General features: G+C 34.6%; 6 protein-coding genes and 1 pseudogene across 6 annotated transcripts; 4 read left to right on the forward strand and 3 right to left on the reverse strand.

Moving 5' to 3' along the window:
- Positions 1-10,279: 10,279 nt before the first annotated feature.
- On the reverse strand, positions 10,280-10,933 carry LOC147909665 (histone-lysine N-methyltransferase SETMAR-like). Its single transcript, XM_087406567.1, has one exon. It carries the CDS (start codon positions 10,931-10,933, stop codon positions 10,280-10,282), a length of 654 nt encoding a protein of 217 aa, XP_087262693.1.
- Positions 10,934-12,292: 1,359 nt separating this feature from the next.
- LOC147909666 (uncharacterized) lies at positions 12,293-14,433 on the reverse strand (annotated as a pseudogene).
- A 41,788-nt stretch (positions 14,434-56,221) lies between these two features.
- Positions 56,222-60,258, forward strand: LOC147909667 (uncharacterized). Its single transcript, XM_087406568.1, is given in 3 exon segments — positions 56,222-56,374; positions 58,775-58,876; positions 58,878-60,258. Coding segments are annotated over 3 exon segments (522 nt in total). The 3' UTR covers positions 59,145-60,258.
- Positions 60,259-71,290: 11,032 nt separating this feature from the next.
- Positions 71,291-104,645, reverse strand: LOC147909668 (uncharacterized). The gene is made up of 4 exons (XM_087406569.1): positions 104,624-104,645; positions 104,018-104,133; positions 72,006-72,110; positions 71,291-71,741 (listed from the first exon to the last, which is right to left on the reverse strand). Exons 1-4 carry the CDS (start codon positions 104,643-104,645, stop codon positions 71,547-71,549), a joined length of 438 nt encoding a protein of 145 aa, XP_087262695.1. The 3' UTR covers positions 71,291-71,546.
- Positions 104,646-122,425: 17,780 nt separating this feature from the next.
- LOC147909669 (matrix metalloproteinase-24-like) lies at positions 122,426-123,133 on the forward strand. The gene has a single exon (XM_087406142.1). It carries the CDS (start codon positions 122,426-122,428, stop codon positions 123,131-123,133), a length of 708 nt encoding a protein of 235 aa, XP_087262268.1.
- Positions 123,134-123,165: 32 nt separating this feature from the next.
- On the forward strand, positions 123,166-123,705 carry LOC147909670 (72 kDa type IV collagenase-like). The gene has a single exon (XM_087406143.1). The coding sequence runs from the start codon at positions 123,166-123,168 to the stop codon at positions 123,703-123,705; it is 540 nt and encodes a 179-aa protein (XP_087262269.1).
- A 353-nt stretch (positions 123,706-124,058) lies between these two features.
- Positions 124,059-125,668, forward strand: LOC147909671 (uncharacterized). The gene is made up of 2 exons (XM_087406677.1): positions 124,059-124,302; positions 124,372-125,668. The coding sequence occupies exons 1-2, from the start codon at positions 124,172-124,174 to the stop codon at positions 124,862-124,864; spliced, it is 624 nt and encodes a 207-aa protein (XP_087262803.1). The 5' UTR covers positions 124,059-124,171; the 3' UTR covers positions 124,865-125,668.
- Positions 125,669-144,179: the final 18,511 nt, after the last annotated feature.

A 144,179-nucleotide genomic window follows, 5' to 3' on the forward strand; every position in this document is an offset into this window, starting at 1 on the left:
GCTGTACCGACGTTGATACCCTTCGCCGAGCATGTCTGGCGTTTAGAAAAATATTTTTAGAACGCGGAAACGTCCATTCATAGAATGTGCGATTATTGTCTCAACGTATATGAGAGTATTTCGAAAAAACTTTTTGCACAAAGAAGGAATAGGCATCATTCCGTCGGAGGGATACAGATTTTTTAAAAAATCAATTGCACAAAGGCATACAATGATTAATTTTAAAGGAACGCGAGATTGGACGTCGTATTATTCACGCTGGACACGGGTAAGAATATCAGTTAACAGAGGGCATATTCACGGACGAGTATTATGAATACAAACGAGAGTGACGCAACGTCACGTTTTGCAGTTCCACGGTTTTTTCTTTCACGGGTGCCCGATTTGTTACAGAATAAACTGCGAAAAACCAATTGGAAATTCTAAAGAAACATTTGATACACGATATAAACGAAGATTTGCAACGATCTGCGGTTACGTCAGCGAGGTTATATTGTGACAGAAAAGTGGGAATGTATTTTTGACGAAGAAATGCGCACAAATCGAGAAACTCGCGAATTTCTCGAGAATTACTCGATGATACAAATTTCACCTCTCGATCCTCGTGATGCATTTTTCGGCGGACGTACTGGTAATATTGTATTAGGTGTTGGAATTAATTCGTAGCGTTTTACAAGTGATGGGAAGTACTTTCATTAATGTATTTTTTAATGCTCATGTGAAATAAATAACATTCTTTCATTAAAAAACGCTACGAATTAATTCCAACACCTAATAATACGATACGAGGTTATGAAAAGATACGTTACATAGACGTATGTTCTCTATACCGTACGTATTGAAAACCAGTGTTTATCAAGTATCTACGTAGAGGATGAATGTTCTGCACTGATTGGAGAAGCATCAAATTTCAATTTCGAGCAGGTCATGAGTCTTATACGATGTCTTGTATCCTTCCCCTCCCCCGCCCACGCGATCTTTTCCATCCGATATTACTGTATCGTGCTAGGAAAAATATTATTCCCACTTTGTCGAACATGCTGCGAAACATTTTCGCAATCTGCATGCACTCACAATGACTCAGTGGAACATGAGTTTGAGGACACGTGGATGTTGTATGAATTGCGTAAAACAATTGAGAAAGGATAATCTCGTGACGAGGACAGATAAAATCTGACAATACAAATGTACAAGCTATAATTCCGCTACACGTCAAGGATTATTTGGATTATTTGCTGACTATATTAACAGCTTCTTACAACTGAAGCAAGAGACGAGTGAGTGGCCGAGCGTGTGTGGGAACGACGATGTTGCTAAAGAGCAATTCCTTCGGAAGTACAAAGCAATCGAGCGTATTGTTTTCGATAAAAACAATATCGAGCAGAATCCCGAATTGCGTTTCTGTCGCCAACTCTGTCTCAATTCGTTTTGAGGAAAATTTGACCAACGAACAAACCTTCCGAGTACCGAGATAATAAGAAATTCCTAGCGATTGGCGGAATTATTGTCAAGCCGGAACATGAGGTAACCGGAATATTACTCATCAACGACGGATGTTTCGTGGTGTAGAAGCGATAATATCCTCGCCGATAACATGGTAATAGCAGTATTCACGATGGCTCAAACGCGTTTAAAGTTATACGAATATTTGGAAAAATTAGATCGACGCGTATTACATTACGATACCGATTCTTGCCTATATACGAGTAGCGGAGATCCCAACGAATACGAACCGCATACAGTTAACTTTTTGGGAAATATAATATGACGGACGAACTCGCGGGCTATGAGCGTGTAGCTTCATCGAGGCGTTCGTATCTGGCGGACCGAAATTTTATGCGTACGTGGTTTGTATCCCACACGGATGTCGACATGAAATTTGTAAAATAAAAGATATTAAATTAAATTTTCAAAATTTACGGCTGCTTAATTTTATCAGTATTCATAGGTTAATATTAAATAAGGAAAGAGAGGAAAATAACGAGGAGGTAGCCGCAATAAAATTGAAAGTAATTCGACGCACGAATTTAAAGTAATTTGACGCACCGCATTTCATGAGGTGGTAACACGGAATGAAGTAAAAACATGTGCTCCAGTTCTGATGAACACAAATTCATCAATAGTCGCTGTTCTCTCCCGTACGGATTTGTATATGCTAGATTGTGCAATATATTTCATTTAAGTTAGAGAATAAGTCAGATTTTCTCTTTCAGACCAATTTGTAAATAAAAACTGAAGAATATAATACAATGTTCTTGTAAAAATTTAAATCAATTTATACTCATAGTTCGAAAGTTAAAAAGAAAATGTAATAAAAATGTTTATTATTTCGTATAATATATGTATAATATAATATATTTCGTATAAGATTGTATATTTTAATAAAAATTTGTACTTTTACTCGTTAAGTTAAAAGAGAATATGTAATAAAATCTATTATTATTTTAAGAAGTTATATTAAAATATATCTAAAATTGTTATTAAAATATAATGAAATATGATTTACAAACAAAATATATACAAAGTACATCACCAAAATCCGGTCAAATTTTAATTTAAATTTTCTGCTATATTGTGCCTCCGCCAGAGGTTGTTGTTGGCGTCCGAAAAAGCCTGATGCTTCTAGTAAACAGTCATAGTCTCAAAATGATAGCGATATTGAAACCAAATGCGGAGTATAATCGGAGAACCGCGATCATTGAAGACCTTCGCACTGGGCGCTCAACAATAATTCGGTTCTTTGAATATCCAAGATCAATCATTTGACGGTGTGGCAAAATATATGGCTTTAGAACAGTCTAATGAAGGTTTCAATATGCCAGCGAGGAAAAATCACTCGAAAGAACGCATCGCGAGGACACCCGCAGTTGGAAGAGCTTAAGCGCTGACCCAGCAATCGTTCGGATGACTCAGGGTAATCGTTGCGAAAATTAGCATCGATTGTTGGTGTAAGCGAACCAACAATGCGTCGAATTGCTGAGAAGGACCTTTGATACAAATCGTACACATTAAAGATACGACAGATGCTCTCTGAGGCTGCCAGGACAAGCCGAGTTGCTCGCTGCAATCTGCTGTTGTGTTCTTTGAAAAACAAAGCGTCGGAACGTATTAGATTTTTTCTGATGAAAAAATTTTTATTGTTGATGCCAAAATCAACCGGAGGAATGGTCAATGGCCTACAACTCCGAGGATGTCCCTGTTATTGCTAGAACGAAATTTCCGGCCAATGTTCACGTGCTAAGTGTTGTGTCCAGTGAGGATGATGTCATGCCATTACATATTTTTAAAAAAGGGGAAACTATCACAAAAGAAACGTATTTACGCGTTTTTATGTAGTGAAGCCGTGGATGAAAACTGTGGCGTCCGGAAGGCCATATGTTTTTCAGCAGGACGATGCACCGACTCATACAAGTCATTTGATTCAAATTGGCTTTTAGATAACGTCGATATGTTTTGATTCAAGGAATTCTGGCCTCCAGATTTAAATTTCCTTAGGACTGCTACATATGGAGCGTAGTTGAAAGGGTCACAAATAAGTCTCGGCATCTCAATATGACGTTATTAAGGACCGCCATTGAGGCAGTATTCAAGGCCGCCATTTGTCGACATGGATAGCGCTACATTACAGCGTGCGTGCGAACGCTTCAGACGGAAAATAGAGGCCGTCATTCAAGCTAATGGGAAATATATCGAATAATTGTGTTTTACAGGGATCCCCCAAGTGCCATGTAAAAGGATTTTTTGTAATATTTAATTTTTCATTAAAAACATTTTGTTTAAAGAAATTATACGATTTGTCTGGATTTTAATGACGCATCCTGTAAGATATTTTGTTTGCATAATATAATTTTTATTAGTATCCTTTATAGAAAAGTACTACTGAGCACTAGGAGTATTTCGAGGCATTACTGTACTACTATACTACTGTAGTAATACAGAAGTGTTTAGTAATGTTAAGTAGTGTTAAGAGCTTCTATATATCCGCGTTTCAAGATACAAAATGCAAGAAATAAGTATGCATCACAGAAATTAACTATTATTAACTCTTTTAAAAAAAGCATTGTCAAAGACTACGAGCACACTCTGATCAAGCTGAGAGTAAGTGACGGACTTCATTTACATATGTCTATTTATAGGGATAATCGTTATTTTCTCCTTACGGAAACGAGTTCATCTTGCGGTGATACTGCGTACTATGCCGTTTGCAGAATATATGTACGCTATAGACGCCGCCAAGCAAGCGGTGTAATATGCAATACTGCCGCAAAATGGATTTGCATTTTGTATCTTGCTGAAATGCGGATATATAGAAGATCTTAACACTACTTAGCATTACTGAACATTTCTGCACTGCTACAGTAGTGTAGTACAGTAATACTGTAGTGCTGCAGTGTAATGCCTCAAAATACTCCTAGTGCTCAGTAGTACTTTTCTACAAGAGTATAACATCACTATCTACATTACATGACATTATTATATGTACAATGTATTGTAATATTATATACATTGTATACTATAATATTGTATACTATAATGTTTTATAACATTTTATACATTAGTTTCCTATATAATACTTTTATTACCTAAGTACAAAAAATAAATTTTTAAATCCGTTTTTGAATAATATTAATTTTCTTTTTATGTATAAAATTTTATATTTTTGTTGTATTCTATTAGTGCAATACTTTCCGGTATTTTAAGTAAAACTGACTTGTGATAATATAAAAATATAAAAAAAAGTTACAGAAAAAAGAAAAAAGTTATTATAAAAAAAATTACATTTTTCTATATTTAACAATATATAGTAATAATAAATATAATTGAATTACTCTTTGCTTTAGTATTAGCACAATATATATTAGGTGTTGGAATTAATTCGTAGCGTTTTACAAGTGATGGGAAGTACTTTCATTAATGTATTTTTTAATGCTCATGTGAAATAAATAACATTCTTTCATTAAAAACGCTACGAATTAATTCCAACACCTAATACATGATCATACTTTTACTTGAAATACCGAAAAACATTACACTAATATAGACTATGCTGAAATCGTTAAAAGTTATTGACCTGTGTCTTTCACTACGTTTAAAAGTATTCTGTTCCTAATATTATAAGATATTATTATTCATAATATATTTAACTATAAAAATATAAATAACAGAATACTTTTAAACATAGTGAAAGACACAAGTCAAAAACTTTTAGCGATTTCAAAGAAATGTCGTTCCTGAGATCGAGAGTCGCGTACTATAACAAAACAGCAATGAAGTCCTTACTTCACACCTATTACCGTTCTTATTCCTTGTAGAATACTTCATATTTCGATTTTAAGCCAAAAGGACCGATCTTGAACAGCTCTGTAATATAAAATATCTATCATTCAAAACACTTTAACCCTCAATACATATAACTTTGGCGGTCCGTATTTACACACATCCGGATATTTGTAAGCATTTTTTTTTGGCTTTTATCTCAGATTGTAATCATCGATTTTAACAAATTTTTTTTTAATCTATCGTTTGAAGACTAAAAAAAAAAAGAATTTTTGAGTTAGAAAGTCTAAAATGTCGTAACACAAAAGATATTTTGCAATAAGTGAGAATCGGAAAAAAATGTGAAAACAATTTTTTTCAAAATCATCTTTTTGTCAAAAATAAATTTATTAGTGAAAAATGATTTTATTAGTGAAAAAAGATTTTATTAGTGATCAACAGCTAATGAGCAGTTGAACTTTAAGAAACTATAAGTATTTTTGCAATTTTAAAAACGATATTTGTTTGCAAAATAAAAATGAGTGAAAAACAAATGTGATTATAAATTCAAAATTATGAAAAGAAGAACATAAGGAACCACAGCACAAATTATAGTTTCTGATATTTAATTATTATTGCATTAAAAATTGATTATTACAATAAAAACATTAAATGTTTCGACCACAATCTGGCCATCTTCAGTAAATTAATAATATTCTTAAGACGCAGAGTTACATCAAGTTGGAATAAAATTCAACCGTCGTGTGTTATAATTGTAAAAAACGTGTTTACATCTATGCGATGCTGCTTCGTATAATAATTCGTATAATGTTAGAACGTCAGAAGTCATATCATGAAAAGTGTAGAATTTCCAGATTCTGTTTTACAGCAAAAAATATAACGATGAATCTCAAGTATAACTATTGCACTATTGATAGAAATTTGTCGTGACATTATGTGTTGTTATCGATAACATTTTCATAACAAAAAAAAAAGATTTAACTTAATCCTTAACCGCAAATCTATTACATAATCGGGCAATTCGGGTCTCGAAGGCCGTTATTATTTTTCAGACAAATTGTGAAGTAGCACGCAAATTTCAATTTCGAAAAATGCAAAAATCAAACAGAAAATGATTTATTCAAAATTGGAAGAGTTGATTTTCGGAATTTAACTAGCTTATCAAAAGTAAGATAATTATTCGATAGTAAAACTTATGCTTAGCAAGTTAAAAACTTAACGTTATACATGCATAAAATATAAAAATATATTCCAAAAAATGCTTTATAAATTTCTGAGACTCCTCTTCTCCGGTTAAGGATTAATTACAATTAAATGAAAACTAAAAACATCTAAAAAATACTTTCATAAATAAGATCAAACGTTTCGACCTTTACTGGCTTTTTCAGTGAAAATCAAATATAAAGTATACTGATAATGTTAAAACCTTTAGTTACAATTATTTATTAGCTTAAAGATCGAAGTAACAAATTTATATTTTAATATCTCTTTTAACATAAATAAAAAATAGAATAAAAAACAATTAAAAGCATTAATACACGGTAATTGGTGCGAATATCATAAATACATATATTTCTATTGTATCTATTTGTTAGAGTCCAAAGAAAATGGCGTCGGCGACTCTGATAGCACGCGTGTTGCGGATTCAATTATCGACATTACCGACTCGTGCGGCGAGCGCGCCGCTCGTCCCGAACTAAGTTAATCCTAAATATTTAACAAACAGAATAAAGAAATGATTTCTAAGATTAAATCGATACAGTATTTTTGGAATTGCTCTGATAATAATTTTTTTCGTTTTCTAAGGATTCACCTTCAGGGATGTTTAACAATTATAATAGTTCTAAGACATTAAACCGTCTTCTTTTTCTATTTCAAATGAATAATTCGCACTATTTTTTATTAGGAATAAATGGTTTGTGAATTTGTCAAAAATTACCATTCCTATGAAATGCCTTTTACAGCTTGGTAGCAATTTTTCTTTACTTTAATTTAAATTGAAGAAAAATTGTTTTGAACTCATAAAGTCTATTGAAAATAATGTTTAAGCTAATACTTGCGTTTTAGACTTGAGAAATCGCGCAATCTTTGTTATACAGAAAATAGCCTTTATGAAATCTGCTAATTTTATCAATAAAAGATTAATAAAATAAAGAACTTTTTTATTCAAAATGACTCATTTTATCAATAAAAGACCAACTTTTTTACTCAAAACGACTAAGAGTTTCATCAGAGAAAATCCAAAAATCTTATTTACGAGAGCTGACAAAGATAATGTTACCGTAGCAATTGATCAAGACGAGTAAAAAATGCATAATGTTAGAAGATATTAACACGTACACAGTAATTAATAGGGATCCAATTTTTAGGGATTAGGAAACTCACAGAATCTGTTAAAATTTTATTGACGAAACGGAAGAATTGTACGTATATTGATTTGAAAATGTACAAAAAATTATACTGCAGTGATAGGATTTTTCCGAGAACTTCCCAAGATTCACAAAGATGGTGCCCTTTGAGAATTATTATTTTGTCTATTGATAGTCCTCTTTAATCATTGGTCTCATTTTTGCACAATATTATCAAAGACAATGTTCCTAAAAGTAGCCATATTAATAATAGTTTCAAATTGGTTGAAAAACTTAATGGATTTTGTTTAAATGATAATTATTCGTTGATTTTTCTTGATGCAATATCATTGTTTACCAACATTCCTTTAGATTTGGCTATAAAAAATATTTTAGACAGATGGCATTTTATTACACGTTATTGTTATATATCAAAAGAGGAATTTCTTAAAGCTTTAAGATTAATATTAGAGTCTACTTTTTTTACCTTTATGACAGAATTTACAACCAGAAATTTGAATACCCATGGGTTCTCCGTTGTCTCCCATTATTGCAGGTTTGGTTATGAAAGATTTAAAGTGCAAAGCTTTGGAGAGATTTGGGACTGAGATATATTTTTTTTGTCTCTTCATCCTCTTTCACAAAAGAGAGGTATTCTTATAAACATGATGGACTTTTTTACTATCTCATCCAAAATATCATAATTTCAATTTTATTATTAAGACATTTTTGGACAATGACTATTTTATTAAGTTTATTTTTGAAACGATCAATTTATGATTAAAGTCTCTTTTAAAAAATATAAGATAACGTTTAAACAAACAAATAAAACTAACATTGACAATAAAACAACTTCGTTTTCGTGATTTTGCCTTGTATTTATGACAAATTCAAGAACATTAATCAAAAATCATAATATTAAATTGTCTTTCTTCAGTTTGAACAAACTTGACGGAATTATTAAAGCACAAAAAGACATTCTTTCTCATGAGTCAAAGAAAAATATAGTTAAGATTAATTGTAAAAATTGCAATGCCTCTTATGTTGGACAGACGAGCTGTAAATTAAAGACTAAAATTAACGAACATAAAAATGATATTAATAAAAAGAGTGATAACTTGTCTGTTATTTCTGAAGATTGCAATCTGAACATGATTTTGATTGGAGTAACACCAAAATTTTGGATAATGAGAGATATATTGGGAAAGGTTAGTGTCTGAAATAATTAATATTAAAATGCAGGAAAATAGTCTAAATTTGAAATCAGACATGGAATTTTACATCATGCTTACACGAACATAATTAATAAATTTTAATAATTTTTTTTTTATTGATGTATCTATACTTAAACAGCTATCTATATTGTTTTTCAATCCGATGACTTTTGATAATGTTGTTGTTTCCTTTCTTAGAATATTTATTTCGTAATGTTCTCTTACATTAATTGACTCTGCTTTGACAGAACGTTCTACGAACGTTATGTTTCTTTTAAGAAATTTAATTTAATTTAATCTGTTTTTGTGATTTCAACTTATTTAATTTATAATATTATGCAGTTATAGTTTGCAGTAGGTAAGTCTCTTTAAAGTTTTGTTATCCTTCTTTTTTATTAATTGTTCTTTTTAATAATTATTTCTGATTTAGCTCGCACTTAGCTAACTGACGGTTACATACACTTCAGACATGGGAAGGGACTCTGTTGAGACTTACTTGCTGCACTCGATTTTTACTACGTTACGAACATTAGATTGTGAACAATTATTATTATGATTGGGGACTGCTGAAGATGGCTTGAATACAGCCGAAATGTTCAGTTTGGTATGTAGATCAATAGATATGATCGAAATATATGTATTTATTTGCACCAATTACTGCGTATTAATGCTCTTAATTGCTCTTAATTTTAATCCATTTTTTATTTGTCTTTATTAATATTTTAGTTTTTATTAATATTTTAAGAGCCAATTTGAATTAGTTTTATCTCTTTTAAGTTTTAAATTAGTATAGTTAAAAGCGGCTTAAAGAAAATTTGAAAGTACTATAAGGAGCTATGAGCCAAGTAATTTACATATTATGTAAACTACATAAATTATTAACTAACAAACACTTTGACTAATGACAAGGTCATTATTAATGATGATAACATATTTGAATTTGTGAAACTGTAAACGCATAATATAAAATCTATATAAAACATGAAAAATAAAAAGTAGAACATGATAACTACTGTGTACAATAGTTTCATCAAATTACCGCATTGTCATAGATTTACTAGCTTGATCAAAAAGTTTCCGGAATTCATTCAGAAAATTCAAAATACAAGTTTATTCATCAAAAATGATATTGTCCCCTTCAAAGTACTCTCCAGCGACTGCAACGCACTTATGCTAGCGCTTGATCCAGCTCTCGAAACATTTCTGGAACGCTATTATTGGTATAGCCATCAGAGCCGTCTTCGATTTTTCCATTACCTCCTTTCGGTTGTTAAAACGCGTTCCCCGCAGTGGGTTTTTGACTCGATCGAACAGAAAAAAATCGCAGGGAGCCATATCGGGTGAATTCGATGGCTGTTGGATGATATTCGTTTTGTTCTTGACCAAAAATTCACGGATAAAGATGGCACTGTGCGACGGGGCGTTATCATGGTGCAAAATCTACGAGTTGTTTACCCACAAATCCTTTCTTTTTTGGCGAATTGCTTCACGCAAACGTCTCATAACGCCCAAATAATACTCCTTATTAACTGTCTGACCTTCTGACAAAAATTCGTGATGTACAATACCGTTGTAATCCATGAAAACCGTGAGCATCGCTTTTTTTTTCGACTGAAAACGACGTGATTTTTTTGGTCTCATTTGGAGCTCTCCATTCACTCGCCTGGATTGCGTGTCGTACTCATAAACCCACGTCTCGTCTCCAGTAATGATACGTTTGATGAATGTTGGGTCGGATTCAGTCTTGGAAATCATGTCTTTGGCGATGTCAACGCGGTCCCTTTTTTGCATGAAATTCAGTTCCTTCGGGACCAACTTTGCAGTAACACGGCGCAAACCCAAATCATTAATTACAATGTCCTGAACGGATCCATAAGCAATGTTTAAGTCTTCTGCCAGTTCTCTGATAGTTAATTTGCGGTTATTGGCCAACATTTCTCTCACTTTATTGATGTTTTTGTCGGTTTTCGATGTCGACGGCCTGCCACTGCGTTCGTTATCCTCGACGGATTCACGACTACTTCTGAAGCGTTCATGCCACTCGTAAACGGTTGTTTTCTTTAGAACATCACTGCCGAAACAATTTCCCAACATTTCCAAGGTTTTCGCACCATTGAATCCATTTTTAACGCAAAATTTAATACAAACTCGTTGTTGCAAATTCAACTCTATTTTTAAAACTGTAAATAATCGAAAACACGCGCAGAGGTAGATGTACTCAAGACGGCGTAATTTTTACAAATGTCAAGCTATGGCGATAAAATTTGATGGAAATGTCAATGATAGATGTGGTAACCTAGCCAAAAAAAAGAACTCAAATCAGCTGACTCAGAGCATCACCTGGTGGTCTCTTCCGGAAACTTTTTGATCAAGCTAGTATGTGTGTTTTCAAACCTGGAGATATCGGATTGTCTGTCTGCAATCTATTGATGTGTGGAATAAAGAACCCTGTCGTTGAATGTAAAGCAATAAAATTAATTTTCTTGTGAATCATCGTTTTCAATGAATTAGTGTCTGTTAATTTGAAGTTAGAATTGTCAATCTCCAGGTTTCAGAACACACATAAATCAATGACAACAGTGCGGTAATTTCATGAAAATTATTGTATAATACCATGTTGTACTAGAGTTTTTATTATTCATATTCCATATACATTTTATATACGTATTATGCGTTTATGATTTCACAAATTCGAATATGTTATCAATATTGATAATGATCTCGTACTAGGTTGAAACGTTTGTTAATAATTTATGTAGTTTATATAAATATATTTGTATTACTTGGCTCTCTCTCCCTCTCTCCCTCTCCCCTCCGCCCTCTTCCTCCCTCCTTCTCCCCCTCTCTAATACACACATCTATACTTTTAAACATGTGTAATAATTTTAACTTAAAATTGATGTTTAAATAATCTGACATCTGCGTAATTTTTTACATTTTTAAGGGATATAGACAGGGTGAAGGCCTGAAAAATCGGAGATTCTTTGGGAATTTTTTTTAAATATATAATAAAGTCAGGTAATTTTGTTTTATGGTATTTATTCTATCAGTACTGAACTACGTAAAACAATTTTTTTTGTCTCGGTTACTGAAATTAAGGCTGCTGTACAAAGAGTAATCTTAAACACTTACTTTTGCCTCGTTGACAATGAACCAACTATATGTCTGAAACAAAAAAATAAAAAAATATAACAATAAAAAATGAATATAGCTATAATCGAAAGAAAATTACAAAATCACAAAAAAGTAACAAAATAACGGACATGTGAATCTTTTTTTTTTTAAATTTGACCTTTTTTGTTACAAAAAAGTTGAATAAAATTGTGAAATTTTTATTAATGAAAAAACGGTTACGTCCAGCGATAGAGGTAAGTTTTCTGAGTAAAATGCAATTTACACCAAGTCAATAGGTCGAGTAGATTTTTTGTTTTGCTATCAATCAGGTTAAAAAAAAAATTTTTGAGAAAAACGTGTTTAAAATTTTACTTTCAATTTTACTACAGATTATTATATGTTAACTGCATATTAAATTAAAAATTTAAGTATGTACTCTTATTCGACAATTACCATATAAGTTCTTTCACATATAAAAATGCTTCTTCATCGACGCCGGAAGCAATTCTAGCACTTAAGCGACTTTTGTGCGTGTAGCGTAGGCCTGTCGTTCAGCGATACGTACGCATTCTTCATCTATGTAAATGTAATGGTAATAATCATATACTGCTTGACCAATTTGAATATGTAGGAACTCCAATACCAGAAGTGCGACATGACCATCGTTAAATATTATTAGCGATATTGGCGGCAATTTGGACAATGGGGGTACCGCTGAATTATGATAAGGTGCGATTTTCCAAATAACTTGATTAAAAAACTTTCGTTGTTATTTTAATTGAACGCACCTAAGCAATCTGTAAAAGGTCATCCCGACTGAGATCTTCATATTGATTTGATTGTTTTTGACACAGCTGACATTGCAGATTCGTGTGTAAACATGTCAAGGTTGCCAAGCGTACGGGCTTTTTGCCACTTATACCATGAGTCTTTTTCGGGCAATTGTCATGTTGTGGCTTTTCGTCTGTGGCACTTATGGAAGAAAGTGGCCCAGATAACTTTCTTCATATTTTCTGGAGAATCACTGTTGCGTTGTCTTATTGTAAGGCTATAGTACAATGTGAGATCTTTTATTAAGTTTTCGATCAGTTTGCCTTTACCGCTGAGGCCCTTCTCATTTTTTTTGAGATTTTTTGCAATCTGGTCCCCATTCTCTTTTGTGATTTATATTTTTTTTTCCTGCATATTATATGGAAGCTGATTTTACTATATGTTTTGGAATCATCATCTCTCATGTAATTTACATATTTTACATGTAGCTTTTTGAAAAATTTCAAGAATGGCATCGGGTTTCATTTTACTTGCTGAGTCTGTGTGATTAGCAGCGCATTAGCTTTCATGTTCTTGCTACCAAGTTTCGTAAGCCAGTAAATGAGTTCTTTTCTTCCATATTGTGCATTCTTTGCAATACGCTGATTTTACGATAATATCGATTACTTTTTTGCTATAGGAACCTATGACTGTTACAACATCATGTAATGAATTGAAGCCGCGTTTACGCTAACTGCCGTCGCCGGAAACAGATAATCTATTAGATTTTTCACATTTTTCGTCAGTTAATTGTTTTTCAATTTCACTGGCTTTTTTTATTATTAAGTTTTTTATAGCATCCGTAACATCACTTTTGAGATACTACAGTGTTATAAAATGATCTAAATATAGGACACGGTAAATTCATGAACGCACAAAACTTCTCTGCTCCAGCTATTCCGATTATTCGCATTGCAAAAATGAAACGATGATTCACCTCGTAAACATTTTGTATTAGTGAACACGAATTTATTTCTTTCGGCAGGATTCACGCAGGATTTACACTTTAGAATAATTTTAAATCCTCATTTATTATTTTCGCAAAACTCTACGTCTCCTTCACACGTTTTACATTTCACATATTCACTTATAGCGAAAAAACAGTAATAAAATTAATAATCTTACAGCTAATACTTACTAATACTGCTTTATAGCTAATACTTGGATTAACAGTCACATTAGTTTTACCAAAACTACTTAGTTTTCTCGACGAAGTGCTGATATTTAAGTTTGTTTTCTCTGTTTCGTAGCGATTTATAGAAACAAAACTTTTTCTCTTTCTATCAGCTCTCTTCGTCAGTTTTCTAACTTCGTGTTTTTTTTCCTTTCCTATCCATGACACTTAAACCACTTTATAAAAATAAAACTTTATGAAGTGTTCAATATAACGCAAATCATATAACTAATACAGATCGACTACGTATGATATTTTTTCTGAGCGCATCTGAGATCAAGTTATACACCGTACAGCTGCTAAGATACAACTGAATATATTTATCCCTTCTCTACACTCTGACATAGCGCCCCTCGTGCAATTCGGAGAAGGTCGAGTTGGCGCACCGCTTATACCTACGCTGTCGTGCCCTATCGTGCTTCGTTGTACAAACACCACTCCACGAAAACTGCTGTATCTCTGTCAATTTTCCGAATATCTCTTTAAAAGTTGGCATATGTATTCTCAATATGTATATCTTTCAAAATATTACGAAATAAAAAAATCGATTTTTTTTCAAAATTTTACCCTGTCTATAGCCCTTAATGGAAATTCATTGCAATAAGATTCTTGCTTTAGACAATAATTCGATGTAAAATTGTTTATCCATCTTTCTCCAGAAGTTAAAGAGTAACATTATCGAATCTCTACAATGTGTTTAATGGTTTATACTTTTTAATTCGTAATTGACATTGGTTTATTCTATGTCTATTCTATGTTATTAATTAGTCAGAAAGCACAGTCGCGTTTCTCATAAGAAAAATGTCTGTTTCTCAAAATGCGATTTTCAAATAGATGGGGTGAAAAGTAACCTCCTTGACCGCCAGAATGCGCCACTACTGCAAAAAAGTTTATGGTGCCTTGTAGTCCGTTCATATTTAGGCAGACATGCCAAGTGGCAGTGCGATACTGCCCTTAGTTTTGTTTTGAGAGCTGATTGTTGTTGACGTGTTTGCGAAAACGATTTTCGTTCTCTCATAAAACATTATTTTTTGAGAGGCAAAACGGCGAAGGAAACAAAAGAAAAGTTGGATAAATATTATGTGGCTAATACTCCGTCAGATTACACCGTCAAATATTGGTTTCGAGAGTTTCGTGGTGGCCGCAACTCCACTACCGATGAAGTCCGCAGCGGCAGGCCCTCCGATGCGGTTACCGAGGAAAATGTCAAAAAAATACATGAAATGGTGTTGGCTGACCGGAAAGTGAAGGTGCGCGAGCTAGCAGATGCTACAAAGATTAGTACTGAGCGAACACGCCATATTTTGGGCGAGATTCTGCATAAGAAAAAAATTTTTTTCATTCCCAAGGAGGTTACTTTTCACCCCACCTATTTATCGACTTCGTGCTATCATTTCTACACAAAATATTCTTTAACACTTAACTTTTATCTAATATGAAGTAGTTGAGTTTCTACTAAACTAATATGTGTAGGTTATGGTTGATCCTATCATGAACTTTTTATTCTTAGAGTGAAACCTATTTAATAGAAAATTCATTATTAGATCACGCGTGTAGTCGTTGCAAGAAAGGTTTGTGTAATTGGTTGTTGTCAAATTTCATTGGGGTTATTAGAGTCCTTAAATCTTGTTTTATTATATAAAAATAAATATTTGGTAATAAAGTCTGCAGTAATAGAGTAAGGCCGTATATTGATAGGAAAATATGTCATACATAATTTGTGTAATTGTAAAGATTAAATTTGATTATCATGGAAACCGTGGAACACGTGGAAGTCATAATATATAATATTCAGAGTATTCCTAACCCTTTTTACAAAAAGGTAAAGAAAAGCATTGGATATATGTTGAAAAAAAGATGATCTTTTATTTCAAATCTATTCTAAACCTATTTTCCAAATTACCAAAGTAGTAATGATATTTTTAAAAAATATGTAATGAAATTTTTAAATGAAATAATTATGAACAGGAAATAAATTTCGTTGAGACACTAATGTGTTGTAAGAGTATGAGTGTCATGACTTTGACACTCATATTGTCAAGGTCATGACTCTGAGTGACCATCGGATAGTTTCAGCAGGCGACCGTTGTTCGTTAAAGAGTTATTAAAAAATAAAGTAAAAAGGTTGAGATTGCCGTCTGTCGACTGAAGTTCGATATGTAATTTATAGGTCAGGCAGACGACGACGACAATGATAATAACAATAATGTTTTAATTTTAATATTTCCTTAATAAGCAATGGTCGACTGCGGAAAGTGTTCGATGGTCATCACTTCAGGTCATGACCTGGACAGTATATGTCAAGGTCAACATTATCAGAATTAAATTCTCTATTTCATTTTTATTAACTTTGTGATGTGCGACAGGTGACTGATACTTTCGAAGATTATTCGATGTGACGAACTTCATGATGTAAAGGAGGGTCAAGAGCATCGGCGAATTGTCCATATTAATTTTTTAATAACTTCGTAATAATCAACGAGTGACTGACAAAATTCTTCGATGGTCACTCAGGGTCATTACCTTGAAAATATATGTTAAGGTCATTAGAGTTGGATTCCTTATTTCATTTCTAATAACTCTAACGTGTAATGAGTGACTGCTAAACCTTTCGAAGAGTGCAGAAAATATAATAAGAAAACAAATATCGTATGCTATAGGTATATGTTAAGTATTAATTACAGATTGAAAAAGGAACAAAATTAAGTAAAATTTATTGAAAAGATAATTCTAGTGTATCTTATATCTGTACTCATAGTTAGGCATGATTCCTTTAAATTTACATTCATGTGCTTTATGAATTATTTTATTGGTCAATACTTATTCGTTTAAAACACTGATAAACAGGTCACTTATAGTTTAAATTTCTACAGTTAAGATCTTTCCATGGTTTTTATTTTATGGAACATCTAACTGAATAACTAATTAAAAAGGAACATTTTACACAAATATATTTGTATAAAAAATGCAGGAATGGGAAATAAAATAACGCCGTAAATTTTATCATTATAAAAGTGACTTGATGACGACGTTGCAGTTTTTTATAATCGCAACAATTACTGACTATACTAATTTTATGCTAAACTTGGAAAAGTTATTTTGAAGAGTAACATTTTATCATTACGCGTTTATTTACTAAAAATATTATTTGTAGTGAGTAACGCATAACGAGTAACGAATAAAAAGTGACGCGTTACGAATAATGAGGTACTTTTTTCAGTAACGTGTGACTGTTCTAAGTAAGTAAGTAACGATTGAGTGACTTTCCAACCCTGATGTTACTGTAATAATTCTCGTAAAAAATGTACTAAAGTAATTAATTTATATTTTCTTTATACATATAGAAAGACGTTAAAGACTAAAGGCAAGATATTAGCATAAAAATTTATTTATCTTTTTGAAAGAAGTAAGAAAGCGCTACAAACATATGTTACGCGAGAAAAAATGTTACTAAACTAAAAATTAAATTTATAAAAAAATATAAGACATTAAAAATACGTGATATCGGTACGAAAGTCACCCTTTTGAAAAAGGGTAGAAAAGATGCTAAGAATGCGTATTCTTCAATTCTTCGGAAAAAAATGTGTACTAAATTTATTAATTCATATATTATTTATAAGATTACAGTCGTTTACAAAAACAACTTGATAATGATATTGTATCTTTATGATTGCAACTAATTACAATAATTTTGTACTAAGCTTGGAAAAATCACTTTGAAAAGTAACTCTTTACGCATTTACTCACTGAAAAGATTATTTGTTATGAGTAACGCAGAACGTTACTCGTTACAAGTAATGAGTAAAAAATAACACGTTACAAATAACGAGCGACAGTTCCAACTCGTTGTAAGAGTAACGATTGAGTGACTTTCCAACTCTGATGTTATAGTTAAAAATTTATAATAAAAAGTATACTAAAATAATTAATTTACATACTCTTTATATGCATAAAAAGACGTTAAGTTAGAAACTTTGAAAGTAATGGTATTAGGTGTTGGAATTAATTCGTAGCGTTTTACAAGTGATGGGAAGTACTTTCATTAATGTATTTTTTAATGCTCATGTGAAATAAATAACATTCTTTCATTAAAAAACGCTACGAATTAATTCCAACACCTAATATATAAAAATATCTTTTTGAAACAAGTAGGAAGGCGGTACATATATATGTTCCGTGAGAATGATTTTACTAAATTATAAAATGAATTTATAAGGAAATATTAAATACTACAAAATACGTGATATCAGTAAAAAATTTACCCTCTTAAAAAAAGAATAGAAAAAGATGCTGAAAGTGCGTATTCTTCAGATATTCGAAAAAAATTATTTATTAAATTGATTAATTCATATACTATTTATAAGAAGACATTAAATACTACAAAATGTGTGAAATATCAGTATACATTTACCTTTTTAAAAAAAAGTAAAAAAACGTTGTGGATACGTGCTCTATAAAAAAAATTTTATTAAGGTTACGCGTTTCGCAGATTTCCTTCGTGTCCAGATCCATTCTTGGAATGCCAACGTTTCGTGAATTTTGCAGTCCACTTCATCAGGGCGAGGAGGGCAGTCTGATATTGAGCTGTTTCTCCGAGTCATTTCTTTTTTATATTATACGCTGCTTGATGGAGTGGTGAGGGGAAAAGGAGAGAATTGGGGGGAGGAGGAATGGAAGAAATCGATCAGTCTTCAATAACTGGGAGAATGATTTTCCATATTTTATTTATGCTGTAGCCATTATCTCTATTTATATTGTTAGGGTATTTTCGTATCTCTATGGCTTCTCTGTACTTTCTTAGAAAGTATGATGTAATGTTAGCTGTGATCGTTTTGTCAAACAATATTTGATGTCCTGTTTCGATGTTGTGTTCTGATAATGCTGATTGCGTGACATGTTTTAGCCTGATATCACGTTGGTGTTCCTTTATCCGTAGGTTGACCATTCTCCCAATTTCTCCAATGCATACTCGCAGGAACAAGGTATTTTGTATATTCCTGCGGAACTATGGAGGTCTTTGATCTTTAGGATTTTTTAGGATTTGATCCTATCTTTTTGGAAATAATTTGGATATTGTGTTTGTTTAATATCCTGTCTTAATCCGATCTGTTGTTTCTTTGACATATGAGAAAATGGATAGGATCCTTTCTTCTGATTGTGTGTCAGAGACGTTGTCTTGTTTGCATGTTTATTGATTATGTCTTTTTTGTCGTGTCCGTTTTTCTATAAGGTTAATTTTAGATGATTGAGTTCTGTCTGTAGATGTTCTTTCTTTGTCAGGGATGATGGAAGCTCTATGTACAAATGAATTCATTGCAGACTGTTTTTGTGCTGGGTGGTGGTGCGACTCGGCATGTAGGTATCTATTTGTGTGTTAGTTATGTATACATTTGATGGCCTAAGGTATCGTCAGCTTTCTTAGACATCTAGGGAGTTTTCCGTTTTCCTCTATGTCTATAGTGGATATATGAATGTTGATTGTTGAGGAAAATAAGGAATTTACGGAGTTCGGTTCTGCCGTGTCTCCATATCACGCATATATTGTCTACATAACGGAACCAAACTTCTGATTTTTTGAATGTTTTTTTGAGAGCCTCTTTCTTAAAATGCTCCATGAAGATGTTGGCGATTATAAGAGAAAGGAGAACCCATTGCTACCTCTGAAGTCTTCATAAAATTGGTTGTTATAGGAGAAGTAAGTGGTTGTTAAGCAGTGCTCTATTAGCGGGAGGAGATCGGAGAGGACTTCATGTGAGGTCTTTATTATGTTTAATGTGTCTTTTATTGGATCCTAAAGCTTTCACCCTCTCTGATAAAGAACATCTACAGACAGAACTCAATCACTTAAAATTAGCCTTACAGAAAAACGGACACGACAAAAAAGATATAATCAAAACAATCAATAAATATACAAACAAAACAACGGTCTCTGATATTCTATACAAAACGATCCTATCCATTCTCTCATATGTCAAAGAAACAACACATCGGATTAAAGCAGGATATTAAACAAACACAATATCCGAACTATCTTCAAACCATCCAAAAAGATAGGACAACTCCTAAGAAATCCTAAAGATGGAAGGTTTCCACTCAGCTTCGCAGGAGCAAAATATCTTGTTCCTGCGGGCAAGTATACATTGGAGAAACTGGAAGAATGGTCAACCTACGGATAAAGGAATCAACGTGATGTCAGGCTAAAACACGTCACGCAATCAGCATTATCAGAAAGCAACATCGAAACAGAACATCAAATACTATTTGACAAAACAACCACAATAGCCAACATCATACTTTCCAAGAAAGTATAGAGAAGCCATAGAGATACAAAAACACACAATCTAAATAGAGATAATGCCTACAACATAAATAAAATATGGAAAATTTCTCCCAGTTATTGAAGATTGATCGACTTCCTCCACCTCCCTCACCCACAATTCTCTTCTTTTCCCTTCACTCCAACAAGTAACGTAATATAAAAAAGGAACGAGCCGGAGGAACAGCTCAGTATCAGGTTGCTCCTCGCCCTGATAAAGTGGACTATAAGGTTCACGAAATATTGGCATTCCAAAAATGGATTTGGACACGGAGGAAATCCGCGAAACGCATAATCTTTATATAGAAAGTATGGAAGTTTCAAGAATATTAAAATTTTATTGACTTAAAATATATGACAGAACTTAAATGATACGTATTTTTGTATATATTAAAGTCCCATAAATAAAAATTCTACTTAATTTGAACAATACGCGCGCGTATCAGGCGTATAAAAAATTTGATATCAATGGGCGCTAAATTATAATCTTTAAAAATTATTACCTCACTCAATCCAAATCATATATGAATCTTGATTAAGAATTATAACTTAAATGATAGTATATCTTATTTAAAAAGCTAAAACCTATTTTTGTATATTTGCCATCAAGTTAAAATCCTATAAATAAAAATTATATTTAATTTTAATAATATGTATTAGGCATATAAGAGATCTGATATCACTAATTGACACTACATTATAATCTCTAAAAATTGTTACCTCGCTCAATCCAAATCATACATGAATCTTAAACAAAGTTGTACAAAATTAAAAAATGAAATCCAAATTGCCTTCCAATTCAAAGGTTATCAAGGTAAGTTATCAAAGAATTAAGAACGTAACAGAACAAAATTAAAAAATTTAAATGTAAAAATTTTCATGTAAAAACACTTGGCGTTGCTGAATCTAAAAATGTGAGTCATTACAATAAGAGTTGAGACATAAGATCGGAAAGACGCCATTGCTAGGACATCGTTTGTATATACGTTACACAAACTCACAGAATATGTTTATACAAACTCACGTTTTCACTAACGCATCGCACGATCCCAAACATGACGCTGACCAATCCCGAGGGCTCATGTCTCGACTCTGATTATAATGAAAAATGTAATGATAAAGTATTAAAATACATACAATAATAATGTAAGTATGTATTAAGCCATAAATAATGTCTACATTATATAGGATTGAAAGAATTTTAAAAACAAAATACGATGGGAATAAGTAGTATAATCAATGTGACTACGTGCGAGCGAGTAAATGTCATTAATTAAACAATATAAGAGACTACCTTGCAATGACTTTGACCTTGACATATGTTGTCATGATCTCGAGTGACTTTGGACATATTTTAATCACTATTCGTTGTCCTTCAAAAATTATTAACAAAAAATTTATCAATGAAACCTAACTTTTGAACACGACTGCGTTCCAATGAAACAAATTTCCTGCTTTAATAACGCAAAATATTTTCTTATATAATTTTTTACATAATTTTTGTGTCTTTAGAGCAGAGAATTTGTCCGAATTTCTACGCTTATGTGTGGAATTTTACGATTACAATCTATATAGTGAAGATATAAAAATATAACTTTTGCTAAATATGTTTTGTTTAAAATGAATAAATCTCTTAACGGCATATACCATAATGCAAGATGTTCGTAGCGAAAATTTTTTATATTTTAATTATGTAACATAGAAAAATAACTAAAAATACTTTTTCCAATTATTACATAATTAAGAGATGTACTCGTTTTAATATTTGATCACGTATCAACTTTTATTGTTATGTTTTGTTTATTTAATTCATTCAATATTTTTATATCTTCAGATATTAGGTATTCTTTAGCCATTGGCTTAAAGAAAGCGTTTAATCGTTCATGTGTATTAAACGCTTTTTTTATCATGAATTCTGCAAGGTAATGGACGAAATGGGATTGTTTATGACTATATATATATCGAGGTATAACTTCGCGAATAGACTCCGTCTCTCGACAGTTCAATATTTTAAGTATAAACGCCTGTGTCTGAATCAACAGAATGCTGTGAATGATTTATTGTTTTATGTTGATATATTGGGATATTTATGTCGATTTAACTATAAGCTTTCCAACAATGGTATGAATTATTGAACCGGGAGCAATGTATTTCCAGATGAGTAGTAGTGATGTTAGATTTAATTCTTCTATCCATATAAAAAGAATAGAAAAGGAGTCAATTATATATTATATAATAAAATATTTTCTGCCACAAACTCTTGTTTTAAAACCACATTTTTTTAATGAACATTTTTTGTTAACAACTTTTTAAGGAACAGCGATGGCTAAAATTTGTCCAAGGTCACTCAAGATCATGACCTCTCGACATATATCAACGTCATTGAAAAGTAATCCCTTATACTGCATAATTATCATAATGTCTATAGGATTAACAAAATTGCAGAAACAAAATACGATGAGAATAAATATAATCAATATAAATATGTGCGAGCGAGTAATACGGCGTGCAGATTAGAATTAAGTATAGGACATAAGTATTTAAGTTTTGAATATTTTTGTGTGCGTTGTTATAAAAATTATTAGATTTAATTGTAGTACTGCAATACTATTATAATTTTTTTTAAATATTCACCTTTTTTTTAATAAATGAGACATTCAAATTAAATTCATTATATTGTGGAAATCCATAAATTTTGTCTCTATTCACATTTAATTTTACCAGTCACGATTTTACTGGAATCTATCTATCAAGAATATATCTATGTATCTATTTTTTATTCCTCCATGTTTGTATATGGCAGCGTTCGCAAGCACATCACTCAGTGTCTTACTATCGCGCTATCTATTAGTTTCGATTCTTCTTCGATTCTCGAAGCTTCCTCCATCTTATCCTGTAAAAAAAGCCCGCTTTTTCAATCGCATGTACGAGGAAAGTCTTTTGAGTTATATTAAACTGTGCATTAACCTGAGGATTAACCGTTTAAGTGAGTTCATTCAACGTCCCTTTCCTTCTCTCGAAATATTAACACCAATAATTATGTTTGAACAGTTTTTATTGTTTCATTTTTAGATCCAGCAGCGCCAAGTATGAAAATTTTTTTATTAAAATTTTTTAATTTTATTCTGTTATGTCCTTAATTCTCTGTGTTGAAAAGATAATGCAATTTGAACTTCATTTTTTAATTTTGTACAATAGAATTTAAGATTCATATATGATTTTGTTTAAGATTCATATATGATTTGGATTGAGCGAGGTAACAATTTTTAAACATTATAATGTAACGCTAATTACTGATATCAGATCTTTTATATACTTAATACGTATCATTCAAATTAATAAGTATTATAAAGTATAATTTTTATTTATGGAAATTTAACTTGGAAAATATTCAAAAATAGGTTTCAGCTTTTTAAATGAGATATACTATCATTTAAGTCGTAATTTTTAATCAAGATTCACATATGATTTGGATTGAATGAGATAATAATTTCTAAAAATTATAATTTAGCACTCATTATTGATATCAAATCTTTCATTGATATCAAATTTTTTACACCTGATATGTGTGTATCGTCCAAATTAAGTAGAATTTTTATTTGTGGGACTTTAATAGATACAGAAATATGTATCAGTTAGGTTACATCTTATATTTTAAGTTAATAAAATTTTTTTTGCAGAGCCCGTATCCACAATGCTTTTTTACCTTTTTTTTTATAAAGGTAAATATATACTGATATCTTATGCATTTTGTAGTGTTTAACGTCTTTTTATAAACAGTATATATATATATATATATATTAGGTGTTGGAATTAATTCGTAGCGTTTTACAAGTGATGGGAAGTACTTTCATTAATGTATTTTTTAATGCTCATGTGAAATAAATAACATTCTTTCATTAAAAAAAACGTTACGAATTAATTCCAACACCTAATATATATATATATATATATGTATATATATATATATTATATATATATATGAATTAATCAATTTATTACACATTTTTTTTCGAAGAACCGAAAAATTTGTGCCTTTTTTTACCTCTTTTTAAAAGTTTTGTACTGATACGTACTACTTGAATAATCATATGTACTTGGATAATCATCTTGTTAAGTTCTGCATTTTTTAAGCCAAGTTATCTGAATTGATTGACTGCACTATTTTAGATTAGTTCTGCACTAATGCGGCCAGTTTAACTAAAAAGGATAGTCTTGGTTATAGTTTCTAGTGTAATAAGTTGACAAGAGTTTGACAGGAAATTTCATACTGTCATTTGTGGCATGTTCTAAGTCATGATTGCTTTACGAAAAAATAGTATATATCGTGTTTATTGATAATACTAACAATAATAATTCGTATGAGCTCATATTGCTCTTACCAGTGCATATCATATCGTGCTATTATCATACTGCCTGCACAACATGATGGGGGGAGGAAGCATGCGTATGATCATAATGTCTCACATTATGCAATCACGCACGCATTTTTCTCATATTCGACTGTGATTGGTCAATTTCTTACGACTTATTAAGTTACAGTCCTATGTTGCAGAACAGGCTGTAGCATAGTGTCTGAAGGATTTTTTCCAAGGAATAATAACAAATTCTCCTTATGCCTATTCCCTTCCTTCGCCTATAATACAGACATTAATATAGGCGCTAAATTCTTACTACATATGCATGTAACGTCACTCGTGCGTCATGTGATTCTCACATGTGGATTAGAGAGACATATTCTTGGTCCCAATATGAGTCTCATCTCAGCAGACACAAACATATAACTATTATATTGCTTCAAGATAACGGAATGTAACAGATAATAACGTGTGTATAAGAATTCGTCTACATTCTATTCGTTTATTTCTAATTTTCCACTGACGAATTGCAGCTACATAATATAAATATAACATGTAATTTGAGATAATATATAATAGTCATTTAACAGTTTTATAATTTGCTGCCTTATTGTTATAAAACTAGAATGTGACTCTTATGTTACTATTCATTTTCTTAGCTTAATTTAATATTTTTTTGTACATACTATTCCCAGAAAAGGTCTTTGAATTAATTTTAAGCGAAAGCTAACTGTTCCATTTTTTTTGCTTTATAATTAATTCCAAAATCTTTTCTGGGAGTCTCATTTACATGTTCTCATATTTATCTTCATGTCATCGATGTGACAGATTTCTTAATCTAAATGGTCGTCGTTGTAACGTTAGTTTCTCGATCCATTACAGGACAGAGCGATATTTTATTTGCCAAATTCATTCATTTCGTGCAAAAACGCGTAGAATAAACTTAATCAATATCGGAGGTGGAGAATAAAACTCAATAATTATCTCTTTTACATTTAACTTCACTAATTCCATGGAATAGCTTTTAGTATGCACTGATATAATTTGTAATGCGACTAAATTCTTCTAGTAATATTTTTCTATAGCACAAGTAATACTTATTTGTCCGTAAATTCTCATGATTCAAGTACAAATTGTCACGCGTGTCGCGCTCGACAGCTCGAAGTTCGATTGGAACAGTTTCGTGACGTCGCGGATAGAGATCGCGACATTAGAAACCATAACTTAAATTATATAGCATTAATATAATATTAATGAAAGAATTGTTATATAACATAAATAAATATATGCAATAAATATATGCCGTTATATTGCTGTTTATTATAACATATAAATAACGAAACAATGTAATAGTTTCATAATCCGGTTGCATTATATATATGTACTGTGACGTGACGTCTTCCGTCCGTCACAAGGGTCGCATGGCCTGACCGAATAGTGCAGTATAGCGTCCTGAATCTTCTCACATTTTGGAGGGGGGGACGCACCTGCGCTTCTCCCGCGTCGTCATTCGCGTATCTTACGCGGTCCGCGCTGTCGTTTTTTTTTATTTCCGTTTCGGTGTATTTCCCGTACCGAGGGTTACAGAGGCCGGCGACTCCCGCGATCTTGGCGGAGTGACGCAATCTCATCGGGGAGAAGAGAAGGAAGCACGACAAGGATTAAGAGTCCAGAGGCGACCGCTGAGGACAGACCCGCCGGGAGGCACGATACCTGGCCCGGGTTGCACGCAGGTGATATCTTTTCCAAATTCGTTACGTTTTTTTTTAATGTCGCAAAGCACCTTTTACCGCACCCTCTTCCAGGCGCAAAGCGGATAGAGAGTCAGCACGACCTGACGGGGAAGGCCACTCTGCGCTACAAGGACGGCGAGAGCCCCAGATAGGCGCCTCGAGGCCACGAGGCGGCCTGAGAAAGACTACCGTGATCTCTCAAATTTCGCGCGCCAGGACACATGCGATAGACATGACGCGATTTCCGCGAGTAGCGGAAAGCCGCGGGGCCACGCGCCAAGCAGGCGATAAGGCCCCCTCGCGGAGAAAACAAGCCCTGTGTGCGCCCGGGAGGATTAGCGGCCAGCACTTGAGCTGTGGCCCGCTCGAAGAGAGGACGCAGGACGCCAACTGATTGAGAGCTTTCCGAAGTCAGCTAGGAGCACCTGCGAGGGAACCGGTGAGACGAACGTCACCTCTGTACAGTCGCCGGGTTCCGCGTCCGGGAGGCGTAGCTATCGAATTTTTACCGGATATAAGAGTGAGTGCACGTGGGTTGATCGTGTATTAGAGTTTCGCGGGATTAGAGTACGCGTGTCGCCTCCCGGAACGGCCCTTGTCGTCGGGATAATTCCAGGGCGTCCGCCAAGGCCACAGTCTCGTCAATTATTATCGCTTTTCTTTTATCGCGGATCGCATGGTACGTCGAAGTCCCGTGCCGTAGTATTGTCGCGTACCGTCTCTATCGTCTGTAGTGTAAGATTTACCTGTTTATTCGGTTTTCTACGTCATAGCCCTTAAGGTCGATTGATAATCGCAATTAATGAGTGTACGTATTTTGTCGTATCAAGATTGTACATTGCCGAGCTTGCGCGTATTCGAGCCTCCCCCTCTGTCGCGTCTGAGCGACGCGAGATTCCGCGATCGTGCACGAGGCCACGCCGTATCCACGTTATAGGCTGCCGAATTCCCTAGCATTTGCGCGGCGATGAAATCTAATTCGCGAGAGTATTTCCGTGTGGCGTGAGCTCGTGTTGCGAGAATGTAACGCAATTGATACGCCTAATGTAAAACCTCGGGCTTATGTAAATCAGTGTTGCGCTCCCATAGAATTTATAGTCTCGGTTGTATCGCCACCTGTAAATGTGAGTCGAAGACTCATTTAATATATTTGTTACTTTTGTTACTGTTAAATTCGTGTGTACTTTATTCTCGCTCCTATTCGCTCCTCCAAGAGATCTGCTATCCTCGGCCACGAACCACCCCCTCTGCCATTTCCGAGGCTGAGCTGCCGGTTGAGGGCCCGTCGACATTCGCAGCTCATTATAAGCATAGTAAAGCATAAAGAAAATATCGCGTAATTTCTGGAAAGAGTGGCACACTCACTCGTGCCTGGCGCCCAACTATCGTTTTGTAATTATGTGCCGCCCCTAAGAGTAATCGCGGGAAGACGCATTTTGTCGCATTTCGTTTAACGCCCCCCCCCCGGCATCCGATCGCCGGCAAGAATTTTAGCTGTGAATGTGCGACGAAGTTGCACCACGCTCGTGAGTGCGGTTGCAGTACGTATACAGGGTGTCCCGAAAGTTTTTGCCAATTACTTTTTTGTAGACAGAACGGACTAAACTGAGTTGAAAAGTCCTCTACTATTTTGCAATACTCGCAATAGTTAACGAGATACTGAATATTAAAGTTAATCGAATAAACGCGTTCCTACTAATATCAAAGCGTACATCCATTGATGAGTCGGCACACGGCCCGCGGGGAGTGGGAATAGCTTGGCAGATGTCGGTCAAGTCATAACGCGGCGGTATGAACAGCGTGGGGCGCTTGACAGCTAGGCACTCCCAACGCACCAAATAATTGCGATGGCAGATATTCGGTGCTTTAGAAATCAATATCTTGATTGCGAAAATTGGGAAATGGTTAAGAACTTTTCGAGAGCTCAATTTAGTTTTTATTTTAAAACGGTTTGTTGACCTGCTAAGCTATTCCCACTCCTTGTGGCCGCGTGCCGAGCCATCAATGGGCATACACTTTGGCATTAGTAGGCCGAACGATGCGCTTATTCGGCTATCTTTAACGATCAGTATTTTATTAACTATTACGAGCATTGCAAAATGGTAGAGGACTTTCAACTCAGTTTAGTCCGCTCTATCTATACAAAAGCGATTGGCAAAAACTTTCGGGACACTCTGTATAAATTAAAGTTATATAATTATAATATAAAAGAGTATAACACTTGTTACATTATTTGTTACTTCCACGTTATATTGTATTTATATTATTGGACACAGTCTTCATAATGTAAAACTGCGGCTAACTATTGTTCTGTTATCACTATTTTATACTGAAGCGAGAGTCGAAACGTTTATCACTTTTGATTAGTAAAGATTTGATTGTATCACAGACCGACATCTTGTGTTGGCCTATATTGGCATTTATATAATATATTACTAGATTTAATCTTTGGGCCTATTGTTATTACTTTAGTTTATATTTAGTGTTTGCTGGAATATGAATATGCATATGTATAGTGATATGCGCGTACGCCGTACGGATTATCCGTGATATCACTTGTTACGTGACATTTTTCACCGTCTGTCACAAAGGTCACCTGATCTGATCGAAATAGCGCGGCATTATTGTCTTATGTCCTCCCGACGCGGAGATCATAAGCGTGTCAGTGCTTATTGCGATTTTTGACGCAACTTTTATCGTTACGTTTCACAAAATATTACAATATTATTGCTTGCAAGTTTATCTAGATTTAATTGACGGTTCTCATATATGATCTGTTGTACGGAGCGTCGTCTCACCATCTCAACTGGCGGCAAGAGAAAAAGATACAAAATTCATATCGGAAGCATGAGGCCACTCAGAGAAAGGGTAGCATGTAGATGATATCGTTCTGAATTTTTAAATTAACACTCTGTTTATGAACTTGTTATCCTGTTAGTGAATTATTTACAGGCAACTATTAAAGCGAGTGACTAAAGCGGCATAAGAGGATGGCTACTCTCTGCCTCAGTACGAGCGAGAAACTCCGCTATCGGTGCCGTGGGAGAACTTCTGCCGAAAAAAAAATTCAGAAACGGAGATCGCCTAAGAAAGGAGTCCATCGAATCCTAAGAACGATCCTGCAAGAATCACTCAGTGAAGAATCTGATGTGCAGCCAACAAAGATGCGAACTATAAATCATATTCCGCGCGCTCAAAGATACTGGATATTATCACGACTCGCGGGAATCGCGAGATGGCTTGCGACCAATCAGAGCGCGATAAGACTTATTACATGGGCCTACGGTCACTTGCATGCCCCCGAAAGAATCGGCACTTGTGTTGTTGCAAACTTCGTTAGCGGATGCGTGAGAGGACACAGGACATCCCGGAGGAATTTAAATTGTCGAGAAAAATCGAGAGCTCGACTGGGAAGATTCTAGTCGTGGTGAGATGAACATAACGTAAAACATAACATATTGTAAAATCGTCATTTCTAGATCGTACGTATTCACAATTAACATCGAGTCCGATATTTTGTGAGTAATTGCGTCGCATTTGTGAATACGCAGCACATGATCGTGCCAACCGATATCGTAGCAATTCTGTTACAATTTCGAGTCAATTATTTACACGCCCGCCACGTCCATAGCCAAGTCATTTTGTATTGTACCGCGTCATATTTTTGTATCGCGTGTTAATGTCGAGATTGTGATAGATTTCAGGTAACATTCTCGCATGTTTTAAATTTTCTGTCGTAACAGTTTTCGTTATTCTCGTTGTCAAGCTTGAGGTCGGATTTGTTTACGCCTTAAACATGGTCGACTACCACTGGGATCATTGCATGACGACTAATTTCTTTAACGGTATCAACTGTTCATAGAATTACTTTAAAATTAGGAGCTCGTACTGTCGAGAGAAAATTCTTTTATCTATTATAATATTGCCTGTCGAAAAAGTAGCTTGAAGGGGTAATAACGCCCTGTTAATGTTTTGTATAACTCAAGATCATCAACTTATTAGCTAACATGTACGGAATAATGTAAACGAGAGAGAAAGAAAGAGAGAGAGAGAGAGAGAGAGAGAGAGAGAGAGAGAGAATAAATTTGTTTATTATTGTATTGTTACAAATTCTGCATATTTTATTGCTGTGTTACTCTACTTGTTCTCCTCCGTTCCCGGCCATGAACCGCCCCTTCTATCATTATTGTGGCTGAGCAGTCGGTTTACGATCGTCAGCGCCATCAGCGTTCGCGATTCCATAGAGATCTTTATATTCTGGATGAAATCTTTTTGTTAATTCCGTGAAAAAATGACATGCTCTCTCGTGCCTGGCATCCAATTATTGATGTTGAGATTAAGAGCATTTTAAATTTGTGGGATCAGTTGATGCATTGTCTATTTTGAGTATCAAGTTGTGATTATTTGCAAAAATGGAATATAGAATATTAATCGCGAACGCACGATTGCATCACGCTCGTGAGTGCGGTCGCACACATGCGAGCATTTTGTTATCTGGGTAGTGTTCCATTGGAAAATATGCTTTCGAACAGCAGTCACAATCACGATAGATTATGTATTTGAAAGGGTACATTTGTTGTTAAAAGAAAATAAATATAACATAAGAAAATTCGTATTGATCCATGGTGGAATCAGAAAGGTAAACATTCCGAAAATGCACAGTAAACAGTAAAATAGTGGAGGCTTAGCCAATCAGATGCGATCGGCGATACGAAAAATAATCATGTGGCGAAATGTCATTTTTAAACGTATAATTTACTAAATTATTTATTTAATAATTTTGTTAATTAAAGCATGATTTTTTCATCGCATACATCTGTTTGAAAATTAGAGGCAAACTTGTCAGCGATCGTGTCCATTCACGATTTCTGTCACACATATTTCTGTCATGGCCAACATGATATTAAAATGCCATGCAATGTTGATAGCGTTTGATTGGTTGAAATTCACTCCATCCTACGTATCCTCCATACACCATTATACGCAATGCTTCATCTTTCTGATTCCATGACGCAAACAATAACTTATATGAGACATCAAATAACAGTCGAATTGTCTACATATGCATGCGATTAATCGATTATAACTCGGGGTTAGTATTATAGACATGTCAATATCAAATAAAAATATCGACTATGAATAAAGTAAACGTCCCATATTGTCCGGACATGTATCTATGTCCGGACAACTTACACAAAATTTATTATTATTTATCTCAAATGCTCTTTTTATATTACTGTATTATAAATATTAATTGCATTTAAAAATTACAATTTAATTATAATATTATATTTTGAAAAGCATATTTGATACTAATATTAACTTAAAAAAATAAAGTGTTATGTAAATGTCCGAACATAGGTACATGTCCAGTTACTCTCTTCTCTCTCTTGGAACCGTACAGTATCTATGGATAGTTAGACAAAACTTTATTTATTTAAATTAATATTAATCTAAATTTTACCTTAAAGATCAATTTGAATTACGTATTGACAAAGATCCATAAACCGGAATATCCACTTAGAATAATAATTGTATCATCCATAAATAGTCCTTCATATAATTTATCATTATATTTGCATAAAGTTATTAATGATACTATACCAAAAGCTCCTAGTCATATAAGAAATAGTTTTGATCTTATTAATAAATTGAAGAACGTTAATTGAATCTAATTACAATTTGGTTTCTCTTGATATATTTACTAATGTTCCTATAGATTTGGCATCTGTCGTCAGGAGATGGAAATTTATATCAAAACCAAAATACATTAGATGAATTTTTGATAGCTTTTCGTATGATTTTAAATTCCACCTTTTTTAATTTCCACACTTAATAAATAATTCTAGAACAATCTAAACTTTTGACATATATATAAATAGCGATAACATATACGATATGATAAATAATAGTACATAATGTCACGACGAATTTCCATCTGCGTGAGGAAAGTGCTTAAGATTCATCATTTTGTCTGTAAAACAAGTAACGATTCAATCCTCATAAAATTGACTAGAAGATATTAATGATAGTTTAATATTTAAATTATAATCTGGAGATTCTTGTTCACATCTATTTATATTAATATTTCTCGTCAGCATACTAATTTTCTAATTGTGGTCGGACACTGAGACAATTACGTTCCAATGTCCGACCGGCTATCCGTCCACTGGTACATTGACGCATTCTATTACTTATTTAAATATTTTAATTAATAATTGCTATAAGTGGATTCAAATAATTTTTCCTTGCTTAAGGAAGTCTTGAGTTTTCAAATGAGTACAAATATTATATATTCAAAATCTTTCTGATATTATAAATTTTATTATTTGTAACGATTCAACGTTCGGCTACTGGGACATTTTCCTGATTTATCTTATATTTAGATATTTTAAAACTATCTATTGTAAATTAAAAGATAGGGAGTCTGGCGAGATCAATCCATATAAATATGCCGGAATGGAGACGTAAAGCAAACGTTCTGAGATATCTTAGAAACGAGAAGGCATAAATCTTTGAGAAAGAAAGGAAAAGGATCAAACTTTCAAGGACGTATTTTGATTTTTGTCAAAAACCGTAGGACGAAAATGCGTGGAATAGGATATGCAAAGAGCAACGAACTTTTGAGAATACTATGCTTTCCAACAATCATCAAATATAAATACAATATAACATGGAAGTAACAAGTAATATAAGATGATTATGCAGATGTTATGCTCTATTTATATATAATATAATTATATATATAACTTTACTTTATATATATATATATATATATATATAAAGTAAAGTTATATATATAACTATAATATATTATATATAAATACACTGCGACAAATATGTTCCCGGAGACGAATCACATCTCAGCAACCAGTGGCGACATCTGTGCGTTCAAACATGCATTTTAAAGGTTGAACATTTTGCTATCATCTGTCAAAGTTTCATTCATTTTGGTTGACATATAATGAAGATATGACAGTTCATGTTAAACAAGATTTTGGTCGAGGTAGAAATTTTAATATGGAACAAAGAGCAGTGATTAAATTTAACGCAAAACTTGGTAAAAGTGCATCAGAAACATTCCGATCTATGCAACAAGTTTACGGCAGTCAATGTCTAGGTCGTGCAGCTGTTTTTGAGTGGCATAAGCGGTTTTTGAAAGGCAGAGAGACCCTTGAAGATGACAAAAAATCAGGACAGCCAATTTTGGTTCGAACACCCGAAATGATCGAAAAAGTACGTGATTTTGTTGCAAACGATTGCAATGCATCACTAAAAATGATGGAGGAGGCTTTAAATATCAGTAAAGAAAGGATTCGAACCATATTACATGAAGATTTGGGTAAAACGAAGGTTTGTGCGAAGTTTGTTCCACACACATTAAGAAGCGATCAAAAATCAGCGAGAATCAATTATTCCAGAGACATCGTTGCAGCCGCAGAAAATAAACTTCCAAACTTCCTAAAATCAATTGTTACGGGTGATGAAACATGGTGCTTTTAATATGATCCAGAAACTAAGCGTCAAAGTGCGGAATGGAAGTCAAAAAATTCACCACAAGCAAAAAAAGTACGAAAAGTTCCATCAAAAATCAAGACAATGCTCATCACATTCTTTGATAGCAAAGGTATTATCCACAAAGAGTTTGTTCCAACTGGCCAAACAATTACTGGTGCACATTATCTCGAAGTTTTAAAGCTATTGATGGGCAGAATTCATCGTATTCGCCTCGAATATCGTGATCCAGAAAATTAGTCTTTGTTGCATGATAATGCACCGAGTCACACTTCATTGATTGTCCGTCAATGTTTGGCTCGAAATCGTGTCTCTGTGTTAAACCATCCACCGTATTCACCTGATTTGGCCCCCTGCGACTTCTCATTATTCCCAAAATTGAAATTGAAATTGAAAAGACGCTTTTTTGATGACATTCCGACCATCCAATCAGCTTCTACACAGAGGCACTAGAGGCAATTCCGCAAACTGAGACTAGAACATGACACAGACACAAACTAGAACATGCATTTGAATCACTATTGAATCGCTGTAACAAGTGTATTGAAGCTAGAGGAGAATATTTTGAATAATAAAACCAAAAAATATGCATATTGTTGTTTCAATTATGATTTTCAGGCCCTGTCCGGGAACATATTTGTCGCACTGTGTGTGTATATATATATATATATATATATATATATATATATATATATATATAATATAACCAGGTTATGAAACTATTACATTGTTTCGTTATTTATATGTTATAATAAACGAACAGTTAAATAACTGCATTTGTTAACTGTTATATAACATGTTTCATTGATATTGTGTTGATGCTATATGACATGAATTTCGCGCGGGGTTCTAATCTCTTCCGTCGCATGGCGCTCGCGCTGCTTATACAGATCGGCTCGTCCGCCTTACAATTTGTATAATCTCTTCTCGTTTGATGCAATACAACGTGTTATATATATATATATATATATATATATATATACAACACGTATAGCCTTAGAACATATTACTAGAAAAGGAATTTCCTATGGTCGTATACTGGCGCGTATACCGACGTGAAGCCAACATCTGTGCGAGAGAGAAAGATAGAGGGGTCTCTTTGACTGCAATGCGCATGCGTCAGCACTGTCGTCTGCTGTCGTCTGTATGAATTGTACAGTTGTATTAGTGTTTCTTACACACTGATGTTGTTAGTTACGAATGTACGAATGAAGTAGAATGGAAGTGGAACGCGAACTGCGCGGGCGAATTGAGTAGGGATGAGTGCACATGCGCTTTGCAAAGGAACCTCTATACCTTTCTCTCTCGCACAGATGTTGACTTCATGGTCAGTGACCTATTCCTCTTTGAGTAATATCCCAGCAAACACCAAATATAAATACAATATAACGTGAAAGTAAACAATGTAACAGATGTTACACTCTATTTATATTATAACTATATATCTTTACTTTATATATATTTTATTTTATATATATAATACAACCGAATTATGAAACTTTATTTATTTCATTGTTTCATTATTTATATGTTATAATAAACGAATAGCAATATAATGGCATTCATTGCATGTAACAATTGTTTTACTGATATTAGATTAATACTATATAATTTAAATTATGATTCTAAAATCTCTAGCCGCGACGTCGCGAAGCTCTGTGCCAGTCGAGCTTCAAGCTATCGAGCGCGACAAAGCGCAACACGCGTGACTATTTGTACTTGAATTATGAGAATTTACGATCAAGTATTATTTGTGCTATAGAAGAATATTATTAATGAATTCAATCGCTTACATTAGAAATTATATCAGTGCATACTAAAAGCTGTTCTGTGGAATTAGTTAAAAGTGATAATTGTTGAGTTTAATTTTTACACTTCCGATGTTGATTAAGTTCATTCGATGCATTTTTGCACGAAATGAACGAATTCGGTAAATAAAGTATCGCTTTGCTCCGTAATGGAGATATTAATCATTACAGTGAAGACTATTCACGTTAGGAAATCTGTCACATCAATGACATAGAAATAGTTATGAGAACATGTAAGTGAGGCTATAATAAGATGTGATCAAATTGTAAACGACCCTTGATGGAAATAAATCGCTGAAAATCACTGCAATCGCTAAAAAAAAATCTTTATCAATTGATCCATTTTAGTATAATTCAGTTGAAATAAGTCAATTGATAAAGATTTCAGTGATTTTTAGCGATTTATTTCCACCAAGGGCATTTCCAAGCGATTTTATTTCTACCAGTGACATTAATATATTCATAATATATTATATATATATATATATATATATATATATATATATATATAATGTATTCAAAACAATTGTATAACAAAAATATAACACATTGAAACGTTTACACAACAAAAATGTAACTATTATATAACAATCCATAACACCTATACATATAGCAAGTACTATATAACTGTCACATAGTCTCTGTTATTCAGCTGAATGGAAAATTACAACTAACGAGAATGCAACATGTTGCAACTTAGTTACATAACTTGTTATATTCGGATTTATAAATGTTATATTAATGGTATACAACTGCGTTTGCTAGGATATGTAAGTGTATAGCAAATATAAAATTATGTATTATTTAATGATAAAAATATATATGTAATGATAAAATATATATGTAAAGAAATATATTTTAGCCGCCTTGAATTTAGATATTGTTGTTAAATATTTGCTCTGCAATAATTAAATTCTCGTAATTAAAGATAACCCTCTCAAACCTGTATTAATGCGTGCGTGCGTGCGTGCGTGCGTGTGTGTGTGTGTGTGTGTGTGTGTGTGTATTTTTCTCACTTATTAAATTATATTTATTTGATAATTTTTGAATATTCTTTCCAGATTTTTTTTTAACTTTGTCATTAAACAAAATTTGAAATTACATTTTTTATATACAATAGAACGATTTATATAACAAATTGGAGGAAACAATCCTAGGAATAACATTCATCCTACTCTAAAAAAGATTTTTACCAATGAATGAATTTTGTCATGAATTGTTCTTAGAAAGGTATACGGAACCATTTCAGTTAGACAATTTACAGCTCGTAATAATTATAAAGGGTACTGTAAAAAATGTTGCTAAATCATAAATTAAAAATATATTATTTAAATGTATTATTTTTATTAATTTCACATTAATTTTATTTTAAGGAATGATTACCTCGCATCACACGATACTGACACTCACGGAAATGGATTTGACAATATTACAGCTGAAGAGTTTCATTTCACTAGTCAAAAAAGAACAGGAAACGGAAAAAACAAAGACAATCAAAGAAAAGAGAAGACAAAGAAAGACAAAGAAAAGGAAGAGGATAAAGAGAATTAAAACTCATTAACAAATGCATCTAATTCAAAACGAAATTTCTTATTGTGATAAAATTTCTTTTATTCAGCCTACATTTTTAATTCATAAATACTGTTCTAAGCTTGCAAGAAATCTTTATATACAGGTTGTCTCAAACCACACGTACACTCCTTTTATCTCAGAAACAGAGCATTTTAGGAAAAAATGTTTCAGACAAAAGTTGTGGAGTTCTAAATGATCTATTTAGTGATCTAATTAGTCTGACCTTGAGTAGCGTTACCAAGGTCAGAACAATGTTACTTTCAATTTTTTAAAGAGGACTCCCTATTTTTCATTACATATTCTTGTAGTACACCTCGAGAGTTTTTCAAAATACTATAATAAAATATTTTTCCTTACATACTTTTCGTTATAAGACTTAAAAAGTACCGTCGATATTAGCACGACGCAAGGTGTCCGACCGATGGTTAAAATCTCTTAAATGTTGTTCAGGATCATGACCTGGATAATATTTGTCAAGATCAAGGTCATTGGAGGTTGTTCCTCTTATTTTAATTTTTGCACTAAAAATTCATTTCTACATAAAAATGAAAATAAGAAAAACAATCTCCAGTGACCTTGATTTTAACGAATGTTAAAATCACATGTTTGAATAAATATTGAGTTGAAAGAATGCAATGTAAATTCTTAAATTGATCGTCAACCATCTGTAAAAACTGCAGACACAGTTGTCCGCAGTTACTTTGATCGTTACACTGATAAGGCGTGCGATTATACTCGATTTGCATTACGTCCAAATATCGCATCAATTCCTTCGATGGTCGAAAATTGCCGAAACTATCAAAGTAAGCAGCACGATTTGTTCGCTTCGCGTACGCCATCCAATGGGTACCTGGTTTATCAGCTTTATCCAAATTTACGATATCGTTTTCGTTTCGATACATTGGTATCGAAAATGGTAAAATAGTACGCATAAAAATACCTCTAAAATATGGAATGCGTTTTGCCAGTTGTTGCAATTCTGCGTTGGCAGTTGTACACCCTTAGGCATTTTTATCGTTCTTTGACTTTTTTTTATTTTTCTTAGTTTTCTCTGTTGAGATTCCTCGTCCACGTTTTTACGAGGAGGAGCGAGGTAAACCTCCATGACCTTTTATGACATTTCAGTTCTTCCAATTGACGCTGCGAGGCTTTATTGTCGTTTATACAGGGTGGGCCATCTATTGGTACGTTTTTGAATTTCGTCGTATGGCAACACCGAACGAGCTACAGACCCGAAATTTTGACAGTTTATTAGTCATACCGTCCGCGGCACGAAACAACATGTTTTCTCTTGAAGAGCGTTTTGAAATTTTAAAAACTTATTTTCAAAGTCAGTGCTGTGTCGCCGAAACTGTACGAATTTTGAAAAGAAATATGGGTCGTGATAGAGCACCCACCGAAGGAGCTATACGCAAATTGGTGAGGAAAGTTCGTGAGAAAGGGATGTTAGTGGATGACAGAAGTGGTCCCAGAGCTCGGACAGTGCGCACACCCGAGAATATTGAGGCTGTGGCCCAAAGTGTGAGACAGAATCCGACGACTTCAACTCGACGCCGATCGCAGCAACTGAGCATTAGTCGCACCAGCCTGAGGAGAATACTGCACAAAGACTTCGGATTATTCGCCTACAAGATCCAGATGACTCAGGAGTTGAAAGCAAATGACCATCCGCTTCGATATCAGTTTGCTGTGTGGGCTATAGACCAGCTCAATAATGACGTCGATTTTGGTCGAAAAATCATCTTTTCGGACGAAGCTCATTTCCATCTCGGCGGATATGTGAACAAGCAAAATTGCCGGATTTGGGGCTCGGAACAGCCACACACAATCCTAGAGAGACCAATGCATCCTCCAAGAGTCACAGTTTGGTGTGGATTTTGGAGTGGTGGCATAATTGGCCCATTTTTCTTCGAAAATGATGCTGGAAACGCCGTTACCGTCAATGGCGAACGCTACAGAGCCATGTTGACCAACTTTTTATGGCCTCAAATCGACACTATGAATGTGGACGACCTTTGGTTTCAACAAGATGACGCCACATGCCATACAAGCCGACTTACCATCGACCTTCTGCGCACCAAGTTCAACAACCGCATAATCAGCCGTTCAGGAGATGTCAATTGGCCTGCGCGTAGCTGCGATTTGACACCGCTGGACTTTTTCCTGTGGGGTGCCGTTAAAGACCGATGTTATGCGGATAATCCAGAGACAATTCCAGCTTTGAAAAACAATATTACGACTGTTTTGAGTGAAATTGGCGCCGAGGTAGTCCAAAATGTCATTAATAATTGGGGTGACCGAATGGCATACTGTAAGGCCAGTAGAGGGAGCCACATGAACGAAATCGTTTTTCATTCTTGACGCGGATACTTTTAGCTTCACAACAAAAAAAAAATTAATAAAAAATATCAATGTATGCTCATTTGATCGCATTTTTAAAAACGTACCAATAGATGGCCCACCCTGTAGCTTTTGCGACTCCTACCGCGTCACTAACCAGCGAGTCGACGACTCCCAGCAGCGATAGAATAGGTGAAAAACCGCCACGTTTTGTCAGCGGGAGTATTCGCTTTTTCGTTGACTTCTTCTTCTTTATTTTCAAAGCTACACCGATTTTCGTCTTGGTTTTCATAGCCGCCCAAACAGCGGTGACAGCAGCTCTCTCTCCGAGAGTCGAATCTGTCGCAGTAATGCATTTCCGTGCCTTCTCAGCGAGTATTTTATTAGCTATGTGTCGTTTCGTGAGATTTTTGTTTCGTGAATAATCTATGTCGTGTTCGTGACACGCCGAGTCCAACGAATTAATGCCTCGATTGCCTTTAATCAATCGCTTTTCTAAATTGCGTTCCTGGATCGCAAAACTGATATCCGAGATATGTAATTAGAATGGAAGTGCGTTTATTGTGTGATTTAAAAGCCGAAGCCTTTTATTGTTGACATTCGCAGCAATTTTTTATAAATGGTGCCGGACCATTATTATGCGATCGATGATAAGGCAAATTATAATGTTTTAAGCACCGATGATGTTGCTGAACTTCTGAATCAGCTTTTATAGTATGCTCAGATAATCTGTCCCACAGGTAATCTATGTAATTTTTAAACTTTTGTAACAAAATAATTTTCGGTATATATTCCAACTCTTTGGTTAAACTATGCACTTCACGGTTGTCCGACATAATAAAAATATTTTTAATACTGAGCAGTTTCGCTCTATAAATAGGCGTCTCTATAAATAGGTCCGCTCTCGGTAAATTTTTCAGGCAATTTTTTCAGTTTATATCGGTATGGAGGGGGTGAAGATATAAGGTTCGTGCTACAATCGCAAACAATCAAAGTAATTAATGTCGACAACAAAGTACAGACTGAAAAAGAAATGAGTGAACCGCACATACGTCGGTATCAAGTTTTCGAATAGCACGAAGACTTGAAAATTGATCTTTTATTCTTACGATGCATGATGAGCAACATCTTCTATGACCATCAGTGTAGTAAAACTCAATGCAGCACATCTTTTTCACAGGACGTAAGGTGTTTACTTGAGCTCGATTTAAATCTCGATCTATTACTTCAATTATATCATCGTCGTTCTCCATGTCACTGCCGAAACACGAATCATTTGACAGAGCATGATCTTCATCGGATATTTCCTAGTCAGACATTTCTTCATGTTGATCATTTATTTCATCATCCATCACTTCATCCTCGCGAGGTGCAAAATCCATTTTTCCATTAAACATACACGAACATATAACACCGATATAACGTTGAAGAAACTTCAAACTCGACTGTTGACTGCATGAGTGTATATTTTCGTTTTTATACAATACTATAGTTGTCGCGTCATTTCTTTAATATAATATGTTGCGTGTCTTAATGTGTTTGTAACGGATTTTTTAATGTTTTCGAAAGGCGATTTTATTGCAATCGCAGCGATACGCTATAAAATTTTTATTTGAAAAGAGTGTGGGAACAGATGTACGTTAATGTATAATAAAATAAAAATAAGTTCAATTAGGTGATACGATCATCTTAGACAAACAAAGCTCGATATGGTCATAATGCATTCTTATAATGCTACTCCAATGGATCAGTCACTTAGTTTCCACTGCGGCTACCGCAGAAGAAACATCTGTGAGGGTATTATATATACTCTAAAACATTAATTGAGAGTTGCGAGTTTTCGTTATATTATACTGTGTAAGAAAATGAATAAACAATATTGTTCGTCGATGATGCATTTGATTTGCGGTAGAGAACTTGGATTGCGAAACGCGCTTACTCGCAATACTAATACATGGTGCTGTGAACTTAGACGATCGAATCAGTTTAATTTAATACATGTATGGCATTTACTACGCGAGAACCTTGTCTGGTATCCTTCAACTGCAATTGTTCTTCGAAGTATAAAGTATCTAAAAAGAAAAACTCTCCACTTTGAGAAATATAAAAAATGACTGATGAATGGAAGGGAATATTATGTAAAAGAAGATCTTGAACAATATTACCGCATCAGTCTCTCAGACGGATTCGACAGCTATCACTAAGTTCTCCGAGAAGAAAAACTCAAGTTATGAATTATTACGTTCCGATTCAACGGAATGAAACACACGGGGGACAGTTTGTTCAATTACATAAAAAATGTTGTGTATACATTTTATATATTATACATTACATTTTTTCCCACGTATCGCTTACTTTCTATTTTTTTTTACAGTGTATCTTCTCATTAGAATTCTTACTATACTCCTTACGTCTTAAAAAAGAGAGAGTCATTAACGTCTGCGGCTTATAAATATTTAGACATAAGAATCAGCGTAGGACTTGTATCCCATGTGGAAATTGCAATTGGTGATACTTGAGATAACCGAATAATCCTATCTCATGCAACATGGAAGGCATTCATCGACAGACGCAAGGATATATATTGCCGCTCCTACAGTCTGTAATTACGTCATTATCCCTAACTAAGGTCTGAATGTGGAATGGAATTTTATAAACTGTATGATACATACAAAGTAAAATTATCATTATGCAGTAAATTTTTATATGTAATGCCATCAATCTTGCTTTTTATGCTTGATCTCGAACATTATGTCGAGCATGTATATTTTGGATTATCTCAGAATGTGTATAACACGAGTGAGAAATTTAAACGTTTTATTTCATATTTATGTCAAGAATGTGTTATTAAACGTAATGCTGTAAATATGTTGCACAATATTTGTGATAAAAGTTCCCTTATAGAATGTGAATTGGTAGCACACGCTTTGGATCAAATTGTATACCATATGTAACACGAATAAAGTAAAAAAATGTGAATATTAAAAAATAAATGTAAAATTATATTACTCTGTGTTAAAAATTATTTATTCTTTTGTCTCTATATCATTCTTTCGTCATAACCCGTATATTAAATTAGTTGATAAGAAGGCGCTCATTACATAACTAAAAATTATTACATTTAAAGTCTAGGTCATATCATTTAAAGTCTAGGTCATATCATTTAAAGTCTAGGTCATATCATTTTAAAATCGTTGAGTTTTTATTCAACGATTTTAAAATGATATGACCTAGACTTTAAATGTAATAATTTTTAAAATTCAACGATTTTAAAATGATATGATAAATACCCATCTTAATAATATTAAGATAATAATAATAATATATCCATCTTATTTAATAAAATCGAAAAGAAAGACGAGGGCGACAATGGGAGAAGAAGAGAGAGCGCGAATAATATATGGTAGATATGGAACTGCAACGAGAGGAAGCGAGAGAGCATGAGTAAGATGATAGATATAGGACTACAACGGGAGAAAAAAGAGCGCGCGAATAATGTAGGTAGGTGAAACTGCAATGGAAGGAAGCGAGGGAGCATGAGTAAGTATAGGGATAGGACAACGAATTGGAGAGAGAGAATTGCACTTTATAATGTGTGGAAGAGAATAAACAGCAGATCCTGTCTCCCTCTACCGCGGGTCCTGGTCATGCCACTCCCTCCTGCGGTCCCCTCGTCCAGTAACGTCGATCCCCCCCTCTTCCTCGATCTCCTTGTCTAGTGACGTTAGACCCTCTCCCTGGAACTTCAAGTACTCTAGCAACGTACTCTCTCACTCTCGAACCCCTCACACACATATATAGTACATATACGCGTATACGTATACGCACTAACACATAGTGATTTTGAAACGGCCCAGTATACTTACTCATGTATTTTTTTTATACGTGCTTACATGCAGTTTTAAGGGGTGCAACACCCTTTAAAAAAAAATCAGTTTTCTCTTTCGAAGCGAATATCGTTGAAACTGTAAGAGGTAGAAAAAAAATTTTCTGAATGAAAATTGAAGGGCATTAAGAGTACTTTAGAACTACAATAAAAAACTTTCTTTTATAAATAAATAATTTTTATTATAAATAATTTAAAAAAAATTTTTTTATTATAGTTCTAAAGTACTTTTGAATTCATTCAATTTTCATTCTTGAATCTCTTACTTTAATATTGTTATTAATATGCTGTCATGTTATCATTGCTGTCATCCGATCTCAATTTATTTCCATTGAATTATGCATATAGTTGTACATATAATTATTATAGTTCTCTCGCTCTAACATTTTTTGTTTCCTTCTTAAGGTTCCTGAGTAAATATGACTGAAAATTTTCTTTTCCAGATTTTTTAAAGTGATAATACATATCAATGTTAAAATATATGTGAAAGTATTATATCATATATGTAAAAATAACTCGTAATTAAATTTAAGCGCTATTTTTATAACGTATATAAATCGAAAAACATAAAATTACAAAAAAAATGGAATTTTACATTTATTATGTGATTATTATAGCCAATCAGAATTCGTATATCTAATGTGCTAAAAAAAATGGGCGAGGCAAAGAGGCTAAGTCTGCTCGCCTTTATATTTGACATTTTGTATGAAATTCCATGTTCAATGGAATTCCAAAAATACATGTGAAATTAATATAATCTGAAATTTTACATATGGATTACAATATTACATAATTATGCTGCTAAAATCGGGAAAAATTCAGTATTATTATGTATATATTTTCTTCAGTCAACGTGTGATTATAGCTCAACGTTAGCGTGTTAGGTTACCACTTCAGAAGTCGTAGGTTCAAATCCTATATATTGTATATACTATTTGATATTCTATATTTCCAAAAATTATAAAATATGCAACGCGTAATGTTGTAATTAGAGTTCGACCAAAACTTTTGTCGAAACTGAATTGAATCACTCGGCAATGTAAAAAATTTTTGCAAAGTTACAACTATTAATTTTGAGATCCACTATAATAGTTGTACAACATTCTCGCGTTTGTAAATTTGCAATATGCCAATAAAAATAATTTCTTGATTTATAACTAAGCAGATTGTGGAAGTACAATTACAATGTGTAGTTATAGGAACGATAATATGAAAATATTTCACTATATGTTATGTTATTATACATACCATAGAAATATGCGAAAAATTATTGTTATACTACGTAATATTACTAAAATTTGGATAATTACAAAAAATGTTCAAAATATCCTTCTCTTTACGTGATTTTCCATATAAAATAAGATATATATATACACAATAAAAACAAACATAATTTTTTTGTGGAATTACAGTTTCTATAAAATTGCATAATTTTTTATATTTACAGGACTAATCACGTAATTTTTATATTTATTATATGTATAAATTTACGAAATTATTTTATAGCGCACATGTCAATTTCAATCAAAACCAAAAAAAACTAAAATTTAAAAAATAAGAATTTTATAAAGGCCACATATATAAATACTTATACATATATTATAGACTTTTTCTTCATAAATATCATAATTTATTGAAACAATAATTAAATTTCGGTTGTGTGTCAATTTTGGTCACAGAATATAAGTTTTTCTTCTTCATAAACATAATTTAATTATTGAAACAATAATTATACATATTAAAATTAATATTTATGAAAAAGAGCTAGATGGTTTTAGTTGAAACTGACACGTAAGTGTTCCTTTTCGGTAAAAGTTTTGGTCGGACTACAGTTGTAATTAATAAATTGTATTTGAAACCATGATAATTATACAAATTAAGGGACACCGTGCCGATAACCTTGATCTTGATATATATTGTCAAGGTCATAATTCTGAGTGACCTTCAGAAGGTTTTAATTGACAGTAACTGTCTATTAAAAAGTTATGAAAAAAAATTTCGAAAAATATGCGTATTTCAGTAACTGCTTTTTAAAAAATTATGAGCAATAAGAGTTTAATATAATTTGTACCTACTTAAAACAATCTTGAAATAAAAAGGAATAATGAATATTAATTGAAATATTAACATCGATGTAGAAGGACATGATTTGATGATAGTATTCATCCAATATATCCTCCTCCCCCCTGCTTCAGGGGCGCTCGACTCTCATCTCCGACTTTCACCTCTCTCTTACCTTACCATTTTACAGGGGGAGGAGGGATGAGAGTCGGAGATGAGTCGTCCATTTTGCAGGAGGAGAGTCACTTTGTGTTGAAAGTCACAACCTTTGTAGAATAGTAGTATTGCATATATAGCAGAAATAATGCAGAAATAATGCTTATCTTTCGAACTTTTTTGTTCATAACTTTTTAATAAATAATGACCGCCAATTAAAACCTTCTGAAGGTCATTCAAGATTATGACCTTGACAAGGTCATAAGGATGTGTCAGGGTCAAGGTCATCAGAGCAATACCCCTAATCAGTATAATTACCGAAACCATAAATTGATTCTACATGAATAATAAAAAAAAGCGTATGTTAAAAATATAAAAAAATTGGTAAATATATTGATGAAGACATATTTACTACCCGATAATTTTGACCTTGACATAAGTTGTCATGACTCTGAGTGACTTTCAACAGGTTTTAGCCCCTCCCCCCCCGTCAAGGAACTCTCTGGGTCGGGTGGTCTGCCAGCACGCGCGCGATATCCCTCCGATGATCCCCATATCGGCGGGGGAGGAGTTCACACTTGTGGAGTGGAGGCCCATCGACGTTACGGGGTACTACTTCCCTCCTCGCTTAGGCAGGAGGGAATTCGAGGACGCTCTGGAGTCTCTGGGGGAGCATATACGCCAGCGCTCCCCCAGGCCGACACTGGTGGGTGGGGACTTCAACGTCCACGCGTTGGGGTTTCCCATCCACTGACTTTAGAGGCGACAGCACCCTGCTGTGGGCGGCGAAGCACGGCCTCGTTCTGTTCAACAGAGGCCGTGCCAGCACCTTCGTGGGGGCCCGGGGGAAGTCCATCGTCGACCTGACGTCGACCCGCGACGGCCCTTAAGATCAAAGGATGGCACGTGGACACCGGCTTCCTGGGCTGTCAGATCATCGCCTGATCCGCATGGAGCTGGTGTCCATCCCCGCGGAGGTGTCGCGTAGACGCTGCCGAGAGAAGGAGGAACGTCAATGGGCCCTGCGAAAGCTGGACCTCGGCGCTCTCGAGGTGAACCTTATCTACTCCACCTGGCTGGAGCGCAACCCGGCCAACACGGTGGAGGAGGGGAGCGTTATGTCGCGCACGTGCGACGCGTCGATGCCCCGCTGCCGCCCGATGGCGGGGAGGGCAACCTATTGGTGGTCCGAGAAGCTAGTTGTACTACGTCGGGTCGCCGTGGCTGCCAGAAAATCGTACAGTCGCAGGCGGCGGGGCACCGACGAAGAGAAGGAAGCGGCCGCCGGGGCACTCCGAGATGCAAGGAGCCCTTAGGGCGGCCATAAGAAAGGCGAAGGCTGACGCCTAGTGGGAGCTTGTCTCCTCTCTGGACAGGGACCCGTGGGGAAGGCCCTACAAGGTAGTGACGAAGAAGCTTCGTCCGTGGGCGCTCCCGATAGCGGAAATCCTGGATGCTCGGTTCCCCGAGGACGCTCTTTCCTAAGGAAAGAGACATTCCGGGGAGGGCTGGCCCCCTGTCGGGATGGACGGAGGAGCTGAGCATCACCGGCGAGGAGATGGGGAAGGCCTTCGCCCGGCTGAGGGATAGGCCGCGGATGCCTGGACCCGACGGCGTCCACGGAAGGGTCTGGCTCGCCGCGGTCCCCTTCATCGGAGAACACCTCCACACGACAGCTTTACACGAGCTGCCTCAGAGAGGGAAGCTTTCCCAAATTGTGGAAGAAGGCCCGGCTTGTCATTCTGCGTAAAGAGGGCAAGCCGGCGGAGAATTCCTCCGCGTATAAGCCAATTTGCCTGCTGAACGATGCGGGCAAACTGCTGGAGCGTATCATCACTGCCCACATCGTCCGGCATCTGTGCCGGGATGGTCCTGACCTGTCCCGCGATCAATACGGCTTCCGAGAGGGACTATCTACGGTAGATGCTATAGGGTGGGCCATCTATTGGTACGTTTTTGAATTTCGTCGTATGGCAACACCGAACGAGCTACAGACCCGAAATTTTGACAGTTTATTAGTCATACCGTCCGCGGCACGAAACAACATGTTTTCTCTTGAAGAGCGTTTTGAAATTTTAAAAACTTATTTTCAAAGTCAGTGCTGTGTCGCCGAAACTGTACGAATTTTGAAAAGAAATATGGGTCGTGAGCACCCACCGAAGGAGCTATACGCAAATTGGTGAGGAAAGTTCGTGAGAAAGGGATGTTAGTGGATGACAGAAGTGGTCCCAGAGCTCGGACAGTGCGCACACCCGAGAATATTGAGGCTGTGGCCCAAAGTGTGAGACAGAATCCGACGACTTCAACTCGACGCCGAGGTAGTCCAAAATGTCATTAATAATTGGGGTGACCGAATGGCATACTGTAAGGCCAGTAGAGGGAGCCACATGAACGAAATCGTTTTTCATTCTTGACGCGGATACTTTTAGCTTCACAACAAAAAAAAAATTAATAAAAAATATCAATGTATGCTCATTTGATCGCATTTTTAAAAACGTACCAATAGATGGCCCACCCTGTATTAGGCAGGTCCGTGCCCTGTCGGAGCAGGTGACCGCGGGCGGGGGAGTGGCGTTGGCGGTGTCACTCGACATCGCCAACGCCTTCAACAGTGTGCCGTAGGGTCAGGTAGTGGGGGCGATGAGAGAACATCACCTTCTGTCCCCTACCTGGTGGCCATTGTAGAGGACTATTTCCGAGACAGGCAGCTGGAGTTCCACAACAAACAGGGACTCCAGCAGCGGAGGGACACGTCGTGCGGTTTCCACAGGAGTCCGTGCTTGGCCCCCTATTCTGGAACGTCGCATACAACTCGGTTCTCCATGCGGCCCTCCCTCCCTGCTGCCATGTCGTCTGCTACGCAGACGACACGCTAGTGGTGGCCGGGGAAACGTACGATCTGAGAAAAGGCAGTGAGTAAGGCGAACGTTACTGTGGCATGTGTGTCGGCTCCATAAAGGAATTGGGCCTGAGAGTGGCCCCCGCCAAAACGGAAACTCTCTTCTTTCATGACGGGAAGAGCGGGGTGCCCCCTCAGGCGTTAATCGTGGTGGACGAAGTCCGTATCCCAATGGGACCAAACATCCTGGGCCCTGGATGATCGCTGAGGCTTTGTCGAGTATTTCGACTGACTAGCCCTGCGATTGGGCAGCCGGGCGGATGCTCTGCTCCGCCTCATGCCCAATCTTCGAGTGCGTCGGTCAGGCGGGAGTATATGTACGCCGTCCTGTCCGCCCTATTATGGGGCCCCGGTAGCGGGGAGGCCCTGGCCAATCGTCGCATCAGAGACAGCGTGCAACGGCTGACTCTAAAGATCTGTAGAATCCTACAGGACAGTGTCGTATGCGACCGCCGTGGTCCTCGCGTGGGATTCCCCCCTATCGAGTACGTAGCTGACGCCCTGGTGGACACTTACACCAGAGTGAAGGCCATTCGGCTACGGGGGGAAGGGTAACCCCCGAGGGCTGTTGACCACCTGAGAGGGGAAGCCCGTCGGCGAGTCTTTCGGGAGTGGCGTACCGTTTTCGAGAACAACCCGCCGACAACGGGCGCTCGGACCATAGAGGCCATCCTCCCCTGCCTGGAGAAATGGATAGGTAGGGGATGGGGCGGGCTTTCATACCGCATGACGCAAGTGCTCACCGAACACACTTTCTGGAAGTACCTGCATCGAATTGGAAAGGAGCCGACTGCGCGCTGCTTCCATTGCAACGGAGGCCGGGACATCACTCAACACACGCATAAGGCTTGCCTGGTCTGGGCAAATGAGCGCGGTATCCTGGTTCGTGAAATAGGGGGCGATCTCTCCCTGCCGGCCGTCGTTAGGGCGATGATTGGCCGGGAGAGCGCCTGGATGGCATTCTCCTCCTTTTGCGAACAGGTTATGTTGCGGAAGGAGAAGGCCGAGAGAGCGAGGGAGAGGGCCCCGAGGGATGGCGGCCCTCTTCCGCCGCTGGGTAGAGGCGATGTCAATGATAGTGCTAGAGGAGAGGGAAATAGGCGAGAGGGAACCGCTCGGCTCCAGCCGGGCCGCTCGTGCCCCGACCCTCCAGCCCCACGCTCGCGCCGCCGGGATCGTTTCTTTGGGTGAAAACGGCGGCGCCCTCCCTCCCCAATATTGGAAGAGGAGGAAGAAGATGAGGTGGACGAAGAGGATGTGCACGGGGGAGGCAGAGTCAATGGCCCCTCCTCTCTCACTATCGCGGACGGCCCCGCGTCTGGGACCGTAAAGCGGCGGCGGGTCGCGACGTCTCGGGGCGCACCGCCGCCGGTCCGGGAATAATCCTTCGCGCGCGTGTACAGGGTGGGGGCCCCAGGGTTTGCTCCATCAAGGCGATTGGGTGAGGGTCGGGGCCTCTCCCCTCTCGCGTAGGGCTGCGCGGTGTATCATGAGGATGAGACGCCAAATAAATAATTTGGCATTCCTTGGGGGACTAGAATTCTGGCGAGGATCGGGACCTTCAACTCCCGCCCCCCATCAACAACCGGGTGGGTGGAGGGCGGGGAATGGTGTCTCCCTCCGCGTCCGATTCGGGCAGTCTACACCCGGGGCCGTCCTTACCGACGATCCCGGGCGGAATAGATTCGGCCTCAGCCGATTGGTCAGAGGGGCTCCCAGAAGTATATTGCATGCGTTCCTGAAAGTCTCTCAGCTATGGCCCGGTTAGGACACCTGAAGGGGTTTTAGTGGATGCAAACCCCACATAATCCCGGGCTCTCCCCCGACACCCGGGGTATGTATCAGGCATTTCCCCTCCATTATTAAAAAAAAAAAAGGTTTTAGCTGTCGCTCCTTATTCGTTAAAAAAATTATTAATAAACGAAGTTCACCAATAAAAATCTAACTGGATTTTTGGATTTAACTTTCGGACTTGACTGTGCTTTGATGAAACAAATTCTTTGCTTTCAGGAGGTACGATCGAAAAATCAAAATGCTTCGATCTATCTAAAAACTATACAGAATATTATTAAAAATGAAACTAATACTGTATTAATTTCAAATCAATTGACCATATAATTTTTAAAAAAGAAAGAGCTAAAGTTAGAGTTTTATGTATGGTGTCATGACATATGCATTGAATGATTGATATATTACATAATTACTTACTTTTAAAATGCTTCGATCCACATAAAAAACATATAAATAGTTAAAACAAATCATTTTACATACTTGCAAGAATTTTAACTCTATTCACCGTGTAATTTATTTGTATACAAGCAAAAAGCTGACAGCATGCCTATTTGAGTATCTAAAGAAATATACGTGGAAAACTTGGCAACGCTGTTAACTTTCGACATTACGTTAGATTGCGGCTTGTTTCATCCTGTGACAAATGTGTGATGATTGAATATATATGTGATTGTTTATAACCCATTGTTATGTATTTACGGTAAAACACGTATGAAATATTTTAACCTTAACTGTCAATTACTATTGTGGAACTCGAGTAGGAATGCTAACCTCATTTTCAGAATGCAACGTTGCCAAGTTATCGATATAATCGTTGAACATAAAACATTAAATTATGCATTTTCTAATAATAGAATATTAATATTATGATTCATAATTAAAAATTAGCAATCATTTAATTTTAATAAATCATAAATTAGCCATTCTTATTTTTCATATATTAGGTATTATCAATGTAGAACACTAGCGTACTCTCCTCACCATCAACTCAGCAAGTGAACAATTGTACATCCTTAACAACGCAAAATATTTTCTTATATAATTTCTTATATAATTTTTGTGTTTTTAGAGCAGAGAATTTGAGTTTTTAAAACAGAGAATTTGTATTTTTGAAAGCAGATAATTTGTGTTTTAAAAAAGAGAAATTGTGGTTTTAAAACAAAGAATTTGTGTTCGTAATACAGAAAATATTTTATTTTGTATAATTTATACTTTTTCCATTCTTTCTATAAATAGAAATTTAAATCTGACATTTCTTTAAAATAAATACTGTAACTATAAATACGAGTATGTCGTTGTCGAAAAAAAATATTCCTATAACGAAAAACATTATAAACATTATAACATTATAACATTATAAACATCTCGCTGAATTTTGATTCAAAAGAATTTACTCATTTGAAAGAAGAATTGAAGCATTCTTTGATATTATGAAAAGTGATGAAAGAAATGTATACTATTGTTACGCATAGTGGACTCCACGATTTCTTCGTTTCGTGACCATTCGACAAAATAATTGTTAAGACACGAGAAGAAAAACTCGAGCATTAACGGTCACCAACCGGCGAACGTGACAGTATTCAAAGTATCGTTTAGAAATCTTCCCAGCGATATTGGAAAAATAAGCAGAAACACACTCAGAATTACCTGATCTATGGCAATAAAATTTGTGACAAAGATCATAAACTAAGAAAATATATAATAGAAAAATTGTTTAAATAATCAGTTTTACTAAATACAAAATCTAAATGCAGATTATGGATCTTGTGTAGATAAAAATATTTTCAAACGCATAAAAGAAAGTTGGGCTTTTACGCGTTTTTCATTAACAATAAGAAGTTGGTAAAATAAATGCAGGATCACAAAGCGTAATTTTTAATTCTTTTTGTTTCTTTTCTAAATTGTCGACTAAAATTTAAGCAAATACTGTCTAGACAAGAGAACGCACGTTCAAGTAATAAAAGAGAAACTCTTCAAAAATGAAGAAGGTTAAATTAAATTCGCCAATGTGACTGTAAATCCAAAACCCTTAGACAAGGTGATGACGTATCACTAATAAGTTTCGAAGAGATTAAAACTCATAGTGCGGGCGGGGTGGAGCAATTTTAAAATTAGTTTCCCAGTAATAATTCGGGAAACAAATTTTCTACCAAGAGCGAAAAAATCCCAAAACCCGAATCCTCGATTCCTCAAATTAACACACCCCATCAATGAACCACCTTTCAAAGGACTCCTATATAAACCGTGGCATCGCAAGATTCATTTTTTTATTATATTATTTTGTTCTTATTTGCCTCTTATTTCGCTCATTTAGTTATACTTCTCAGTCAGTCCCTCGTTATTTTCTCAGTCAGTATGCAGTCCATCAGTCAGTTACACATGGTCTCGTCTCTCTCTCTCTCTCTCTCTCTCTCTCTCTCTCATATATACAGTTCTTAAATTGAAAGTGTACAATTGAAGATTCAAGATCTCATTGAGTTCCACTGAAATTGGAATGACAAGAAGACAAAGTTACTTGACTACCAAATAGTCAGGAGACAAAGCTACCGAAACAGTAAGTCCCTTTTTATATTCTCCGCGAACCTCAATTCAACGTATCTAACAAACATAGTGCCATGCTCAAGAACCACTCGTATAAAGGTTGGCTTCGGAGTTGGGCTTATTTGGAAGCGCGTAGATTACTGAATAAGACGTACGTGGAATATCTAGAAAACGCAAACAACTCTCAGAATCCAGCGAACCCTGCTGCGAACGTTCATCTATCACCTACCTTCATCATTACCGGTTCCGCCGACACTAGCGGCTCCATCGCAGTCTTTAGTTCGATCGTTGCCTACAGCGGCTCCCCGATCATCTTCCCGCTCACCCTTTTCATCTCCCATGTATCTTCCCCTATCCCAGTACTTGGTTTCTCCGCATTATTAGACGCCTTGATCTTACGAATCTTCCCAGATATTCCTCCATCCTCATCTGATTCATTCGTTACCTCGATCCCAATTCCCCTAGAGAAGCTCCATCTCCGACAAATTCCATAGCGTGGAATTCCTAAAGGAAGTTCTTCCTCCACCAAAATCCTACTTCCTCATACAAGAGAGTGACTCATTTAAGAGAGAGTCACTCATAAGATAATTTCCGCGTTCTATCGAACTTCCCCCTAAAGGCACCTTTACGATCGAGCCTAATTATTTCGATCCTCACAAGGTCAGACATACTATTGTATTACCGACCAACCTCCTCACTTGTGTTTATTCCGAATTCTGCCTATCTCTATTTAGTTCCGGTGGAATTTTTTACAACCTTTTTCCTCCTTCCTCCGCTTATACACAAAATAGATTAAAAATCAGTCAGCACTGCTCGCCCTGTAATTTTATTCTCTGGCGATACTAATATGTAAACTAGTTATAATGATTTCATTAATTTGTAAATTTTCTTTTTTTTTAATGTAATCGTATTAATTAGTAAATTAATATGTAAATTTATAATAATAATTTCGTTAATTTGTAATCTTTTTTTTATTATTTTTAATTAAATTGAAACTTGTAATACGTTCAATAAATTAATAAATTAATAATAGATTATTAATAATTAATAACAGACTATTAATAATAAACAATGTTTAGTAATTTTAAATATCTCTTTCTCTTAATTTAGAAATCTGAGACCTCGTAGTCGTTATTACCCCTTTGCTTTTCAGAGATCACACGTGGTCCAGTCCCGAGTTATAATTATTATCGATTAGATTCCTTGACTCAAAATTTCGACCGACGATTGCATCGTTAGAAACAAGTGTCATAGCGTCCCTACGGGACGTTGATCCATATTCCGAAGCGATAAAAAAGTGCTTCGACGGAGTACTCGCCTCTGTGCGGATATTTGCGAGACAAAAGTCTAAGCGTTCTTTTTAATACTTTCACCATTTTCATTCCTTTTCTCTCCAATCGTATCCTAAATTTAAACTTTTAAGGGTTACGTAACACTATTAATAACACTATTAACCTCTCATCGACATATTTACAAAAATTTTTTTTCTTATACTTGAATTTAATTCCTATAACAATACCATATAAAAATCTTAATAACAACTAGTAATCGGACAAAAGGAAATAAATGTTATAATTAATTAAAAAATTTAATATATATTTAAAATTAAAATATTGTAAATGTTTTGATTCACAGAGTCTTCCTTAATATAATATAAATCTAAACTTTCTTACAGTCTAATTAAAATTGGGCCGCAATTTTAGCTTACCGGTTGAGCATAACAAGAAATCTGCCATTCATAAATTTATTAAGGACATTGAATGTATTAGAGATCGTCATATTTTCATTTATTTACCAAAAATTCGTAATATCATAGTCCCACAATCCTATTAATCTTATAGATGAAAAATTATTATATTATTACAATTCCACTTACACTTTCTGCAAGAATCATTTTTACTCGTGTTGATAAAGGTAATGTCACGGTTGCAATGGATAGACTTATATAAATAAAGTTATATTATCATTGAAAAATGAGACATATTCTATTGTAAAGAAAAATACGGAAAAAACAAAGAAAAGAAGGCTAATGACATGATTAAAAAATGGTAATAGAAAGGTTATATTTCTGCGATGGAATCTTTTCATTTACATTCTAGTGATGCTTCCCTTCTGAAAGCTAATGTTTTTCCTAAAATCCACAAAAAAAGATGTTCCATTTAGAATCATAGTGTCTTCTATAAATACTACATTATACAATATTTATTGGTTAAATTTTTGAAGAATATCATCTCAAAAAACATTCCCAAAGTGAGGAGTTTTATAAATATAAATGTTAAACTTGGTAATAAACTTTCGGACGTGATATTGGATGGATGTGCTCGTCTCACTAGATGTTATATCCCTTTTTATTAATGTTCCTCTAGATTTGGCCATGGTTGGTATTGAGAAGCGATGGGAGTCATCAAAGGTTCTACTAATTATTTAAAGAGGAATTTTTTTTGCAATTGAATTTACTTTATCCTCTATTTTATTTTTAATAACTTTTACTTATAAACTATTACTTATAAACTTAAGACTTATGAAACTTCTATGAGTTTCCCGTTGTCGTCAATTGTGGCTGATATAGTCATGCAAGACTTGCAAGAGAATGTTTTGAATGTATTAAATCTATCTATATATTTGAAATATATTGATCATCTTACTTGTGGGTCATGAGGATGAACTTAATGACATATTAAATAAATTCAATAAATACCATGAATGATTGAGGTTTACTATGGAGATAGAGGATAACCATTGTCTTAGCTTTCTTGACGTTTCTTTAATTATCAAAGATATCAAAATTATCACAGATTGATTCCATAAAACATTAAATTAAATATGAAGATATAAAATCAGTCCAAGAATAAAATTAAAAATGTATAATCAGTACGTAAATATGTATGACCAGTCTCAACAGTTACACATTTTTAATTTCATTCCTGGATTAATTTTATATCTTCATATTTAATTTAACTTCATATTTTATTTATTGAAGAATTAAATTTTTACATAGTTTATGACTCTGTTGATTTCACTTTCTGACTACGCTATATATTATTTATTATCACACTGATTAATGAAATTTTGACGAATATCATATCATCGAATTGTATAAATATATTTGACATATTGAACATCAAAAAATTCTTTTCAATCGGTCTTCCAACCTTTTAGCGAGCAATTTCCGTTCCTCTGTGCAACGTTCAACTGTCTCACGACATATGCTTATAATGTTGTTAGTGAGAGGACCTCGTTGTCCCCGTTGCGCTATTTTCTCTTTTTATGAGAGATCTGTGTCTCGTACCTTGTGGCCTGAGAACAAAATGTGTAATATGCTTGTGAATGCGATACCTGTGTATCCGATTCGAAGGACCAATGTTAGTGAGAGGATCTCAATGTCCCCGTTGTGCTATGTGGAGCGCTATTTTCTCATTGTTGGAGACTTGTGTCTCATGCCTTGTGGCTTGCCCATGTTGGTTGGTCAGCGTGTGATAAAAATACAACGAACTATGCATGGATATAAGGCCTCTCCTATTTATTCTCAAATTACACTCGCATTTTTTTATAAGAAGTACTACATTAAATGTCGATATTATACGTTAAGTGATTAAAATCTGTGCACAATTCGTGCGCGTGTTGATCGCGAGGAGGTCGTACACGGAAGCATCTCGAAAACCGACAGAGCGAAGCGCGACGGTAACACACAGGCAGCATAGTCGCGCGCATGCCCTCCCCTTCGGTGGGCCCCATCAGCGACACGTCGCTAACACGCCATGATCAGCTAACGGGCTGGTACTAAGCCACACACACTCTGATAAGCGCCAACAAATGTATTCCATGTCTATTAACACTGTTTGATTATAGTAATATCTTTGTATTTAATAGATATTTGAAGAGGACCTAATCGAAAGGCAGAAATGTAATATTATAATTTAATCATAATTGATTAGAATATAATGATTTTATTGTAATATTTCGATTTTTTAACATATAAAAAATTATTTGTAGTTTTCTTATATACTATTATTGTAACTAATCTGTGCTTCGCGGGTTTTCTCCATGTCTTGGTCCATTCTTGATGTGCCAACGTTTCGTGGGCCTTGCAGTCCACTTCATCAGGGCGAGGAGCAGCCTGATACTGAGCTGTTCCTCCAGGTCCTTCCTTTTTATGTTACGCTACTTGTTGAGGTGGGAGATTTTGGTGGAGGGGGGGGGGGTTAGAGTGATGGGGGAGACAGATAGTGGAATCTTGGTCGGTCTTTGCTGGTCGGGAGGATGGTCTTCCATATCTTACTTATGTTATAGCCATTATCCCTGTTTAGATTGTTAGGGTGTTTTTGTATTTCTATGGCTTCTCTGTATTTTCTTGGGAAGTATGTGGTGTTGGTTATCGTGGTTGCTTGGTCAAACAGTATTTGATGTCCTGTTTCTACGTTATGTTCTGATAGTGCCGACTGTGTGACGTGTTTCAGTCTAACGTCTCGTTGGTGTTCTTTTATCCATAGGTTTACCATTCTCCCGACCAGCAAAGACCGACCAAGATTCCACTATCTGTCTCCCCCATCACTCTAACCCCCCCCCCTCCACCAAAATCTCCCACCTCAACAAGTAGCGTAACATAAAAAGGAAGGACCTGGAGGAACAGCTCAGTATCAGGCTGCTCCTCGCCCTGATGAAGTGGACTGCAAGGCCCACGAAACGTTAGCACATCAAGAATGGACCAAGACATGGAGAAAACCCGCGAAGCACAGATTAGTTATATAGAAAGCACCCATGGAAGCATCAAGAAGATACTATTATTGTATTTATTTCTTATTAAGAATCAAGAATCCTTTTTTACTATTATTAATTGTCACATTACAACCAAATAGCGACTTATTTTTATAAGTCACTTAACTTTGTGACCAATAGCAATACTATATTCACTATAGTTAACTCTTTATGTATAATATAATTTATAAACTTGTGGACACGGACTCAATCGGTCACATAGCGTTGCATTAAGACACGGACTCGATTGCACACGGATCCGATTGCACACAGATCCGATTGCGCACCAATCCGATTGCACACGATTCAATTGCACATGGATTTAATTGTGCACCGACCCGCACATAAACTCAATCAGATGTAATAGCAATCGAAAAAACGGGGAAATATTAGTAGATGATAAAAAAATATGAATAAATGTTTATATATCCACGCGAAGCGACTCTCACTCTCCCTCCCCTTCCCCCCTGCAAAGGAGTGCACAACTTCTATAATTGTACTGTTGTTGAGATTAAAAAATCTGTCATGTAGATAGTGAAGTGTATAGACTAGTACTTATTGGTGGTTACGCCGCCCCGAACAAAAAAAATAACATATCTTACCCGCTTGGAGCCTAACCGCCTAGAAGTTGCAACGTAGACAGTGCTTGAAATATTTCTAATCCATGAAAACAGTGAGGTGTGAGAACAATCTGTGTTCAATCGGGTCGTGCGCAATCGAATCCGTGCGCAATTGTATCCGTATGCACTCGGATCCGTGCAGTCGAGTCCGTGTCCTAACGCTGAGTGTCCGAGAGAATCCGATCCGGGTCCGCCATTATAAAAAATATATGCTAGAATCTGACCTGGTCTGTCGAAGATTTATTTAGATGAAAAAAAAGGAAGTATCGACATACTGCAACTATTGCTGAGGATACATGGTTTGAGAGATGCCATATTTCTCCTATAGCATGTATTGTCATAACGTACTGTTTTTCTATGCAGATGATATTTGAGCAAACGATTAGAGAGAATAATATCGTTGATGGACAGCAGATATCTCGTGAGACTGTGGCCGATAAATTCTTTTTTTGTTGAGAAGTATGTATAATTGTACTTGATAAACAGTTTGAGAAAGACGGTTTGGGAGATATTGGTGAAGTAGTGGAAATTGATGAATGTAAGATTGGTCGTCGGAAGTATGAGTGAGGGCGAGTATTGTTGAGAGATCATGGATACTTGGAATGATTCACATGGACACTCTGTTAATTATTGGATCGAAATTTGTCCTGATGGCAAAAGAGATAGGGATATTCTTCTGGCTTTGATACGGAAACATGTAGCGCCTGAGACTAAGATTTATATGGATCGTTGGAAGGGTTACATTAATTTGGAACAACATGGATATATTTATAAAGTGGATATATTTATAATGGTGAATAATAGTGAATCTTTTGTAAACTCTGAAACTAGTGCTCATACTCAGAATATTGAATAAGAATATCTTCTTAACGTTGGATGCGTTGGCAATTATCTCATACAGGTGTCGCAAAGAGTCTATCGATGATCATTTATATGAATTTATGTGGCGTCGTGCACAAAAACTTAGTCAAGATCCACTCAAATAATTGTTGATTGACATTAGAAAATATTATTCGGGAAAGGTGTAATATATTTTGCAAAAATAAAAGATATTATAAGTAAAAAGGAAAAAGGGCTACGAGCCTAAAACATAAATTGACAAACTGTATAAATAGTTAAAAAAATGAAATAAAACTATGTCATAAAATTAAAAACGTAAAATATAATTTGGAAATCAGAAGGTGAACAAAACAAACGTTTCGATCCTAGTTGGATCATTTTCAATGTGACAAATAAATTAACAATGGTAATTAACAATAGAGTTATAACGTAGATAAAAACATAAGAAATTAAGTAAAATTCGCATTCGGACGCAAAATTAACTATAAAAAAAAAACTCGCTCCAAATTGAGAGGAAATCAAACAAACGATTATAGTTGACAAAAATGTGCTCCTCCGAACCGTGTGTGTGTATAAGGACGTGTGTATACGAACATGTTTCTGTTAGCAAGTATAAATTATAATAATAAATTAACGATAGAAGTAAATAAAAATAATAAAAAAAGTACAAATCGAGTCGCAAACAATAAAAAGAAAGGTACAAAACAAGTCGTAAATAATAAGTTAAAATTAAAAGAAAGAGGCAAAAATTATCTTTGATATTATAAGACAAACACATAAGAAATAAAGAGTAAATTGCCAACATTCATTGTATATGTATGATGAGTTTAGAACAAATAAATTTATAATAAATATCTTATGTGTGTGTCGAAATAATGTATTATCGATTAGGCAATGCAATTGGAATCGAAATTGATCATCTCTCTAAGAAGCTAAGATATAAAGTACGACATATAAAGACAAGAAGGTTGAAATGGAAAACTAGAAAGAGAAGGGGGAAAAAAATAATAAGAAGGAAAGAATAAAGTGGAAGGGAGAGAAAGTAGGGAGAGAAGAGAAGGATAGGGAAGGGAAAGCAGTCAAGAAGGAGAAAGAGATTGAATGATCTGTGAATAAGTATCGGGTAAAGATTATAATATTAAAAGATATAATAGTTTAAGAATTTAATTAAAATTTTGTTTATTCACTCTTTTTTATATATTATATATAAACATTGATGAGAATAGAAATTCTTAAAGTTATTATTCAATATATAGAATTTGAATAATTTTACATACTATTCCAAATTAAAAGTGAGTGTTGAATCTCTGCTTTAAATATAGGTTTTTCTTCGAACTAGTTGGTCGTCGAATTCGCATCGATCCATGTCGAGATATAATCAGAATAATGTAGAATTTTTTATTTAAAATGTTATATTAAAATCAATCTAGCGCAGTGAACGAGATTCAAATGATGAAAAAAATATTCTACGTTTTAATAAATATACATTTGAATGTCAACTAAACATTTCCCAGATAACGTATAACTGATCCAATTTGAAAAGAATTCATTTTCTTAATTTCTTTATGAATTAGCGTAATTTGTTCGAAATGAAAATTCTTAAAAATTCCTTTCTGACAATTAACAAAAGACTCCGTAAAAGTACTTCTTACGAAGTTAAATTAAAGTTAATTTAAAGAAATCCTTTTTCTATTCATAATGTGTTGAAAAAGAATTTATTTTTTCTTGATCACAATATATTTGTACAAATTATTTCTACTACTACAAGTCATGATCTGCTGCCATTAGAATTGTATCATGCTTGAATGATTGCTGCGAACATAATAAAAATTAGTTTTTGCGTTCTGAATACATACATACAAAAAATATACATACAAAATATATATTGCATGTTATACATACTTATGCTACACAATTATACATGTTTAATATAATAATAAAACTTAATTTAAATAAAAAATGAAGTATGACTTATTTTTATACAAAATTAAGAAATATAAATTAAGAAATAAAAATATGTGCTACAAAAAATAGACAAAATGATAATAGACAAAAGAAACATAATATATATGCTTTTAACAACTGATTTATATTTTAAAATATTTTCTTTGTTAAAACATTTTTGTGGCAAAATATATTTTAATTAATTTTTATTTCGCATTTCGGAGCATTTCGATAATCCCAACCTATTTAACTTTTCGATTCCAGAAAGAGTATAAAATGAATAGAATTCCATTAGAATATTGCTAAAAGTTATTTCGATTTTATTGCGAATTCATTTAGATCAAAAAAAGAGTACTTTCTGAATCCGAAAAAGAATTAATAATTATAGTGACATAAAAGTGAATTCTTTTTGAACCTTTAGGAATACTTTTAGAACAGAAATGGGATAAAAAAAAATTTATTTTGTAAATCGGAAATGAAAAAAGAATTTTTTTTGGAGTCTCTGTGTTGGGTTATTAACAGTAAACAAATATTTACTTAACAAAAAAATTATAATTAAATGAAATTAATGGTTCTTATACCAAATAAATGTATCTTTATTTATTTAGTTAACCATATTTAATCATTACATTTATTTACTAACTATTAGTAAATATTTAGTTAACTATTCAACCAAATAATTTATCAAAATTTAATTTTTTCAGTGTACAATGACCTTTTTCCATCTTCTCTTTGTGTACCTATTCTTCGTTTTTTAAATAAGACAATACTTGTAGTTATACGTAATAAAACAATAAGAACATTCTTATTTTTTTTAGGTTATATATGAAAGAATGATAAGTATACTTTCTGCTTATATCCTACAAAGCATTAAAACGGAAACGGTCGGCGAAATTCCTGATAATATCCAATAGTAAATTAAGATATAATAACTTTCGTAAAAGTTGTACGATGGTGAAGCAATGGAAGAGATAGAATACGAGGAGGTAGATAACTCTATTAACTTTTATTTCTCTGAGAAAGTAACTTCTCTCATCCCCTCCTGTTTTTTCCCTCCTCCTCTCTCTCCTCTTCCTCCTTCTTCTATTCCTTCTCTGTTCTTGCTTCCACTAACAGCACTTCTATGTTTTCTCGTATTCTCTCTCTTCCCTCCCCTCCCTCTCTCTCTCTCTCTCTCTCTCTCTCTCGTCCTCCCTTCCCCACCTTTCTCTCTCTCTCTCTTTTCCATCCTTCCATCATTATTGCTCCTTGCCTCCCGTTCCCATCGTTTCTTCTCCACCTCGACAATCTCGCTCGCACTACTTCTTTTCGCCATTGCTCGATCGCCCTTCCACACTTCCATTCTACCTCTATCTCAGCTCCAGTCCCCGGCCTCAGCCCCGCCGACTTCTCTCGACAGTGAAACTTTGTAAAGCGTCTTAGTAGTCAAAGTTTAATAAATTCCTTCAAGAAAGTTTCAAAGCAGTTCTACGCGGGATTGCAAATGATTACGTTTCACCGTACTGAAGAATATGCGAAGATAAGAGAAATCAATATGTAGGACGGACAGAAACAATTAAATAGAAAAAAATACAGTGGTATTGTAATTGCGAGAATAAAGATCTTTGAAATTATATTAATTGCTAAATCAAGAATGTCGCGTTAGTCAGATTTAATCAATAGTTCAAATTTATAACTGAGTTGTGACTTAAATGATTGCGATAAAATTAAATTGTTCGATACTACTATTATATAACCTAATATATTTATGCTATGTCTTCATGATATTGTTTTCATGAATACTTTTTTCATTAATTTTTATCTCTTTAATAATTATCCAATTTTTAAATAATCTTTTTCTTTTTGAACATAAATCGATTTATTTCAACTTCCGTAGCGTGCTACAAAGAGGAATCCTCGGCGAACATATAATACAATCTTATAATTTAGTTAATGTTTCCGTAGATTGCACAAGTAAACTCTGATAGATCAATTGATGTCACAAAACTGCTAGTCACGTATTCCTCTTTTGGGTCAAATATCGAAATTATATATTACAAGAACATCTTTTATGAGATAGTCCTCTTATTTTCGATTCCTTCCCTTTTATCGCATGTAACTCGAAGGTAAATCAATAAGAAACTATATCGCGTTATGTCGACGAAGCGTATATAATTACCAAAACGGAATGAGAGAAGGGAATAATACCGAGGGGATAACCACTAGCTGAAATATTGTCCCACAGATTATATGATTTCATTTGATTTCATATAATTTTGTCTGATTACAAATAATTTTTTCACTACATTTGAAGTCATTTGATAAAATATACAATTTTATTTAATATTATACAATGATTTCTCGTGGTTGCATATGTAATTATTGGATTATACATAGAGATTTCATATAAATTTTATAATGATTTCGACTCTGTTCCACGATTACATTAAATGATTACCTCCTGAAGTAATACATCACTCCGCATTATATCACACTATGAATAATAATAATAAAATGAAATGACGTATTTATATTGTCCCATAGTACAGAAAAATCGTAAAATTGCAGATACATCTCATTGCAATGTTGTAATATTACAAATAGATTGTGCAATGTATTTGCAATATTGTTGCAACATCATAAAAATGTTCGTCTTCAGCAAGATTGCGCTGTAATGTTGTAACAATGTTGCAGCGCAATGTATTTGCAACTATCATTAAAAATAGCTCTTTTATTATTACTGAATATAATTTAAAGTATAATTTGTGATATAAATAAAAAAATGCAGAAAAAGACTTAATCAATATTTTATATTATATATGCATCATAAAAAATAAAATGTTTAATTTTAATTTATAATCGTATAATGGATTTTCTGAAACATAAAACATTAAAATTAACATTTTTGTGATAATTTTAACATTTCTGCATGTCTCAGAAGGTCCACTATACGATTGTAAGTTAAAATTATCATTTTATTTTTTACAGTGTAATTTTATATTTAATTTTATATAATTATTATATTTTATACTTATTGCAAATTTTATATGCAAGTATATATATATATATATATATATATATATACCTGCATATAAAATTCATTTCAAAGTTTATGTATATGGATACACACTTATACACTTTTTTGCAAATATATATTTTACTTTATGCAAGTACACCTATTTTGTACATATTCTTAACCGATATTGAAATAATAAGAAACTCTATGAATATTTTTTATTTTCTTTGTAAAATTTAAAGAATTTTTTAAATCCAAATATTTCCAAACGTTATGAGAATTAATTATAAAATTTAAAAAAATTTTCTCGCGCAGCGGCGACAACAAATATTTCAACAAACATTACAATTTTTGAATTAATAGAAATAATTAACAATTATATAACATGTAATCGACATATGTTTTCATATGTGCAATCCATTACTCAAAAAAACCATAATGTTTTTAATATCTCTGTAACAATGCTGCAAGATTTGTAAAATCTTGCGCCGTAATATGTATCTCAAGTAGCACAGCAGCGCTTGTAAAGCGCTAAAAAGCTATTATATGCGTTTTTTAGCGATTTGTTAACGCTTTATTAGCGCTATTTAAGATTATATATTACAATTCCTAATACCTACAATGTTATAGGGATATTACAGCGCAATTTGCAATATTGAAACGTTTCTCAATATTACTACAAGTTTCTGTGCTGTATATGCATAAAAAAAAGTTTATGTCGAGTGAAGAGACGAAAAAAGACAAAAAAAAGGAAACTTACTGCATAACAAACATAGTTGACTTAGTGGTGACTAGAAAATGGCGACGCAAACAAATGAGCAAGTCCGTCTATTCCCATGGCAACAATCTCAATCAGATAGGAACTAGCGAAGCAGAGAACAGAGAACGCGCTGGATAATATATTCGATACAGGTAATATATAGCGCTCCAGATACAATATTTATGTCCCGACGTATTTCACTAGCAGCCCATTATTCATTCGCTTATACTGAATAAGCATTAATAGCATAGAGTTCGTATGCTTCGTACTACGCAGAATCTTTTCCAATCCTATTCTCACATTCTTGTTCCTACTTCGTTCCACTCTTATTCCATTTCATTCGTGGTGACAATGTAATAATAACTAATATAATATATAACACATCAAAAACATCTAGTTCTACTTTTCTCATTTTCTGGTCAAAGGTTATATGCGCTTAATATAATATTACCTTCGCCATCGATGACTCGCAGAGTTGGCAGCAAATCGAAAGAGGGAGAGCGAACAGTACGAGAAACCGGTTATCATTGTTACATCGTTGCTATCATAAATCATAGTCGACTACGAATATTTGAGATGCCGACATTGTAACGAGCTTAACCCTTTATTATGACAACATACAAACGTAATATTATTTCATAAACTTTTTCTTATTTATTTAAATTAGTAAAATATGAAAAAAAGATAGAATAATTTGGGATCAATAAATAAAAGATCAAATCGAATTTGCGATCAAATTTCGTACCTCCCTACAAAGACTGTTGGTCTATTTAAAGTAAAATGAAATATTTATGAAATATAAAGCAGTCAACATTAGAGTCCGCAACAAATATACATATATTAGGTGTTGGAATTAATTCGTAGCGTTTTTTAATGAAAGAATGTTATTTATTTCACATGAGCATTAAAAAATACATTAATGAAAGTACTTCCCATCACTTGTAAAACGCTACGAATTAATTCCAACACCTAATATTAGCGAATAAAAGTTGAGATTAATATCATTAACACTACATTGATATTTTCATAAGATTTAACAATTAATTATATTAATTACACAGGTCCACAAAAAAACTTATTTTTTCGCTCTAAATTGAAAACTTATCCTGGATGGTCCTATTTAATGTCAGATTCATATTCAGCCATTCAAAATACATAAGAATAGCTGGGTCCCCATCCCAGCACAGATACTTTTTTTGTGGGCCTGTATTATTGTGCAATCTATATATAATAGAATACCATCACTAGATTAAAATTTACAACATGCAATTATAATTAAACTAGTATGCGTTACTAGCCAACACTCCTACACGAAATATGCCCTATTTGATGATGTATATATGTAACGATAGATTGCGATTTCGACGTTAAATGTTAGACTTGAATTCATACAACCCGTTAAGACTTAACTAAATAATAAATACATGCATAAGAAAGAAGGTATAAGCATGAATAAGTTCTAAGTGAGTAAAATATTATGTAACACCTGTAATACTTATTTACAATATGTGAAATAATAATTCGAATTTATAACTTGTGTTTAGGAAAAAATTTCAAAAAGACATATCAATATCAGTTCAAATAACATCGAATAATATTGAATGTAAACGATAGTGTATAAGCTAGAAAGCTTAGAAAAACGATGGATTCAGCTTGAATTTCTCTACTCTCTCTCTCTCTCTCTCTCTTTCTCTCTCTCTCTCTCTCTTTCTCCTGTACATATTTTACATATTTGTTTTTAGTACATTCTAATTGTTGCTTTTTTAGTTGTCTCTTTGTTTTATGGCTTTATAAAAATTAAATATAAATAAATGTATTTCTCGAATACCGACACAATGTCCACGTCGCAAATATCAACATTTTTCTTTTATTATTCTCATAATTTTGCTTTTGAAATAGAAAGAAAGCGAGAGATGTAAAAATGAATTTATAATTAACATTGGACTCAGAATAAAGTGTAGATATTCCATGCTAACATAGAATTATAGTAATATATGTATATATTGAATTTTTCAACTTGTTTTGAAATAAAAATATTTATATACAGAAAAACTAAAAAAGTAGATAGGTCCAAAAACGAGCAAAAGAAGATCTAATTTAAAATAGTATAATATTTTACATTCCATCACAAATTAATATTCGATATCATAAAGATATTGTGAAACGTTACTATACTAAGTCTTCATTAGCCAATTGAAATCAGAAAATGTTTCTTAAGTTACAATACATAATGTTTGAACGTTGGATGAACTCTAAGAACAAAATTTACAAAGTATTGTAAAAATTAAGTGTGTAATTAAAGGTTGATTTAAATGCATCACAATATGTATCTATAAAATGTATCTATAAAAAGTATGTATAAATGTATGTATAAAAAGATGAAATCAATTATATGATAAAAGACTTGAAAAGCTAATTTGTGAAATAAAGTAATTGTAGACTTACAAAGAATATTCGTCAACGTTAATGATGAGAGTTCATGTTATATCGAGCAAACAGCAAACTAACAGGCAAATGCGAAAAATGCATCGATGATACTATTTATGTTAAATATAATAAGGTCAAAAACTTTAATACGTACTTATTTTGAAACCAATTTTAATAAACAGATATAGGAATCGTTTAACATCTCGGTCATCATTTTGTAAATTAATGCCTTTTTTTTGTTTTAGTTTGTTTTAGCTGCAACTTCAGATCAAATTCAAAATATTGTTGATGTGTGCAATGGTTTTCATAATCGATTGCAATTTACTTTTGAAAAGGAATTAATCGTACTTTAAGCTTTTTAGATATGAAAGAGATACAATATGATATAAATAAAATATTATAATACAAAATAAAATAATGCAAACAATGAATAATGCCAATAATAATTGATATAAATAACGAATAATGCGAGTAACTAACAAGGGAACATAACTCTCCAACATAAGTAAATCTCTTCAATTTAAATGAGTTTTTAGAATGTTCTATGGACCAAAGAGAAGGAAGTACGTATTTTTTATACATGCTGAGTTGTTAAGAGTAAAATCTTCCCTTGAAGAAAATCGGTTTTTTTCTTTCAGATTGATTATCATCAAAATTGTAAGAGATAGAAAAAAATTTTCACAATAAAAATTGAATGGCTTTAAGAGTATTTTAGAACTATAATTAAAAAATATTTTTTAAAATTATTTATTAATAATAAAATTATTTATTTATAAAGAAAAAATTTTTTTATTGTAATTCTAAAGTACTCTTAATGCCATTCAATTTTCATTCTGATTTTCATTCTGAATTTTTTTCTATCTCTTACAGTTTCGATGATATTCAATCTGAAAGAAAAAATTTTTTTTCTTAAGAAAGGTTTTTTTTTAAGGAATGATTTCATAACTCAGCACGTATAAAAAAATACGTGTCTCTTATTTTTGTCCATAGAACAACATATTAAAAGCTCATTTAAATCGAAGATATTCACTTGATTGTGTTCTCTTTTAAATAGCGAATAAAGAATAATACGAATAACGAATAATGATCAATAATACAATGACGAATAATACGAATAATGAATAATATAAAAAATAAATAACGCAAATAATAAATAAAATTTTATTTAAATAATATTCTAAATAAAAAATTATTCGAATAATGCCCAACTCTGATTATTACTCCATGTTAAATCTAGGACTGTGTTTCAAGACTGACAAATAATTAATTGGTTTCTTGAACTGAAAATTCCATAAATTCATAAAAAATATTATTATGAAAACTCTTTACCGAATATAGTATTTTCAATTCATTTCTGCATAATTGTATGTTTGAATTATTATAAATACAATCAGTTTTTCTGATATTTTGTATATAATTCGAATATTATTAAAGTACATTTATATTCGAGTATGTTAAAGGTAACAATATTAAAATTCTCGAGATGACAAATTTAAAAAATACAAACAAATAACAAACGGACAATTGGGAATTGGCACAGTGAACGGTGCGTAATTAGCTTTAAAAAATTTTATCTTACATAATAAAGTTGACTAAATTGTACATGTTTCCATTAATATTCTAGCCTTTTTCAGCAAAATAGAGATTCTTAACGACGATCCATGTAATTGTAGTTGAAGAAATAAGTTGTTACAATAAGTGACATTAATCCAGTCGTAATCATTATGCGATAATTCTTCAAAAGGGACGATCTCATCAATTATAAAACTGGATGATTAAAAATGACTAAAATCTTTAAATTAGCATCTTTTAATTAGCATTTCAAATTAATTGTGTTTTAATGTCTGAACGTTTCGGCGCACAGTCACATTTGAGATTAATTAAATTCAACTTAGAATATTATATTATTCGTAACTTTCAACTTTGATCCTTAGGCGCTCTCTACTATATTATGTTGTTACATTAACTCGGTTGACTTCTATTTCTTAAAAAATCTTTAAATTACAATGCACTAATGAAGTTGGTGAGAAACTTAATTAAGAAAACGAGGACTTACTCTATAGTGATGTGAATCTTTGAATACTCAGTCAAAAATTCTTATATAAAATTTTCATATAAGATTAGTTTCATATATAAAATTGACACATTAAAATTTTTTGACACGATTACAGTAACCGATACCCCTCAAAATGAAAATGATTTTGAGAAGCATTTGTAGGCAGGAATACAAAAAAAATAATTTTAGATTGAGGTCGTCCTTCGTTAAAAATTTATTAACAAAAAAGTTTTAAAAATAACGTTTTATTTCTACTACATTTTTCAGAAATACTCAGAAATATTCGGAAAGTTTAATGTATAATATATTAGGTGTTGGAATTAATTCGTAGCGTTTTACAAGTGATGGGAAGTACTTTCATTAATGTATTTTTTAATGCTCATGTGAAATAAATAACATTCTTTCATTAAAAACGCTACGAATTAATTCCAACACCTAATATAATAACTTAACCCTAATCCAACCATGTACCATTGGGTGGGGATTAAGTTATTAGATACACATGAGTATATTTTTTTAGGTGATGTAGTCGTCCTTCGTCAAAAAATTAATAACAAAAAAAGTTTTAAAAACATTTTATTTCTACTATATTTTTCAAAAATACTCAGAAATATTCGGAAAGTTTAATGGTATAATACAACTACATAACACGAATATTTCCTGCTTTAAAATATTTTGCTGAAAGTCGTGCGCCCCTTTGCACGAAAGAGAAGGGGAGTGAGAGTCGCTTCGGGTAAAAAATATAGTAGAAATAAAACGTTATTTTTGAAACTTTTTTGTTAATAACTTTTTAACGAAAGATAACCGCCACCTAAAACCTGTCACTCAGAGTCATAACTTTGATAACATATGTCAAGATCAAGGTCATCAGCGGGATGTCTCTTAATCTGAATAATTACCGCGAAGTCTTCTCTATTATTCCACTTAATTGTTAGTTATTATGATATATGCTTAAAAAATTTTTTAATTATTTTTCTCGTACTCTTGCCAAATGCTTCTCAAAATCACTTTCATTTTGAAGGACTCCAGTTATCGTAATAGTCAAATTCTTATATGCTATTATATGATCTAATAAGTTTTTACAATAGCATAACATATGTTTAAAAAAAATATAGGATATTATATGATTTTATAATATCTCACAAGAAGTCGTAGGAATTAGTTGTCATGTAGGATCAGAAGACTTATACATGAAATTGACACATTTAAAGTGTTTTATATTTTTATATGACCCCATAAATTCTTACATGTATTTATACGTTTACTATCTGATCTGACGAATCATTTACAATGAATAATGACAACATTTTTAACATTTGACATTATTTATTAAAATTCTATAATTTTTCTGTTGGATTGCATTTTCACTGAGTCATTTGTGATCAAATGACAACATTAACAGCAGTACTCCTCCAACAGAAATTGAAAAGACTCGTTCATTAAGAAGCAATCGTTGAGGAATTATCAGAATGAATTATTTAAAAATCTAGCGTTACGTTTACGTCTATTATTAATTCGTTGAAAATGACGGGAAGTCAGTCGAAACGTCCGAAAATGGAAAATTATTGTTTATACATTTGACTTTCAGAAAATAAACAGTTTATTATAGCGCATCTTTAATCACGCAGTTTATTTTCATTTGCCTGTTTATTGAATTAAAAATTTAAAAGCTCTAATAATTAAAGTTTAATAAAATTGTTACAACGGTGTCATATGATATTAGATATTATCATAGATATTATATCTGAGATATAAAAAATTTCCTGTTATATAAATTTTCTTATAAATTATTTGCAGACTTTATTTGAATTTATGAAATGTCTTAAAATCTTAAAAGATGTTTTTAGAACTTAAAGAATTTTATGTAATCTCATATAAGATATTATGAGATCTTATATGATTCGAACAAGAACTAATTAAGGTAAAACTTCCCCTTTACACAGACAGCCCCAAATAACTTCCGAGTGACCTCGACCTTGATCTTTGAGAAGATCATTGACCTTTTCCGTCGCTCGTTATTCATTAAAAAGTTATTAATGAAAACATTTTTATGAATAGGACACTTTTTCAACACAACATACACATTCCAACATGAAGAATGTATTACATTTTATTCATTACTTGACGATACATCATTATAAAAAAGCTATCAGTATAATCAGTATAAAGAAGCCATTAAGTTAATAAATTGCGGAATTCTCTCATTAATCATATCGTTTTTTAAATATAAATTCTACTAAATAATTTTCACATAGTGTCCTTCTCGTACATCAAATCGTAATAAAGCAGAACACATATCATGCCATAACCACTCAATATTTTGCGTATGTACATCAGATTCAGGATCAACAAAATTAACAGAGTGATTAACGGTCTGATGTATATAATTAATTTCTTTTACAGGTACATATCCTTCCCATGAATCACTAAATTATTAGGTGTTGGAATTAATTCGTAGCGTTTTTTAATGAAAGAATGTTATTTATTTCACATGAGCATTAAAAAATACATTAATGAAAGTACTTCCCATCACTTGTAAAACGCTACGAATTAATTCCAACACCTAATATATTATAGTGCCTGATACAATACATTTCTAAATTATTCTCGTTAGCGTTTGTGTAGTACGATCTTTCACAAGAACAATAAAAAAAGATTTACTGCTACATTTGCACTAAAATTGTTCACCAATTACCCATCCACGATTATACTTTCTCTGACCAACTTTCGCTTCATCTTTCACTATCACTTCACAATCACCAAGCATACCAGTTTCTTGTCCCGTCCAATGAGCTAATAACTGAAAAATAACAAAAAATATAGCAATCAAAATCGCTTCGCGAGGAAAGTTGTGCGCCCCCAAGTAGAGGAGGAGAGGGTTAGAGTCGCTATGCGTGGAAATCGTGCGCCCCAAGCAGAGGGGAGGGGGGAGGGGTGAGAGTCTCTTCGCGTGGAAAATCGAAACCCATGTATCAATAGTACACTGAGAGAAAAGTATATCGTATTTGTGATTATAATTGCATGGTAAAATAAATTATGGTTAAGAATATCATTTTTACAGTTATTATTGCTATAATGTTAATAACAATAACCTTATATTTATATTTATTATACATATAAGGTTATATTATATGTACAATATTTTTCGCAATAAGTTTATTATAGTTTTTTAAGATTAATTTGGGAAATTTGAAGGGATTATTAATATTTCAGATTGATTGCGTTGAAAGTCCGACAACCATATCGGCACGTAATTATCATTTCTGAAATTAATTCAATTATATGAATATATATATATATATATATATATATATATATATATTATATATATATATATATATATATTAGTTCAACATCTCAACACTCAGACCGTAGTAGCGCTTCGTATTTAAAGTAACATTATTTAACATAAACGGTCTTGTCTCCAATCTTATATGTATAATTCTATCCCGTATCTAACCCGTACAAAAATTGTACTATAAATTGTGATAATTTCAAATATTTAATATAGTATTAATATAGTAAAATATGAAAATACGTATGGTAAATAAAATAATCATTTTTATATAATAATTGCAATCATAATTATAATAAGTATAAAGTAACTTCGGCAAATACGCTGAGATTTACGCTACAGAAGTAAAAAAAAATGGGGGTAATTTTCGCAACTACTCTGCTTTTATATTATAAGGCGTACGACTTTGCTTGTACCGTTTTTTTTCGAAATTCGAGACTTTATTATAAAAAACTGGTTATACATTTATGATTCAAAGTATTGTCCATCGCTGGCCACTACTTTCTCCCATCTTTCGGGCAGCATACGAATCCCGCGTCGAAAAAACTGGTCATCTTTTGAGGCGATCCACGAATCGATCCAATTTTTTACTTCTTCATAAGACCGGAAGTGCTGGTCAGCCAGGTCGTGTGCCATTGATCGAAACAAGTGATAGTCAGAGGGAGCAACGTCTGGAGAATACGGCGGGTGGGGTAGGACTTCCCATTTCAACGTTTCCAAGTATGTCTTGACCACTTTTGCAACATGGGGTCGAGCATTGTCATGCTGCAAAATCACTTTATCGTGTCTCTCGTTGTATTGCAGCCGTTTGTCTTTCAATGCTCGGCTCAAACGCATCAATTGCGTTTGATACTGATCGCCTATGATTGTTTCAGTCGATTTTAACAGCTCATAATATACTACGCCGAGCTGGTCCCACCAAATACAGAGCATGATCTTGGAGCCGTGAATATTCGGTTTGGCCGTCGACGTGGAAGCATGGCCGGGAACTCCCCATGATTTTCTGCGCTTGGGATTACCGTAATGAACTCATTTTTCGCCCCCAGTCACAATGCGATGCAGAAAGCCCTTCCGTCTTTGCCTTTCAAGCAGCTGTTCACAAGCAAACAAACGCCGTTCAACATCTCTCGGCTTCAACTCGTACGGCACCCAATTTCCTTGCTTCTGAATCATTCCCATGGCTTTGAGACGTTTTGAAATGGCTGATTGAGTCACTCCTAATGATCGTACTAATTCTTTTTGATTTTGACAAGAGTCTTGATCAAGTAATGCCTTCAATTCTGCATCTTCGAAAACCTTCTCTCTTCCACCGCTATGCTGGTCTTCGACGTGAAAATCACCGTTCTTGAAGTGTTGAAACCACTTACGACACGTTCTTTCACTAATAGCGGCTTCACCATAAATATTTGAAAGCATTCGATGAGCCTCAGCCGTAGATTTCTTCATATTGAAGCAGAAAATTAAAACCTCCCGCAAATGACAAGAATTTGGCTCGTAAACTGACATTTTCAATCGAGAATAACTTTATGATGCAGACACAAATCGACTAATGTTTCTATGGGGTTATGTTGACAAGATGCCCAAGTTTATTGTGTGACGTCTATGATCTATTTATTTCGATCACCACTTACCGCTAAAGCTATCTATACGAAAACGGTATAAGCAAAGTCATACACTTAATATATTAGTATAGTGTTACAATTTCAGTTAATATTAATGAAATTATTGTGAGTTGAACCGATTTGTCATTGTATTAAGTAGTATCATAAATTATAATATATGTAAAATAATTACTGTAGGACGTGCAAAAGACTTAGTGATTATATCGTGATACATAAGTGTAGAGGAATAGTAAAGCATGTTGTATAACAAAATACAAGTATTTTGCTCGTGTATTCTTTAGTTAGTTTGTTGTCTTGTATATTTTCTACCTGTTTGGGATATATGACATTTTTAGCGGGCGAGATTTATGCTCAAAACATACAAAGTGCGCAGATTGAATTCAGTGCACTAAATTGACTAAATGCTATAAAATGCATTACATGAAATATGTACCTCATATCATAACACTTGTAATCAGTGTTGGGACAGATATTGGTTGAAAGAAATATCTAGATATAGGTATAGGTATTACGTAGAAAATGTATTTAGATTATAAGTACAAATACATTTTTTTATAATCACTTAAGTATAGATATAGATATAAAAAAAAAGTATTCGAAAATTTAAGTACTTTTTAAGTACTTAAAAAAAAGATAAGGTTTTTAAGTACTTACAAAAAGAAAAATGAGGAAGTAGGAAAAAATAGAGAAAACAAGAAGAGGAAAAGATATAAGCAGCGTAAAATGCTACATTTTATGTTTGTTTTAATACATAAAGAATGTCTCGATAATGAAAATTTAAGTCGAAAATAACAAGCTGCGTTCATGTACAGGAAGTTTCCCGAGATCACTTCTCATGAGCGAGTGAGAAAAATGATTTTGTTATAGGAACAAATCAAAGAAAAACAAATATGATATTTGTTAAGAAAACAATCGATTAGTTACTATTGCAAATTAATTATTTCTCATTCGTCAATGTAACAAATAATCAATAGTATCGCTAGCAAATAAAAGATTCATATATACAGGATGTCCCGCGAGACTTCTCCAATAGCCCACAGGAAGATAGATGGGATCGAAATAAACATAAAAGTTTTTTATCGTTTAACGATATACGAAATAATAATAAAGATATTAATGTTTGCAATTGTACTAATGAGAGCGCGCCGATAGAAATGCTCTGGCCGCTCGAAGTATAGCTCGGCCCACTTTTTCAAACATAAGCTGCATCGGTAGCGCGTTGGAGAGGAAGCGAGGAAGCGATAAGAAAGGAAGCGCGCCATTGCTTAGCTATACTTCGAGCGGCCAGAATGTTTCTATCGGCGCGTTCTCATTAGTACAATTGCAAACATTAATATCTCAATTATTATTATGAATGTCGCTAAATGGTAAAGAACTTTTATGTTTATTTCAATCCCATCTACCTTCCTGTGGGTGGTTAGAGAAGTCTTGTGGGACACCTTGTATACATAGAAGTCGTAGATAGTCGTAGAATCTCAAATCGTAAGAAATTGACTAATTCTAGTCAAATTTTCTTCCTATATTTGCCTGTGACTGATGAATTTCCCTCAACTTAAGATCCCACAATCATGTATAGATTTGTTCGCGTCGCATGTTCCAACACATTCCAATATGCTCCTACCATAGCTCTTACTCCAACGCGCTTGATAGAGTGAGTAGCAGCTATGCTAAGAGCATGTTGAAGCTTGCGACGCGAACAAACCTTAGAATTTCTAATTCTGATAAACGATCCTAAAATTTATCCAAAAGATAGATTAGGTTAGGTTTTATATTTGCTTTTATTACTAATAATTAGTTGGTATAGCAGACTAGTAGCAATAACAATAAATCAATTTTGTTGTCACATATTTACCGATTACTTATTAAAGATATTGACTTGTTAAATTAATAAAATTTCCTTTCTCTCATTGTCAGTAGAACGGACTAATCTAAGTCCTTTATCATTTTGCAATTTTCACAATACTTTAGGAGATATTAATTCCTAAAGATCATCAAATAAGCACATATCCGTGCGGACTATCGTCAAGACTACGCCTATCAGTTGTAGTCGATTATCGCGAGGATTACTTGGTAAGCGCGCGCTAAATGCCATAGCTCAAGCAGCACGCCTACCAAGCAGTCACTACTCCCCGCGCAACAAGCGATCGCGACCAATGGGTATATACTTGGTGATAATCCGCGCGGATAAGTGTTCATTACATTAAGTGATTTAAAAATTAATATCTCCTAAAGTATTGCAAAAATTGCACAATGGTAAAGGACTTTTTGACTCACAAGAGAAGTTTCACAACTGTCCGGAACCAATTTGATTCTCCATGAAATATGTTGTTAAACATGAAAATCTAAGAAACACGTATTTTTTTATAAATCATGTTTAAGAGGTGAAATACCCCTTTGAAAAAAAACGATGTTTTTCTTTCGAAGGCGAATATCGTCGGAAGTATAAAAGATGGAAAAAAAATTTTTAAACAAAAGTTATACGGTTTCAAGAATATTTCAATGTTGTGAAGAAAAAAAATTATTTTTAATTTTTTTGTTAACAATCGTTAAAAAAAATTTAAAAAATTTTTTTCTTCACAACATTGAAATATTCTTGATAATTTTTAGTATAGTATAATAAAGATGATTTATAATAAATATAATAATCAAAAATTAAGTTTCTAATATAACATAAAATAAAATGTATAACTACCTTGTATTTAAAATTTAGAGATAATTAAAAGAAATTAAAAGATACCGTATCCAAAAATAACCGAATACGGATACAGGTATCTTCTATAAGGATTTAGGTAATGCACTTAGGTACAGCTAAAGATATTTTTACCTAGATACGTTCCAACACTGCTTGTAATACATGTGGGAAGATTGTAATTATTATTTACTTCATATACATATTTATCATTCTTATTCCTTAATAAAACTTTATAAATGCATTTTATAAGTTATTGTGTCATTTTACGTCTTATTTATGCATTATTTGTAAATTTTTCATGAGCCGTACATATCTCCTTCCCTGAGTAGCCATACATCCCATCCCTATGGAAGGAAATACCGCAAGGGCTTACAAAGTTTATTTTTTAACACGAAATATAAATATTTCAGATTTCTAATATTTTTTTCATAATAATAGACAGTACAAAGTTTTTACAGATATAGTTCGTTTACTTTAAACTTAGTAAATAATATTTAATAAATTAAATTTTTGATAGGTATATATATATATATATATATATATATATATATATATATATATATATACTGGAGTTACTCTAACCATTTTCTCAACATTCGCTTACTATTTACATGTGGTAACAATATATAACTAAAAAATATGTTTTTAAAAATGGAAAAATCTGCAGTCATTTTCAAATAGTGTGTGTAACTATATTAATAGCACATTTAACTGTACTTCTAACTACAAATTTAATTGATCAAATTTACTATATATATTCAATATAAAAATTAAAAAGAAAATAATTGTAAAAGTAATTATTTGCACTAAATGTTTGGCAATATTATACACGGAAAAAAAACAGATTTGGTTGAAATTGTGATGGAAATTAAACGATCCAGAATTCTAATTAAGTTTACTAGAGTTCTGGTTAAATCTATCAGAATTCTGGTTGAAATAATCAATTCTCAATCTACCAGAATTCTGTTTGAAATAGCCAGAATCTCACCTTTTATTAATCTAAAAATCTAGTAAACTTAACTAGAATTCTGGATCATTCATTTTCCACAATTCCAATTAATTCAATCAAATATTTTTTTCCGTGTAGCATTAGTATATTTGACCATATTTACATAAATAATAATTTAACATTTTTCTTAAAAAAAAACTACAGGGATAAGAATTATATCACAGCCAAAGCCGATCACACAAAAATAAAACACTCAGCACTCAGATCGCAGCGAGACGAAATACACCCGCCACGGTCGGATCTCTCAAGACTGAGGACAATCGCTTTGTCATTATCATTTCCTAAGTATATTAATAAATACTAGCGTATTATTTCCATATTATCTCCTCAAATATTAATAATATTAAACTGTCAGCATGAAATTAAGAATGGTTACAGTAGGAAGTATAAGTAACGTTCGGCAATATCTCGATTACAAGCGTGCGATTAGCTCAGCGTATGTATAATATTAGGTTACCATTCTAAGGATCGTATGTTCAAATTTTACTGACGATGCGATGCGTTTTTTAATAATTAATTGTAGTTAATAAAATATAGTTAATAGAATATAGATATGCAAAACAGTAAATAATGAATTGAAATGGAAAAATAAAAAGTAATAATAACAAAAAATTATTTTTTTTGTTAAGATATAATCGTAGATTTTTTTATTACATAAAAGGGATTGTTTGGTCACAATTACCAAATTATTTCGTTTAAAACAATTATTAATTTGATTATATTTGTCATATGATTTTGTAATAACCATCTAACTTTGTTACCAATTTCTAAATCTTGATAGTAATAGATGTATGTGTTCTACGTACTTTTAATTATGTTTGTTGTTACATTTTATAATATAATTCACGACATGCAAATATGATTTATGTGTAAAATAACCATACAATATTGAATGAATACATATTATGGTCGTTATGATCATAATTTGTTCAGGTTACTATAATTCATATGGTCAAAACAATTATAAATTTATGGTTGTCCCAAAAAATGATTATAAATTATAATTAAATTATGATTATTCCAACCATTTTTTTTCTCAGTGTACAAATATGGAAGTTGTGCATCCCCAAGCAGAGGAGGAAATGGAATAATAGTCGCTTCGCGTAGAAACAGGGGAAAATATAAAATAGTATTTAATATTGTATATGTATAACAGAAATAAAATGTTATTTAAAAAATTTTTTTTGTTAATAACTTTTTAACAGCGATTGTCGTCAAGCAAAATCTGTCGGAGTCTCAGGATAACCTTGACAATATATGTTGACACCTTGAAACGTTCAGGTTTTTTTAAGCACCTAATGCATTTTTATTCATTTATACACTATCTTCGCTGCTATCATTATCCTTACTTTAAATATCTCAATGAATTCTGAAATGTCTGTGAACATAGTTAAATACCTAACCTACACCTTTATCCATTTGTTTTTTCATTATCAAGAGACACGGTAGTATCTCATGCCAAGTATACGCGCCCGTACTGAGCGCAGGGGGAGGAGGCGGGTGAGAGTCGCTTCGCGTGGAAAGTCGTGCACCCCACAGCAGGAAGGAGATGGGGTCAGAATCGCTTCGTGTAGAAAATCAAACAAAATAAAGCGAGAAAATAAAAAAAAAACAAAATTTATATGTACTTCTCGACAGAAATTAGTTCAATCAACAACATTTCTAGGAGACATTTGTGCCGCTCAAGAAAATGTTGTGGAAGTCATATCATAAGGAAGTATCCAATAAAACGACACGTCTTTTCAATTCCTAATCGTGATTGTGAAAACCATGTGCCTTGAAAAGGACTAATTGCAAAATTACTCTCCTTATTTTTTTACGTCCTCTTGCTTATAATAATGGTTAACATATTGTATAATAAGCGACGTTGAAATATGATTTAAATGCACCATTTGCTGACAACACGAACACATAACTTCTCGTCGCATCACTTGCATATTATACAGGGTGGGCCATCTATTGGTACGTTTTTAAAAATGCGATCAAATGAGCATACATTGATATTTTTTATTAATTTTTTTTTTGTTGTGAAGCTAAAAGTATCCGCGTCAAGAATGAAAAACGATTTCGTTCATGTGGCTCCCTCTACTGGCCTTACAGTATGCCATTCGGTCACCCCAATTATTAATGACATTTTGGACTACCTCGGCGCCAATTTCACTCAAAACAGTCGTAATATTGTTTTTCAAAGCTGGAATTGTCTCACACTTTGGGCCACAGCCTCAATATTCTCGGGTGTGCGCACTGTCCGAGCTCTGGGACCACTTCTGTCATCCACTAACATCCCTTTCTCACGAACTTTCCTCACCAATTTGCGTATAGCTCCTTCGGTGGGTGCTCTATCACGACCCATATTTCTTTTCAAAATTCGTACAGTTTCGGCGACACAGCACTGACTTTGAAAATAAGTTTTTAAAATTTCAAAACGCTCTTCAAGAGAAAACATGTTGTTTCGTGCCGCGGACGGTATGACTAATAAACTGTCAAAATTTCGGGTCTGTAGCTCGTTCGGTGTTGCCATACGACGAAATTCAAAAACGTACCAATAGATGGCCCACCCTGTATAAATAGTTTATAAGATCTTCGTAATTGTAAGTTAAAATGAAGAAAATCGTGGAGTAAGATCTTAGCTCTGCCAAGTCAGACAAACGACTGCTACAATATACTCAAATAACAATGTGGTTTCTTTCCACAATACAAACATCAACTTACGTGAAGCAAAACTCATGCTATATTGCTGAAATATGTGCCATATATTCAAAAATTATGTATTATTCATGAAAACGTTTTCATTAATAACTTTTTAATGAATAACAAGCGACAGAAAAAGTCAATGACTTTCTTAAGGGTCAAGGTCACTCGGAGGGATTTGGAATTGGCTGTGTAAAGGACAAATTTTACTTAATTTTAATTAAATTCCTTATAAGAATTTATAAATCTTATATGAACTTTCTTATAAGGTATGTACAAATTTTCTATAAAAATCTTAAATCGATTAAGATCTTAGAAAATTTTAAAAGATGTTTTTTTAGAACTTAAAAAATTTTATGTGTTCTCACACAGGTACGTATAAGATGTATGATTCTTACCAGTACTTATTAGATCACTTATAAATATTTATAAGAAATTTCGACAGGGTATAATTCAGCTAGCACACTAATAGAACGCATATAAACTTTCTAAGAATATTTGTACATTCTTAAAATGTTCTATGAACGTCTTTAGAAGTTTGATATGAGTCGCGGGTATTTTTGTCAAGATAGTAATATAATAGTAAAAAGGAAACACAGTCACTGAGTAAAAAATTGAAAAAATATAAAAAAAAGTAAAAAACGATGTTTCGCATCAATGTCCGAATTAATTAAAATAATAAGATGTCGAGGAATATATCAGTGCAAATGTTGAAATTCAAGTAGCACGTATAATCGGTTTCTCCACTAAAGTCACCGAAATGTCGCAAATACAATAAAATATTATAAACAATAATCAGTGTAATTACAGTATATGCAAGCTATATTTTGTTAATATATTATAGTCTATTATAGGTTATTAAGGAGAGGCACATATATTTCATCTATGTCCGTTTGACGATTAATGCTATTTTTTGTTTTTTTATATACTTATATATCATTTCAGATATTAATCTTTTATTATAGTTATGTTCGATATTCAAAATGTCTACTTCTTCCCAATTGAAATCATGACCGAGTTGCAACATATGTTCGATTATAATTGAAAGCGTAGACGTGTTTCTATGGATATGGTTCTTGTATTCCGAGATTCTAGTTTTCAGATATCTGTACGTCTGTCTAATATAAGTTGCAGGAAATTTTGAAAACAATATTCTTTGTTGATAACGTGAGAAAAGATCCTTACGGATTTTAATTATCTCCTAAAGTATTGATGCTAAAAAAAAGAGAGATTAAAGTCTAAATCTTTAGTGATGGTTTTTAAATTTATCAGAGACAAATTATTATTAATGTATGAAATGATAAATCACTTTTTGTAACCATTTTCTGTAATCATTGTTCAAAAGAACGTTAACAATAAATAAATTACAAATTTTTTGAAAGAACATAAAGTGTGGAATGAGGGAAATTCTGCCTACTGAGTCAATAATTATTGTGCCTCTTTTTTTATTTAGAGGGTGCTGAGAAAAAAAATTGAAATATCTACCCGTAAAAGTAGATTTCTCCCTCGTGAAAAAATGTTTCTGAAAATTTTGCTGCAAATATTTGAAAATATTTTTCAACGATTTTCAGTAACATTCAGAAACTTTCTCAAGGAAAATCAGGGATTATCAGCGATTTCTCTAAAAATTATTTTCAAGTGTCTGAAAGTCTTTGAATTTCGTTGAGACTCGGAAATTCAATAATGTCTTTGAAGATACAATTTTCATTTTTCAGAGATTTTCAACGAATTCTGTGAAAAACATTTTTCATTTAAAAATATTTAAAAGGCCCTTAATTTTGTTGAAACTCATTAATTAGTGACTTTCCTGAAGATATAATTTTCATGATTTTTCATGTTTCAGAAACTTTCTGCGAATTCTATGAAAATCATTTCCGAGTATTTAATTTCACTGAAATTCTGGAATTTGATATCTTTGAAGATAGAATTTTTATGATTTCTCATTTTTCAATGACTTCCAGCGAATTATCTGAAAATCATTTCCAACTCTGATGACAATTTTTCTTATAATTTTTATACGAATTGGAATATTTTTCAGAAATATTCAGAAATATTCGGAAAGTTTATATCTTCTCTCAGCATTTTTCATACAAGTAAATTCTGAAATATTCTAAGATTTCTCATTCTATTATTTTAAAAAAATATTTAAAAATTTTTTATAATAGATTTTATAACATTTCATCAAAAATTATACTTACAAAAAATCTAAGAAATTTTATGATATTCCATAATTAACATGTACAGCAAATTCTAAGAAAGATTTTCTGAGTGTTCCAATTCGTATAAAATGTGAAAGTTATATATTAGGTGTTGGAATTAATTCGTAGCGTTTTACAAGTGATGGGAAGTACTTTCATTAATGTATTTTTTAATGCTCATGTGAAATAAATAACATTCTTTCATTAAAAAACGCTACGAATTAATTCCAACACCTAATAGAAATTTTAAAAAATTATACAAAAATTCTGAAAAATTGTATGAAAAATTTTGAGAAAAATTTTCACCAAGGAAATGTTTAAAAGTCCTTAAATTTTGCTGAAATTTGGAAATTCAGTGATATTTCTGAAGATAGAATTTTCATGGTTTTTTACTTTTTAGAGATTATCAGTGAATTCTCTGAAAATCATTTCCAAATATCTAAAAGTCCTTGAATTTCGCTCAAATTCGAAATTTAATGATATCTCTAAAGATAGAACTTTAATAGAATCTCATTTTTCAGAGGCTTTCAGAGAATTTCTTTAAAAATCATTTTCAAGGGTTTGAAGGTTCCTGAATTTTGTGGGAATAATATTTCTAAATCTTAACTAGACAATAAATAACACTTATCATGAAAAAGTTGTGGTACAGTAATAACATAGAAAACTCTTAATCCAGAGGTTCGAATCCCACTAAGTAAATATTTTTTTAAATAATTTCAGGTAAAATTACTATATATGTCTTGTATATAACAATTTCTGTTAAATAAAGAAATAAAAATTTATATGTCTTAAAATAAACAAATATATAAAATGAGGATCGAAAGAATCTATCAGTAAAAAATATAAAAAAGCCCATCAGAGACTTCATCAGCTGTTCGGACAGAAAACACTTTATTCCCGAGTGAACAAAACAAATCAAATATTTCGATCCTTCAATTTGAGTCCTTATCAATATATAATACAAATCTAAATTACATAAGTAATGCAAATTCCAAGATGCTGACAATTTAGCTCGTCCTTTAAATGCCAAATTAGCTATGTAATGAATAACCAAATGATTATCAAAAATATCAACTTGTACAATAATAATATAAAAATTTAAATAAAGTAAAATCGGAGTAAAATACATTATGTCAAAAAGTAGAATCATCTCGCTCATCAAACTGTCAGATTTACTATGTAATCATTCAAAAGAAAAAAAAAACGAAAAACGAACAATTAGAGAATTATTAAAATCATTAATCTGAATTTTAATTTTATTAACTTACAAGTAAGTGTTTCTCGCGATTCGACGTAAAGATCTTGTGGTGTCGAATCAGAGATGAAATGAGAGTCAAAATAATAAAGTCACATAGTTATTGAAATAAAAATAAAAATAAGAACGAAAGAGGGAAAAGAACGTCACGTTCCGTAAACAAATTTATATATAGTGAGTCTAAAAAATATGTATCGTTCTGTAAATTTAAACTCTGTTTTTGTTGCTTTATATGGATCATTTCCGAAATCAGACTTTTATTAAGTATCCTTTCCTCGTCTAATATCTTGACATTTCATCCATTCAAAATCATGCTGATGACTAATTCTATGTTCTGTTATTACGGAATGCTGTGTAGTGTTCCAATTTATGTGATTTCTATGTTCTATGTATTTATTCGTGTCTTCAAACATTTATCTGTTTGGCCTACATATGATGCTTCACAATCTCGACAATTAATTTTATATACAACGTCTGTATGAGATAACTTGGGACGAACGTTTTTATGAATCCCCCTGATGAACTCCCTGAAATTATTAATCCCCTTATATATGTGTATTAAGGAGTCTTTTTTAAAAAATTTTTTTTAGATCTTTTCTCAAAAAAATGGTATAAAGGGGATTGTAAAAAATCTGTGATTAATTTTATCTTCATTACTGTCCGTTGTCTTGTCTTCAGGTGTGTCACACTAGTCATTCCATTGTTCAAATTTTTTTTAACAATCTATTTTTAATTTCTGAGAATATGAGTTTCAATGGATATCCATTGTTTAGAAGAATTTTAATTATTAATTCGAAATTCTCTTGATGGTAAATAGAGTGGGACAAAGAAAGAATTTTATCAATTAAACCAACGATTGTTCTCACTTTTTGTCATAAAGAGTGTCTAGAAAAATAATTTAAATAACGACCAAAAAAGTAGGTACCAATTATGAATACGAGAATTTCCTTTTTTAATTAAACTGACATCAAAAAAATTTAACTTGTCTCCACTTATTTCAGTTGTAAATTTTAATCTGTGATGGAAAGAATTAAAAGTGTTCACCAGAGTATCAATGTGTATATCATCATATGCTAACGCAATGTCATCAACATATCTCACATAAGGATAGTGAAATTGAAAGGCCTTGTAATGACCTTTTTGTTTTATGATCTTGCATAACAATATCCGATATAATGAGTGATAATGGTAAACCCATCGATACATCAAAGATCTGTTTATAAAATTTCTTATTGAAACTGAAAAATATTGAATTAAAAACTAATTCTAAAGCTTTAAAATATTTCCTTTTAGGAATGTTCGTGTTTCTTTCAATAAAATACCATCTCCTCTCTATGCCTTCAAATACCAAGTCAATAAGTACATTTGTGAATAACGAAACTATGTCAAGAGATAAAAGATCTTCGTTGTCAGAGATAGTCAAGTTAGAAATGTGTTTAGTCAAATGAAAACTGTTCTTGATAAAACTGTTAGCTACTGGTGTACTTTCATGTAATATGTTATTTAAAAAAGAGGTTAAATTATGGAGAGGAGTCCTCACTAAAGAAATTATAATATGAAGTGGATATCCTACTTTGTGTATTTTCGGAAGACCTTATGCAAGAATCGTAACAGAGTAAGAAGAGTTTAATTTGTTATAAATTAATGCGTTGCTTCTATTTCTTTAATAACATCTTAAGTTGTCTTAACGGGATTTTATTAACGGGATTTTATTAACGGGATTATGTGTCAATGTCTTATAAGTCTCAGTATCAGACAGTAACATTTCCATTTTTCGTACGTATTCCGTCTTATCAAGGCCATTCACCACATTACCCTTATTCGCCCTTATAAAAAATATTTGTGAATTGCCCTTAACAAATGATTTTGTAGTTGTGATTAAAAAAAAAATTCGTTTCTCTATGTCGGTCTTTCTAACATATGCTTGCTTCATCTCTTAAATATATCCATTAAATATTAAAGGAAAAATTCTGTTTCTAACTTCTCTAATGTTAGGTAATTTTAATTTGAAAAAATTATATTCTATATGTTTAACAAATTCAATCATGGTGTTTCTAATGTTGAACATTAGCAAGCAGAATTTCCCACCTAATTGTTGCTTTGACTTCCCATGGTATAATAACATTGCTAAGATTTTTGAATGATTTATCATTAACTTTAAAGATATCATATGAATTGTGTTTAAATTTGGAAGCAGATAGATTCACTTTAATCATTTCGTTGTTTATGTTTTTATTTTTCGGTTTTTGGAAAAGAAATTTATGGTGAGTATTGCTACTATCAACATCGGGTATATTAGTCTCCGCAATATTGTTTACTACGTAATAATTAAAATTCTTTATTCTTTTTTTATCACAACCATGTCTTTTTAGTAGCCATAAAATTCAGTCATCATTCCTTTATGTGAGGTATATTGATGACATTGCGTTAGCATATGATGCGTCACACATTGATACTCTGGTGAACACTTTTAATTCTTTCCATCCCAGATTAAAATTTACAACTGAAATAAGTGGAGACAAGTTAAATTTTTTTGATGTCAGCTTAATTAAAAAAGGAAATTCTCGTATTCATAATTGGTACCTACTTTTTTGGTCGTTATTTAAATTATTTTTCTAGACACTCTTTATGACAAAAAGTGAGAACAATCGTTGGTTTAATTGATAAAATTCTTTCTTTGTCCCACTCTATTTACCATCAAGAGAATTTCGAATTAATAATTAAAATTCTTCTAAACAATGGATATCCATTGAAACTCATATTCTCAGAAATTAAAAATAGATTGTTAAAAAAAATTTAAACAATGGAATGACTAGTGTGACACACCTGAAGACAAGACAACGGACAGTAATGAAGATAAAATTAATCACAGATTTTTTACAATCCCCTTTATACCATTTTTTTGAGAAAAGATCTAAAAAAAATTTTTTAAAAAAGACTCCTTAATACACATATATAAGGGGATTAATAATTTCAGGGAGTTCATCAGGGGGATTCATAAAAACGTTCGTCCCAAGTTATCTCATACAGACGTTGTATATAAAATTAATTGTCGAGATTGTGAAGCATCATATGTAGGCCAAACAGATAGATGTTTGAAGACACGAATAAATACATAGAACATAGAAATCACATAAATTGGAACACTACACAGCATTCCGTAATAACAGAACACAGAATTAGTCATCAACATGATTTTGATTGGGTGAAATGTCAAGATATTAGACAAGGAAAGGATATTTAATAAAAGACTGATTTCGGAAATAATCCATATAAAGCAACAGAAACAAAGTTTAAATTTACAGAACGATACATAATCTTTAGAGTCACTATATATGAATTTGTTTACGGAACGTGACGTTGTTTTCTCTCTTTTGTTCTTATTTTTATTTTTATTTCAATAACTACGTTTATTATTTTGACTCTCATTTCATCTCTGATTCGACACCACAAGATCTTTACGTCCAATCGCAAGAAACACTTACTTGTAAGTTAATAAAATTAAAATTCAGGTTAATGATTTTAATAATTCTCTAATTGTTCATTTTTCGTTTTTTTTTTCTTTTTGAATGACTACATAGCAAATCTGACAATTTGATGAGCGAGATGATTCTACTTTTTGACACAATATTGACATGTATTTGACTCCGGTTTTAGTTTATGTAAGTTTTTATATTATTATTGTATAAATTAATATTTTTGATAATCATTTGACTATTCATTACATAGCTAATTTGGCATTTAAAGAAGAACGAGCTAAATTGTCGGGAATCACCATCTTGAAATTTGTGTTACTTATGTAATTTAGATTTGTATTTTATACTGATAAGGACCCAAATTGAAGGATCGAAATATTTATATTTGATTCGTTTTGTTACATTCACTCAGGAATAAAGTGAATGCATTTTCTGTTTTTCATCCGAACAGCTGATGTAGGATCTAATGCGCTTTTTTTATATTTTTTACAGTCTTAAAATAAAAATTTTTTTCGTTTATCATACTGAAAAAAAATCTTTAAAAATCTCTAACAAATTCTGAAAGTCTATAAATATACTGTAAAAAATTTAATGAAAATCTTTAAAAATTAATTAAATATTCTGACAAACATCTGAAATTATATTGAAAAATTCGTTAAAAGTCTCTGGAACGTATTCGAAAATACGAACATTTTCAGGAATATTTTCGAATTTTTTCAGAGAAATTTTCGGAGAAATTCAGAGAAATTTTTTTACCAGGATTGATACCAATCGAATATAATTTTGTCTTTAGAATTGATAATAGTAATATCTAAAAAATTAATTCTATTATCGCCTATTTCTAAAGTAAATTATATTCTCGGATGATAAGAATTAAATTTATTTAGTACCTGAGTATCTCAAATCAGAGTCATTATCAGTTCAGAGGTTCACACACACTATGTATAAGTCCTCGTTTCCTCAATTAATTTTCTCACTTACTTCATTAAGTGTATTGTAATTTAAAGATTTTTTAATCATTTTTAACCATCCAGTCTTGTAACTAGTGAGATCTCTTCAATGGAAGAATTATTACCACCTAGTGATTACGATTGGATTAACATCACTTATTGTAACAACTCATTTATTCAATTACAACTATTAGGCGCTTGATTTAATTTTCGTTGTTTTTTGCTATCAAATTATTTCATCAAAAAGGTATCTAATATTTTATTCACAATATTATCCAACGAAAGCTACAACCTTTTCCCACTTTTCAACAAATGGATTCCGAGATAGAAAAATTCAGGTTCTTTCGAGATAATTGAGCCATTTTTTGAAATAATTGAAGTGTTGCTCAGAAAATCCATGCTGCATCGATCGAAACAAATGTCTGAGGGAACAACGTCTGGTGAATAGGGCGGATGGGGCAAGACAATCTCATCCAAGTGCCTCCAAGATTTCCTTCACTGGTTCTGCAACATGTAGTCTAGCGTTGTCATGAAAAAGAATAACTTTGTCATGTTTTTTGGGATATTGCGGACATTTTTCTTTGAGTGCTTGATTCAAAAGTAATTGACGTCAGTAACGTTCAGTATTGGTTTGATTCAGAATTGGTTCGGCTCATAGTACACTACACCGACTTGATGCCACCAAATGCACAGTATGACTTTCTTTCTGAATATCCTGTTTTGGCATTGTTAATGATTCGCTGGAATGCACTCATGATTTCTTGCTCTTAGGAATCTATTTTTATTTACAAGTATCCCCATACATTCTCAACAATTATTCATTTTAGGTATTTTTATATTACTGTCGTATATTATTATTATTATTTCAATCTTTATTTTTTTGCTAATTCTCTTTTTTATTTTGAGGTATGTCGCTGACTTGCATTAGGATCTAGGATCGATAGGTAAATTAAGGTATAATATTTTTCATTATAAAATCTCTTTAATAAAATATAATATTATATGAAAGTTGTAATATAAGATTAATATTTCTTTTCTTTTCTCTTTAAAATCATTTAAAATATAACTGTACTCATAGAATATTTGAAAAACCTTTTACAAAAAATAATATATAAAATTTATATAATAATATATAAAATTTATTATACAATCAGAATTATAATGGTGATCAAGATTTCCATCCCTCGTTGTCTCGTCTTGTTCAATCGTTCTTGTTGCTCATCAGTATCATTGTGAATAATTTCGCTCCTTGTGTTTTTCACTAGAAAGAATCTTCGCTCGAATCTTTACTAGCAATGGTTGTGAGGTCGTAACGAATCCATTTTTCATTGCCAGTCACAGTTTAATGCAAAAACGACTTCCATTTTTATCTTTGAAGCAGCAATTCACAAATGGCTAAACGTTTCGCAATGTCTCTTTCTCTTAATTCATATGAGATTTAATTTCCTGCTTCTGGATCATTCCCATTACTTTTAACGTTTGCTAACAGTTGACTCATCTACATTTAATGTTTCCGACAACTTTTTAAGCTTTTGATATGAATCTTTTTGAAATAATGCCTCCAATTCTCCAATTCTTCGAACTGTTTCGGCTGATCAGGGTGTTCTTTGTCATTAATGTCAAAATCGTTGTTTTTTAATCTTCTAAACCAATTTCTGCAAGTTATTTCAGAGCATGCTCCCCATAAGCTTTTAGGGAACGATGGCTTTCAGCAACAGATTTTTTTAGATTAAAACAAAAAAGTAAAGCTTCCTGTAAATACTCTTTTTTTGATACCAAACCCTATATTTTTAATGCAATAAAAAATTGTTCTTTGTATCCGATCAAATGTTACATATTGATTATTAAAGTTTATTGACAGTACTTTCATGTACATCAGCAATCACTTTCACATGTTGAAATAGCACAAATACTGACCTCTCCCGATCAACAATAAGAATTAATTCGAGCAGTTAATACATGGATCGTTGTTAAAAGTCTCTATTTTGATGAAAAGAAGACTAGAATATTAGCCAAAATATGTACAATTTACTCAATTTTATTATATAAGAAAAAACTTTATTATGTAAGATAACTTTTTAAAGCTAATTATGCACCGTTCACTGTATCAATTCTTACGTATATTAATAATTTCAGATTAGTATTGTATATTCAAATGTTTTAGAGTAGATCGAAACTAAAATTTCCGGAAGTAAGTTGTTCCGATGAATACCCATACAATATAGAAAGTTTTCAAAAATATATATGGGAAATATTTCAACTGAAAAATAACATTTCTTTAACATTTCTTAAAAGTTGCGAAATATGTCAGCAACATTTCTAAAATAGCTCTGGAATAGCAAAATGTCCGCAATTCTTGTACATAGAACCTTGTTGAAAGATAGCTGAAATGTTACAGAAAGAATCTATAATTTTTTAAAAATATATTTAATTAATATGATTTAATTAATGATACTTAAATAATATTTAAAATGTCGACATAATAAATTTAAATATTGTTGAAGTATCAATTAAGCATATAATAATTTAAATATCATTTTTGAAGTATTTAAAACTTATTAAGTGATATTTACAGAATACAAAACTTATTGAAATAAACTTGAAGTATTTCTAAGAAATAGTAATTGTACCGCCAATCATTTTAATTAATTGATCATATAATATTATATCAGGTCTGTTAGATAGTGACTCGCGAGCCAGCCGCGCCACCGAGCGCTTCCCCTTCCAACTCGATCCGCCAATTTCAGGGACGGCTGTCAGAAAGGAAGATTAACTGCAGACAAAATCGCCTTTAAGTTACATTAGTGACACTTTTTTCTACGACGCACTCATTAAACGCAAGACTACAAAGTTCACAAGCGCTGCGAGTTCACGAGCGCTCGAGAATCGAAACTTAACTCGAAATGCAAAATCAGTCCATGTTCTGAGAACTGGCTAGACTGAGTGGAATCTCTTTAGTTGTTTTTTCTGGCGGCACGATTGACTCGCGAGTCACTATCTGACAATGTATTATATGTATAACCACATAATCATTATTAAAGAATCATTTATACCTACAGTTTCCATACAATATCATTATTTATGTACAAAAATGTTTCGCAATTAAAGTAGTACAAGTTAAGATGACATCAAAATGACTTTAAATTCGTGATTGATCATAAAATTGATCATACTTTTAGTAAATATTTTGGAACTACATATACAAATGATGATGTTTTGTTTTATTTAGATATATTTTTCAATTTATTGCATATAATAGATTTTAGAAATATTCCTATTGAAGCATTTTATGTGACATATCGCAGAATCCTTTAGATTTCAATATTTCATATGACATATTGCAGAATAGGAATTCTTAATTCCGAGGAAACACAACCCGGAATATTTATTGATTGTTGACTGGTGGAACCAAAGGAGCACAAGTGTCCAATTAGCATATGATGGAGACAACGAAAGACATAATCACTCCGCTCACAACATTAAAAGACGTGCTGTTGTGTGACACAGCGCGCATGCAGTTACTCACTACACGGATATCAAATATCTATACACATACAAAAAGTAGATCGCTTACTACAAGCAACTACTAATCAAGCACTTGAATATGGAAAAAAGCAAGGCGTTACAACAAATTTGCGACGACTTTTGTAATATTTTCCACTTAAAAAACGATGTCTTATTCTGCACCATCGCAATAGCACAAGACATTTGTACACATACCAACAGTGTTCCGGAAAATGTAAGACCGTATAGACCCTCAGAAAAATATAAAGAAGAAGCGAATAAACAAATCAAGGAAATGCTCGAAGAAAAGATTATTCGGCATAGTACGAGTCAATAGAATTTGTCCCTATGGTCGTTCCAAAGAAGATTGACGCGTCTAGAAAATAAAAGATAAAAATTGTAATTGATTTTCGTAGACTGAACGATCTCACGATAGGTGAGATTCTTTTCCATTATCAAATATTACAGACTTTCTCGGTCAGCTAGGTAATGCGAAATATTTTTCAACATTGGATTTAGATTCAGGATACCGATACACGAAGACCGTAAGCATAAAATAGCTTTTCTTACTCCCTATAGTCATTATCAAGTTCAATCGAATGCCGTGCGGACTAAGAAATGCGTTCGTCACTTTTCAACGGCTAATATACTTCATATTAATGGGAATACAAGGCCTTAAATGTCTTGTATATTTAGATGACATAGTCGTATACGCACCAAATTTAAGGGAGCATAATAAACAATTAATTGATGTGCAACGACTGTGTGAAAATAATCTGAAGCTCCAGCCAGATAAATGTGAATTTTTATGGAAGGAAGTAACATATCTTGGACACATTATTATAGAAGATAACATGTGACCTGATCTCGTTAAAATAAACGCTGTAAATAATTTTCCTACTCCAAGAAGAATAAAAGACATTCAATTCTTCCTGGGACTTGCAAGATACTATAGGAGATTTATCGAAGATTTTTCTAAAACAAAGCTTTTTACAAATTTAACGAAGAAAGGAGTAAAATTCGAATGGACAGCGAAGCAACAAAACGCTTTCCAAACGCTAAGAGAGAAATTAACTGCACCGGTATTAAAATATCCGGATTTTACGCGTGAATTCGTAGTAACGATCGACGCGTCTGATTATGCCATCGGAGTCGTGTTATCGCAAAGACCCGTCGGCCAAGACCGATCGATCGCGTATGCTAGTAGAATTCTTAATAAGGCTGAACGAAATTACAGCACCATTAAAAAGGAGCTCTATTTGCTATAGTATGGCTGTAAAATATTTTAGACCATACTTATACGGTTTATAAAGTTTATAATAGTGATTGATCATAGGCCACTTGTTTGGTCGTTCAATGTAATAGATCCAGGTTCCAGATTAATGAAATGAAGACTTGAAGAATATGTTACTTTAAAATCCGAAGCGCCACTACGGTCTGAATATTGAGATGTTGAACTAATATATATATTTTCAAACAAATGAATTAATTTCAGAAATGATAATTACGTGCCGTTATGGTTGTCGGCATTAAACGTAATTGATCTGAAATATTAATAATCCCCCCAAATTTCCCAAATTAATCTTAAAAAACTGTAATAAACTTATTGCGAAAAATATTCCTATCTTATTGAAGAATATGGTTACAAAATCATACACTAGGTCGGCAAGGGAAATACTAATGCCGACGCTTTAAATAGATACCCGAAAAATGAAGAGATGAACGAATTTTGTCATTACAAAGACAAAGGAGAAGAAGACGATGACGATAACGAAGAAGAGAAGTAAAAGACGATGAAAGAGCATACTATTAATACACAATTGGCGTGGTATCACCAAAGATGTGGAAGAATATATGAATAAATGTACATTTTGTCAAAAAAATAAATTGAGCAAAAAGACTAAAATGCCACTAGAAATAACGGATACATCAAAAAAACCTTTTGAAAAATGTGCATTAGATATAGTTGATCTTTTAACAATTATGAATGAAAGTAAATGAATTCTCACATTTCAGGATAATCTAATTTAGCAAAGCTTTGCCATTGTCTAACTAAGAAGCAGCCACAATTGCAAAAATATTATTATTTTGTACGTGATTAGGTCCTTGTTTATAACCACACGATTCGCTATCATTCACGGATACTACTAAAATGGACGATAGAGTGGTGTGATCGACTCACGCGACGAAAACAATTGAGTACAACGCTATCTCTTTTCATGGTATACAGCATAGTTACGATAGTTGCGAAAAATTTCAGAAATGTTTCACATACCATATGTAATAATTTTGAAAGAATTTTTATTTGTTATTCCTCGTACAATGATTCCACTACGGGGCGTTATCTTCTTACGCGGATGCAGTTTCAATGTTACTTCTCCGAGATGCACGTTCCCTTTTTCGAAATTACACTTAGATCGGTACATCTCTAATAAGTCTATTTCGAAAATTCCTTCGGAATTCTATCGGAAAATCGTCTTTAACTGTATAAACTGTATGCTTTATTTTTTGCCTTCCTAAATCATTGCTCAAATTTTTTCTAGCATCTGCTTATGGCCCGTTACTCCAGTAAGAGCCATGCGCTCATCTGTTATTAATGTAACGCCCTTTAACTTCCCTATCTTCATTAAGATGAGAGTTGCCTGAGTCGGAAAAAAATTGATTTTGCCCTTATTCGTTTCTTCAAGTGTTCTGGAAAGTGTCACGAGTTTTACTCCAGTACTTTTGCGTGATTTCCGTGTTATTTGTGAAATCTGATGCTCACGTGCCGCTCGTGTCTTTCTAAGTCATCCTTCTTCTTCGATTAGTGAACGAATCTTTGTTCTCGCTTCGTTTCTCTTGTCTCCGCGACTTCACGGCGGTGTTTATGCGTTTTTTCATGCTTGCTTTCTGTTGCAATTGTGTTCTTTTTCCCGTCGTGCAGCGACCAGAATACATTTTTTCTGTCTTTGTGCAGCAGGTACAAAATTTTTCGACAGTATTTACCCCTGCGGGTTTTTCGGCTTTCGGTAAGGTTAGCATATCTACTCGTGCAACAATCCTTATCATAATGATCTACTTTTCCGCATTTATGACACAAGTGAATTTCGGTTACTAGGAAATTGATTATTTTTATTTCGGTCATTATTATTTCGCGTGGAATTGAACCTTTTACTCGCTTTTCCGAACTTGCAGCGTTAATTGCTTCTTGGAAATTATTATATTTCTGAGATCGCACGATCATCTTGATATTTTCGCGTAATCCTAACTCAAAATTTAATAAAGTTTAGTCCTATATAATTTCTAATATGGCACGCTTTGTCCGATGGTGGTCTCATTTCTCTATTAATGATTTATATAATTCCATTGCTACTGTGTCGACGCGTCGTCCGAAGGAATACACTCTTTTATCAAAATGCGTTGAATTTGAGCTGCAGATGCAATGTTCTTTTTCCGAGACAATTCATTTCTAATTTCTGTTTTAGTTGTTCAAAATTTTTAATATTCCATGTTTGAAAGTCTGGTAAAGTAATAGTTTTCCTTTAAATTTCATATTTAGTATTTCTTCTACTAATGCGAATTTTTCAGCAAAATTTAAGAGAGACCGGAGCTAATAATTTTTCAGTTTCGAATTTTTACAGACGAAATTAAGAGACTTATCGAAAAATGAATTCTGCACCAGTTACTACATACATTTGACTACCTAATAATATTTTAATAATAAGAGGAAACTAATAACTAATATGAAAAAAATGCATTTTTTTCTAATGCATTCAACTAGTCCCGGAACTGGGATAATTCGACTAAGATTATTAAAATAAAAATTAATATATTTTAAGTTACATCTTTGACTACATATTAATAAAACTTTTACAAAAATATATTTAACACAAACATTCGCTTCGCAGGACAAAGCAATACTTCTTTTTGCAAAATTTGTTCATTTCGTGCAAAAATACGTCGAATAAGCTTAGTTTTCAAGATTAGACATAAGGGAACTAAACTTAAAATACTTACCACTGAGGAAAATCTCTTTAAAGGAATAAAATTTTAAGTAAGTACTACAAGAGTCATCACTAAATGAGTCATATAATTCCATGCTGTGGTTAGTCTACTATCCCCATCCATTCATTTTTTAAAAACATTAACAATATACGATAACAAAGACACATAAAAAAAATCTGTTGGACTTTATTAAATAAGAACTACACTTATTATCTAAGTAGAAATCAAATATTTCAGACAATCATATACGATTGTAAAATAAAAACTTTAAGAATAAAAATATTTATTTAGGTGTACGATTTTTTAAAATTGTGACATAACTTCTATCATAGATGTGTTCGCAACAAGATGTTACAACAGACTTAGCGACAATCGCTACTGCGTGCTCAGACACGTTTACGCGTGTCTCGCGTGTTTTTAATGTAGCCTCGATTATTCTACTTACCCTTATATTCAACTGATCTCAGTGTCTCCTATTTTTTCCATCGTACTTATGTATATATACTTATTATATATACTTATATAAGTATATATACTTATTATTCCATATGTACTTGCGCTAATAAACTTCTGTAGCTTCTGTTGAGAACGTCTATCTACTTCCGGAATTAAATTACAAGCTTCTTTTATTCTTAAATATTTTATGGCTCTAATCGGCTACTCTTTGACGTCTGTGAATGTGTTCGTAAGTAACATTTAAAGATCTCGTTCTTTTTTCTTTGCCTTTATATTGCCTCATTTCTATATTGCTTATGCGATCTTGCCTGTGATCGCGATGAGCATTTAATTTAATAGTTTTTCTTGGTTCGTTTACTCCGGTTCTTGCTCAATTGTCGTTCTGAGTCTATCGATTTCAATATCTACTACTGCACCAGTTACTTGTGGTTAATTGCTCAGCCTTGCGGATGTGTATAATTGCCGATTCGCCAGTTCCGTTCGTGTATTATCTTGTGACTTCAATAAATTGCTCTCGAATGAAATTAATGAGGACAATTGTCTGTTTTCAGTCGGATTATTATGTGTCGCGTTTATTCTATTGAAATAAACTGTCAGTAATATATGGACAGCCATGGGGCGTCAAAACAAATCCTTCCGGCGCCGTGGCCTAGACGGGTCAGTCAGGAAAAAGGGGCGCACCCCGATTGGTCGAGGAGTGAAGGGTGGAAATAATTAAATAGTGTGTTCTGATTGGTTCGTTCTATACTTGACAAAGATCTAATTGGTTCGCATTGTATGCATCCACGAAGTGATTGAAGAAGGGGGCGGTAGAGGGCCTCTGAAAAAATGGAGAATAAAGCCCGAAAAAATGATGAGAAGATTGGGACTGTAACATTTTTTGTCGTGAGGACAGAATACGAACACCGGGCATGAATAGCAGACGGATTTATGACGGTCATTTTTTTAGCGTGGCACAATGTCTCCGACGTGTTGACGTTTTAGTGAATGTTTTTTATTTATGAGAAATGAGATCTTATATGAAAATTTGCGAGTGAATAAGAAAATTGGGGCTCTTATTTTTGCTTGGAAAAAAAAGGGGAAGTAAAACAGGAACGAACATGTTCAACTGGTGCGACGTCTTCGAGCATTATTTTAAAAAATTTTTTTCTATATTTTATGTATTTAATGAACATTATCTAAGTCTGTAATACGAGAGAAAATGTATCTATTGTAAATGAAGGCGGGGAGTAGGAATAAGAAACAGACAATATTTACAAGTTCAAAACGTTTATTTAAAAGAAATATTGATAAAGAGATACACATGAAGTAGTTATTTTACTTTTTGAAAGAGTACACCTTTAAACATGACGGCATACAGTATGAGAATTTACAAATTTATGTTTACAATGAAGAAAAATTTTATGAAATAACTGTACGACCAATCGGTCATTTTGCTTACAATCAGAGATAAACAGATTAAGAAACTGGCTAAGATTATAGCCATTACACATAAAATGTAAAAATACAGCAGTATTGTCCACAAGTTTGAGAAAGTATTCCTTGTAGTCTTGTATTCCAGCGATACGTGGTGGAGTTTCGTCGAAGTCGTAAGAGGAATCTTGGATCTAAGGACGGTAAACCATAGCTATCGAAATACGTTCCTGTTCTGTGTTCATTGATGTAGAAGGCGACCCAGAGCTGGCCAGGTCGATCGTGATCGTCTGTGTTAGCGACAATGGCAGTCGGTCGGCAGGATAGACTCCCGCATATCGGACACTGAGATGTAATGCGTTTAAAAACTTCCAACGAATTCATTTGAGAGAGGAAATGTTTGCGTAAATTCAAAATGTATCTCTTTTGCCGGTGTATGCAATGTGGAGCTCCTAAAAATGCTCGATGTTTGTGAGACGTTAGTGTTAGCTTTATCTCTACCAGTCGACGAATCAAATTTTGAAAGATCTTTTTTCTCCTCGTTTGTCGCTTGTTTGTCCTCTGGTTCGTCTTTTCTGTCACAATATTTTTCCTACATGCTTCAATGTTTTTTGCGAATAATATCGTGTTTCTGATTTTTAAATTGAATTAAAAAATTCGCGTTATCTGCTTTTTCGCTCTCGACGTCACTCTCGCTCCAGTTTTCTGAGGAAAGGTTATCGTAACTTGAATTGCTGTTATTTCGTACAGTTAGCCAACGTTTCAATTTGTAAGCGTTGCGTAAGGCGCAATGTGATTCGACGCTGGTTCGAAATCTGTGATGGGTGCAGCGTTGTCCACGACCTTCGAAATCTGGTAGATTTTTGAAAGCAGGAGAAATTCTTTCCAGATTATATACGTTTCTAGAAAATAGATTACTCAGATAACGTGCCTTCTCTTGTCCTCTATTATAGATGTAGCATGCGTAATGTCATGTAGATGTATCGTAAAGTTTTTTGGATTGACATTTTTATCAAACCATTCGATTCCGTGATAATTTCATGTAAGTTTTCTCGTCTTACTTTCTCAGGTCAAATGGACAAGGTTCCATAATCCAGTGTACGATGATCGTCGCATTAATCGCTAGAACCGCGACTTCTTTCGGAAAGTTTTCTTCGACATTACGAAAACCTTGTATGTCGATGACCATCGACGATATCCATTATGATATTCGAATTTTGGCTACTCTTTTTACGTCACGAAAAACGCTGGCTCGATGTCGCAAACAAGACTGAAGTTTTTTCGTCATCTTGCGTCCAATTAGATGAGAAAAAAATATGTAATAGGGGAAAATAATTTTCTCGTGAAAATAGGGCTAACCGGAAAAGTCGACAATGACGTGAGGAGTCGATTTCTAAAACATTATCAAACTTAGCATAGACGATACAATTAACAGTCACGGAAAGAGCTTTTTCGAATCTCACTTTTAATCGTAAGCTTCCGTGTTTTACGAGATTCCAATATCCTGCACAATTAGCGGATAGATTTGGAGGAACATCGAAAGCGAAAAGAGTGTAACCGTTGACGTAATCGTTTCTACTTATAGAATTATCCTCGTTCAGAAAGTGAATACTAGTTCCTGAGAATAATGTGTGATAAACATTAATGTAGAGCGGCTCGTCTTTCGAAAAATTTGGTTGTATCGGTCTATTAGGAATTTGCATGTCATCAGCGTACAGCGAAAAGAAATTTATTTCGTAATTTTTGAAATTAAACGGGTGCAATTTTCTATCGCCGTTAAACGCCTTTTTATCGACAAATCCGACTATTCGTTTTGGCAGCTGTCCGAGTATTGCATTGTCTATCGGTTCCCCCACGACGCCGGCATGTATTGTGAATGTTTTAACTTCGATTTTCGTAAGAGGATACTTGGCGGTAGTTTTTACTCAGCATTTTAACGTGTGCAAGTAACACCCGGGCTTATTTTTACTCTTCTTACGAGTAGACTTGCGTCAAGAATGCTTATTTTTTATATCGTTTTACTCTCCATAAGTCAAAATGAATCTTTTGAACGTATGAGTCTCATTCTAATTTCTACTCAGTTAATTAAAGATTTATCTTGATTGAAATCGTCGCAGTGATTAATGAGATCTAGCGCATGATTTGCTTGAATGTATTGCGCGCGTAATCTCTCGAGCGCTGTATTTGGATTTGACGAGTCTAATGTATCGTCCATGTAACCAAAGATATCCACGTCCCATAAGCAAGAAATTAGAGAGATTTTTGCGGATGAAGCATAATTTAAGTAACGCCTCGATGTATGCGCGGTGCGCATAAACGTTGTTTGGTAGCGATACGAGCTTTTGGTTAAAATATACGTCGATTTGATTGAACATGGAATGAGGTAAATGATTTACGGGTTCTACTTTTGCCCTATCGTCAGATGCGACTGATGTGCACGCGTACGCTCAACATAGTGTGAGTGAGATCCAGATAGTTTTCTCCATTCGTCTATGACGAATTCTATGAGCTAGTCATCCGATGCGAGCGAGATTACGGGCTTATAATAAATCCATTGTGAAATCTCAATGCTAGTTTGCGTAGGAGGTAGAGAAAAGAGATCGAGTTCGCTTTTTATACACTTGAATGAGTGAAGAAAGGAAACAATGTCATACTTTTTCTTCAGCCACGAATTCCTATCTCAATTAAGAGAATATGTCGGATACATCGTGTTTCTTGACTCGATGTTTCCTAGCGAATGGTTTTTTGGTTTTTCTTCCCGCAGCACGAATTTTCTTTTTCTTCTTCATCACTTTTTTGCTTTTCTTTCCTTTGATACTTCTCGATGATTTTCTTTTGCTCCCGTCGTTTACGATGCATAATGTCTATTTCGATCACCGAGTGGAAATTGAAGCGCCGCGGATTTCGCAAATATTTTATATTCAGACCCCCCTCATCAGGGAATTTATTTTTTCTTTGGCTTTTCTCTTCAGATTACCCCTCGAATTCCGCGAAATAACTTTTGATCGCTTCCTTCAACGACTTATTATTTTCGATATCTTCTATCACGTTAATTCCCGCGTAAAGTTTCTTTTCCGACAGCACGTGCACCTTTATTTAAATAAGATAATATTTTTCTAAATAATCCGGCAAGAAAGCTTCCGATTCCATATCCGCGTTGGTAGGGTGAACTGACGAAAACACGCGGAATTCCATCTTTGCTATCCTGCTGTTCCGCGCATCAAAATACTCCTCATATTCCATCGCGGGTTTTTAATTACAGACTGGCATTATTGACACGCTCACGTACACAATAGAAAATTATTGCTTACGTTTAAAGTGTAGCTTCACAATCAGCGTACCGAATTCGAATGGAATATTATTTCCAAGATGATCTCTTATATCTATTTCTGTCTGTAGATGTTCTTTGTCAGAGATGGTGAGAGCTCTATGTACAAGTGAGTTGATTGCAAACTTTTGTGCTAGATAATGTGACTCAGTACGTAGGTATCTATCTGTATGTATTGATTTTCTGAACACTTGATAGCCTAAGGTACCATCAGCTTTCTTAGAGACAAGAACATCTAGGAAGGGGAGTTTTCCATTTTCTTCTATGTCTATAGTGAAGTGGATATTTAGATGTTGATTGTTGAGAAAAATAAGGAATTTACGGAGTTCGGCTCTGTCGTCTCCATATCACAAATGTGTCGTCTACATAACGGAACCAATCTTCTGGTTTTATGAGTGTAAAGGCTTCTTTCTTAAAATGCTCCATGAAGTTGAGGCAGGTTTTTGTTGAATAGGTTCTTGATGTTAAGTAGAGAAGGTTGTGGATTTTTGTGAGGGACAAGGTTTATGTATTTCTGTTTCTATCTTTCAGAGAATCGTGTGTCTTCATGACTTGTTCATATGTAATACGATCTAGGGTTTGCCACATATCATGCCGCAACATGGCGGATAGGAACAGGTAGAATTTAAATGTTTTATGGGAAATCTGGACTATTTGTAACTTAGTGAAGTGGATGCATCCTTTAATGAGGATAAAGCTGGTTTTATGAAGGATGTTTTTGGATTTGTGAGTTCCTAGGTGGTCCTTAAGTTGTAGGAACTTTGGGATGATATTATCATCCCTGCAGCGTTTTAGGAATGTCAAGTTTGATAGTTTCTTGACTAAGAAAGACCTGAGTTTGTTGAAAGTGTTTACTTTAGTAAGGATACTTTCCCCGTAGAGGTATTTAATAATATTCTTGAGGCTTCCACGGGTGCTTTCAATATAAAGATTATGCGTTTCGCGGGTTTCCTCCATGTCCAGATCCATTCTTGGAATGTCAACGTTTCGTGAACCTTGCAGTCCACTTCATTAGGCTAGGAGCAGCCTGATACTGAGCCTTCGGACTGTTCCTTTTATATTACGCTACTTTTTGTAGTGGTAGGAGGAAAGAAGAGAATAGGAGGAGATGGGAAAAATTGGAATATCTTCAATAATTCCATAACCGAAATATTAGGTTGGTGCGTATGAAATGTCAGATTTTTAAGTGAATATATAAAACTGCATATCTTTTTTCAAAAGCTGTTTATTTAATCAAAATATGCTCCATTTGTTTCAATACACTTTTCCCAACGAGATTTTAATGCATAGATACCTGTCTTAAAGAAATTCTAATCTTTAGAATCAATAAACTCTGATATGGAATTTTTCAGTCTTCATTTTCTGTCTTCATTTTCATACTGTTTAGCCCGTAAAAATTATTCTAAATGTTTAAAAAAATGAAAGTCGGTTGGCGAAAGATCCGGTGAATAAGCTGGGTGCTGCAAAATTTCATATTTTAATTCATTTAATTTCACAATTGTTTTGTACGACGTATGCGGTCGAGCGTTGTCGTGGAGAAGTATTGGGCCATGCCGATTAACAAGTGATGGGCGTATAATTTTCAATTTTTCATGCATTTCATCAATGTACTAGCAGTACTTTTCGGCTGTAATTGTCTCCCCAGTTCGAAGGAATGAGTAATGAATTACTCCAGTCACATTCCACCAAACTGTTATTAAAATTTTCCGTGGATGAAGTAATGGCCTTGGAGTATGAGCACAAGCTTCATTCCTATCAAGCCACCGAGCACACCTTTTCCTATTGTCGTAAAGAACCGATTTTTCATCACAAGTAATAATCCGATCGAAAAATGGCTCTCGATGAAATCGGGTTAGTAATGATGAGCATACGTTCAATCGATCCAGCTTATTTCGCTCGGTTAGTTCGTGCGGTATCCATTTATCCATTTTTTTGACCTTGCCAATTTCAGAAAGGTGTTGCAATATCGTTGTATGGTCAACTTTCATTCTGATAGCGAGTTCCCTTGTAGATACAGTTGGATTCGTTTCCACCAATGCTTTCAGAGCATCATTTTTCACACGGGTCTTCCACGCGATTCATTTTGTAGGAAAAAATCACCAGATCGAAATTTTTTAAACTAACGCTACACTTTTCGGTCGTTAACAGTATTCTCCCTAAATGCCTGGTTTATATTGCGTGCAGCTTTTGCAGCATTATTATCAAATTTATACTCATATAAAAAAATTACATGAATATCGGTTGAATTCATATCCTTACGAAATTCAAAACAAATAACAAAATGGAACACTTTTGAGAAAATCTTCTTTGTTGAAATGTGACTCTGGCAATGGACAATACGACTATAAACGAGATTATGCCAAAAACATAACAAAAACAGGGAGACAAACGTTCATATGTAAAGAAAATCCGACATTTCATATGCACCAACCTAATATCTTCAATAATTCCAAAAAAAGAGATTATCAGCCAAATAGAGCCAATCATCTATCGACTCCCATCAGAACAAGGATATGATATCCGCAGACAGATAACCAATATCCTTTCCAAATTCAAAACTTCCACCAAACATCACTAGACAAGAGCGATTGGCCCTTCAAGACCTGAAAAGGAACACAGACATCATCGTGCTTTCAGCCGACAAAGGCAACACGACAGTAATCATAATCACATCAGACTAGAAGAAAAGGATGAAGAATCTTCTCTCGGACAAAGCATACAAAAAGCTTGACAAAAATCCTAATACAATTGCACAGAACACCAAGATCATAATGGAAAAAAGCAACATTCCCAGTAAAACTAAATCAACATTAAACCTATAAATTCTCTCTCACCAAGACTATACCAAAAGTACATAAACCAAACATCCCTCTCAGATCGATTGTCAACGCCATACACTTCTCGACATACAACTTATCCCGCTTCCTAGCACAAATACAACAACCCGTCACTGGAAAATCCGAATCACACATAACCAATTCAATGGATTTCATACAAAAGATCCAAAAAATCCGACAAAAACGTCCCACAGACCTGCTCGTAAGCTTCGACGTAGAATCTATTTTCACAAAAGTCCCAATAAAAGACATATTAAATATAATAAAGATCTCACATGAAGTCCCCTCTGATCTCATCCCGCTAATAGAGCACTGCTTAACAACCACTTATTTCTCCTATAAATAACCAATTTTGATGAAACTCAGGTGCGGCAATGGGCTCTCCTATTTCTCCTATAATCGCCAATTATGGAGCATTTTGAGAAAGAGGCCCTCAGACATAGAAGAAAACGGAAAACTCGCCTTTCTAGATGTTCTTGTCACTAAGAAAGCTGATGGTACTTGGGCCATCAAGGGTGTATAGAAAATCAATATATACAGATAGATACCTACGTGCCGAGTCACACCATCACCCAGTCTAAAAATAGTCTGCAATGAACTCACTTGTACATAGAGCTTTCACCATCTCTGACAAAGAATCTACAGACAGATCACTTAAAACTAGCCTTAATCATCAAACTAGACTCAATCACTTAAAACTAGCCTTACAGAAAAACGGACACGCCAAAAAAGACATTATCAAAATAATCAATAAACATGCGAACAAAACAATGGTCTCTGACGCATAGCCAGACGAAAAGATCCTATTCATTCTCGCATTTGTCAAAGGAACAATAGATTAGATTGGCAAGATATTAAACAAACACAATATCCGAATTATCTTTAAGCCACACAAAAAGATAAGATAAATCTTAAGAAATCCTAAAGATCAAAGACTTTCACTCAGCTCCGTAAGAATATACTTGTTGCTGCGGGCAAGTATATGCTGGAGAAACCGGGAGAATAATCAACCTATAGATAAAAGAACACCAACGTGTGGTCAGGCTGAAACACGTCACGCAATCAGCATTATCAGAATACAACATCGAAACATCAAATACTATTTGACAAAACGACACAATAGCCAACATTACATCATATTTTCCAAGAAAGTATAGAGAAGCCATAGAGATACAAAACCACCCTAACAATCTAAATAGAGATAATGGTTACAAAAATAAATAAAATATGGAAAACTGTTCTTCCGGTTAATGAAGATATTCCAATTTCCCCCATCTCTCTCCACCCACAATTCTCTTCTTTCCCCCCATCACTCCAACAAGTAGCATAATATAAAAGAAACGGCTTCGTATGAGGGTGCTTCTCGCTCTGGTGAAGTGGACTGCAAGGTTCATTCCAAGAATGGATCTGGACACAGAGGAAACCCGCGAAACGCATAATCTTTATATAGAAAGCACCCGTGAAAGCCTCAAGAATATTATCAATCAGATTTTTATCAAGTTAGAGCGAACCAATCAGAACACACCCATTAATTACCCTATTACCCCTACTCTTCACTCCTCGACAAATCAGAACGCGCCCTTTTTCCAGATTGACCCGTCTAGGCCTCGCCCACGACGCTGGAGGGAGATGTGGAGGAGGTTTATTTTGACATCCCATGGCTGCCCATATATTACTACTGTCGTCTAAATCTGCGATCAGGAATATCCGTCGAATTGTTATGTTTAAATGTAGCTCTATGTCACTTGAGCTATCGTCCGAATAACGTTATATTACATGTGACGAAAGTAGCATATCTATGTATATTCTAAGCCATGGGGCAAGCCGCGGGGTGAGGGGCCGGGGGGAAAACTGGGCGAGAGGGGTATTGTGGTGCGGGGGGGCAGCCAATGAGCGAGCTGCTATGGCCTCCCACCACCTCTCGCGGTTTTCCTCCCCGGCCCCCGTCCCCACGGGCGCATGTGTGTGTGAGCTGGTGACGTCACGGCGTGACGCGTCGCGACGACGACGATCCGGCGAGCTTGAGAGCGGGCGAGCGACTGAGGGGATTCGCGCGTTTTTTCTTCCCGCGTGCGCGCCGTCACTCTCGCTCGCACCAACGGGTTTCTCACTCGCTGTAAATATAATATAATAATGTAGTCTTACTTCCTTAAAGATACGGTCCCCCCATTTTTTGCCGTCGCTCTCGTTCGCACCAAGTCGTCGCTCTCGCTCGCACCAACGTTACGTTTCGTTTGTCGCTCTCGCTCGCACCAATGTTTTCGTTGCGTTCGATCGTTGTTAGTTTAATAAAGAAGTAATAAAAAAAGGATAGCGAAATCCGTCACGCAGTTTTTACATATGTTTCTTCCCCTGTCGCTCTCGCTCGCACCAAGTCGTCGCTCTCGCTCGCACAAACGTTTCGTTCGTCGCGTTCGGTCGCTGTTAGTTTAATAATAAAAAAAAAATAAACGAAACAATAAATGATATTTTCTCTTCCACAGTTACACCGCGTTCTTAAAGGATAAGAATCTATTTTTATGCAGTTTTATAAAATAGTTTTTGTCTAATATCACATACATCCTCTGTCGAGCCCTTAAAGATTTTCCGTTATGCAGTTTTGCACAGTTCTGTCACTTTGATAGATACCACAAAGATGTGATAAGACATTATTGCATCCTCTTTTAGGATGCGTTCTCTCTCGTATGACGTTGTTTCACTCTTCATAAGGGTGTCTATTTTTATGCAGTTTTTGCATCCTCGATAGAAACCACATCCGTCAACATGTCCGATGGACAATAGTATAAATGCGTATGGGCGAAGCTTTTTTTCGTCATATATATATTTTGGTTTCGAACATATCAATATTATTTGTGTACTACTACGATGGAGTCTCGAAGTAAAGAGGTCGAGGAGCTATCGACGAGATCCACTGAGAAATCGTTTGAACAACTATTAGATGAGGAAGAGGAAGAGGAAGATGTGTTCGAAGAAACGTTTATGGGTTCTACAGGGTGGGCCATCTATTGGTACGTTTTTAAAAATGCGATCAAATGAGCATACATTGATATTTTTTATTAATTTTTTTTTTGTTGTGAAGCTAAAAGTATCCGCGTCAAGAATGAAAAACGATTTCGTTCATGTGGCTCCCTCTACTGGCCTTACAGTATGCCATTCGGTCACCCCAATTATTAATGACATTTTGGACTACCTCGGCGCCAATTTCACTCAAAACAGTCGTAATATTGTTTTTCAAAGCTGGAATTGTCTCACACTTTGGGCCACAGCCTCAATATTCTCGGGTGTGCGCACTGTCCGAGCTCTGGGACCACTTCTGTCATCCACTAACATCCCTTTCTCACGAACTTTCCTCACCAATTTGCGTATAGCTCCTTCGGTGGGTGCTCTATCACGACCCATATTTCTTTTCAAAATTCGTACAGTTTCGGCGACACAGCACTGACTTTGAAAATAAGTTTTTAAAATTTCAAAACGCTCTTCAAGAGAAAACATGTTGTTTCGTGCCGCGGACGGTATGACTAATAAACTGTCAAAATTTCGGGTCTGTAGCTCGTTCGGTGTTGCCATACGACGAAATTCAAAAACGTACCAATAGATGGCCCACCCTGTATAATCGATTTAATACATCAGACGTGGATTACGAATACGTTTGTAAAAAATCTGCGAATGATGATTGGATGTATACAGACCTATATGGTACATCAGCGAAAGATAGATCCGAATACGATACGTATGAGGGAGACAAAGAAGATGAAAGATGCATTAATGTCATTTTTGAATGTATTGAAAACGAGAGGTTTGCTAAATTCTACGTATTCTGTGGAAGAGCTGGATCGTTTCCTTTCTACCTCCGAGAGCAAAGTATTGCATCATTTGCTTATGGAAGATTTCATGACGAGAAATACATACCTCGAATGGTTACACGATTTGAAGGAATACGTTAGATGTCACATGGCGACACTTATCGATGCGCCGAATATCGATCGTGAGATTTTTGCATCGTCAGGAGAATCGACATCTGGAGGTATGGACGCGCTTTTTGCTTCAACCTCGAAACAGCAAAACGATGGAATATCCCAATATATGACAAAATTGGAACATGGTCAGCTGTACACCGTGAGCACTCCGGAAGGACAGACTGGACATCAGTTGATTCGCGTAGATTTGTATGACATTCATGATATTAAGAATAAGGAAAAACGTCAATGGTGGAAATATGCAAAAATGAGAACACAATTTGTGACATCTTCCCCTAGAGATCGTAAGCAGCAAGTGGTTAATCGGATTTGGATTGGGTAGCTGATGATCTGAGGAAATTACCATCGCTAATGAAGGAAAAGAAAAACGTATTGTAAAAAAAGTATATATATATATATATAGGAGAGAGGAAAAGACGCATACGATAATCACATATTATCTACTACTTACGCATATCCTACATAGCTATTTCACTTTTACTTACGATTGTTTCCTTCACACCGAGAGAACGTAGGACACGATAAAAGAGAGACGCACCGCGCGATTGCCACATTGGCGTGGTTTTAATCGGTACTGGCGACACATCTGACAGTTATGGTGCCGACATTTGTCGATTTACAAGGTACAGTTCGTATTTCTTGTTTGTTTTTTTACAAAACGTGTGCATTATGTGTATTATACGTGGTTTTTTTGTTAAAGGGTTCATCGTGGATGAGCGTTTCGTAGTAAAGGAGGTGGCGATATTGAGAAATGGAAGGGAGATGACACATTACGTTTTTATGTGTCCGATGCCATGGCGTTTCCTAATGAAGAAAGATCAGTCGCACGCCTCGTGGTGTTGATGGCGCATCATCATGGGTTGCGCTGGAATGATTGGATACGGCCATACCGTATGGTGCAACGCTTGATAACCGAGGCTGTGAATGGACAGAGCGACGATGATGCTTTGATTTACGTGAAAGGTCTTGAGAAACGGGGGTGGTTAATGGATATTGTAAAAAACAATATTATTGTGGAAACGATCGACAATCACTTCAACGACATTGAATCGTTGGAAAATTTAGATTCTACTAATACCTTCCGGTGTGGAAGACACAAAAACCGTTGCGTATTACAAAATGTTATGAAATTATACAACCAGTATAAAAAGTATCAAAGCGAATAGTAGTATGTGTTTTTTATACATTATGACGATTTATTATGATTCTTTTATATATAATACATTATGATGTATGTACTAATTTTAGTTTGCATTTTATTAAAAAGTAAAAAAAGAAAAATGTGAATAATGGATTTTTTCCTTACACATATCCTTATGTGTGTGAGAGAGAAGATACAACATCCTTTGAATGTGATAGGATGCGTCGTGTTTTTATACGCGTATTATTATTATTTGTAAAAGATAAGATGAGCTTGCGGTTTGTTGTTTCCGACGAAGGAACGATATATAAATGCACGGGGTAAGGTTCTTCTCACAGTGATTATAATATGTTAAGCGATAGCGATAGCGATAATAGTCCGAACGAGAGTACGGATCCGTCAAGTGCGGTTTCGGATGTAGGTAGCGATTTGTACTGTTACGAGCGTATGGTATCGAGTCCTACGTTGGTTACCTCTTGCTTAAAGGAGAAGAAGTGTTGGAATTTAGCCACACACCATTTACGGAGAGAGATTGGGAATCATTGTTCGCGAGAAATTTTATGAATTCAAAGTGCGGTAGTTGTTGTCGACGATCGCACAAGAAGGTACGAAAATGCAGCTATGAAAGGTGTGCGAATCGATGACATTGGAAGGATGTATAAAAAAATTAAATTCGACATACCTGGAGATAGTTGTGGTGAAACGCTCTGGTTCACGTGTAAGCGAGGGTAGTGATTTTGTTTTAATATAGAGAGAGAGATGGATGAGCAGGTGGAGGATCTATTTCATCGTGCGACGAATATCGATACGGCGAACGCGTATCGAGTATAGAAGGAAAAATGTGACGAGTGTCTCGATTTCTTGCGGGAGACGTGTCGAAGCGGTAAACGTCTACGAACATCTGCCGGAGTTGTAAATGCGGCGATCGCTCGACTAGCACGATTGGAAGGTTTGAGAAATGTCCTACGACAACGTTTTGAACATGTGGGTACTGGCTATGTCGAATCGCAAAAAAGAGGGGGATTCTCGTGGTTGGAGATCGAAACAGCTTTTAACAATCGCGTATTGATTGATGTGGTGTTGAATTCGAATTACATCGAACCTCGACAGTTTCTCGATGACGCGAGAGATATCGTTCTCGATCGGATACGCGATAATCTTCAGAGACATATTTGTTTGAAAGTGAATACAATATTCAACGGTGAGTTCATTGCGGATGCTAAGAGATCTGCTAAGAGTATTACTACGAAAAATCACGAGCTTTTCGACACATCCGATCTGCGAGAGTGGTACGATAAACACGTGACAGATGATACTTTAGCGGCATTGGAGGAGTTTCAGGAACGTGACAGTGGATGGGCGCTATCACGTATATTGAATCTGATTGTAAATGTTAACAAATATAATCCTATGCATGCGGGATGTTGGGTGGAGGTGCCGTGAGAAATTATGCTGAGGAAGGCGGTAATCAATGTGCGTTCGATAGACAATGCGTGTTTCGCTTGGTCAGTGGTCGCCGCTCTGTATCCAGTGCAAAGTCATGTGAATAGGAAATCATCGTATCCGGATTATACTACTGTGTTGAATCTTGAGGGTATCGAGTTTCCTGTTACCTTAAAACAAATTACGAAATTTGAACTTTTGAACGATATATCTATCAACGTATTTATCGACCGAAAAAGGGGTGGAAAAAAAGACGGTGGCAATGTAATCGTTCCTCTTCGTCCAACCAAAGAGAAGAAAGAGAAACACGTAAATCTGTTGTACTTGCAAGAGTCGAGACGCGACGACGAAAATGTTATCGCTCATTTCACATGGATTAAAGATCTGTCACGATTGATAGGTTCGCAATTGAGCAAGAATACAGGAAAGAAGTATCTGTGCGATAGGTGGGTATACTAATTGGTTTTGTATATATATATATATATATATATATATATATATATATATATATATATAGTTGTGTAACACGTACGATTTGTCACCTTACAGATGTCTGCATTACTTTTATACGAGTGAGAAGTTGTCGCTTCACATCGTTGACTGTACTACGACGAACGATTGTGCTGTTATTCTTCCGAATGAGAACGATAAGTGGTTATCGTTTCGCGATCATAATAAGAAGGAGCGGCTTCTCTTTGTGGTTTATGCAGATTTGGAGTGTATACTGGAGAAGAAGAAGAGGACCAACATGACCAACATGATGAAAACATTTCAAGATTCACCTATCAGCATCACAAGGTTTTCAGCGTAGGGTACTACATACATACGTTGCGTATACGATGAGACTGCGTCGATGTACAGATCTTATCGCGGCAAGGATTGCGTATCGTGGTTTGTCAAGGAATTATACGATTTGACGTATCGTGCGAAAACGATATTCGACAATAATGTGACTATAGCGGAATTTACATCGAACGTCGAGTGGGAAAAATTTCGAAACGCAACTCACTATCATATCTGCGAACGACCATTTGAGAAAGGAGATGTGCGCGTACGCGATCACTGTCATTTGACCGGACGTTACAGAGGTCCCGCATTCACGTTGCAATTTACATTATCAGGATACATATAACATACGTTATTCCTGTATTCTTTCACAATTTGGCAGGTTACGACGCTCATTTTATCATAAAAGATATTGCTAACAGTTTTGCGGGTAGAGTTGACGTGTTACCTATAACGAAAGAAAATTATATATCGTTTACGAAACATGTCGGGGATACAGTAAATTCTAAATGGGAAAGGACGGTGTAAAAGTGCGCTTTGTGGATTCGTTTAAATTTCTCAATACTAGTCTCGAAAAATTAGTATCATATCTTGATAAGAGTAAATTGAAAATCACGCGATCGGAATTTTCCAATCTTGACGCTGAGGATTTCGATTTGCTTACACGGAAAGGAGTGTTTCCGTACGAGTACGTCGACAGCGTCGATAAGCTAGACGAGACTAGTTTACCATCGCGTGAAATGTTTTACAGTTCGTTGACCGACGAGATCGCTTCCGATTATCAACACGCGACAAACGTTTGGCAACGTTTCCGCATAGAGACTCTCGGCGATTACAGCGATTTGTATCTTAAGACAGATATGCTTTTATTAGCAGATGTTTTCGAAAATTTTCGTGATACGTGTATCGATAGTTACGGATTGGATCCAACGTATTATTACACTTTACCGGGATATACGTGGGACGCTATGTTGAAATACACTGGTATTCGAATTACGAAGGCGGTCCGATAAGTACTTAGCCTACAAAAGAAAAACGAAAATTTTGGAAAAGTGGCGATTTATTTCTCAACATAGTCTCCTTTTAGCTCAATACACTTGACCCAGCGATGCTCCAACTTCTTTAACTCGTCTAAAAAGTACGTTTTCTCGAGGTCTGCAAAGTAGGCTTCCGTGGCAGCGATGACTTCCTCGTTCGACTGAAATTTCTGCCCGGCGAGTGACTTTTTCAAGTTTGGAAACAAAAAGAAGTCGCACAGGGCCAAATCTGGAGAATACAGTGGATGGGGCAGCAGCTCGTAGCCCAATTCGACCAATTTATCGAATCATCGACCGATATTGCTCTTTTTCCATTTTTCTAAAATCCGCGGACACGCCCGCTTCCACACGCAGTCAAAACAAAACTACGGGGGGGGGGCCCGGATTTCCGGGGGGGGAAATTTTTTTGACATTTCCGTCTCGGGAGAAAAAATACTACACGTTATAATTTCTCTTGGCGATAGTGGCCCCAAAATGGCTTTGGGGCCCCCCCCCCAAAGTATTTTATGGGCCCGGGCCCTCGTACTCACCGACTTTGGGACATGGTGATTTTGGGAACGGGTATGCGCGTGGTTAAGTCGGGGGTTCGCATAATATGCGCACTAATAACAAGGGTACCACATACTTCTTCCAAAACCCAAAAATCCTTCGAAAAACCTTCACGTATCTCATGGTCTTTCAAAGTAAAAAAAAATCTAAATCGGTTGCCGACTTTGCCGATTTTACCCGGTAACGGAAATTTTCCCAAGGGTTCGAACCGCAAGTCGACCCAATTTGTTTTAAATGGTCAGTGTGGGTCGTTTCGTTATGGTTTTTTTGGGGAGGTCAAACTCTTGGTAACCGCCAAACGTACACTACGGCTCAGGCAGACCTCCCTTTGCCCCAATCGGCCCGGCCCCCCGAAAAGGGGAATTGCCAACTTTGGCCGCTCTTTACGATAAAGGGAGCCTATATCGTGCCCGTTTTACAACAATGGATTCCAGATGGATTACAAAAAAAAAATTCATCGAATATCCATTCGAACATTCCCGGGCTTCGCGGAATAGACTTATAGGGAATTTGAATACTCCGAATAACGATTGTTAAAAAAATCTAAAAAAAGTGAAAAAGGCCCGGTATTTTGGAAAAAACGATGGAGAACTAAGCATCATGTTGACGTCGGCTTATAAGCGTTGGATGGAAAACACGTGGGGGGGGGAACTTTATACGAAACCGAATTTCACAATAGGTGTTTTTTTCTGAAACGATCGCTTTTGATTGCGCAACTCGGGTGAAATAATAACCCATATCTAGGGATGTGCATTCTGAGAAAACTAGTTGCGTTTTTTAGGAATTTCACTATAAATACATGGTACCTTGTATCGGGGATAAGAAAATTTAAATGTACACGCAGCTTAATTTTTATCTTTGGGAATGTAATGTGTACGAAATTAAGGGGTTGAAAAGGGGCGAGATTCGACACGATGTTATCCAAAGAAATCTAGAGGGTTTCCACGGGCTACAATAAAATACCCTTTTATGAGAGAAAAATGGTGCATCATGGACAATTCATGGGACCAACGAAAGGGTACCGCATTAGATGCAAAAGAGCGATACAAAGAGAATAAGAGTATCACAAAAAAGGTTCGCAAAAAAACACTTTTCTGTTTTCGCGATGTTTGAACGATGCGACGGTACAGTCGACGTCTCGGCATATCTAGGGTTGCACGGGGGTACACAGGGGCTGAATGTAAGCTCCTCTTAAAGTCCTTTCCCGATGATCGGGCGGTACGTTACCCGAATGTGGGTCGCTCCTACGTTCTTGGGGACATTTAAAATACCCGGTGGGGGTTTTTTTTGGTTTTATGTAATAAAAAAAAAAAAATAAATCTTTCGTTTTTCTATCCAGAATTAGGAGAATTGTCCTTTCCTAACCAAATTCAAGGGACACCTTTTTTCCTCTTTGGGGTAGTATTTTTTCCATCCCGACAGAAAAAGGGGGTTGGGGGATAGAGACTCCGGGCCATTCGTTTTCCCGGGGGGGGAAATCCCCAAAACTAATGGGTTTTCCTGTAATCTTTAAATAGATACTTTTCGATTCGTATTTGTGTTTTAACCTTGTAAAAATCCGGGGCCAAGGGGTTAACCCTTTTTTCAAAAGGGGGCCTTTAATTTCTAAACGTACTTTTTCGCCTTACCTTGAATCCGTTGGAGCGGCAATTTTTACATGACTGTATACCGTCGACAAGAGTCTTTTGCAACGACCGGGAGTTACGTCTATCGTCGTATCTCAATAGTTTGATGTTTACGATGATTATAATCTGTCAATAGACCGGTAGCTACGTCCGATCCATTGTACGAGCCTTTTAACGTGAATGTTTTCCACATATTATTCTTGAGTGTACGGTTGAATCGTTCCACTATCGACGCCTTTCATCACCGAATACGTCGAATATGATTATGTGGTATTCTTTTCACAATTTTTTTCTGCACGGTAGTGTTGTAAAATTCCTTTCCTTGATCTGTCTGCAGGTTTCGTGGGTATCGTTCGTCCTCGCGAAATATTTTAGATAACGCTGCGGCTACGTCGCTTCCGTTCTTGCTCTTGAGCGGTAGAGCCCATGCGTATTTACTCAAAACATCGATAACGGTTAAAATGTAATTGTAACCTTTGTTGAATCGTGCGTAGGGACGCATCTCGACTATACATCTCGTCGGCTTGCCACAAATCATCGCGGTCGTGCACCACGACGCGACGACGTGGAAAATTTCTTCGCGCGGGCGCGTGGAGTTCTTTCACGAGTTTTTGTTTCTCGACATTCATCTATTTTTCTCTCTCTCTCTTTTATTGTGACAGGAAACGAGCCTCGCGCGTATCTTTTAAAGCAGGTACCTTCGATTCAGATGCCGAATCTCGTTCTCATTACGCACTTTCTTTGACATAGTCGACGCAGATCACCTACACCGCGATGCAGTATCTGCATATCGTTAGATACTTTCTGAAGCGCGAGTACGATCGTATCTCCTTCTTTGTCGTTTTTAAACGCTCTCTCTAGCGTTTCCTTCGTGTCATTCGCTAATTGACGCAGATCCGTTTCGATTTAGACGCTGACTCTCATCAGACACTTTCTGAAGCGCGAGTACGATCGTATCTCTCTCCCTGTCGTTTTTAAATAATCTCACTAGCGTATCCTTCGTGTCATTCGCTTATTGACGCAGATCCGTTACATTTCGATTTAGATGCTGACTCTCATCAGACACTTTCTGAAACGCGAATATCGCATTTCTCTCTAACGTCTCTTTCGTTACTATGTTATTCATTCGTTGACGCAGATCAGTTACACCTCGATGAATCTCATCAGACACTCTTGTCGATAGCGCGTTTACACCTTTCAAGACTTCCTCCATGTTGTCTCGTACTTTTTTCAAATCGTTCGACATATCTTTCTGCATATCCTGAAGCGCGTGCACGATAGTATCTCTCCCTGTCGTTTTCAACGATCTCTCTAACGTCTCCTTCGTCACTGTATTATTTATTCGTTGACGCATATCAATTACACCTCGTTGAATCTCGTTAGTCTTTAACATCTCTTCTGTCACCGTTTTATATATTTGTTGATGTAGATCAGTTATACCGCGCTGAATCTCGTTAGACACTCTCATCGATAGCGCGTTTACACTTTTCGAGACCTCCTCCACGTTGTTTCGTACTTTTTCCACATCGTTCGAGATATCTTTCTGCGTATTCTGAAGCGCGCGCACGATCGTATCTCTCCCAGTCGTTTTAAACGATTTCTCCAATGTCTCGTTGGTCACTACATTTTTCATTCGTATCGTTATATCTCGATTCAAATGCTGAATCTCGTCAGACATTCTCGTCACATTCTTTTCCACGTTTCTACGCACCTTCTCCACATCGCTATGCGCTTCCTGTACATCTCTCCTTATCGTTCTAAATTCCTCGATCTCGTTTCGCGTATCTCGAATCGTACGCTCGACGTAGCTTTTGTTTACCACATCGGTGTCGAATTCCAGCGCAGCTACGTGTTCTATTTTCCGTTCATTCGCGTCGTAATGATCCGGATTCAGACAAAGCCCATTGTCGTGCACGTAATTTCGTAAAGATTCTATCGACGATCGTGATTTTTCGATTTCGTTTCCCCTCATAGATATACCAAATTTATTCACAGACATCATATCGAGTTCACGCGAATTTGATCACTGTCACGATTTTCGTCACAGTAATTTATAATTAACCCAGCTTCGCGAAGTTCTTCGATTATTGACAATATTTCGTTGTCGTGAGCATTATTACCCGCTCTACGAGAAGCATCGAGCAATTGAAGACGATCCAACTCATTGGGGTCGTCCCAATAAACGTAATCTATTTCGTTGTTGGTCAATTTCGTACCGGATGGTATATTTGTCTTTATACCTGAACCAATACTAGTGCCACTGATCTTATGATGAGTAACTAAGAGCGGAGCGATAATGTTTTTGTATTTGTGTCCTTTGTTACTCTTAATAGGCATTCTGGCGTCATTGTCACGTCTGTGAGCATTCGTCATTAATAATATATGTTTGTATGTTTGTTTATCATTCTCTGTGTAGATAGCGTCGTTTGGAATCTTCTTGAAGATCAGCTCGTATAGACCTGGTGTACCTTTGTACCTCATCCCGTCTATGATTATAGTATCGTCCGTATCTAAATACGTCAAATTTTTTACTACCTAACATCGTACCGTTTTCATCAAAATAAACACCGTAGACAAGATCGATTTCGTTTCTTGCATCACTAGTTAAAAGAGTATTTACGTATATTTGTCCTAACGGTCCTAATTGACTTTGCAATCTCTGACGACCTTGAGGTGTGTTCAACACCTGTCTGACAGACGTTTCGAGCGACGACGGATCATCATCGGTTTTAAAAATTTCTTCGTCCCGTAAGTTAAATAGAGTTACCTGTTGTTGTTGTTGTTGTTGTTGTTGTTGTTATTCTATTGGTGTCGAATGAATTATGGACGAATCAAACATAACGTTTGATCGTTTCTTTTTATTTATTTGTTTGTTCCATGGAAGACGTTGGGGAGTAGTTTGTGTTGGAATCGCATCATCATCGTTGTCGTCGTCGTCATTATTATCCTCATCATCGTTGTACTCACGTTTATTCTTTTGCTTACTCTCCGTAAACTTAGTGTCAAATGGTTTACCTCCACGTTCAGTGTTTCCAGCAATTTGTTTCAACGGTTCGATAATAGATTTTAATTGTTTCTCCAAAACGATCTCATTCTCCATTATGCCAGTCTTCAATGCTCGGTGTTTCTTACGAATCGACGCGCGAGTCTTCGCAATCAGTTTTGCTGTTTTCTCCCGTTCAGAGATACTTTTCGTTCTGACCATCTTATCGTAATGTCAAAGAGGTACTGCTCACTTTTTTTTACACAAAAAAACACTACAAATGATTTTTTACACTACAACGAAATCGTTAAATCCTCGTCTATATCTACCGTTGCGTAACGCGCTATCTTTGTCTATTACCATAAAACCGTATTTGTGTTGCCAACATAAATGGCACAACGTGCAAAAATTCTCATACGATATATCGGTGTTCACGTGATCGTTATAAATGTGTTTTAAATTGGTACCGTCTTGTTTGAATAGTATTAAAAAATTTGCATTATCACGTATCAAATGTTTCGGTATTTTTGCATACGTCTGACAGAGATAAAAACAATCAATGTTCGTATGTCGACCCATAGAAAAATATTCTCTAATAGTATTCTGATTATCGCAAGCCACATCATCGAATACAAATATTGAATTGGGAAGTGCCTCCTTCGGTGGTATGACGTTGCGATTGTTGGAAAAAGCGTGGTAACCGATACCATTTATCGATTCGAGTAATTCTTCCAAATATCGATATTTCGGTTGAAAGAGAGATTTCGAATACATGTATACGTTTTCGAAACGTACACCATGTGGACTTTCTATTAAACTTATCAAAGCGTTTGTTTTACCACAATTAGATGGTCCGCAAATGATGCAACGAATTGTATTCGGTAGTAAAGGGCCGTGTCTACAAATTTCTCCAACCGTTTCATCGGACGTGAGTCGCGTCTTGCGGTCGAGATTCGACACTCCTATCGACCGTGATTGCCATACAAATCGCATTTACTTGTGTAACGCGCGTGCGCGATGTAACGCGAGCGAGTTTTTTCCAGCACTATTTATATCCCCGAGCAGGCACTCGATCCGCACAGTTTTACTGTAAAGAGCAATCGTCGTCGTTGTTATTATCGCAAAAAATGTTTTTCTTACTAACGGATAAACGTCGGATTCTCAATTTTACCGCCGAGCAATTACAATACATACCGAAGATTGTTCTTCTACAGGAATTTGAGAATTACGTGGAGCTACTGTGGGATCGATTACCCGAACATTTAAAAACGGATCCTGAAGTGCAACGCTATCGTCCGTGTACAGAGCATTACAATCGTTCGTGGCAACGAACACACATAGACGGTCCGTCACCACTTATCAAAAATTGTGACATATGTCGTATGAAATAAGATAGCGTGGAGGACGAGGGAATGATTCCTGCGTATGGAGCAGATTTATTTGACAAGGCGATAAACGCGCTTCCGTTTGAAGTACATATACCTGGTTATCAATTTTGTGGACCCGGTACTCGTCTCGCGAAAAGACTAGCGCGTGGTGATCGAGGTATAAATCGATTAGACGTGGCGTGTCGCGAACACGATATCGCCTATTCGCGAAGCAACGATCTCGCCGATCGTCACATTGCCGATCGAGTTCTCGCCGAAAAAGCACGCGAACGTATAACAGCGAGTGATTCGACGTTTGGTGAGAAAGCTGCCGCTGTATGGGCAGCCATGAAAGCAAAAACGAAATTAGGAATGGGTATGAAAAGAAGGAAAAAAACGAAAAGGAAGAGACTACTTCCGGTAACGAAACGCGGAGGTTTCCTACCGATTTTACCAATGTTGGGTGCACTCGGGTCTTTGATCGGTGGAGCGGCGAGCGTAGCGAGAGCTGTAAGCGATCGCAAAGCCGCTCGACGTCAGACGGAAGGTCGCGGACTGTATCTAGCGCCCTACAAACGTGGTGGTGGTAACGTGAGAAAAAGAAAGGCAAGAGATAAAAAAAAAACATCGTGGAAGGAAACATTAGAGACTCTTAAAATACCGTTCTCCGGTATCACAACGAACGAACAGTTGAGTCGTGCGGCGTATCGTTTGCGTTTACCATTCTTCAGAGGTTTATGCGTGACGCGTTACCGACGAAACCACATCGTAATGAAAGCGGTATCGTAAATCTCGATAATTCGGAAAATGCTGGAACACACTGGGTTGCTTATGCGAAAAAGGGAAATAATGCAGTTTACTTCGATGGTTTTGGCAATCTTAGACCATCGAGGGAACTCGAACACTATCTCGGAAGCAACGTAATGTATAATCGTCGCTCTTATCAAACGTTTGATCAGAGTATTTGTGGTCAGTTGTGTCTACGATTTCTTCGAGAAATAGATTGGAGCAAAAGATATATCTAATAATGTGTCGTGTGAGTCGTCTCAGTTGAGCGTTTATCTTCGATTACGTCATGTCGTGGACTCTCACGTTAACTGGAACAACCAATATTCTCACGGCGAGTTACTTTCCTGCGTTGGATTTAAGTAATGGCGAATACGAATTGGGTCTTACGAATTTCGAAACGTACAACGCGATATCGAATGTTACTTCCACGAATAATAACTTCTACTTTGATACCGACGACAAAATAATCACGATTCCCGAAGGATCGTACGAATTGAGTGCTATAAACAAGTATCTGAGAGCTGCTATCCGTCACATACTACGACGAACATCTGACGACAAAGATAATGATAATGACTACGCGTACATATTCGACGACAACGATGGCAACGATAGTACTCATACAGAAGAGATACTGAATCTTCGAGCCAATGAGAATACTATGAGAAGCGAGATCAAATGTGCGTACCGGATAAATTTTACGAAACCGAATAACATCGGTTCGCTATTAGGTTATTCGAACTCTCGCGTAATACAACCGAACAAGTAGTACGCGTCTGACAAACCTGTAAACATTATGAATGTAACTGTAATTCGTGTAGAATGCAACATTACTTCGGGTGCGTACAACAACGATAAACCAACGCATACGATACACGAATTCGCGATGAACGTTCCACCTGGATATAAGTCTGATACTCCTACACACGTCATTTATCTCCCAGTCGTCGCGAGAAACGTTACCGATATAACGATACGTATAGTGGATCAAAACGGACAGTTGATAAACCTTCGTGGAGAGGCGATATCGATTCGACTTCATATACGACGTAAACGATAAAAAATGTGCTCACGAACAAAAGATGCTCATTCTGAACGAGTCGCACGATTGTAAGAATACATCTACGTCGTACCGCAGACGTCGCAATTATCATTGCTCACCGAACGATACGTTGAAGGAAAGCGGAGAGGAACGGAGGACAGATTGAACGTCGCATTTCTACGATCTCTGGGATTCGTCGTGAGAAATGAGTCGCGATATTCTACATATAGGAAGTGAACCCATCTTCGACGATCGTATCGTTAAGATCGAGACTCACACTTACAACCCATACGCTAACACCACATTCGGATACAGCGATGAAATACGAATACCTATACAACACCAAGATCTGTACACGTTACCGTGTGAGAGTTTTCTATACGTCGAGGGAAAATTTTCAGCGAAGAAACCAGCTGGAGACAAATCCGAACAACCAAAACTGTCGAACAATTGCGTCGCGTTCATGTTCGATGAGATTCGATACGAGATAGACGGTGTGGAAATCGATAGATGTAGATGTTGGTGTTACCAGTACGATCAAAAATTTCGTATCGTTAACCACCAGCAAGAGTATAACGTTAGAAAATGCAGGATGGGACGCCACAATGCACTTCTTTCGCACATCGGTGACCGATGATTTCAACTTTTGCGTACCGCTCAATACACTCCTAGGATTTTGCGAGGATTACAAACGCATAGTAATAAACGCGCAACACGAACTTATCCTGATACGTGCGCGTAACGATAACAATTGCGTCGTGGCGCAAGCATCGGCGGAACCTAAAATCACGCTATCGAAGATACAATGGAAAATGCCACATATAGTGTTAAACGATGTCAATAAATTATCACTTTTGCGAACGCTGGAAGGTGGACGATATCTCAGCATGTGTTTCCGGTCGTGGGACTTGTACGAATTTCCTTTGCTTCAAAGTACAACAAAGCATTCGTGGGCTGTTAAAACAACATCGCAATTGGAAAAACCGCGATACGTAATTTTTGCGCTTCAAACCGGGAAAAAAAACGAACCGTCGCAAAATGTTTCGCAATTCGACGTGTGTAATCTCACTAATGTGAAACTTTTTTAAATTCTGATTTTTATCCTTACGACGATATGAATTTAGATTTCGAACGCAAAAAATATGCTGTACTCTACGATATGTATGTAAAATTTCAAAAAACGTACTACAGTAACGACAATCGCGATGCCATGTTATCTATCGGGGAATTTCTTTTACAAGGTCCATTCATAGTAATCGATTGTTCTCGTCAAAACGAATCGATAAAAAGCGCTACTGTGGATATTCGTATAGAATTCGAGTGTAAGGAAAATATTCCACTAAACACCACAGCTTATTGTCTCATTATTCACGATAGGGTGATAGAGTATAATCCATTCACTAATGTTATTCGCAAAATCGTATAATATTTTTTTCAAGCGCTCTCCTTCTTCATCAAAAAGTCACATGCTGTCGTATTATAATGTAAAAACAAAACACATGAAAGAGTACGAGACGCGATTCATTACTATTGACGAAGCATTTCGTCGTGTCGTATATATAAAAAAATCACGGAACGCGATTCATTACCGCTGACAAAGTGTTCGAGTACACATCGGTTTTTTTTTATTTTCCTGCTGCGTGTCGTATACTTGTGCCACATCGCGATGTCCCCCGCGTTCGTCATCGTCGTCGTCGTCTTCGTTACGCTTACTACGACAACAGCGTCAACGATAGCGACGAATCGTCAAGGCATAGATACTGAAACAATTCTGTATCTACAAAAGTACGGCTACTTGCATAAGAGTGAAAACAACACACAATTATCATTCGAAAAGGGAGAACTTAAACAGGCGATTTCATTATTTCAAGAATATTATCAAATACCGGATGATGGTACATTGAATAACTATACGTTGTATCAAATGCGTAAACCACGATGTGGTCTCCCGGACATTTTGCATCACGAGCATAATACAGGTAGGAGGAAATGGGCAAAAACACATCTCACGTGGAACTTCCATTTGGCGGATGTGCACATCTTGACAACTACCGCATTCGCGTTCTCGCTATGGGCAGCGAATTCGTCTTTAACGTTCCAACGCAAAACGTTAAATCCCGACATCTTAATATCTTATCATAGTGGCACACACACGTACGCTAATCGTAAACGTAGCGAGGAAATTTGCTCCGCCTCGTTCGATGGACCTGGTGGAGTACTCGCTCACGCGTTTTATCCTTCAAATGTTGTTAATTATACCGCTGAAATACACGTGGATGCTGCAGAACCATGGCATATATATCTAACCGAAAAATCTGCTAGTAACAAGGATTATCTGCTTAATACGTTATGCATGAAATTGGACACGCATTAGGATTAACACACAGTTCGCATGAAGATTCCATAATGTTCGCATATGTCACTGCTAGGAATAAGGATAAAATCGTTAGACTCAATATAGAGGACATTTTAGCCATTCAACAACTCTATGGAGATAAAAATTCAAAACCAGCAACTACACAACCACCAACGTCAACAACAACAACACCACCAAGTACCGAAATTACAACAGATAAACCCGAGTACATAGATCTCTGTAGTTTACAATATGTAGATACGATATTGGTATTATATCATCGAATATTCGTCACGTACCAACGTTATGTATGGTCGATAAATATAGATGATACAAAATATGACGGACCATACATACTAAACAGCTACATGGATTTCCTTCCGAAGAATTTCTCCTTATCAGCGTATCAAAGACCTTCGGGTGAACTAGTACTGTTTATAAATAATATTGTCTACATGATCGAGTACTCCAGTTTCAAATTGAAAGAAGGTTGGCCAAAACGTCTCTCGAGTCTAGGATTTCCCCCGAACACTTTCATCGATACCGTAGTAAATACTAAGAGGACAAACCTACGCGATTTTCAATGGTAATGACGTGGCGCAGATAGACGAATGTAGTATGATTGTTCGCTCGTTTCAACCGTTACAAGCGGTATTCCCAGGAATACCACCAGCTCCGACCTTGGCCTTCCGATATATAAATGGTAATCTATACTTTGCCAAACAACAACAATTTTACACATTTAACGAGTTCACGAAAACCGTAACAGAGGTTGGTAAATTTAATATAAACATACTCAACGTCGAATGTTTGCGAAACGGGTTATTACAACAAATGCAGGATATCTTCGATCGATTATTTCAATCGAGTAATACATATTGACAAAACATACACCGGGAAATAAGACGAAGAAGGAGGAGGAAGAGGAAAGGATGAAAGGACACATACCTATAATATATACTATAATAATTTTAAACGATCAGTACGAAAGGAACGATCATTCCGACAACATCGTTCGTACGCACTTTCCAAGCTTTTTTTTTCCCGATCGTGAGAATGTTCAACAACGCGGATATTATAAATTATCTTATGGAACAGGACGATCGCGATGAACAAAGCACGAAGAAGAAAAAAATAGTCGACGAATCAACTGATGTGAATCCAGATAAAGATAATATATCAAATAGGTAGATATTCTTTTCCCTTTGCGTCTCTCTCTTTTCCATCTGCCAATTTCTTTTTTTCCATAATTACAGACATCAAATCGCACATCATCCTACCGTACGCATTCTCGAGAGAAGATATCCGTTAACTGCAACTGGCTATAAATACTTGAACATTGGTATCAATGTCACACTCCCTTCTTACGTGACTATCATTTTGGGAGATTGTCACGATAAAGAGATTCCACTTTCACCGGACATCTGGAGAGAACTTCTCGAACAAAAACACGTCATTTTGTCCCTTTTGCAGTACGACGAAAATAATAAAGGAATACGTGCGCCGTCACCAATGTACGTTGGAAATCTAACGTTACGCTTCGGACGAATTAATAATCTACCAATACTGCGTCTAGAAACAAGTACAGCTCGTCTATCCATGTCGAAAAGTACTGTACTTAATATATTTAATCTCGAACACTGTGTGAATCGTCTCATTTCCTCTCTAACCGCAATGACCGATAACGTCGATAAAAAATTTTCACGACTTCTTGCTATCGCACTGTCACGAAATCTGCGAACGTGCTAAAAACGATGTACGATAACGATTCCTTCGACCGCAACGACATACTCGATTGCGAGTTGATCGCTTTGATTTTCGGAGAACGTTAATTCTATATATATATATCAATTAATGCTAGCGATGAACCTATACGTTTTTTACAATATGTGAAATTATTTTGTACTGTTAATATATTTAATTTCAAACACTGTGTAATCGCGTCGTCTCATTTTTCCTCTCTAATATACCTATGTATCCCTATGTATCCCTATCTATTTTATATACAATTTTATCTTCACGTAAAAAAAAGAGAAAAAAAAGGAAACTCGCACTAACGCAAACTTAATAGGAAAAAAAATAGCAAAAAAGGAAGACGGAAACGGATGTGGACTCATACGATATATGTATAATTACTCGCACTAAACGAGCGTTAGTAATGAAAAAAACGTGTGAGCTTATGTTTCTTCATTCGTTATTTTGTCGAAATTGATAAAAAAAAGTATGGCGGACCGTGCGAACATTGACGCCGTAGTCAATTATATTAGAAACGTGAACGCGGAACAATTCGAAAACATTATAGACGAAATGTTCGAGGAAATTGATTTTAACGTAGATGAAAATTCCAACGATTCCGGTTACGTTAATGATTTTAGCGAACACGATCTTTAAGGATGCGGTGAAAAAATTTAAACGTTGGTGCGAGCGAGAGCGACTTGGTGGGAGCGAGAGCGACAGTCCGTATCTTTAAGGAGGTAAGATTATATATTATTATATTATATTTACAGCGAGTGAGAAACGCGTTGGTACGAGCGAGAGCGACAGGGGAAGAAACATATGTAAAACTGCGTGACGGATTTCGCTATCCTTTTTTTTTATTACTTTTTTTATTAAACTAACAACGATCGAACGCAACGAAAACGTTGGTGCGAGCGAGAGCGACAAACGAAACGTAACGTTGGTGCTAGCGAGAGCGACGACTTGGTGCGAACGAGAGCGACGGCAAAAAATGGGGGGACCGTATCTTTAAGGAGGTAAGACTACATTATTATATTATATTTACAGCGAGTGAGAAACCCGTTGGTGCGAGCGAGAGTGACGGCGCGCACGCGGGAAGAAAAAACGCGCGAATCCCCTCAGTCGCTCGCCCGCTCTCAAGCTCGCCGGATCGTCGTCGTCGCGACGCGTCACGCCGTGACGTCACCAGCTCACACACACATGCGCCCGTGGGGAGGGGGGCCGGGGAGAAAAACCGTGAGAGATGGTGGGAGGCCATAGCAGCTCGCTCATTGGCTGCCTCCCCCCCCGCACCACAATACCCCTCTCGCCCAGTTTTCCCTCCGGCCCCTCACCCCGCGGCTTGCCCCATGGCTTAGAATATGCATAGATATGCTACTGACGAATGTGCCTCTTCTTCTATGATATGGACGGGGCTTAAGAAGCTAACTCTATTCCTTCGTCCTATGTATTCGTTATACAGATACCAAGGGGATATTTCTACGCTTCGCGTCTCCAATATGTAGTTGTTTACAATTAAGAAAATTCATTTTCGTAATTACAGTAATGTCGTTAGATGCATGCTTTACCATTGCTAGACGTACGTAATCTCTTAGTTACTATTACGATAGGTTGGTGCTTCTTCGGGTGCTATGTAAACGACTGCTGCGTGCTCTGCTGCGAGATCTTGCTTTGGTTGAATTCTCTTTGAAAAATTGAGATTTTTATGATTTATTTTATAATATATTAGGTATAGTAAAAAGAAATCCATTATTTTTACTACACCTAATATTTCCATACACTTTTATTATAGATTTAAAAAATACTACTTAAAAATACTACTTAAAAATACGTGTTAAGAAAGACTACGAATAAAAAAACAATATAAATGTGTAAATAAAAGAAACAAATATAATTCTCATGATCTAAAATAAATAACAGGCGTTGTTTCGAGTGATTGTTAACTGACCCGATCGGGTCATTCTCAATGTTACATATAAACACATTTAAATAAAATAGTTCAACTAAAATGACATACTTCAATTAAACGGATCAACTAATAAAATAATACAAAACAAATTGCCATCTGTAAAATCGCATTCTGTTATTATCAATCTGATATTACGTCCGTAACGATATAGCATATATTTTAGATGTCAGAATAATAAAAGTCCTTATTGGTATCAAAGTAGGCAAAATATTCACAAACATCGTAAATTCAAAAATTCAAGTTAAAATCTATAAAAGTAGTGAGAACAAACATTACATTAACATATATCTAAAGCAATGAAAAGGCGAGAACAATAAGTACTTTGATATTGTATATATTGTAAAATAATAAAAAAGTCCGTCTATAGATTCATATGTATGATTTGATCTTATAGTAAAAGTTATCTTAGAATTATAAAGTTACAGTATCCAATGATAAAAAAAAATCTTCACATCTGTGTTCCGGAATCACCATTAGTTCAAATGTATTCTCGAGGATGATAAGTAAACACCTCATAGACACCGAGTTATCCTCATTCAATCACGCCTGCGCCCGACATTCAAAACATGAGTATATCTCGCTTCTGTTTTAATCATGCTATCTATCTCAGATGGCACGCGGTCTCCCTTGCGCGACATTCAAAAAATTAACTATCGCGTATACGTTCCGCGTGCAAAAATTCAGTTCGCTTCCCGATCCCGATCAATACGGATCATTAACCGAGATTCGTGTTTAACTAATCTTATTCCGAATATTGAGTGCGAATTATACCAAAATCTCATCACATCAACGCTGTATTTTGTCACGTAACGTTATTGATATACCGCGAGGGCATTCAGTGCGCAAGAATTATCTGAGTTTCCGGCGAGATTTGCCGGTCTCGTAGTTGCTCGCCATATGCATTCTTTAACGGCTACAAAAAATTATTCAAGGTAATGCCAAGTGCGAGTTACCTGTGCACGCACCTAACCGAACGCATCAATTATCGGATTACGAGCATACCGCCTACCGCCCGCTTCGAAAATCTTAATTCGACTCAACAATAAAGTTTAAATTATTACAACAAAGAAAGTCGTCGTTATTACACGCCACTTTGGCGAGCGAACCTTCCATACAAGATGACATCAGCATCGCAAACATCTATATGAATACAAAAATTCTTTTACCAAAACAGCACATTTAATTCGACGTTAGCAAAAGAATACAAAATTTGGAAGCAATATTGCGAAGAAACGTCTTTGCTAAAAAACACAGAGTGAAGGAATCGTTGAAAAAGTGGGGGGTTGAAAATAGTTTGGAAAGGGAAACAAAAGAAAAAAGAGGAAATGTCTAAGAGAGGGAAAACAGTTATATAATAGGAAGATAGGAATCGTAATGAATCAGATTCACTTTGCTTATTTAGACCTTGGCTTTGCTTTTTTATGTAAACCATTTCCGATACTAACCTTTTCTTATAGGAAGGATTCATTATCGAGGATTTTAACATTGCTCCTATCAAAATTGTGATTATAATCAATGTGATGGTTCGTGATAACAGTTGGAGAACCCGTTTTTTTATTCATGTCTAACTTATTCTTGCAATCTAGTTTTTAACCTCCCCTTCGTTTGACCCACATAACTGGCATCGCAATCCTCATAAAATATTTTATACACCACTCCTCGATGTGATAAAATATCTAATTGGCCTTTACCTCTTTTTATATACTTATTTAATGTGTTCGGAATTGAATAGACTAACTTCGAATTCATTTTAAAGGCGATGGGTCTTTCAGAAACTGATTTAATATACGGTATGATGAAATATTTATCTGCGGATATCTCTTTTTTAGGAAAATAAGAAATGTGAGAGTTTTTGTATTTACGAATGTAAAAAAGGAGTCTATTATGAATCGTAATAAATATAAAATGGAGAGGATAGCCATTCTCCAAAAATATGTGAAACAGCATTTATAAGATTATTCTCTTGAAATTTTGGGTGAGACAATAATATCATTCTATCTATTGCACCTATAATAACATCCTTTTTTGATATAAAGGGTGATGAGAATAAAAATTGAGAAATCTTCCCGAATATGTAGGTTTCTGAAATCTATCAAACACAATTCTATTCTCCTCAACAATTATAATCGTGTTTAAAAATTTAATGTGTATGCTGTTCACCAATTTCAATGGTGAACAGCAACTTAGCATGCAATGAATTAAAAATGTTTTTAATATTATTTATGGTATTAGAGAGAACTGCCAAAACAATATCGTCTACATAACGATAATAGAACAATGGTTGTACAGGTAACATTTCAATGGCTAATGTTTCTAAGTCCTGTAAAACAATTTCAACAACAACAGGAGATATAGGCGAACCCATGGGGGTATCATAAATTTGTTTGTAGAAACTTAGATTAAAAGTAAAAAAACGTAGAATTCAGAACAAAATTTACAGCAATAAAAAACTCATTCAAATAATAGTATTTTTTACTATGTTGTCCCATCTCCTCTCAATACTTTTAGCCACTAATCTATGAGAACATTAGTAAATAGTGAGACTACATCCAAGGAAGTTAAAACATAATCAGGTTCAAAACACAATCCATTTAATTTATTGACCAAATAGAAACTGTTTTTCACTTGACTAAATACCTCTGGAATACTATTTTGAATAATATTATGTAAGAAAGGAAAGAAATAGTATAGTGGACTATTAATGGGGAAGAAATGATGACTTTAAGAGGATTCCCCGTTTATGAATTTTGAATAAACCATAAACTCTGGCAGAATTACCATCAATAGTATTCAACCATCTGTACAACGTATTATCTATTATATATAATCCCTATTCTTCCAGCTAACAAGAATGTTACGTAAATCGTTAGTTAGCTTTTTAATAGGATCTCTTATTATTCTTTGATAGGTATCAGTATCCGAGAGAATGACCTCCATTTCGTGAATATAATCAGCTCTATTCAAAATCATCACTGTAACATTACCCTTGTCAGTCCTCGTAATAAGTAATTCATTATGATCTTCGATGAACTTACGTGTGGTTTTTAATCAAAAAGAAAAGGAAGCTGTTTATCACTAAGGGCTAATCCGAGGGGAACCGTTTGGAGAATTTACTGAGGATGGAATTACTTCTAATGAACTTTACGACATTATCTGGGCGGCCAGATATATAATATTATTTTCAATATTTTTTATAAATTCAACTAAAGTTCTTTCTACGTTATACTTGTTAATAGGCATACCGAACCCTTCACCTAGTTGTAACAATAATTGAACTTCCTGTGGAATGTCAGTGCTAAGATAACGAACCAATCATGTATTGAGTCAAAGAAGATGCTTCATTGAAAATATCAGGAGAAATACAAACTTTTTTTAACTCAACAGAGTCATCAAGGACAGAAGGGCAAAAATAATGTAAATCAGAACCTGATAAAATATGATTAGAAACAGAGCAAGTATAAGATACAGGTTTAATATGAGAATTATTGGTTCTAAGCTTTTTAGCCTTGAGTCATTCAATTTTTTTGTTGATTCGAAAAGTTTGTTTAAAAAAATAAATATTATTAATATAATCGAGATAGATAAAAAAGCTGCAGTGGACAAGTTCTGGTAAAATATCACGAATCAAATTAATAGTGTTAAAAATGTTAATTCTAGTAAAATTTAAATGACAATAAGCATCTTTAAGTTCCAATCGCAATACAGTTTTTACATAGTTACGTTGTACATTATTTAATCGCTTATAGTAAGAGTTATTGTAAAAAAAGAAATTCTCCTGTCTCAAAAACGTATATAAATGTAAAGGGACTAAGTTATGTTTAAGACAGTATTTAATAAATTTAATACGCATTCTAATATTAACGCTAATCTTGATCGAATTGCTAAAAATATTTATTAAAATAATTTATGATTCGGTTAAACCGTCAGCTGTCGTGTTATTTTTAAGCGTGAGAATAATCTGAACTTTTTCATAATTTTGTTTGTTGTCATCGTTTTGAAAATAAGCATTCTTAATAGAAAATTAATGAAATTAATAAACTATGTTCTAAGACTTACTTGAGAACAGATTAATGATGATCTGTATAAATTGATATAAAACGACCTGTATATGTTGAGTTTCAAAATGAGAATGAGAAGTCAAGGTAAAAGAATTGTTTATAAAAAGATACATTATAAAGTATAAAAGCAATATTTATACAGAAATCATGTTATTATATAATGGGTCTAATAAATCAGTAATACTTCGTATATTTAAACCATTTCTTTATTTCTTTATATGAATTGCTTCTGAAATAAGTTCTGAAATCTATTGAGAACTTAACTTTTTCTTCATCTAATATTTGAATCTCATTCCAATTAAAATTATGATTAAATTCCAGTTTGTTTCGTAATAACTAAGTTCTGATTCGTACATCTATTAATATGATTGTAGTTTCTTAATTCTTGTGTTTAATAGGCGTTTAGTCTAACTACGTATGATGCACTACAATTTTTACAATTTATTTCGTAAACTACTTTGGAACATAGCAGTGATAGTAATTTATCTTTTTATGCCTTTATAAAAGAATTTAATTTGTTTATGTCTACGTAAGCTAGACGTATTGCTCAATTATTCTTACAAAATCTCCAAAATTTTTTGGCAATCGTGGAAACATACGTATCGTAAAGAATGTGGGATTGTTTGTTATTGTCGACTTTTTTCTTATTTTTCTTTTCACTTGTTTTATTTTTATTGAGCTGTTGGAATTTCACGAGTAATCTTTTTTTAATGCAATTAAAAATAAAATTTCTTCATTCTGATTTGTTTATTTACCTTCGTCCCTTCCGACTATTACAATGACTCGTCAACAAAAAAGCAAATTATTGACTCATTTTCATCCTACCATTTGTTTACAATATACTTACCGCACTTTTTTTTGAAAACCGTTTATAAAAAAATTCCATATTATCTTTTTTTATGGAGAATTTAATGTTCTTCAATTTTTATATAAAACTTTTTTTGTATATACAACTATTCGTGAATTATTTTCGAAAATCGATTTTTTTTGTGATTTTGACTTAATATGGCGATTTTTCCGTACATAACAATGGGGATTTTTGTGTCGTTATTTATTATGCCAAAATAAAACTTTCCTCAAAAATTTAACTCCTCCAGAGTATTTCCAATATTTGTTAATTTTAGAGCTAATTTGACTGGACTAATAATCGGGCCCAAATTGGACCGTTTTCTAAAGTGGGCCACTCGCTATTTATATATTGTATGATTAATTTAACAGATGACAGTAATAATTTGAGCAGGCAATCTATACGACCCAATTGCATCGATTCATAAATCATCAAGTAAAAATGAATTTGTAGACCTGAATCTAGTCACTATGTAGCATCCATTAGATAAGTTTTCTATCTGGATAGATCCTAGCTAATTTTTTTGTATATAGCTACTGGGAAAGGTAAGCGTTACATTTTACGTTTAGCTATTAGCTAATTTCTTTATACAACTATTGAGACGTGAGCATTATATTACTAGCTAACATAATTATGATATCTATGATTTTTTATGTCATAACTATGTTACATTGTGCGGCTACTAGCTAATTTTTTTTGTGTATGCAACTACTGGGAAAAGTTCTTTTTTTTTTTTAAACTCTTCATAAATTCGTAATCTGTCCAAGAATAATAATCGAATGTTGTAAGTAGATTGGTGAAGATTGTCCTTCAAGAATCCCAACGTGTTACAACCATTTCATGCTCAATAAATTAAATCTAGCGGTGTTCGTCACTTTAGTCGATAAGTTGTTTTGTGAGTTTATTTAGTAGGTTAACTGTCAAGTGGTTAAAGTGAGATTCTAATTGTTCAAGGTATCTTTTACTGTAACGTTCTTTACTGTTATTATATTAAGGTCGTGGTGAGATTTCGTAAGAGACCAACCATGAAGCGTTACAAATGTTCTACCTACCTTGACTAAAACTTTTATAAAATTTCAATGTTAGAGATGCTAGCTGAACTCCATACATCCATATTATATTCAATATTTATATATTGTGATTTTAGATTCAAAGGAAAGAGATAATTGTCTACTTATTATTAGCTAGTAAAGATTAAAGTACTTTAGACCCAATTGATTACTCTTGGTGAAGAAATGTGTTCTCCATGTTAAGTGTTTATTTAGATGTAATCGCAAGTACTAAATTTGAAGTAGAAATTATTTGATTTAATCATGGGAGAGTTTTCTGGCGAAAAAGTCACATGGACAGAATCAGTCCCATTCACTTGGATTTTCCATTTCATTAATCAGACAATTATACACTTTGTAAGACAATTATATATTTTTTTAGATAATCGAAACTTTATCTAGTAATTTATTTAGTGGCCATAATAGCTATATTATCGACATAAGTCGCGAAAATACTGATGTCATGCGTCGGAATATCCCAGGTATATAACTGATCCCAAAGAGCAAAGAGCGGGTCCCAAAACAATACCTTGGAGTATGTTAGTTAATATGGATTGGACTGAGTTTAGTCACTTCATCATGGTACTTCTCTAGGAAGTATCTATCAACAAGTAAAATCTTAGTATCTGATAAAATAAGAGTGAGGCAGCGTAGTCCTCAATTTATAAAGAAAACCAAGTGCCACACCTTATCGAAGATAAGAAATATCTAAAAAGATAGTGTCACGCGACATAATATAGTAAAATGAAATAAAATAAAATAATAACAATTTAAATGTAACATTACCGTTCGACCGTGATGTTACCGCGTGATACTGTCCTCAGAAGAATACCAAGAAAAGCTGATGATAGACGTCTCGTCAGCAAGGACATGCGGAAATGATAATACTATCTATATAAACGGACAGGAGCTCCGATTCGAAGTTTATTAGTTCAATAGCATTCATTAGCTCATTAGGTGCGTTAACTAATTCGTATATCTCGGATTCAAACAAGAATTATAAGTCCGCCTGCCGATCTTAATGTAATATGCCGGGAATTTAATAATTGTAAACGAAAGATAGTGAAATCGATTTAATAAATAACTAGCATTTCTATGTACAAGAAGTTTGTAACTCTCTTCTTCCCGTTGCGCTCTCTCATATGTTCTCTTTTCTTCTTTCGCACACGATTTTATTAAGTAGATATAGTATCTATTTTATATTTCTTTTAATAATATGACTTAGCAACTAATTTTAATAATATTTTATATAATAGACGAGCAACTGAGCGCGCTATCTCTTACTATCTATATTTATTATCTTTTCTCTCTCTTTCTACCGTTGCATTCTCTATCCAACTCTCACGTTTTGTCTCTTTTCTTGCACGCAAAGAGTTAAGATTTTTCTTCTATCGAATTAATGAGTGCAAATCGAACATTCAATGAGAGTGCGATGACACCGTTAGACATTATGATAACGTCGGCACGCATGGTGTAACATAAAACCGCCAAGGAATGAGTGAAGGATGAACGAAGGGAAAGGAAGGAATAATAGGAAGATAACTGAATAATTCCATAATCCCAGATATACAATTCAAATATACATCTATTTTAGTACAGTTTTTTACAAAATATAATGAAAAATATTTATTAACTTATTTATTTCTATACATATATGATATAATTATAAATTTCTGTTTTTTTTACGAGAGATCCAAGTGTCTCTACACCATCATCGCCATCTTCCTTCCTATTTTCGCTCAATGTACGGCTCATTACCATAGCATCGTTCATCAGATCCTTCAAATACTTCTCTCACATTCTTCTACTCTATCGATTGTTTGCATAATCGCAGCATCTGCACAATCCCTGAAACATACAATAGCAAGACTTAAATAGCATAAATTAAAATAGATCTCATGTGCACATGAAGCATTTATCGCATGCAAAATAATAAGAACTTGATCATGCTCAGAGTACCGCTGCGAATGAGTACACGAAACTTCATACACGTTAACCTACTATACACCCCGATTATCATATCGAGCCTAACGCGAAGTTACAATGCTCCACGTCAATGTCTATGATCATTAGTGTATATACTTACATTGTTCCTAACAATAGATGTTCCTGAGCGAACATTAATCTGCAGTAAATTAGGTGCGTTCCGGGTGATATTAGTAAACGTCTGATCTATTCATAGCAGTAGCTGATAATGCTCCGCTTCTATTGATAAGAATCAAAGCTTTCGCATGTAATATACCCACAGCGTCCGAGAGATTATGTTCTCCATCGTACACAAGACTAACTTATAGCCTAACCAACAGATAGAGTTTGATTTTAAAAGAGACTGTAAACCATGTAATTCTAAATGTATGAGTAAATATAAAATGCTAAAATGAATAATATATTTCAATGTTTCCGTGCAAATGTTCGCTACCGAAATCTAAGTTATCTTGAAGAATTCATTACTCGTGTAACTTTAATGTTAAAAACATTATGAATTCTTTTTAAAGATATAAGAGACCAACATTGTTAGTCAACCTAAACTGTTAAAAGATAAATAGATTATTTCTTTCAACACTTTTACATAGTCTATGTTCACTGCTATAATACCAAATCATTATTTAATAACAACAATCATTTATTGTTATAATAGAATTAAAATTAAAATGATGCAAAGTATAGTTCTGTCTCATTATTGCGATCAACAAACTTTCTATAGATGCAACGATAAATTCGTGACATTAGCTATACAGTTTTTTAATTTATTTCATATAATTATACGTTATGAATTTAGTTCTTTCTTCTTATACATTTATCTTATAATATTTAATTACTTTTTTAATTACAGGAAACATTATTTTATTCATAAAAGATTTTTATTTCTGATGTAAAATGCTTATAAGTAAAGCTTCAACAAGAACTAACACACACACACACACACACGCGCGCGCGCGCACGCACGCACGCACACGCACTAACACCTCCACAACTTCGTTAAATTAGACAAATTATTGTAATTAATATTAAATATAAACGAGATCGTGACTGTAATGAAACTTATTGTTAGTAATGATATTTTTTTTTTAAATAAATGTAAGCTTTATATTCTAAATGAAGATCCCTCTAGCTTCCATTTATTTTTAAATCACCACTCGTATCCCGTTCCATTTAATACATTATAAATATTAAATAGTATAATACGATACAATTAAAAAAATTTGTTTTATCCGTACACACCAAAGTTTATTCTTCAATTCTACAAGATTCAATTTATGAGGATCGTTTGAAAAGTTTCGAGTCTTAATATGAAAATGATTCATCAAAACCCATCCTGGTACTATAATCGTACATGTTTTGAAAGATATCTGTGAAAATTATAGCCATTTTGGAAGCTCAATTGTTATTTGACAATTATTTGTCAGTGTTTTTGTTTGATAAAGATCTCTGTCCTTCGAGTCACTTTGACCCTAGGAAATAGGAAAAAGTCATTAAGGGCTAGATCTGGATATGGTGAGTCAATCAATTCGAGGTAAATATGCAGTAGAGAGGAGCACTTTCCGGTGATCTTGACCTTGACATATATGGTCAAGGTCATAATCCTAAATGGTCATAACATTCAAAAGGTTTTAGCCCGCAGTCGTCCTTCGTCAAAAAGTTATTAACAATCAAAGTTGTTAATTATTGTATCAAAAATTGGATAGATAGGACAATGTTGAAACCCACGTGTAACAATTATGGAAGTTGCGCCCCTTTGCAGAGGAACAGGTGGGATGAGAGCTTCGCAGGAAAGTCGAGACCCATGTGCAACAGTACAATTATAGAAATCGTGCACCCCTTAGGAGGGGGAAGGAGGTGGGGAAAATCATTTCGCGTGGAAAATCAAAATCTATGTAGAATAGTATTTAATATTGTATGTATAGCAAAAATAATACGTTATTTTTGAAACTTTTTGTTAATAACTTTTTAACGAAGGAAGACCGCGGGCTAAAACCTTTGAAATCCATTCAGGATCATGGCTTTAACTACATATATCAAGGTCAAGGTCATCGGAAAGTGCTCCCCTATACTGTATATTTAATCAATTCAAACCGCAATTCATAAATTTCTATCATGGCGACCGCCGATATTCGACTTTTTCCATTTTTACAAAAACACTGATATGGATTAACACGAATGACACAAACAACAACTGAACGTTTAAAATAATTACAATTCTCACAGGTATATTTCAAAACATGTACGACTGTAGTACCAGAATGAGTTTTGACGAGTAATGCCATTTTCATATTGAAGCTCACAGCTTTTCAAACGATCCTCATATTAGCGCCAATTGTAATAAAATTTTTCAGAAAAATATCATTCGGAGCATTTGAAAGTTATCTCTTAAGCTTTAAAAGTCTTAAATTCACTTAAATGCACTAAAAATTTATTTTTACGTAAAAATAAGATAACCTCCATTGACCTTGATCTTGACAAATCCAGAACATAATTCTGAACAACATTCAAGAAGTTTTAACCATTGACCGGACACCATACGTAGTATTAATGCCGACGGTACTGTAAATTTCAAGCCTTATAAATCAAAAAGTACTTAATGAAAAATAACTATATTATAGCGTTTTGAAAAGCTCTTGACACCAGCTATTAGATTCTGGCATTAAAAATAGGCTGTTTTATTTTTAAAAAGTCGATGTGACCTTAACTTGATCTTTAACGATACCATTCAAGGTCAAATTAATGGTACCTTTTTATGTCTCCTTCAGAACCATATAATTTTTATTTGAAATATTTTTTAGTATCTACCATAGTTTTCCAAAAACCTTATTATACAATATTATTTAAAATGAGTCCCGTGTATATATAGAGGGTGTCTCTTAAGATGAATCGGGGCCACATTGGGCGGAGAATAGATCAAAGGGAACAAAAAATGTTTATACCATTTTGAAATACTCGCTGTAGTTGTCGAATTAGAAAAAGAAAAACCAATAAGCGGTTAAAATCAATAAGCGGTTAAACCGCGCCGCGCGAATTCGTAGGACGGCCCACACTCCAGCGACGGCGGCAGCGGCGACGGCGATGACGGCGCACAGGTAGGAGGAAGTAGCGCTTCGTCGTCTGGTACAGCCTGGCATGGCGGTCCTATGTTCGCCGCATCGCGTTTACACTATCCAAAAATGTTATTTTAGTCGAAGTTTTCCTTACACATTTTTTATCGTTACAAATCACGTTATTTAGCACGATTAAATATGTTTTAACACAATTAGTTAAGCGATGTATAGGCGTATAATTTTGCTTATACCTATTTTTTTCCGAAATTCGAGGCTTTATTGTAAAAACCTGTTTATACATTTATGATTCAAAGTATTGTCCATCGCTGGCCACTACTTTCTCCCATCTTTCGGGCAGCATACAAATCCCGCGTCAAAAAAACTGGTCATCTTTTGAGGCGATCCACGAATCGATCCAATTTTTTACTTCTTCATAAGACCGGAAGTGCTGATCAGTCAGGTCGTGTGCCATTGATCGAAACAAGTGATAGTCAGAGGGAGCAACATCTGGAGAATACGGCGGGTGGGATAGGACTTCCCATTTCAACGTTTCCAAGTATGTCTTGACCACTTTCGCAACATGGGGTTGAGCATGCAAAATCATTTTATCATGTCTCTCGTTGTATTGCGGCCGTTTGTCTTTCAATGTTCGGCTCAAACGCATCAATTGCGTTCGATACTGATCGCCTGTGATTGTTTCAGTTTTAACAGCTCATAATATACTACGCCGAGCTGATCCCACCAAATACAGAGCATGATCTTGGAGCCGTGAATATTCGGTTTGGCCGTCGACGTGGAAGCATAGCCGGGAACTCCCCATGATTTTCTGCGCTTGGGATTATCGTAATGAACCCATTTTTCGTCCCCAGTCACAATGCGATGCAGAAAGCCCTTCCGTCTTTGCCTTTCAAGCAGCTATTCACAAGCAAACAAACGCCGTTCAACATCTCTCGGCTTCAACTCTTACGGCACTCAATTTCCTTGCTTCTGAATCATTCTCATGGCTTTGAGACGTTTTAAAATGGCTGGTTGAGTCACTTCTAATGATCGTGCCAATTCTTTTTGATTTTGACAAGAGTCTTGATCAAGTAATGCCTTCAATTGCATCTTCGAAAACCTTCTCTCTTCCACCGCTATGCTGGTCTTCGACGTGAAAATCACCGTTCTTGAAGCGTTGAAACCACTTACGACACGTTCTTTCACTAATAGCTTCACCATAAATATTTGAGAACATTCGATGAGCCTCAGCCGCAGATTTCTTCATATTGAAGCAGAAAATTAAAACCTCCCGCAAATGACAAGAATTTGGCTCGTAAACTGACATTTTCAATCGAGAATAACTTTATAATGCAAACACAAATCGATTAATGTTTCTATGGGGTTATGTTGACAGATGCCCAAGTTTATTGTGTGACGTCTATGATCTATTTATTTCGATCACCACTTACCGCTAAAGCCATCTATACGAAAAAGGTATAAGCAAAGTTATACACCTAATAATTAATTAAGAGCACTACGCAAAGCGTATATTGATCATCGCGATACCTTTCCGCTTGCTTTATATGTTTCTGTTTATATGTTTCTATTTAATTACGTTTCGAGATACTTCGTCGGAGCTATCACGTCGTTTTATGCTACATTTAGTCGGAATTTTATTTTTTGACATGTTAATGCGTACACAAACATAAAAAAATACATGTCCCTTATTTTTGTTTGAAGAATAACATACTAATGCCCGTATTTATAGTCAAACCTTGTACTTAAGACTTCTTTAAATTTATCTTTAGATGCTCAGTAGCCAATGAAATAATTCGTAGAATATCTGAAGATAAATTTAAGGAAGCCTTAAATATAAGACTTGACTATGAATACAGGCATTAAATTAAAATTGAAGAGGGAGAGTTGGGTCCCTTTCTTGATTAGATTTTTCATTCACATCACTCATTACTTTTCAGTTATACATTTCTTACACTTCATTAACGCGTTTATTATATTTTAAGTCGCGGATCCTTTACATTAACACCTAAATTTCATTAACACCTAAATTAATTCTAATAATTTATTAAATCTAGTGCACACGTTCATTACATTTAAGACTAATATAACTCAATTTTCAATTATATTATTCAATTCTTTTCAATTACTGCATGACCACAAGCTTCCGTAACACGTTACTTAAAATTTATTAAAACATTTCTAATAATGATATAAAATAATTTATACGTTCAATTGCATTTAATGATTAAAAAACAAAAATATGTAAGAGTTTCAGCTGTAAGAATATTGGATTTGCAATGTACAGACTTACAATTAATTATTATAATAATTATGAGATCATTTTGTCATCAAGACAAGAAAAATTAAGTGTAATTAAAACTACTAAATATTTATGTTATACACCCAGAGGAAGATTCCTTCGATTCAAAGAAATGTTTCTTTGCTACACGGTTAAAAAAAAAATTTCTTTAATTTGAAAAAATTATATTTAAATCAAAGAAATGACGTTCAAATCAAGGAATGTTTTCTTTAATTATATAGCAAAGAAATATTTCTTTGAAGGAATTTTTCTCTGGATATATAATAATAAAAAATCAAACTACAGAATGCGATGAGATGTGCAATGCATCGCTACTCATATTCTTCTGAAAATATAAACATTTTAAGTACTAAGGAAACGCTATCGGTTCCAAATTATCTTGAGGTAGATAGCTTGACATGTTTTTTTTTATAGTTTCTCCAGTATGCCTAATCCACTCTCATTGTTTAATGCAACAATTGTTCGAAATGTCTTCCTCGTGCTTGTGAACAGAGTTCGGCTCTTTGAACTATTTGCCGCGTTGCACGGTGCACCATGTCTGGTGTAATGATATTAAAGGCCGCCTCATCGCGTACCTCATGTCCAAGATCATCATGCCTAAGCTCAATTAAATTTTTTATATGGCCCCAAACAAAGTAATCGAGCACATTTAAATCTGGCGATCTTGCCGGCCAAGTAATCAGGCCATCCACCTCTTACATATACACAGTGCGACAAATATGTTCCCGGACAGGGCCTGAAAATCATAATTGAAACAACAAATATGCATATTTTTTAGTTTTATTATTCAAAATATTCTCCTCTGGCTTCAATACACTTGTTACAGCGATTCAATAGTGATTCAAATGCATGTTCTAGCTCAGTTTGCGGAATTGCCTCTAGTGCCTGTGTAGAAGCTGATTGGATAGTCGGAATGTCATCAAAAAAGCATCCTTTCAATTTCAATTTCAATTTTGGGAATAATGAGAAGTCGCAGGGGGCCAAATCAGGTGAATACGGTGGATGGTTTAACATAGAGACACGATTTCGAGCCAAACATTGACGGACAATCAATGAAGTGTGACTCGGTGCATTATCATGCAACAAAGACCAATTTTCTGGATCACGATATTCGGGGCGAATACGATGAATTCTGCCCATCAATCGCTTTAAAACTTCGAGATAATATGCACCAGTAATTGTTTGGCCAGTTGGAACAAACTCTTTGTGGATAATACCTTTGCTATCAAAGAATGTGATGAGCATTGTCTTGATTTTTGATGGAACTTTTCGTACTTTTCTTGCTTGTGGTGAATTTTTTGACTTCCACACTTTGACACTTAGTTTCTGGATCATATTGAAAGCACCATGTTTTATCACCCGTAACAATTGATTTTAGAAAGTTTGGATTATTTTCTGCGGCTGCAACGATGTCTCTGGAATAATTGATTCTCGCTGATTTTTGATCGCTTCTTAATGTGTGTGGAACAAACTTCGCACAAACCTTCGTTTTACCGAAATCTTCATGTAATATGGTTCGAATCGTTTCTCTACTGATATTTAAGGCCTCCTCCATCATTTTTAGTGATGCATTGCAATCGTTTGCAACAAAATCACGTACTTTTTCGATCATTTCGAGTGTTCGAACCAAAATTGGCCGTCCTGATTTTTTGTCATCTTCAAGGGTCTCTCTGCCTTCCAAAAAACGTTTATGCCATTCAAAAACAGCTGTACGACCTAGACATTGACTGCCGTAAACTTGTTGCATCGATCGGAATGTTTCTGATGCACTTTTACCAAGTTTTGCGTTAAATTTAATCACTGCTCTTTGTTCCATATTAAAATTTCTACCTCGACCAAAATCTTGTTTAACATGAACTGTCATATCTTCATTATATATCAACCAAAATGAATGTAACTTTGACAGATGATAGCAAAATGTTCAACCTTTAAAATGCATGTTTGAACGCACAGATGTCGTCACTGGTTGCTGAGATGTGGTTCGTGTCCGGGAACATATTTGTCGCACTGTGTGTATATATACATATATGTGTATATATATATATATATATATATATACAGGGTGTCTCTTAAGATGGGTCGGGGCCACATTGGGGGTGGAGAATGGATCAAAGGGAACAAAAAATTCTTATGCCATTTTGAGATACTCGCTGTAGTTTTCGAATTAAAAAAGGAAACGTCTAAGCCAATATGCGATTAAGCCGCGCCGCGCGAATTCGTACCGTAGGACGGCCCACAGTCGAGTGGCGATGTCGGCGATGCGCAAGGAGAGGGAAAGAGCGCTTCGTCGCCGCTCGAATGTTCATATCAAACGATATGTTTATACATATTAAACAATAATTTCATAATGAATTGAAACAAAATAACAGTGTTTGCGAAACAAAGTTTGCGATTCGACATTAATTCCAAATAAACAGGTACTGATAAGTTTTGCACTGCCCACTCGGTTCTTCACCAATAACTTATGATTGTAAAGACTGCAAACCGTACGTGCAGTTCACCCTTTCGTCAATAGATGAAGTTATTGCGTTCAATGTTACAATTGATCCTTTATTACAACAAACATCACTCTTACCTACGTATTTAGATATCCGTTGCAATTTATTAATAAATTATTCGATAGATAATAAAGAAATAAGTTTGAAGGTAAGATTTATTTGTTTTAGATATAACGCTCAGTATTTTATAAATGAATTGATCGAATTAAAAAAATTAAACGTTGAAATATGGGAAATTAGAAGACCTTTCTATGATGTATCATTTGCCCCCATTTCCATTTGAAATTTTTTAAAAAATGGTACTCCTGCTTAGAGGGTTAAAGTTAACAATAAGAATTATACGTCAGGAGATATCTTTCTCCCAACACAAATCGACCTGTTTTTACGTTTTTCCGAAAAATCATTTTTGTAGAAATTATCTGTTTCGTTTTCGATGAGTCATCTTGTACATAGAGCCCTTCCATAGAACACTAGGCAATCATTCGTTCGCATTTATTTAGAAGTCATACAGTCAGTCAGACACTCGTTCACACACATTTGTGATAGTTAAGCAATCAGAGTTGATAGTCATGCGTCCGGTCTCAAGTAACAACGCGCTAGAGAACTTAAAAATTTAAAATAAATTGTGACGTGATAATTTTTGTCCGTCACTATCGAGAATCATCGGCAGGGGAATCTCGCGTTCTCCTGGTTCAGAAGACGAGCGCGCACACGAGCGCATCTACGAACATGCACTATTCATTCATTTACTTGTTTACTTCTTTTGTTAAGAATTTAATTCTTTATTAGTTAGTTTCGTATTTAGACTCAAGGTTATAAGCAAACGCAAGGTTATATGATGTTACATCGATGTTCTACAGGACATTGTACGCGCGTCAATCACATGCGCCATTTATTCACGAAAATGCAACCTGCGGTAGTAACAAGAGAAAACGCATGTATCATTTGTGAAAGTATAGCACGTCGTTGGAAAAACGAAATATTAAAGAAACGGGCGCGAAAGATTAAATATCGCATCGGAGATCTCGTTCGTATCAGTAGAACGAAAGCTGCCTTCGAAAAAGGTTACGGCTAAGTGGAGCGAAGAAATATTTCAAATTTATCGTGTTCTCGATTGGCGAAATCCTCACATGTACGAACTGCGAGATTTAGCAGACAAAGTCATAGACCATATTTTTTTATGAACAAAAATTAGCTCGAGTTGAGAAACACTTATTGTTAGAGGAAGAACAGTTTATCGTCGATCGCGTGATAAAGAGTAAGGGACGAGGAGCTAATAAGCAAGTGCTAGTTAACTGGCGCGGTAAGTTTGTTATCCCAGTAAATTTGATACTTGAATTCCGGCATCGAGTTTAATTTCTCTTCACGATGGAGGAACAATTTCTTCTGATACTTCCGAGTAACAGCAGTATGCGTCATTTTTCGGATAATACAATGTCGTCCTTCATCACGGAATTACCTCACTCTATAGTGTTGCACGAACAATGAGAAGTTGCAGTAAGTGAGATTCAATTTTCTTATATCTTTTTACACGTACGTCATAACGAAAATATGAT

The sequence above is a fragment of the Acromyrmex echinatior genome, chromosome 5 (assembly GCF_024713525.1).
Source record: "Acromyrmex echinatior isolate Ae372 chromosome 5, ASM2471352v2, whole genome shotgun sequence".
NCBI lineage: Eukaryota > Metazoa > Arthropoda > Insecta > Hymenoptera > Formicidae > Acromyrmex > Acromyrmex echinatior.

Coding starts and splice junctions, on each gene's coding strand:
- LOC147909665 (XM_087406567.1), bottom strand. CDS start 10,933: ATGTTGGGAAATTGTTTCGGCAGTGATGTTCTAAAGAAAACAACCGTT.
- LOC147909668 (XM_087406569.1), bottom strand. CDS start 104,645: ATGGTGAAAGCTCTATGTACAA. Junction 104,134..104,623: donor GGTGAAAGCTCTATGTACAA/GTGAGTTCATTG, acceptor CGGATTTTCCAG/TGACGGGTTGTTGTATTTGT. Junction 71,742..72,005: donor GAAAGTATAATCGTGGATGG/GTAATTGGTGAA, acceptor AACACCTAATAA/TTTAGTGATTCATGGGAAGG.
- LOC147909669 (XM_087406142.1), top strand. CDS start 122,426: ATGTCCCCCGCGTTCGTCATCGTCGTCGTCGTCTTCGTTACGCTTACT.
- LOC147909670 (XM_087406143.1), top strand. CDS start 123,166: ATGTTCGCATATGTCACTGCTAGGAATAAGGATAAAATCGTTAGACTC.
- LOC147909671 (XM_087406677.1), top strand. CDS start 124,172: ATGTTCAACAACGCGGATATTATAAATTATCTTATGGAACAGGACGAT. Junction 124,303..124,371: donor AAAGATAATATATCAAATAG/GTAGATATTCTT, acceptor CCATAATTACAG/ACATCAAATCGCACATCATC.